This window comes from Tachyglossus aculeatus, chromosome 4 (genome assembly GCF_015852505.1).
Source record: "Tachyglossus aculeatus isolate mTacAcu1 chromosome 4, mTacAcu1.pri, whole genome shotgun sequence".
In the NCBI taxonomy this organism is placed as follows: Eukaryota; Metazoa; Chordata; class Mammalia; order Monotremata; family Tachyglossidae; genus Tachyglossus; species Tachyglossus aculeatus.
This window is the reverse complement of record NC_052069.1, coordinates 101893948-102038126: the sequence shown is the minus strand read 5'-3', so window position 1 is coordinate 102038126 and position 144179 is coordinate 101893948. Positions and strand designations below refer to the sequence as shown.

Here is a 144179-nt window from a genome sequence, read left to right as displayed (position 1 = left end):
CCCCGTCCAGCCCCCCTTTGCAAGCTCAAGGCTGAGAATGGGAAGAGAGCGAGCTGAGCCTCCTGGAAAATACAGGCCAGTCCAACCCAGCTGGGAAAATGGCTTGGCATAGGAAGGATTCGATAGCTTTCTTCCACCCTCCGCCTCCGTGGTCAACCCCTGCCCCCATCCATCAGCCGTTCGGGTGGCTCCGGGAGCCTTACTCCTTCCATGAAATTCCGAACAGCTGCCTCCCATATAAAGAGCCAGTCTGTGGGGCAGTGGGAAAATGCCAGAGTAACCCAAACCGGTTTGGGATCTAACGGCACCACACAGGGTGGGATGTGCCCTCCAGGGAGAAAGTGGGGCAGCCAGTCAGCATTTCCATGAGAAAGTCTTCATTTCTCTCCCCCCATGCCTCCCCTCACCCCCAACCCCACCTCTGAGGAGTCAGCTGGCCTGGGAAAAGCCGAGGAGGCTGTGAGCAGGACACTATCCTAGTCTTAAAGCTATAGAAATGTCAAAAGGTTTGGGGGTTTTTGATGATGCAGTGAATGCAGACTGAGAGAGTGGAACCCAAGTGTTTTGTGAACTGGGGTGGTGGCGGTGGGCGGGGATCGTGTCCACCAACTCAACTGTAGTGTACTCTTCCAGGCACTTAGTCCAGTGCTCTGCACACAGTAGGAGCTCAACGAATACCACTGATTGATTGATTCGGACTATCCTGTGGACCGATCAGATTTGGGATTAATCCTGAGCAACTCAAAATTATGCTGGGGCGAGTGATGGGTCATTCAAATTTGCACCCAAAGAACAATCTGGGAAGTTCCCAGCTGGGCTGGAGGTGGGGGGGGGGGGGGGGAGCACCGAGTCACCCCATCTAGTCCTGCAGACCCCCGCTACATCCCCCCAACCCAACCTCTCTCCGTCTGGTTCTGAAGGAGAAGCCAGAAAAGGCAGCCACATCTTGGTCCTGTCCCGAGCTCTTCGGCTCTTCCCCGGCTCCCTGCCCAACGAGGGGACAGCAAGACGGGCTGAGAAGGCAGATTCCCAGCTGCCACTCTGGCCTGAAATCTAAGAATTCCGGCTTCTGATTCTTCTTGGTTAAGAGCAATGTCAGATTTTTTGATACTCCACCCCAAGAATGGAGCCAGGGCACCCAGCAAAAAGCTGCAGGCAATGTGGCCTGAGCCCAGGAGGTCTGGGGTTCTCCAGGATTCAACCCCCTTCACCTTCCCCAGACTCACAGCCCCGAGGGGAGGCTGTCCCCTGCAAGAGAGGGGTGCATGGAGTAGATGTCACTCCTCTGTGTTCTTCTCACTGCATCTGTCTGGGTCCAAAGCTCTGGCCGGAGTCAGCTTAGGTGCGGGAGCAGGTGCCAACCGCAGGTTTCTGCTCGTCTTACCCTCTCAGGGATCTGGAGCAATGCCCGACCTCTTGGTGTATTTGGCCAAGCAAGGAGACTGAGCCCCAGGACAGGCTAGGTAATGGAGATGACAACTGCCACCCAGATATGAGTGCCTACTGCTCCTGAAGGGCATCTCTGAAGGATCAAAAATCTCCAGGTTGGTACATCTGAGGGGACTTACCTGGGGGAATTCAATCAATCAATCATATTTATCAAGCGCTTACTGTGTGCAGAGCCCTGTACTAAGCACTTGTACAATGTGACTTAATTGGTAGATATAATAAAAATAATAATGGTGGTATTTGTTCAGCCCTTACTATGTGCGAAGCACTGTTGTAAGCACTGGGGAGTTTACAGTGTCATCAGGTTGTCCCGCATGGGGCTCACAGTCTTAATCCCCATTTTACAGATGAGGTAACTGAGGCACAGTGCTTAGAACAGTGCTTTGCACTAGTAAGCGCTTAATAAGTGCTATCATTAAGTGGCTTGCCCAAGGTCACACAGCTAAGTGGCTGAGTCAGGGTTCGAACCTATGACCTCTGACACCCAAGCCAGCGCTCTTTCCACAGAGCCACGCTGCTTCCCCATGTTCCCTGCCCACCACGTATTCCTGCTTTGAGCCCTCCTCCTCTCTCTCTTCTAAGAAATTGGGGTAACTGATTTTTAAAAATAAATAAATAAGTAAATAAGATAACTCCACACTCCCAAATGCAGAGCACTGCGGTAAAAGCACCTTGAGATGTTTTCTATTTTTTCTATTCTATTTTACAGAAGGGGAAACAGGCTCAGAGAAGGTGAGTGACTTGGCCAAGCCACACAGCCAGACAGGGACAGAGGTAGGAAGCCGAAGTCAACTCTCCTGGCTGTTAGTCCAGGGATCTAATAATAATAATAATGGTATTTGTTAAGCGCTTACTATGTGCCAGGCACTCTACTAAGCACTGGGGTGGATACAGGCAAATCAGGTTGGACACAGTCCCTGTCCCACGTGGGGCTCATGGCCTCAATCCCCATTTTACAGATGAGGTCACTGAGGCCCAAAGAAGTGAAGTGACTTATCCAAAGTCACACAGCAGACAAGTGGCAGAGCCGGAATAATCACCACTAGTTTATCACTCTGCCCCTCGCCCAGTGGAAGTCCCGATTGGTGTGAAAGGGGTCTCCTGAGCTCTCCGAGGCTTAGGATGCTGACAAATTGCCCTCCAAGTCACAAGGACCAAACAAGAGGCAATGGGCTTAAATTTAGGGAGGCAGCCTGGCCTAGTGGAAAAAGAATGGGAGTCTCAAGTTCTAGTCCCAGCTCTGTCAGTAGCTTGCTGTGTGACTTTGGGCAAGTCACTCAAGTTCTCTGGGCTTCCTTTTAGACTGTGAGCCCACTGTTGGGTAGGGGCTGTCTCTATATGTTGCCAACTTGTACTTCCCAAGCGCTTAGTACAGTGCTCTGCACACACTAAGCACTCGATAAATACGATTGATTGATTGATTGAATATCTATAAAGCGGAGATAAGATACCTGGTCTCCCTGTTTCTTCGACTGTGAGCACCCTGTTGGCCAGGGACTGCTTATCTTGTTTCTACTCCAGCATTCCACCCTGTTCTTGTTTGATGCACAGTAAGGACTTAAATGCAATGATCAAATAAAGTATCTGCAAGGCAAGTGTTGGATTAAGATGTAAGAAAAAGCTTTCTGACTGTCTTGGGGACCCTAGAAAAGGGAGTGAATGTGGAGCCTTCCCAATCAATCAGTCGTATTTATTGAGTGCTTACTGTATGCAGGGCACTGTACTAAGCGCTTGGGATAGTACAGTATAACAGAGTTGGTTATGTTGGGGGCATTCCCTGGCCCCAACGAGCTTCCCTATTTGTATGCTCTTTTTCCCTCCTCCCTATCTCTTCTGCATCCTCTATGCACTTGGATCTCCACCCTTTAAGTACTTGATATTCACCCTGCCCTCCGCCCTACAGTTCTTAGCATACGATTTATTTACTTCTACTAATGTCCGTTTTCCCCTCTAGACTGTAAGCTCCCTGTGGGCAGGGAAGATGTCTACCAACTCTATAGTACTGTAATAATAATAATGATGGTATTTGTTGAGCGCTTACTATGTGCAAAGCACTGTTCTAAGCGCTGGGGAGGTTACAAGGTGATCAGGTTGTCACAATTTTAATCCCCATTTTACAGATGAGGTAACTGAGGCCCAGAGAAGTGAAGTGACTTGCCCAAAGTCACACAGCTGACAGTTTGCAGAGTCGGGATTTGAACCCATGACCTTTGACTCCAAAGCCCAGGCTCTTTCCCGTGAGCCACACTGCTTCTCTCCCCAAGTGCTTAATACAGTAGTCTGCACACAGGTAGTGCTCAATAAATACCTCTGATTGACTGGAGCCTCACACAGGTAGTGCTCAATAAATACCTCTGATTGACTGGAGCCTCACACAGGTAGTGCTCAAGAAATACCTCTGATTGACTAGAGCCGCAATTTCTGGAAAACCTTAAGGAAAAATCCACCATACGATTTGGATGAATAAGGTCATTCGCCTGCCTGGAGGCAGGGGTCTGGATCAGATGACAACTCGAGATGAGATTCCCTCCCATATCTGGAGACAGGGATTCCAGTCCCACCCTCTCTACCAGAACTCTTTTCCAAGCTGGGGGGAGGAGGACCCATTCATTGTTCTCTGGCCACCCCCCAGGGGACTCGGGAATCACGGGGCATGTGTTATGCTTTCTGTTGTTAGGCTGGGGGAAGCCCGCCTAGAACCATGTAATTATAACTTCTTTCCATTCTATTTTGTTTTATTTCTCCGGCAGCATCCCCTGCCTCTGGTCTCCGAACGGAAATCCAGCGGTCTCATGCCAGGAGACGCTTGCTCTGGCCTGCTGGACCCCTCCGCCCAGGGCCCAGAGGAACCTAGTGGAAGGAGGCGGCTTGGGGAAACACTCCTTCAAAAAGCTCATTCTCACATCCTCAAAGCCCCCTTGGCTGGAGAGAGTCTCAGCCCTGCCACCTGGGCTTCTGCCTCCATTGAGGTCTGGGAGAGGAAGGGGACAGGTGGTGTCCTTTCCAAGTGACTTTTGGAGTTTGGGAACTTCTATTAGAGACCTCTAGAGAAAGGACTCCGCTCCCAGAATCAACCACTTCTGTATTTTACCCAGAAAACTCTAAGGATACACTATCAGAATGACTGAGCCCCCTTTTTCCTCTCCTCCTCCCCATCCCACCCACCCTACCTCTTTCCCCTCCCCGCAGTACCTGTATATGTTTGTACAGATTTATTACTCTATTTATTTTACTTGTGCATATTTACTATTCTATTTATTTTGTTAATGATGCGCATCTAGCTTTAATCTCTATTGATTCTGATGACTTGACACCCGTCCACATCTTTTGTTTTGTTGTCTGTCTCCCCCTTCTAGACTGTGAGCCTGTTGTTGGGTAGGGACCGTCTCTATATGTTGCCAACTTGTCCTTCCCAAGCACTTAGTACAGTGCTCTGCACACAGAAATCGCTCAATAAATACGACAGTGAATGAATGAATGACTGCAGATGGAGGCGGCGTGTTCTGGGAGAGATGTGTCCGTGGAATCGCTATGGGTCGGAGACCCTTCAACGGCTTAAGACAAGAGAGAGGAAGGAGTGTTCGCTCCCCTCTGGCCCCTCTGTCAGGGTCTCTCAGTTCTCCTCTGGAGGGAGGGGGAAGATCCTATCTCTCTTGCTGCCCTCTCAGCTGATTTCCTCCTGTTTGGTCTTCAGTGCAGCTAAAATAGCCAGATCACCCCCTTCCTCGGGTAAAGACCCCTTCTGAGACTGGAAGACTCTGATAGTTCCACCTCCCCCATCCCAAACCCTCATTCCTTTGTCCTTCTTTTTTGGTCTTTTTCCTCACCCTTCTTGTAGCCCTGGCCCCAGGGGAGGAAGCCACGATTCCTGCTGTGGGGGTCCAGGGAAGGGGGGGTGCCGTGATTAGCGGTGGAGCTGGGTGTGGCGGGTCAGGGCAATTGTGTGAAGTCTGATGAAGTCAACCTCTCAAGAGCTGGGACAGAAAGGAGCTGCTTCCTGCCTCCCCCTGGCCCCAACCCCCCTGCCCGGTTAAGGGCTGGGCACACTCCGCTATCCCTGGCAGCATAAGAGAGAGGAGATAATGTATCTGCAAAGCCCTGCCTCTCCAGAAAGGCTGAGGGGAAGGCTAGGCAGGGCTCAGAGAAGGGAAGCCACAAGGCAGCTTTGAAACACCAGTCCTCCTCCTTGTTGTTTCCTGTTCCCTGCTCTGGGAGTAACCCTGGGCAAAACCAGCGCTGGCATTGTTCACTGAGATGCCGCCAGTCAAAAGCTGTGCTGGTTTTTCCACGAAGATATTCGCTGGGTGAGATCCCTGGGGACGGCATTTTGTTTCCGTGGTGGCCAGCGGGCAACCGCAGCCCAGCTCCCAGAAGGAGCGAGGATCCGTGGCCCCCGCGGCAATGAGAGTCCCATCTCCCACCTGCCTGCCCACTCTCCCAGCCCTTTCAGTGGCAATCGCTCGTTATGGGCACGGAATGTGTCCGTTTACTGTTATTTCATACTCTCCCAAACGCTTAGTACAGTGCTCTGCACACAGTTAGCATGTAATAAATACGATTGAATGAAAAAGTAGCTCAGGCAGGAGACTCTCCCTCCAGTCACCGCCACTGGTTTGAGATGAGCCACAGCAGGTGATGGCATGAAAATGGACATCAGCTGTCCGAGCCCTGAGGAGAGCAGTTGCTTGGGCCTTGGGTCCCGGGGGTGTTTTGGAGAGGTCTGTCTTTCTGCAAACCAGCTGCCTGAGGCCCTGTGGGCGGGCTACGGGGATTGTGGAAGCAGTGGGAGAAATTCCGACAACTTCAAATTCGTCAACAATCCCTAATCAGCATTCCGTGAGCATCACTAGTGCGCTCAGATCTCTTAAGCCGGCCAGACCGGGCCAGTGTCCCTAAAGGGAAGGCAGTAAGATGTATGCCATACTGTTCTGACTCGGGGGATGAGATAGAGGCATCATTTATTTGGGTTTATTTTTCAAGAGTGCTAGCTTGTTGTGAGCAGAGAACATGCCTATCAGCTCTATTACACTGTACTTTCCCAAGCACTCTGCACACAGTAAGCACTCATTAAATACAACTGATTGATAAAAAAACATATAATGCAGTAGCATGGCCTAGTGAGAAGCAGCATGGCCCAGTGGAAAAAGCATAGGGAATCAGAGGACCTGGGTTCTAATCCCAGCTCCCTCACTTATCTGCCGTGTGAATTTAGCCATGTCAATTCGCTTCTCTATGCTTCAGTCCCCTCATCTGCAAAATAGGAATTAAGCCAGGGAGGCCCATGTGGGACCTGGACTATGTCTAACCTGATTAACTTAGATCTACCCCAGCGCTTAGCAAGCACTTAGCATATACCATTTAAAAAAATAAAGCCACGAACACCATTAGGACAAATTTAAATGGGAACCCACCTGCCCAATTTGTTCTCTCGGATACGGCATTCATTTGCCCTGTGTGTGTCTTGCAGTAAGTGTGAGTGTGGTATTCTACAGCTGATCATTAAGCATTGAAAAATGGAATGGGTCTTGTCTAGCTGGGCCCTCTCCTGTGAATTCCCACCACAGAGGAAAGGCGTACTGTTGCTTACGTACTGTTGCTTACTCTGCCCGGATCTCCTCTATCTCACCATGATAATCTTTCCCATCTTTCTCATCTTTCCCTCTGGCCTGGAACTAACCTCCCTCCATATATGTCAGACCACCGCTCTCCCTACCCACCTTTAAAGGCTAATTAAGGTCACATCTCCTCCAAGAGGCCTTCCCCGATTAGCCCTCTTTTCTTTTCTCTGTCCCTTTTTTTTTCTTTTAAGCACTTGGATCTGTACTCTGTGAGCACTTGGTATTCACCACACTCTCAGCCCACAGCACTCATATGCATATTGGTAATTTATTTATCGTCTGTCTCCCCTCTAGATTGTAAGCTCCCTGTAGGCAGGAAACGTGTCTACCAACTCCATTGTTTTGTACTCTCCCAATCACTTAGTACACTGCTCTGCACTCAGTAAGTGCTCAACAAATACCATTGATTAACTTGCAATAATAATAATAATGATGGTATTTGTTAAGCGCTTATTATGTGCAAAGCACTGTACCCACCCCAGCGCTTTGAACACTGCTTGACACATAATAAGCCTTTAACAAATATGATAATTATTAGTTATTATTGATTGACAGGGGACGGGTCAAGAGGGGAAACAGCATTGTGTAATGGATAGAGCACGAGCCTGGAGGTCAAAAGGATCTGGGTTCTAATTCCAGCTCTACCATTTGTCTGCTGCGTGGCCTTGAGTAAGTCACTTAACTTCTCTGTGCCTCAGTTACCTCATCTGTAAAATGGAGACTGAGAGTGTGAACCCCTTGCGGGACAAGGACTGTGTCCAACCCTATTTGCTTGTGTCCACCCCAGCGCTTAATACAGTGCCTGGCACATAGTAAGTGCTTAACAAAAACCACTATCATTATTATTGTTATTATTGTTGGGAATCCCACAACTAATCAGGGAAGACTTTCTGGAGGAGGGAGAGGGGACTCTGCAAAGAACCTGTCCACTAACTCTGTTATAATGTACTCTCCGGAGCGCTTAGTACATTGCTCTGCACACAGTAAGCACTCAAATACTATTGATTGATTGATTTGAATAGAGAAGCAGCGTGGCTCAGTGGAAAGAGCACGGGCTTTGGAGTCAGAGGTCATGGGTTCAAATCCCACCTCTACCAATTGTCAGCTGTGTGACTTTGGGCAAGTTACTTCACTTCTCTATGCCTCAGTTACCTCATCTGTAAAATGGGGATTAAGATTGTGAGCCCCACGTGGGACAACCTGATCGCCTTGTATCCCCCCAGCACTTAGAACAGTGCTTTGCACATAGTAAGCGCTTAACAAATACCACCATTATTATTATTATTAACAGGCTTTAAAGGTTGGAAAGGAAGCGGCGTCGTGGAGGGGAAGAGAAGAAACGGGGTAGAATTACTAATACTAGAAGGTGGCTTGTTTAAAAAAGTATAATTTTCACTGGGGCTGTAAGCGGGCCTGGGTCTCTGGAGAAAGCACTGACAAGACTTTCTTCTCCACAAGGTCTTAGGCTCTAATTCACTCTCTCTCCCTGGGACTTCTCAGCTAAATACAGAGCTGTCAGTCCAGCCCTGGCAGAGAGCAAATCCCGTTGACAGATGACACCTCCAGCCCGGCTCCCGCTGGCTTCCCAGAGGCAAAAGCTGAGCTCTCCAAGGCCAAGAGAGCAGGGAGGGAGCCCAAGTCATTTCTCTTTTCCCCTACTCTGGGGACTCTAGTTTGTTTTATCTCAGGGCATGAATACGACAAACTTGGCGGCAGAAAAGAGCCCAGCTTCCTTCGCCTGGAATGAAAAAAGGAACGGACACAGTAGAGTAGGCGAGAAGGAGCTCCTGGCCCCGGAGTCAAGGGTGTAGGGTCCTATTGTGCACTGTGTGACCTTGGGCAAGTCACCTAACCTCTTTGGACCACCGCTTTTCCACCTGTAAGAATGGGTGAGATAGCTCCCAGCTCTCCCTCTCCAGGAGGAGGAGGAAAACACTTCAGAACTGGAGAAAGGCCTGGTTCCAACTCGAGGTTTTGTCTGCTTTTAAGATGCAGGTGCAGACCCGGTGGCCTCAAGAGGAGCAGAGACTCCGCTCTGCCCCAGGTCCTGAGGGAGCCGAACCAGCCTTCCGAGTCCCGGGCCTGAAAGAAAGCCCACGGCAGGGTCTGGCCAACTTGGAGAGGAGAGTCATCTGGAGAAAGGATGTGGGTGGCGAGGAGGGGAGGTCAAGACACCCACATCACTGCAGTGTGGCTTCAGCAGCTGAACAAATCAGTCCATCCCCCAGGCCCAGATCCTGACAGCAGCCAGGCTGCAAACAAGTCAAAATCCAAAGGAGAAAGTAAAATTCCAACCTCTTAAGACTTTAGACTGTCACTCCCCATTATCTAGGGGTCTGAGGAATGGGTGGGAACCGGCTGGGAGGGCTCTTGGGCTTTTCTGAACAGGAACTAGTACAAGAGAACTCCTGACCCAAAACCAGCTACCTCAATCAATTTACCAAGCCCTTATTGGATGCTCTCCATCATCACACCCCCTCCTACCTCACCTCCCTTCTCTCCTTCTCCAGCCCAGCCCGCACCCTCCGCTCCTCTGCCGCTAACCTTTTCACTGTGCCTCGTTCTCGCCTGTCCCGCCGTCGACCCCCGGCCCACGTCCTCCCCCTGGCCTGGAATGCCTTCCCTCCGCACATTTGCCAAGCTAGCTCTCTTCCTCCCTTCAAAGCCCTACTGAGAGCTCACCTCCTCCAGGAGGCCTTCCCAGACTGAGCCCCCATTCCTCTTCCCTTCCCCACCCTCCCTGCCCTACCTCCTTCCCCTCCCCACAGCACCTGTATATATATTTGTACAGATTTATTACTGTATTTTACTTGTACATATTTACTATTTGTTTTGTTAATGATGTGCATAGAGCTTTAATTCTATTTGTTCTGACGATTCTGACACCTGTCTCCATGTTTTCTTTTGTTGTCTGTCTCCACCTTCTAGACTGTGAGCCCGTTATTGGGTAGGGACCATCTCTATATGTTACCAACTTAGTACAGTGCTCTGCACATAGTAAGTGCTCAATAGATATGATTGAATGAATGAATGAATGAATGCCCGGCCCTGTGCTAAACACCTGGGCGAGTACAATACAACAGAGTTGCTGGACGTGTTCTCTGCCCTTGAGGAATTTATAGCCTAGATGGGGAGACAAACATTAAAATAAATTACAGATATGCACATAAGTGCTGTGGGGCTGAGGGTGGGATGTCACCCTCTCCCTACCCTCCATGACCTGGAACCTAATAATAACAATAATTGTGGTATTTTTTATGCACTTACAATGTTCTGAGCAACGTACGAAGCACTGGAGTAGATACAAGATGACTGGGTTACACACAATCCCTGTCCCCCACGGGGCTCACAGTCTAAGCTGGGAGGAAGAACAGGTATTGAATCCCCATTTTACAGATCAATCAATCAATCAATCGTATTTATTGAGCGCTTACTGTGTGCAGAGCACTGTACTAAGTCCTTGGGAAGTACAAGTTGGCAACATATAGAGACAGTCCCTGCCCAACAGTGGGCTCACAGTCTAGATGAGGAAACTGAGTCGCAGAGAGGTTATTAAATGACTCTGTCAGGGTTACACAATGGGCAAGTGGTGAAGCTGGGATTGGAACCCAGGTCTCCTGATTTAGAGGCCTGTACTCTATCCACTAGGCAACACTGCTTCTCAGTTTGCTTCACCAGAACCCACTCAGTAGCAGAAGGAACTCGAGATTCTAAGATAGCACACTCCTCAAGGGTAAGGATTGGGGCTACTTACTCCATTTTACTCTCCCAAGAGTTTAGTACCATGCTAAACACAGAGGAAGCACCCAGTAAATATCACCGATTGATTTTCCTTCACCAAAGGTCCTGTTCATTCAACTTGCACCTGCCAAGGATCTCTGGGTGCAAAAGCCAAGGGAATGATCCAATCCCAGATACCCAGGACCGGAGGATCATTTTGTCTTTACCCCGGCCTCCAGGCAGAGTTCCTCCCTCCTGATAGTCCAGTCCCACAGGGATCTCTGCTGCTCTAAACATCTCCAGAGAAGGCATCGCCACACAGATGCGCCTAGGTCTCACACCCCTGAGAGGAAGTTCTTCGTCTCTAAAATCTGAAACTGACGGGGAAAGCCTTTCATTGAAGATGGGAAAAACTGGGGTCTGGTTAATTGGAAAGGTGCCATACAGGAGGGAGGGTATGAGCCAGAGGTCAGAGATGAGAGAGACATGAAAGAAGCTCAGTGACTACGTTCATCTGAAAGAAAAGATGAGTTGGAACTCGTGTGTAGTGGGTCTCCGTGGATAAGGAGGGTGCAGAGAGCTGATGGAGTGTCTTAAAGCCAAGGGTCAGGAGTCTGTGCTTGCTGTGGAGAGGGAGAAGTAACCACTGGGGTTTGTTAAGGAGTGGAGAGGTGGGTGAAAAATTTTAGAGAAATGATCCAGGCTGCAGAATGAAGCGGGAGGTGGAAGGGGGGTCGGTGGCAGCAAGACCAGAGAGGAGGCTAATACAGTAGTTGGGATTTGACAAGCAAACTGGACCAGGATTGTAGCAATTTGGATAGAGGGAAAGGAACAGATTCAGGAAATCTGTGGAGGAAAACAGGGAGGATTTAGCCAAAGGCTAAATGTGAGCTGAAAGAGAACATGGATAGTGTCGAGGTGGCAGGCTTCTGGGACAGGGTGGGTAGTGGTGGTGCTGTTAGCTGTGATGAGAAAGGTAGAGGAGAGGGAAGATGATAAGCTCATTGTGGGCAGGGAACGTGTCTACCAACTCTGTTACAGTGTATTCTCCCACAGTGCCCTGCAACATTAAATCCTCAATAAATACCGGAGATTGATTGTGATACTTCATTTTCCTAAAATCAATCGATCGTATTTATTGAGCGCTTACTGTGTGCAGAGCACTGTACTAAGCGCTTGGGAAGTACAAGTTGGCAACATATAGAGACAGTCCCTACCCAACAGTGGGCTCACAGTCTAGAAGGGGGAATGCCATTCAGAACGCACCGCTCCTTCCTCCAAAGTCTTCAATGGTTATATATTTCTCAGCCTCAGACAGAAGCTTTAAACTATTAGAATCAAGACTTTCTTCCAGCTGTCTCTTTCTCTCCTCTCCACGCTCTTCTCCCGTTCTACTCTAGCTGGTCCTCTTCCCTCCTATTAAACCAACCTCCTACCTGTATCTTGTTCTTGACCCTCCAAATCACTTGTGCACACCTCTCCCTGTGCACACCCTTCCCTTCCAACTTAAATCAGCCAAACCTCCTCCGGCCCACCTTCAATGCCCTGCTAAAGAAGCAGCATGAAAAGCAGCATGGCCTAAGGGATAGAGCAGGGCCTAGGAATCGGAAGGTCATGGGTTCTAATCCCGGGTCCACCGTTTGTCTGCTGTGTGACCTTGGGCAAGTCATTTAACTTCTCTGGGCCTCAGTTCCCTCATCTGTAAAATGGGGATTGAGACTGTGAACGCTGTGTGGGATGGGGACTAAGTCCAACCTATCTTGTATCTACCCCCGTGTTTAGAACAGTGCCTGGTACATAGTAAGCACTTAACAAATACTATTATTTTTTTAAAAAAACACCTCCTCCATGAGGTATCCCCCAACCATCCCCACCTCCCTGTTCAAGTCATCCCATCGGCCACCCTTAGAACCAAATATGTTTATCTTATTTATACATTTTCTGCTAATTTTAGTTGTTACATCATAGCCATGTTTTTCCTCTTCCAATCTTATGCATCCTATGTTTCTGCCTGGCTCCCCCATTACACTGTCAGCTCGCTGAGGGCAGGAACCGTGAGCTCTGCTTTTACTGTATGTTCCCAGTGCTCAGTTCAGTGCTTTATACCCAGTAGGCACACGAATACCAATGATGATATTTTCATTACATATATACATATGCATGTTTACATATATAATATATATGTGCTTCAGCTATTCAGTAGTTTCTTGCAACAATAATAATGTTGACAGTTTAAAGCAACAACCTACCATAATTCTCTTGAAATGACGCAGTATCTTTCCTTTGAAGAGCTGGCTGGATACTTGTATTATCTCTTCACCCAGAAGCATCCATCTATCAGAGGCCTGTTAAAGCAAAGCCACAAATCTTGAGTCCCAAACATCCCTGCATTACATTACCTGGTTATACACAAATCCCTGCTTTCAAATCAGAAAGCCCTCAAAACCCCAGTGTGCAAACAACATAGTGGGCTAAAATGATTTCTGTTTTCCGTGGCACCACACCGGGAATTTAGATGCCTAAAAGTCAGAGAACAAAATGTAAGCTTTGTATTTCAAATCTGGAAGAAAAAATGTAAATAATTGTTTAATCCAGAATTTGATGGCTTTGTCAGACTCCATAGTTCCCTCCCCCGCACCAAAGGAGTCTTATTCTGTTTAATTGATAAACCAGTAAGATCAACAGGAAGGATTTAAGTAAAGGGTGGGAGGTGGGAGGGAGGGGAATGAAGCACGGTGAGTAAACTAGCTTGAGAAGAATGAAGAGTGTGAGCTGGGGTGTAATGGAAGAAGAGAGAGGATAAATAGGAGTAAGAGTGGTGGGGTGCCTGCAAGCCAAAGGTTCCCACTTGATGCTGAAAGGCATGGAAAACTATTGGAGGCCTTTCAGGAGTAGGGAGACGCTGCAAAATGACATTTTAGAAAAATGAAGTGTGGACTGGAAGCTGGGAGACTCTTTCCCCCTTTCCCCTCTTCTCTCACTCCTTAGGCTTAGCCCGTAACCTTTATCAAGTCCCGCGGTGGCCTAGTGGGAAGCAGCGTGGCTCAGTGGAAAAAGCCCGGGCTTAGGAGTCAGAGGTCATGGGTTCAAATCCCATCTGAACACCTTGCATCCCCCTCAGCGCTTAGAACAGTGCTTCGCACATAGTAAGTGCTTAAAGAATGCCGTCATTATCCTCATTAAAAGGGGGAGACAGACAACAAAGCAAAGCAAGTGTATAAAATAATAATAATAATAATGGCATTTATTAAGGGCTTACTATGGGCATGTTCTAAGCGCTGGGGATGTTACAAGGTGATCAGGTTGTCCCACAAGGGGCTCACAGTCTTAATCCCGATTTTTCAGATGAGGTCACTGAGGCCCAAGGAAGTTACATCATGGGTTCAAATCCCGGCTCCGCCAATTGTCAGCTGTGTGATTTTGGGCAAGTCACTTCACTTCTCTGGGCCCCAGTTACCTCACCTGTAAAATGAGGATTAAGTGTTTGAGCCACCCGTGGGACAACCTGATCACCTTGTAACCTCCCCAGCGCTTTGAACAGTGCTTTGAGCATAGTAAGCGCTTAATAAATGCTGTTATTATTATTATTATTATCATAGTGGATACTGTACAGTCCTGGGAGTCAGAAAGACCTGAGATCTAATCTTGCCTCCCCCACCTGTCCGTTGTGTGACCTTGGGTGAGTCACTTCACTTCCATCAATTACGTCATCTGTAAAATGGGGATTAAGACTGTAAGCGCCATTAGGTCCAACCGGATTACCTTCTACCTACCACCAGCGCTTGTCTGCCACGTTCATTCATTCAATCATATTTATTGAGTGCTTACTGTGTGCAGAGCACTGTACTAAGCGCTTGGGAAGTACAAATCAGCATATAGAGACAGCCCCTACCCAACAATGGGCTCAGAAGCGCTTAACAAAAGACCATTAAAAAAAAAAATTACCCCAATTCTCCTTTTTTCAAACGTCCAGGAAAGTCTAGAAACTGTCCATCTTGGGGTGGATGCAAGGTGGACTTGTATGTATGTTTGTGCATATTTATTACTCTATTTATTTATTTATTTTACTTGTACATATCTATTCTATTTATTTTATTTTGTTACTATGTTTGGTTTTGTTCTCTGTCTCCCTGTTCTAAACTGTGAGCCCACTGTTGGGTAGGGACTGTCTCTATATGTTGTCAACTTGTACTTCCCAAGCGCTTAGTACAGTGCTCTGCACACAGTAAGCGCTCAATAAATACGATTGATTGATTGATTGATTGAAACTGACTGGGGGGCGGCTGAGATTTAGTCTCTCCCGGGGCAGGAGAATGCTACAGGGAGCTTTCAGACAAACTACTGGAATATTCCGTCATTTTGCTTGTCAATCTCTCCCCCGGTCAGGAGCCGTGGAATGCGAATTTTGGCTGACACCACTCTCGGCTCAGTGGAAAGAGCCCGGGTTTGGGAGTCAGAGGTCATGGGTTCTAATCCCAGCTCCGCCACTTGTCAGCTGGGTGACCTTGGGCGAAGTCGCTTCTCTGGGCCTCAGTTCCCTCATTTGGAAAATGGGGATGAAGATTGTGAGCCCCCCGTGGGACAACCTGATCACCTTGTAACCTCCCCAGCCCTTAGAACAGTGCTTTGTACATAGTGAGCGCTTAATAAATGTCATCATTATTATTCATTCATTCAGTCATATTTATTGAGCACTTACTGTGTGCAGAGCACTGTACTAAGTGCTTGAAAATTTTATCTTAGTACTCCTGGGTGATTTATTTTAAACCCACCAGTGTAGTTTCAACTTTTTAAAAAGATTCTCAAGGCAGAGAGAGGATTAGAATCCAGTCCTCCAGCCTTCCAAGGCTGTTACCTTTCCTCTAGGCCACCACAGGCCTCACAATATTATTGTTACTGTATCTCCCCCAGTGCTTAGAACAGTGCTTGGCACATAGTAAGCGCTTAACAGCGTGGCTCAGTGGAAAGAGCCCGGGCTTTGGAGTCAGAGGTCATGGGTTCAAATCCCAGCTCCGCCACTTGTCAGCTGGGTGACTTTGGGCAAGTCACTTCACTTCTCTGCACCTCAGTGACCTCATCAGTAAAATGGGGATTAAGACTGTGAGCCCCACTTGGGACAACCTGATTACCTTGTATCCTCCCCAGCGCTTAGAACAGTGCTTTGCATATAGTAAGCGCTTAACAAATACCATCATTATTATTATTATTAACAAATACCATACCCTTCCGCGTGGCCGGCCTCTCATTCATTCATTCATTCAATCGTATTTATTGAGCACCTACTGTGTGCAGAGCACTGTACTAAGTGCTTGGGAAAGACAAGTCTGCAACATACAGAGATGGTCCCTACCCAACAACGGGCTCACAGTCTAGAAGGGGGAGACAGACAACAAAACACAACATGTGGATAGGTGTACATTCTCCGCCTCCTACGGGCGTTAATAATAATAATAATAATAATGTTCTTCCCAAAGTGGTGAGGACTATTCAGAACTATTATTTGTATTTTTAAGAAGCAGCGCGGCTCAGTGGAAAGATTTCCACTTGGGAGTCGGAGGCCATGGGTTCAAGTTCAGGCCCTGCCCCTTGTCAGTTGTGTGACTTTGGGCAAATCACTTAATAATAATGATGGCATTTATTATTCATTCATTCATTCAATTGTATTTATTGAGCGCTTACTCTATGCAGAGCACTGAACTAAGCACTTGGGAAGTACAAATTGACAACATACTGAGATGGTCCCTACCCAACAATGGGCTCACAGTCTAGAAGGGGGAGACAACAAAACAAGTAGACAGGTGACAAAACAAAACAAGAAGCAGTGTGGCTCATTCATTCATTCATTCAATCGTATTTATTGAGCGCTTACTAAGTGCTTACTTCATGCAAAGCACCATTCTAAGAGCTGGGGGAGGTTACAAGGTGATCAGGTTGTCCCATGTGGGGCTTACAGTCTTCATCCCCATTTTACAGATGAGGGCACTGAGGCACAGAGAAGTTAAGTGACTTGCCCAAAGTCACACAGCTGACAATTGGCGGAGCCGGGATTTGAACCCATGACGTAACTTCCCTGGGTCTCGGTGACCTTATCTGAAAAATCGGGATTAAGACTGTGAGCCCCTTGTGGGACAACATGATCACCTTGTAACATCCCAGTGTGGCTCAGTGGAAAGAGCCCGGGCTTTGGAATCAGAGGTCATGGGTTCAAATCCCAGCTCTGCCAATTGCCAGCTGTGTGACTTTGGGCAAGTCACTTCACTTCTCTGGGCCTCAGTTACCTCATCTGTAAAATGGGGATGAAGATTGTGAGCCCCCCGTGGGACAACCTGATCACCTTGTAACCTCCCCAGCGCTTAGAACAGTGCTTTGCACATAGTAAGCGCTTAATAAATGCTACTATTATTATTATTATTATTATCCCCAGCGCTTAGAACATGCACATAGTAAGCCCTTAATAAATGCCATTATTATTATTATTTTATACACTTGCTTTGTTTTGCTTTGTTGTCTGTCTCCCCCTTTTAATGATGATAATGATGGCATTTGTTAAGCACTTACTATGTGCGAAGCACTGTTCTAAGCGCTGAGGGGGATACAAGGTCATCAGATTGTCCCACGTGAGGCTCACAGTCTTCATCCCCATTTTACAGATGAGGGAACTGAGGCACAGAGAAGTGAAGTGACTTGCCCAAAGTCACACAACTGACACGTGGCAGAGATGGGATTAGAACCCATGACCTCTGGCTTCCAAGCCCAGGCTCTTCCCACTGAGCCACGCTGCTTCTCTCCTAGACTGTGAGCCCATGGTTGGGCAGGGATCGTCTTTCCCTGTTGCTGGATTGTCCTTCCCAAGTGCTTAGTCCAGTGCTCTGCACACAGTAAGTGCTCAATAAACACGATTGAATGAATGAATGAGTGGATTTGGTCCCTGGGGCGGGAACTGAGGGAGGAAGGAATGAAGAGGCGGAGGTGAGGGGGTGTCATTCATTCATTCAATCATTCATTCAATCATATTTCTTGAGCCCCTACTGTGTGCAGAGCACTGTAGTAAACGCTTGGAAAAGTACAATACAGCAGTAGAGAGAATCCCTGCCCACAATGAGCTCCCATTCAATCGTATTTATTGAGCACTTACTGTGTGCAGAGCACTGCACTAAGCACTTGGGAAAATACAATACAGCAATAAAGAGATGATCTCTGCCCACAACGTACTCCCATTCAATCGTATTTATTGAGTGCTTTCTGTGTGCAGAGCTCTGTACTAAGCGCTGGGGAAAGTACAATACCACAGTAAACGCTGATGTCCCCTGCCCACAATGAGCTTACAGTCTTAGAAGGGGGGAGACAGGCATCAATGCAGATAAATAAAATTACAGGTATGTACATAAGTGCTGTGGGGCTGGGAGGGGGGGAAGAGCAAAGGTATAAATAAAATTATAGTTATGTACATAAGTGCTGTGGGGCTGGGAAGGGGGGAAGAGCAAAGGTATAAATAAAATTGTAGTTATGTATATAAGTGCTGTGGGGCTGGGAGGGGGGGAAGAGCAAAGGTATAAATAAAATTGTAGTTTTGTACATAAGTGCTGTGGGGCTGGGAGGGGGGGAGAGCAAAGGTATAAATAAAATTGTAGTTATGTACATAAGTGCTGTGGGGCTGGGAGGGGGGAAGAGCAAATGTATAAGTAAAATTGCAGTTATGTACATAAGTGCTGTGGGGCTGGGAGGGGGGAAGAGCAAAGGTATAAATAAAATTGTAGCTACGTACATAAGTGCTGTGGGGCTGGAAGGGGGGAAGAGCAACGGTATAAATAAAATTGTAGTTATGTACATAAGTGCTGTGGGGCTGGGAGGGGGGAAGAGCAAAGGTATAAGTAAAATTGCAGTTATGTACATAAGTGCTGTGGGGCTGGGAGGGGGGAGAGCAAAGGTATAAATAAAATTGTAGTTATGTACATAAGTGCTGTGGGGCTGGGAGGGGGGGAAGAGCAAATGTATAAGTAAAATTGCAGTTATGTACATAAGTGCTGTGGGGCTGGGAGGGGGGAAGAGCAAAGGTATAAATAAAATTGTAGCTACGTACATAAGTGCTGTGGGGCTGAGGGGGGGGGACGAGCAAAGGTATGAATAAAATTGTAGTTATGTACAGAAGTGCTGTGGGGCTGGGAGGGGGAAGAGCAAAGCTATAAATAAAATTATAGTTATGTACATAAGTGCTGTGGGGCTGGGAGGGGGGAAGAGCAAAGGTATAAGTAAAATTGCAGTTATGTACATAAGTGCTGTGGGGCTGGGAGGTGAAGAAGAGCAAAGGGAGCAAGTCAGGGCGATGCAGAAGGGAGCGGGAGATGAGGATAAGTGGGGCTTAGGCTGGGAAGGCCTCTTGGAGAAGCCGTGCCTTCATTAAGGCTTTGAAGTGGGGAGGGAGTAATTGTCCGGCAGATTTGAGGGGCGAGGACGATCCAGGCCGAAGGCAGGATGTGGGCGAGGGGTCGGAGGCGAGGCAGGTGAGTTGAAGGCACAGTGAGAAGTTTAGGACTAGAAGAGCGAAGTTTGCAGGCTGGGTTGAAGGAGAGAAGAGAGGTGAAGTAGGAGGGGGGCGAGGTGATGGAGTGCTTTAAAGCCAACGTGAGGAGTTTTAGTTTGTTCCGGGTGCTCACCATCTTTTAAGGCCATCCTCTGCTGCCTTCGCAACCACCCAGGCAGCAGGGACAATGGCTCGTTCCCCGGGCAGGTGAACTGAGCGGCAGCGCAGCTAGATGGGAGAGGCAGAAGCCAAGATCTCTCTCCCTCTCTACAGTCTTGCATTTCCTCTTGCCTTCAAGACATGCCCACTGTTGGGGAGGGACTGTCTCTATATGTTGCCAACTTGTACTTCCCAAGCGCTTAGTACAGTGCTCTGCACACAGTAAGCGCTCAACAAATATGATTGATTGATTGACATCTCTACTTGAATGTCCTCCCGTCACTTCAAGCTTTCCCCACCCGAACCTTGTCTTCTCCCTGACTTTCCCATCACTGTAGACAACACCACCATCCTTCCTATCTCACAAGCCCGCAACCTTGGTGTTACCCTTGACTTCTCTCTCTCATTCAACCCGCATATTCAATCCATCAGTAAGTCCCGTCAGCCCCGCCTTCACAACATCGCTAAAATCTGCCCTTTCCTCACCATCCAAACTGCTACCACGTTAATACAGTCACTCATCCTATTATTCATTCATTCATTCATTCATTCAAGCGCATTTACTGAGCGCTTACTGTGTGCTGTGCACTGTACTAAGCGCTTGGGAAGGACAATTTGGCAACATATAGAGACGGTCCCTACCCAACAGCGGGCTCACAGTCTAGAAGGGGGAGACAGACAACAAAACAAAATAAAATAAATAGAATAAGTATGTACAAATAAAATAAATAAATAAGTAGAGTAATAAATACGTACAAACATATATACATATATACAGGTGCTGTGGGGAGGGGAAGGAGGTAAGGCGAGGGGGTGGCGAGGGGCAGGAGGGGAATTTGTTATTAAGCTCTTACTATGTGCAAAGCACTGTTCTAAGCACTGGAAAAAACACAAGAGCAGTTTCCCCTCAGCCACCCTCCCTCCCCGATGCCCTTGACGCCTCCCATCAATCAATCAATCGTATTTATTGAGCGCTTACTGTGTGCAGAGCACTGTACTAAGCACTTGGGAAGTCCAAGTTGGCAACATATAGAGACGGTCCATACCCAACAGTGGGCTCACAGTCTAGAAGGGGGAGACAGACAACAAAACCAAACATACTAACAGAATAAAATAAATAGAATAGATATGTACAAGTAAAGTAAATAAATAAATATAATAAATATGTGCAGACATATATAGAATAGATATGTAGGAGACAGAGAACCAAACCAAACATATTAACAAAATAAAATCAATCAATCAATCAATCGTATTTATTGAGCGCTGACTGTGTGCAGAGCACTGTACTAAGCTCTTGGGAAGTACAAGATGGCAACATATAGAGACAGTCCCTACCCAACAGTGGGCTCACAGTCTAAAAGGGGGAGACAGAGAACAAAACCAAACATACTAACAGAATAAAATAAATAGAATAGATATGTACAAGTAAAATAGAGTAATAAATATGTACAGACATATATAGAATAGATATGTACAAGTAAAATAAGGCTCACCATTCCTATTACTCCTATTACTCCTTGATCACTGCATCAGCCTCCTTGCTGACCTTCCTGTCTCTCCTGACTCCAGTCCGTAATTCACTCTGCGGCCTGGATCATTTTTCTACAAAAACGTTCAGGAAATGTCACCCTGCTCCTCAAATAAAAAAAAAAGTCCGGTGGTTGCCCATCCACCACTGCATCAAACAAAAACTCCTCACCGTTGGCTTTAAAGCACTTCTCACCCCATTACTCTCCTTCTACGACGCAGCCCACACACTTGGTCCACCACTGTATCGAACAAAAACTCCTCACCGTTGGCTTTAAAGCACTTCTCCACCTCATCTCATTACTCTCCTTCTACGACGCAGCCCACACACTTGGTCCACCACTGTATCAAACAAAAACTCCTCACCGTTGGCTTTGAAGCACTTCTCCACCTCACCTCATTACTCTTCTTCTACGACGCAGCCCACACACTTGGCTCCTCTATTGCTAACCCTCTCACTGTCCCTTGATCTTACCTGTCTCACCATTGACCCCTGGCCCACGTCCTGCCTCTGGCCTGGAATGCCCTCCCTCCTTAAATCTGTCCCCTCTTCAAAGCCTTACTGAAGGTACATCTCCCCCAAGAAGCCTTCCCAAACTAGGCCCCTCCCTTTCCTCTTCTCCCACTCCCTTCTCCTGACTTTCTCCCTTTGCTCTTCCCCCCTCCCAACCCCACAGCACTTATGGACCTGTTTGTAATTTATTTATTTGCGTTGATGTCTGTCCTCCCCACCCCCAGACTGTAAGCATATTGTGGGCAAGGAGTGTGTCTGTTTATTGTAGTATTGTACTTTCCCACGTGCTTAGTGCCATGCTGTGCACGCAGTAAGTGCTCAGTAAATACAATTGAATAAATGAATTGAGTGAACGGCCCCAGTCCAACACCCAGGTCTGCCACAGTGGCAACCTTGCGGCCCACGGTTTTTAACCCAACAACCGTACTTGATGAATAACACCAGCTTCGCTGTCTCCATGGGAACTTTGTGATGCAAATCAGCCTCACGCCTTCCCCTCCCCACGCTTTTCCCCGACAACATCAACCTCTCTCTGGACCTGTCTTGTGGGAGGGCAGGATGGAGAAGAGGAGCCAGAGGTCGCCTGTCCCCATGATGACAGCGGTCGTTTCTTTCTCCTCTTCTCCCCACCCTAACAAGCGGAAAAGTTTTAACTCCCTGTGGGATTCATTCGTTCATTCAATCGTCTTTATTGAGCACTGTACTAAGCACTTGGGAAGTATAAGTTGGCAAAATATAGAGATGGTCCCTACCCAACAACGGGCTCAAAGTCTAGAAGGGGGAGACGGACAACAAAACAAAACACGTGGACGGGTGTCAAGTCATCAGAATAAATAGAAGTAAAGCTAGATGCACATCATTAACAAAATAAATAGAATAGTAAATATGTACAAGTAAAATAAATAGAGTAATAAATCTGTACAAACATATATACAGGTGCTGTGGGGAGGGGAAGGAGGTAGGGCTGGGGGGATGGGGAGGAGGAGAGGAAAAAGGGGGCTCAGTCTGGGCAGGAGTTGCTCTCACCTTCTTTCCCCTGTAGGGCACTAGAGACAGAGAAACTCCAAGGCCATCACCAAATATATCCTAAAAGAGACCTTTTAGGATATATTGAGACCTCCAACAGCCAAACAGCTGGGTACATCTCTCCTCACCTTTGGCACATACTAAGCAAACTTGACAAATGTCATTAAAAAATGTAAAGACTATACATAATAATAATTGTGGTATTTGTTAAGCACTTCAATAAATACCTCTGATTACATACATGCCGAGAGTGTGTGTGTATATATGTACAGATACATGTGTATATGTATACACATATATGTATATGTGTGTGTATATATGTACAGATACGTGTATATGTATACACATATATGTATATATATGTGTGTGTGGACGTAAATGCTAGAGATGGCTGATGGGTTTACATGATTTGAGATGCTGGCATTTAATCAGCAAAGGTCAGCGTAGAGGGGGGCACTGGAGACTTCAGGCGAGAATTGAAAGTTTAAGAGAGTTGACTGGGTTGTGGGTATGACATTCGATGAGGGAGGAATAAAGTTGTCAAGCAAAAGAGAGAGCGGAGTTACAACTAGACAAAGGGTACTTGTAATGGCAGAAGCCCAGTGCCAGTTTGTTCAGCTGGGCAGGCACAGAAGCAGAATACTGCTGGGGAGTCCCAGGGCAGGGGGCTGAGAGTGCCAGAGCGATGACGGCAGAAGGGAGCAAGCGAGTCAGAATTAGCCAAGAGGCCTCTCACCTCGAGAGAGGAAGAGCGGACAATGTGTCCGGAAGGAGAGAGAGCCCAGAATGGGAGAAATGGGTCCTAAGTACAGAGGTTGCAGAGGTGGGGTTGGCAAGTTGGAAGGTTGGGGGTCAGATAGTGGTAAATCGGAGTTTTTTTTTTGATGGCATTTATTAAACGCTTACTATGTGCAAAGCACTGTTCTAAGCGTGAGGTTAGAGATGGTGCCATGTTTGGGATGATTAGAACTAATAGTAGTAATAATAATAATGATGCCATTTGTTAAGCGCTTACTATGTGCAAAGCACTGCTCTAAGCGTGAGGTTAGAGATGGTGCCATGTTTGGGGATGATTAGAACTAATAGTGATAATAATAATGATGCCATTTGTTAAGCGCTTACTATGTGCAAAGCACTGTTCTAAGCGTGAGGTTAGAGATCATCATCATCATCAATCGTATTTATTAAGCGCTTACTATGTGCAGAGCACTGTACTAAGCGCTTGGGAAGTACAAATTGGCAACATATAGAGACAGTCCCTACCCAACAGTGGGCTCACAGTCTAAAAGATGGTGCCATGTTTGGGGTTGATTAATAATAATAATAATAATAATAATAATAATAATAATAATAATAATGGCATTTGTTAAGCGCTTACTATGTGCAAAGCACTGTTCTAAGCGCTGGGGGGATACAAGGTAATCAAGGGTGTCCCACGTGGGGCTCACAGTCTTCATCCCCATTTTACAGATGAGGGAACTGAGGCTAGAGAAGTGACTTGCCCAAGGTCACACAGCAGACATGTGGCAGAGCCGGGATTCGAACCCATGACCTCTGACTCCCAAGCCTGTGCTCTTTCCTCCGAGCTGAACTAATAGTAATAATAATAATGATGCCATTTGTTAAGCGCTTACTATGTGCAAAGCACTGTTCTAAGCGCTGGGGGGGGGATACAAGGTGATCAGGTTGTCCCACGGGGGGCTCACAGTCTCCATCCCCATTTTCCAGATGAGGGCACTGAGGCTCAGAGGAGTGAAGTGACTTGCCCAAGGTCACACAGCAGACAGGTGGCAGAGCCGGGATTAGAACTCGTGACCTCCGACTCCCAAGCCCGTGCTCTTTCCACTGAAGCCGCGCTGCTCCGTGGCCGAGGTGGAGACGAGCAGGAGTCCTGCAGGACTGAGAGACGAAGGGAAGCGGGTGGCTGAGAGGTCAGAGGGTTCCTCAATTTGGAGGCTGAAGCCCCTTAGGAAAGTGACATTGAGGGGCAAGAAGCACTTTCTCCGCGAGGCTCGAGGAGGGGGAAAAGATGAGGCTCCAGCGGGAGACAAGGGGCGACGGACACAAGTCTCCATGATGGTGAGGAGAAGGGAGCAGGTCAGAGGTGAAAAGGAGCTTGTCTGCAACAGAGTGTGGGTTTCATAGACCACTGTGGAGTTGAGGGAGGGGAAAATGGTTGGGAGTTGTGGCTGGGGGGGATGGTTGGGAATACAAAGGGTTATGTGAAGTGCCGGATGGAGTCTTGGGAGATGGGAGGATGGATTGGGTGCAGAGGTTAGGGGAGGGGTGTGGCCATGTGGGGGAAGAAAGGAAAGGAGACAGGAAAGAAGGGAAGAAGAGGACAAGGGGCAAAGCAACCAGAACTTCCTTCCTTCTAGCAGTTTGGCTGCCAACTGCCGTAGCCTCCCCAGTGCTCTAAAATGTGCAGACTTTCCATCACCTCCGTTGTGGAGGCAGGGGCAGGAGTGGCTTTACTCGAGCTGAGGGTGATTAGCCCAGAATCAGGAAGATCGGGAACGTGATGAGAACCTGGTTCTTTCTTGTTCCTTCCTGGGTCTTTGGGGAATTTTTCCTGTTTCTCCTGTAGCTGTTGTGAAGCGGTTGGGAAGGACTTGAGGAAGCCGCCCCAGGGATGAGGATCTGGACAGAAGTGAGCCAGGCGGGAGTGGGGGAGATGGGGTGTCTGTTCTGGCCTTCCCAAGCGCTCAGTCCAGTGCTCTGCACACAGTAAGCGCTCAATAAATACGATTGAATGAATAAATGAATGGCTCTTGCACAGCCTGGGCTTGGAGATCCAAGCCAGCTTGACCACCGTTGGTTGCCAGCCATTCAGAGGACTTCCAGGGCTCGGCTTTGACAAGGGAGCCTTCCCCGACTAGGCCCTCATTTTCTCTTCTCCCACTCCCTTCTGCATCGCCCTTGCAGTTGGGTTGGCCACCCTTTATTCTTCCCTCCCTCAGCCCCACAGCACAGCGTACATATCCGTAATTCATTTACATTAACATCTGTCTCCCCTCTAGACTGCAAGACGGTTGTGGGCAGGGAACGTTATATCGGACTCCCCCGAGCACTTGGAACAGTGCTCCGTACACAGTAAACGCTCAATAAATCTGACTGTTCGATTGATGAGGCCCGAGGGGTTGATTTAAACAGAGACCTCAAGGGCCTTCTCATGTCCAAAGGTGAACTGAGGTCCTAGGACATTTCAACAACTGTCCCAGGGTCCTAGGGTCATTCTGGACGAGACACCACCGAGGCCCACCCTAGTCTGGGCTCCTGCCGCCCCAGGCTTGGACTGGAGTCACACAGACCTCTCTTGGGGATGGGTGGGGGGCAGCATCTGCAGGGGAATTAACAAGGCATAGTGGATAGAGCACGGGTTTGGGTGTCAGAAGGTTGTGGGTTCCAATCCTGGCTCTACCACTTGTCTGCTGTGGGACCTTAGGCAAGTCACTTCACTTCTCTGGGCCTCAGCTTCCTCATCTGTAAAATGGAGATTAAGACCGTTGGAACCAGCGCAGCCACGGTGCCCGTTTTTGGTTTGTTGTAAAACGGGATTTCTGACTTCCCAAACCTGTTCTGATCTCCCAGCTGGAGCAAGGAGAGGAGCCATGGATCCCAGACCTCCCGAAGCCTAAGGAGCAGTGGGCGGAGGACGGTAGTTGCTCCGGTGAGGATAAGGAGAGCTGGCAGGAGGGAATCCCAAATTGGCTGTGTTTCCACACCCTGCTTCCAACTCCCCAGTGAGCCATAACCAACACAGACACCCGGGTTTTCCCTCTTCTTCCCCTTTCCTTCTCTGCCGCCCCTGTTTGTTCTCTCAGGGTTCAGAATCCAGAGTGGGAAGAGGGAGGAGATTTTGAAGCACGAAACTCGTGAGGTTGCAGAACTCGCCTGGGCTGCCAGGTCTGAAGCGAATGTGGTCCCGGGCTCAGCTCAGGAAATAGAGAAGGCATGGGAAAGAGCAGCAGGGGAACCCCAGGGACACCCCCCGGGATTGAAGCAGAGGAAGCCTAGGCCCCAGAAGAGGGATTTGGGGAACTCCCTTGGCCACCGAGGAGCGTGCAAAAGAAAAGAAAAGAATTCCGGGATTGTCCCCAGCGGGGAAAAAGTAGAGGTTGGAGTCCAAGGCTCCACATCAAAACTCTGCTCGAATTGAGGAACCCTATACACGCCTGGAACATGAGATGAGTTTTTGCGGAAGCTTGGGCCTTATCGTGTACCAGAGAACTCATATTGGTGAGAAATCCTCCATGTGCCTCGAGGGTGCGAAGAGCTTCAGCCAGAAGTCTAAACTGGAAGTGCACCAGAGGATCCACTTGGGCAAAAAGCCCTATAAATGCAGCCAGTGTGGGAGGAGCTTTTCTCCAACCTCAGCCCTTCTCGCCCACAAGAGAACTCACACAGGCGAGAAACCCTACACCTGTGGGGGGTGTGTAAGGGGATTTAGTCGGTGTTCAGACCTCGCTGCTCACCAGAAAGTCCACGCTGGTGCGAAACCCTACCAATGCCTCGAGTGTGCAAAAAGTTTCCGTCGGAACTTGAACCTTATCGTGCACCGGAAGATCCACATGGGTGACAAACCACACAATTGCAGCGAGCGTGAGAGGTGCTTCTGCCGGCGCTCAACCCTAATGGGCCACTGGAGAATCCACAAGGGAGGGAAACCATACAAATATTGTAAGTGTGAGAGGAGATTTCGCCACCGCTCTGCCCTGATAGTTCACGAGAGCCCATGTGTATGTGGCAGGTGGGGAACAGGTTTGAGTCTGAGCGCAGACATTGCTCACTAGAAAGCCCGTGAGAGTGAGAAAGCCTACAAGGGCCTCAAGTGTGCAAAAAGCTGCGGTCAAAACTCGAACCTTAGAGTGCAGCAGGGGATCCACTCGGGTGAGATACCCTACAGCTGCAGTGAGTGCGAGAGGTGCTTTTGTCAACCCTCCACCCTGTCAGCGAGAGAACTCACATGGGCGAGAAACGTTATATGTGTCGGATGTGTGCCAAGGGATTCAGCCGCAGCTCAGACCTCGTGGCCCACCAGAAAGCCCACGTCGGTGAGCAACCTTACAAATGCCCCGAGTGCGCAAAAGCCTTCAGGTGGAACGCGAACCTCTCAGGGTACAACAGGATCCACAAGGGCGAGAAACCCTATAGATGCGGTGAGTGCGAGCAGAGCTCTTATCGACTCCCTCTGCCCTTCTTGTGCACAGGAGAACCCACACCGGGTGCGCGCCGGGGGATTTAATCGGAGTTCAGACCTCATTGCTCACCAGAAAGCCCACATGGGTGAGAAACCCTACAAGTGCCTCAACTGTGCAAAATGTTTCGGTCGGAACTCCAACCGCATGGTGCACCAGAGAAACCACGCGGCGAGTGCGAGTGGAGCTTTGGTCAGCACTCTGCCCTCACTGTCCACCGGAGAACCCACAAGGGCGAAAAACCTGATAAATGTAGCGAGTGTGAGAAAAATTTTCGTCAATGCTCAACTCTGTTGGGTCACCAAAGAACCCACCAGGGTAAGAAACCCTATGGGTGTATTTAGCGTGAAAAAAGGTTTTGCCACCACTCCACCCTGATGGTTTACAAGAGACCGCACACAGGTGAGCAACCCTATTCGAGTGGCGTTAGGGGGTGCATCCCCCTCATCCCCCTCTCCATCCCCCCCATCTTACCTCCTTCCCTTCCCCACAGCACCTGTATATATGTTTGTACATATTTATTACTCTATTTATTTATTTATTTCAATTGTACATATCTATTCTATTTATTTTATTTTGTTAGTATATTTGATTTTGGTCTCTGTCTCCCCCTTTTAGACGGTGAGCCCACTGTTGGGTAGGGACTGTCTCTAGATGTTGCCAACTTGTACTTCCCAAGCGCTTAGTACAGTGCTCTGCACACAGTAAGCGCTCAATGAATACGATTGATTGATTGATTGCAGACGTCACCGCTCTCCAGAAAAGCCCGGTTAGTAAGACCCTACAGTTTTCTCTCACTCTGCCAAAAGTTGGTCAGAACTTAAACTTATAGGGCACTAGGGAATCTATATGGATGAGAAGCAGCGTGGCTCAGCGGAAAGAGCCCGGGCTTTGGAGTCAGGGGTCATGGGTTCAAATCCCGGTTCCGCCACTTGTCAGCTGTGTGACTTTGGGCAAGTCACATAACTTCTCTGTGCCCCAGTGACCTCATCTGTAAAATGGGGATGAAGACTGTGAGTCCCCCCGTGGGACAACCTGATCGCCTTGTAACCTCCCCAGCGCTTAGAACAGTGCTTTGCATATAGTAAGTGCCTAATAAATGCCATTATTATTATTATTGGAACCCCTGCCTATACATGCAGCATATACGAAAGGAATTTTTGTCAACATTCAGCCCACAGCGTACACAGGAGAGGCTATCAGTCAGTCAATCGATCAGTGGTATTTGTTGAACTCTTACTGTCGCAGAACATCATCATCATCATCATCAATCGTATTTATTGAGCTCTTACTATGTGCAGAGCACTGTACTAAGTGCTTGGGAAGTACAAATTGGCAACGTATAGAGACAGTCCCTACCCAACAGTGGGCTCACAGTCTAAAAGGGGGAGACAGAGAACAAAACCAAACATACTAAGCACTGTACTAAGCGCTTGGGGAAGTATACAGGTTAATCAGGTGAGGCATGGTCCCTTTCCCACATGGGGCTTACAAGAAACCGCGCAAATGCTCCGAATTTGCAAGAAGCTTCAGTTAGTACTTGCTTTTCACAGGCGCAAGACCCAGGGCCCAAACAGGTGGGAACCAAAGTCATTCCTCGTGGACTAGAAATTCAGTCGAGTGAGAATCTTACCGTACACCAGAGAAGGGGAAATAAAAACCTGTCAGTGTAGTGAGTAGGCGGAACGATATAGCCGACTCCATAGGTTTGCAGCTGTGCGGGCGAAGTCATTGTTTTTGGCGTGACAGCGTAATGGGCTTTGGCTCGTCTCGGGTCTCCCTGGAGGCCCCGCTTGCAAGCTAAGAGTTTCCGAGCGGGGCCGCAAAGACCTCAAACTGGGCCTCTCTGAGCTTTTCAAAGCCTCCCTGCCACTCCCGATTCCCATCCCGCTTAAACTTTTCCTAAGAGCTTCCCCCGTCCACTGCTCTCGTTCTCAAAACGGAAAGGTGGGCTTAAATCATTGAATTAACAGACCTTGCCCATCTGTGAGGGTCCCTTCCGCCAGGATGGTGTGAGTGGTAAAGCAAAAGACACCACCAAGACGCTAACCAGTGATACCTTAGGTAGAACGTAATAATAATCAGCACTTAACAAGCACTTGAGAGCAGCGCTTAGAACAGGGCTTTGCACATAGTAAGTGCTTAATAAATGCCATCATTATTATTACTATTATTATTATTATTGTTATTGAGAAGCAGCGTGGCTCAGTGGAAAAGAGCCCGGGCTTTGGAGTGAGAGGCCGTGGGTTCAAATGCCGGCTCCGCCACTTGTCAGCTGTGTGACTTTGGGCAAGTCACTTCACTTCTCTGTGCCTCAGTTACCTCACCTGTAAAATGAGGATTAAGACTGTGAGCCCCCCGTGGGACAACCTGATCACCTTGTAACCTCCCCAGTGCTTAGAACAGTGCTTTGCACATAGTAAGTGCTTAATAAATGCCATCATTATCATTATTATTATTATTATTATTATTGAGAAGCAGCGTGGCTCAGTGGAAAAGAGCCCGGGCTTTGGAGTCAGAGGTCGTGGGTTCAAATCCCAGCTCCGCCACTTGTCAGCTGTGTGACTTTGGGCAAGTCATTTCACTTCTCTGTGCCTCAGTTACCTCACCTGTAAGATGGGGATTAAGACTGTGAGCCCTCCGTGGGACAACCTGATCACCTTGTAACCAGTGCTTAGAACAGTGCTTTGCACATAGTAAGCGCTTAATAAATGCCATTATTATTATTATTATTATTACTGGGAGATTGGACAGTCCTGGTCCACATGGGGCTCACAGTCTAAGTAGGAGGGAGAAGAGGGGTTTAATCCCCATTTTACAGATGAGGAATCTGAAGCACAGAGAAGTTAAGGGACTTGCCTAAGGTCACACAGAGCCAGGATTAGAACCCAGGTCCTCTGACTTGTACATTTCTATCCTACTTTGTACATTTCTATCCTACTTATTTTATTTTGTTGGTATGTTTGGTTCTGTTCTCTGTCTCCCCCTTTTAGACTGTGAGCCCACTATCGGGTAGGGACTGTCTCTATGTGATGCCAATTTGTACTTCCCAAGCGCTTAGTACAGTGCTCTGCACATAGTAAGCGCTCAATAAATACGATTGATTGATTGATTGATTGACTCCCAAGCCCTTGCTCTTTCCACTAGGCCAAGCTGCTTCTTATTTTGACCCAGCGTCTGGGAAACTAGCTTTGACTGAGATTTAATAATAATAATAATAATGGCATTTATTAAGCACTTACTATGTGCAAAGCACTGTTCTAAGCGCTGGGGAGGTTCAAGGTGATCAGGTTGTCCCTCGAGGTGCTCACAGTCTTAATCCCCATTTTACAGATGAGGTAACTGAGGTCCAGAGAAGTTAAGTGACTTGCCCAAAGTCACACAGCTGACAAGTGGCAGAACCGGAATTTGAACCCATGACCTCTGACTCCAAAGCCTGTGCTCTTTCCACTGTGCCACGCTGCTGATTTAAATGCAGGAGTTTAGATATTTGACAGAACTGATGCTGTTGGGAACAGTGTGATGTGAGCGGTTTTCAAGATGGAGAAGAGCCTTGCTGAAAGGCTGTTGATGCGGAAAACTAGTGAAAATCCAGTGTTGCTCTAATAGTAATAATAATACCTTATTTTTTTGGTAGCGCCCTTTTATTTTTCCAAACTTCTTTTGCATCCATTTTCTCATTTTGTCCTCAGTAGCGTGTATTGAACATTGCTTTTTGGAGAGTAATGTGTTAGGCATTGAGAAGAATCACAAGACAAGCGCAAGCAGTGTGTCTTAGAGAAAAGCAGCACGGCCCAGTGAAAGAGCATGGTCCTGGGAGTCAGAGGACTTTAATAATAATAATAATAATAATAATAATAATAATAATAATAATAATAATAGTATTTGTTAAGTGCTTAATAATAATAATAATAATAATAATAATAGTATTTGTTAAGCGCTTACTATGTGCCAAGCACTGTTCTAAGCGCTGGGGCGAATAAAAGGTAATCAGGTTGTCCCACGTAGGGCTCACAGTCTTCACCCCCATTTTCCAGATGAGGTCACTGAGACATAGAGAAGTGACGTGGCTTGCCCAAAGTCACCCAGCTGACAAGTGGTGAAGCCAGGATTCGAACCCATGACCTCGGACTCCCAAGCCCGGGCTCTTTCCACTGAGCCACGCTTCTTCTTTAGCTTTCTAATCCCGGCTCTGCCACATATGTGCTGTGTGACCTTGGGCAACTCCTTTCACTTCTCTGTGCTTCAGTGCCCTCATCTGCAAAATGGGGATTCAATGCCTCGTCTCCATCCTACCTAAACTGTGAGCCACATCTAGGATCGGATTGTCTTGTAGCTACCCCCGGGCTTAGTACAGTGCTTGGCGCATAGTATGGGAAGCAGCATGGCCTAGTGGCAAGAGCCCGGGCTTGGGAGTCCGAGGTCGTGGGTTCTAATCCTGGCTCCGCCACTTGTCTGCTGTGTGACCTTGGGCAAGGTGCTTCACTTCTCTGTGCCTCAGTTACCCCAACTGTAAAATGGGGATTAAGAGCGTGGGACTCATGTGGGACAGGGACTGTGCCCAATCTGGTTTACCTTGTATATTAGAACAGTGCTTGGCACATATTGAACAAATACGATAAAACAATAATAATAGTGCATTACCGGGCACATAATAATAATAATAATGGCATTTGTTAAGCGCTTACTATGTGCAGAGCACTGTTCTAAGTGCTGGGGAAGATACGAGGTGATCAGGTTGTCCCACGTGGGGCTCACAGTTTTAATCCCCATTTTCCAGATGAGGTAACTGAGGCACAGAGAAGTGAAGTGACTTTCCCAGAGTCACACAGCTGACAATTGGTTGAGTCGGGATTTGAACCCATGACCTCTGACTCCAAAGCCCGGGCTCTTTCCACTGAGCCATGCTGCTTCTCATATAGTAAGCACTAGTCCAGTGCTCTGCACACAGTAAGCGCCCAATCAATACGATTGAATGAATGAATGAATGACAGACTGCGAGCCCGCTGTTGGGTAGGGACCGTCTCTATATGTTGCCAACTTGTCCTTCCCAAGCGCTTAGTACAGTGCTCTGCACACAGTAAGTGCTCAATAAATACGATTGATTGATTGGGTAGGGACTGTCTCTATATGTTGTCAACTTATAATAATAATAATGATGGCATTTATTAAGCACTTACTATGTGCAAAGCACTGTTCTAAGCACTGGGGAAGTTACAAGGTGATCAGATTATCCCACAGAGGGCTCACAGTCTTCATCCCCATTTTACAGATGAGGTCACTGAGGCCCAGTGAAGTGACTTGCCCAAAGTCACCCAGCTGATAATTGGCAGAGCCAGGATTTGAACCCATGACCTCTGACTTCAAAGCACGGGCTCTTCCCACTGAGCCACGCTGCTTCTCTACTTGTACTTCCCAAGCTCTTAGTCCAGTGCTCTGCACACAGTAAGTGCTCAGTAAATACAATTGAATGAATGAATGAATGAACCACAGTTGCTATTATCAGTGATGATGATGATGATGGCATTTGTTAAGCGCTTACTATGTGCAAAGCACTGTTCTAAGCGCTGGGGGGTTACAAGGTGATCAGGTTGTCCCACGGGGGGGCTCACAGTCTTAATCCCCATTTTACAGATGAGGCAACTGAGGCTCAGAGAAGTTAAGTGACTTGCCCAAGGTCACACAACAGACATGTGGTGGAGCCGGGATTCAAACCCATGACCTCTGACTCCAAAGCCCGGGCTCTTTCCACTGAGCCACACTGCTGTATGACCCATGAGCCCCTCAGTCTAATGTGGGCGAGGGAAACCTTAAACCCCAAATCTTGAAATCCACACACGGGCCAACAGGTATATTTCCCGGGGCTCCGGAAGCCCCAGGGAATCCTGCCTGGAAAGAAGGGCCTGGAGCGTAAATGAATTACTCAGGAATAAGCTTGTGAAAGCAGGGGTTACTGGTGGAAGGGAGGAGCAGATCCCCAGGAAATGTCACATATTTTTTGTCTTTGTTTTATCTGAGGAGGAAGACTGTGTTTCCTCCCTATCCATTCACACACTGCTTTCTGTCCCACTCTGTCCTCCCTTTAAATGTTGACGGCATTTGTTAAGCGCTTACTATGTGCAAAGCACTGTTCTAAGCACTTGGGGCCGGGATACAAAGTGACCAAGTTGTCCCACATGGGGCTCACAGTCTTAATCCACATTTTACAGATGAGATAACAGAGGCTCAGAGAAGTGAAGTGACTTGCCCAAGGTCACACAGCAGACATGTGGTGGGGTCAGGATTCGAACCCACGACCTCTGACTCCAAAGCCTGGGCTCTTTCCACTGAGCCCCGCTGCTTCACTCAAATCTTAACCTGTCTTTGGAATTTTTTTTTTTTTTTTTTTTACTTTTCCTCTTTCTTCTCTCCCTGTCATCAGACCTTCCCAGACTGAGCCCCTTCCTTCCTCTCCCCCTCGTCCCCCTCTCCATCCCCCGCTTCTTACCTCCTTCCCTTCCCCACAGCACCTGTATATATGTCTATATGTTTGTACATATTTATTACTCTATTTATTTTACTTGTACATATCTATTCTATTTATTTTATTTTGTTAGTATGTTTGGTTTTGTTCTCTGTCTCCCCCTTTTAGACTGTGAGCCCACTGTTGGGTAGGGACTGTCTCTATATGTTGCCAATTTGTACTTCCCAAGCGCTTAGTCCAGTGCTCTGCACATAGTAAGTGCTCAATAAATACGATTGATGATGATGATGATCTTTTACTTAGCTGCTCTTCATCTTGTGTCCCTTTCTTCCTCTCCGCTCTTTCAGCTCTTTAACCCTCTCAGGACTTGACTTTTCCTGTTTTTCTTCCCCTATCCCCTTCGTCCTGTTACTCTCTGTCTTTTCTCCCTCTATTTCTCTCTTATCCCTCTCCTTTCTCTTCCTGACCGCACTTTTTCAAGTCCCTTTCCCCGTTAACTCTGGACCCATTCCCATTTCCCCCTCACCCTTTTATCTAATCCAGGACTCGGCATCCTGTAGGTCGGGAGCTTTATCTGGCTCTTCTTGGAACCAAACCTGGTTCCTGAGGTCAGTAGCACAGAAACATAATGAATCAATCAATCAATCGTATTTATTGAGCGCTTACTGTGTGCAGAGCACTGTACTAAGCGCTTGGGAAGTACAAGTCGGCAACACATAGGGACAGTCCCTACCCAACAGCGGGCACATAAAACTCTAGTGCTTCAGATTTAATTTAAAATATTTTGGTTATTTAATAAAATATTTTAAAATGCAAAGCCGTGAATATTTTAAATCCATCTAATTGCTGATTTTACTGAAGCTTAATTCCAGAGTCCATAGCTCACTGAGTTTTGGTTGGTTGAGCTGCATTAAAAAAAAACTAGTTGGTTTGGGGGTTTAAAAACCAAAAAAAAGAAAAACTTCACCCACTTGAGTCTGAAGCAGTTATATTGAAAAATGGTGAAACAAAAGAGAGATGAGGAATACTATTTTCAGCTAGAATGGGCTGGCATGTACGCCTCGAAGGAAAAGTGGGGACTACCACTTTGCCACATATGAGCCTGGTTTCAAGTAAAAAATTCAGTTCACGGTGACATCTCGTGATAAAGCGTGGTGCCTTTGCAGCAAAATCTCCAGAAACCGGAGCTCGGAATAAAGCCGGTGAGAAGCTACAAAGAAAAGAGAACGCCAGGCAAAGTAAACTACCGGCGTGGTTAAAGAAGGGAAGAATTCCCAAGTTTTACAAGCATGTGAGAGTGAAAGGTACAGCTGAAAATTTAATACAGTTAAGGAGCTACTTGACTAATTTCTTAAAGACAGATTCTGGCAGCTGGGTCCCGTGTTTGAGCTTGCAACTTGTACTAAGCGCTTAGTACAGTGCTCTGCACACAGTAAGCGCTCAATAAATACGATTGATTGATTGATTGTAACCCCAGGATTTCCTCCTTCTCCTCCCTACTATCTCCATTACTGCTTTTGCTTCTTTTGGGGAATATGACTCAATATTGAGATTGTGAGCCCCACTTGGGACAGGGACTGCGTCCAACCCTACTTGCTTGTATCCACCCCAGTGCTTAGTACAGTGCCTGGCACATAGTAAGTGCTTAATACCACAAGTATTATTATTATTATCATTTGTAGCATGTGCAGGGTCAGGACAATGAAGCGGTGTGGCATAGTGGATAGGGCATGGACGTGCGAGTCAGAAGGACATGGGTTCTAATCCCGGCTCTGCCACTTGCCCGCTGTGTGACCTTGGACGAGTCACTTCACTTCTCTGTACCTCATCTTTAAAAGAGATTGAGGATTGAGACCGTGAGCCCCACGTAGGATAGACCGTGTCCAACCCGATTTGCTTGTATCCATCCCAGCACTCAGTACAGTACCTGGCACATAATAAGCGCTTAATTACTAATCCTCCCCCCTCTCAGTCGTACTAGATGGCTTCACTTTTGTCCATGGACTCCTGGCTTCATTTGGCCTTCTTCATACCTGCAGTGTTTGGATTAGGGAGTCACTTAAAAACATTTACTCACTTCGGACTGTTCTTAGCTGTTCTTCACAGCTCTTCGCCTGTTCTTCCCGAAAGCATCACAGGGGCTCTGACACTATGTTATAATAGCGGCTTCGGCAGACAGGATGGTCTCATCTGCTATTATTTTTACACTGCTGTTGCCGACTTGTACTTCCCAAGCGCTTAGTACAGTGCTCCACACACAGTAAGCGCTCAATAAATACGATTGATTGATTGATGTTGGGGTGCGCTTGGGAGTGGGGAAGGGGAACGGCAGGAAGGGGCTGATTTCGGAGGTCAGCTCTCCATGGACTCCAGTCCCTGTTGCAGCTGGGGAAAGTCTTCTTCCTGCCCCTGCCCAGGGTGGGAACTAGTAATAATAAAAAAAAAATAATTGTGGCATTACCAAGCGCTCTATTAAATGTTAGGGTAGTTACAAGATAGACTGGACACAAATCCTGACTCACATGGGGCTCACAGGCCAAGTAGGAAGGAGAACATTTTATAATAATAATAATAATAATAATAAGCACTTACTATGTGCAAAGCACTGTTCTAAGCGCTGGGGAGGTGACAAGGCAATCAGATTGTCCCACGGGGGGCTCACAGTCTTCATCCCCATTTTCCAGATGAGGGAACTGAGGCCCAGAGAAGTGAAGCGACTTGCCCAAAGTCACGCAGCTGACAATTGGCGGAGCTGGGATTTGAACCCATGACCTCTGACTCCAAAGCCCAGGCTCTTTTCCACCGAGCCACGCTGCTTCTCTACATTTTACGTGTGAGGGAACTGAGGCACAGAGAAGTAGAGTACCTTGTGCATGGTCACACGGCATGGCAGCATGGCGATTTGAACCCAGGTCTTCTTACTGCCAGGTCCCAGGTTTGGGATTAAGGCTGTGAGCCCCCATGTAGGACAGGGACTGCGTCCAACCTGATTTTCTTGTATCTGTGCCAACGCTTAGTTCAGTGCCTGGCACGTGGCAAGCACTTAAATGCCATTAAAAAAAAAAAAAGCTATGGAAACCCTAACACACACATCCCCAGCTATGAACCATGACAGATGTGTTCAGGGCAGTGAAAAGCAGCAGCCGCAGGAAGAAGAAAGGCGTTTAAACTGATGCAGCTGCTGCTGTTTGTGGTGTGCCCAGCGTGCCCGCCACAGCTGCTTGATGTAGAGCCCATTTGGGGCTCGTGGAGAGGGTGGTGGGAAGTTTCGGCTGCACCAAGCTCAGGTTTTTCTCTCCATTTCCTCCCGCTTGGTGCTGTACCAGGCTTCTTGCTGACACTGCTTGTGCTCATAGCTGAATTTTTATAGGTGGGAGGGACCAGGGTGTGAATTCATGGCAATCCCACCCAATCTAAAATAGCTATTTCCATGTGTGTGTGAGTGAGAGAGAGATTGTGAAAGGACTGAATAGATGTCAAATCTGCTCTCAGTAGGCAGAAAACATGCCCATGCAGGTAGGTGTATGTATTTAAGCGCTTACTATGTGCCAGGCACTGTGCTAAGCTCTGGGATAGAGACAAGCTACTCCTCTAGACTCGTTATGGGCACGGAATGTGTCTGCTAGTTAATAATGATGGTATTTGTTAAGCGCTTACTGTGTGTGAAGCGCTGCTCTAAGCACTAGCGGAGATACAAGGTGATCGGGTTGTCCCACGTGGGGTTCACAGTCTTCGTCCCCATTTTACAGATGAGGGAATTGAGGCCCGGAGAAGGGAAGTGACTTGACCAAAGTCACACAGGTGACGAGTGTGGGATTATAACCCATGACCTTTCAATCAATCATATTTATTGAGTGCTTACTGTGTGCAGAGCACTGTACTAAGCACTTGGGAAGTACAAGTTGGCAACATATAGAGACAGCCCCTACCCAACAGTGGGCTCACAGTCTAAAAGGGGGAGACAGAGAACAAAACCAAACATACTAACAAAATAAAAATAAAATAAAATAAAACCTTTGATCCCAAGCCTGGGCTTTTTCCACTGAGGCAAGGTGCTTCTCATGCTGCTAGTTCTGTTGTATCGTACTCTCCCAAGCACTTGGTACGATGGTCTACACTTAGTAAGTACTCAATAAATACCATTGATTGTGAGCCTGTTTTGGGGTACGGACCATCTCTATATGTTGTCGACACGTACTTCCCAAGCGCTTAGTACAGTGCTCCGTACACAGTAAGTGCTCAATAAATACGATTGAATGAATGATACAAGATAATCAGGTCCACGTCCTAAATGGGGCTCACAAACTTAATCCCCATTTTACAGATGAGGTAACTGAGGCCCAGAGTACTGAAGTGGCTTGCCCAAGATGACACAGCACTCGAGTGGTGGAGCCGGAATTAGAACTCAGATCCTTCTAACTCCCGGGCCAGTGTTCTCTCCACTAGGAAGGTGCAGGAAATGGAGAGAATAGGGAAGGAGGGAATAAAAGAGGAGGAAAAGCACAAGGATGCTAAGGTTCCCACCCTGCGTAGGGTGAAGGGGGATGGCAGAGCTCCAGCTCACAGGATTCACTCCCCCATTGTGGGTCTCCTCCAGGCCCGGCCAGGGGCCCTGCAGAGCGATATGCTGTTTCCATGAGATGAATCTTCTCCCCATCCCATCTGTGGGAATCTTCAGCATTCCCCACAGGGTGAAGTTTCAGGATCCAAGCTTGACAGGAAGCTCATCATCATCATCATCATAATCAGGTCCAGGCAAACACATCTCTTCGTCCCACTCCCTATCCCTCAATCACGGTTCCAGACTTCCCTAGCTTGCTCATCTCCTCCCACACCAGAAACCTCCAGCCCCTCTTCCTCTTTAACCTCTGGTATCCAGTCTCCTCTCTCCTCTCCTTCCATCCCCAAAGTTGCCTCTGCTGTCATCAGCAAAGTTGCTCCCTTCTGTTCCCTAGCTCTGGCCCCTCAAAATGGGAGAGAAAATAGGCTGGGTCCCATGGCGACCTGACTTTGAGGCTCTGGATCCCAGCCCAGGGAGTTCCTGACCGTTACCTCTCAGAGCCCTGAGGCTCTGGACTTACCCAGGTTTATGTCAGCGGAGAGTGCCCGGCCCTGGATGGTATTATGATCTGAAAGTCACGCCATCACAAAGTGCACCCCAACACCGCTTCACGTTAGCATCAGTCGTTGCCATCTCAGTATGGAGTCTGAAAACACCCTGGGCCGCCTACATCCCACAAAAACAGGCCCAAGAGAGGCCGACACATTCCAAAACAAACCAACGTATTTGCACAGATACATTCAAACTGCCACCCCCCCCGCCGCCACACACACCTTTCTACAAATCCACAGCCCCCTCGCTGCATTCCCGTCCCACAGACAAACAACATTGTCTTCTGAGTCGAAGGGGAAGGGGTCATCACACGGAGGAGGTTGGAGAAAAGTTCCAGCAGACCTCTAACCTTAATCCTCCCAGGTGGGGAGTGAGAGGGAAAGGAGTGCCGAGCCCGAGAGGCCGGCCTTCTCTTGGGGTCCCTTCCCAGAGCATCTCCAGTGAAATGGGGAGAACCTCAAAACTCTGGGACAACCCCCCGTTTGCTCAGAATTTCTGGGTGGGAGATGGGGTCGGGAGGAGGGTGGGAGAAAGAGGCGTCTCGGCAGTGGGGTGAGCAGCTCACTGTTACATGGGGAGAAGGGGGTGAGTTGGGGGGCATCTTCACCACTGCCCACCCACCCCCATCACCAGTAATCTGACCTGTTTGGGTTTCCCAAGGGTAGAGGCAGCGACGGGAGGGGCTGCTGGGGCCCGGCTCGATGATAGTGCCATGACAGGTCCCAGATACCACAGCCTTGTGTGAAGAGCAAAAGATAATAACTGTCCCCATTTTGCCACTGGGCGAGTGGAGACCCAAAGAGGAAGAGCATTCCCGCCACGGTCATTCATTCATTCATTCAATCCTATTTATTGAGCGCTTACTGTGTGAAGAGCACCGTACTAAACGCTTGGGAAGTACAAGTCGGCTACATATAGAGACGGTCCCTACCCGACAGTGGGCTCACAGTCTGGAAGGGGGAGACAGACAACAAAACAAAACACGTGGACGGGTGTCAAGTCGACAGAACAGATAGAATTAAAGCTAGATGCACATCATTGACGGAATAAACAGAATGTTAAATATGTACAAGTAAAATAGAGTAATAAGTCTGTACAAACACATATACAGGTGCTGCGGGGAGGGGAAGGAGGTAGGGCGGGGGGGTGGGGAGGAGAAGAGGAAAAAGGGGGCTCAGTCTGGGAAGGCCTCTTGGAGGAGGTGAGGTCACCCAGCAGGGGACAGGACCAGAACCCCATTCACAGTTTCAACAGCTGCAGGAGTGTCCTGGCAGGACTCTTGGCAGAGCTGGAGCTGTGGTCACGCTCCCTTCACCACAAGGTTTAGAAGTCGCCTGCTGTCCCGGCCTTTGTCTGAGGACACTCCCCGGGCCCCTTCCCCAGCCTGTCCTGGGCCCCCGCCAATACCCAGACCCTCCCCGGAGAGAGAGGCCGGGTGGGGGTCACCTGCTGCAGGCCTACCTTGCTGGTTCCCCCGCTTCCATTATTATTATTATTATTGTTGTTATTATTATTATTATTATTATTATTATTATTATTCCCCCTTCTCTTGCCACTCCGGCTGCTGCCTGTCTGTCTGTTTGATTTTTGATTTTAGGAGGCCTTCCCAGACTGAGCCCTCTCCTTCCCCCCCGCCTTACCTCCTTCCCTTCCCCACAGCACCTGTATATATGTATATGTGTTGGTACGTATTTATTACTCTATTTTATATGTACATACTTATTCTATTTATTTTATTTTGCTAATATGTTTTGTTCTCTGTCTCCCCCTTCTAGACTGTGAGCCCACTGTTGGGTAGGGACCATCTCTCTGTGTTGTCAACTTGGACTTCCCAAGCGCTTAGTACAGTGCTCTGCACACAGTACGCGCTCAATAAATACGATTTATTGATTGATTGGGAGGGAATCGTTTGCCAGCCCAGGGACCATCCGACCCGAAGCCTCGGCTCTCCCCCTCCCACCCTCCAGGAAGTTGGAGAGAGGTTTGAGGTTGGGAGATCCACATTAACGGCCCAGAGATTTCCAAATCTCCATCTCCTCCTGCTTGGCTGGTCTTTCCCATCCTCAACAGAGGGCCCGAGGGGCAGAGGGGGGAAGCCATCCCCCTCACCCTCCACTGAATCCTTCAAGCCCAAGCTGGGGAGGAGGAGGGTGGGCCCCAGCAGCTCTTTCCATTCCCCAAAGTTGGCTCTCTCTCCCTGGGGCAGATCCAGGATCAAACCACTCCCTGCCGCGGCCTCCCCCGGCTACCGACACTGCTGGAAACAGACCCAGCTGTATGACAACAGCTGCGGCAACTGCGTTTGCAAGAGACTCACTGTTGGGAGGCGTGGAGGGAAGGGGAAGGAAAGGGCAGGGGCAGTGGTGGGGGGTTAAATTCATTCTTTAATTCAATCATATTTATTGAGCGCTTACTGTGGGCAGAGCACTGGACTAAGCGCTTGGGAAGTACAAGTTGGCAACGTATAGAGACGGCCCCTACCCAACAGCGGGCTCACAGTCTAGAAGGGGGAGACAGACGACAAAACAAAGCATATAAACCAAATAAAATAAATAGAATAAATATGTACAATTAAAATAAATAGAGCAATAAATATGTACAAACATATATACAGGTGCAAAAGCTTTTGCCCAGAATATTTTGCCCCGAAACTTCACAAGCTAAATCACACAGGCCTCTGAGGTTCAGAAAATCCTTCAGTCCTTACCAGGATCCTGAACATCCTGGTTGCTCTGCCTCGCTCGCATCTCCCACTGTTGGGTAGGGGCTGTCTCTATATGTTGCCAATTTGTACTTCCCAAGCGCTTAGTACAGTGCTCTGCACACAGTAAGTGCTCAATAAATATGATTGATTGATTGATTGCACACAGTAAGCGCTCAATAAATACGATTGATTGATTGATTGATTGCAGCTGGGAAGAGCAGAGCTGGAGGAGGTACCGGCAAATTTTACTGGTGTCCGTCTGGAAGGCGTGCTTTATGCCCATCAGAGGTGTTCTGCAACGTGATTCTCTTTTTAGAAAATGAAATCTTCTTGGTTTCTCTCCATGGGAAGCGAAGAACCAGAGTGCGGGTTCCACTGTGAACCTCGAACACGAGGACGCCCTTTGAACAGACCCCGAGCAGAATCCCCGTTTGAGATTTCTTCTCTGGGAGGACTCGATGAAGGTGGACCCCATAATCTGTCGGTCTTTGACAGACCTTTAATTACCCCAGGAAACCCGCCTGTATCACTCACGAGTCTCGGGCGTAATAAGTCATTCTGATTTACATGCATATGCTTCTCCTCCACTGTCCACAGATTTAATGGACGGCCAGCATGAGGAACCTGAAGAGAAAAAGAACAGGGACGGATAGACAAGGACAAGCGGACAAGCTGGACAGACACAGGTCCAGATCAATCAATCAATCAATCAATCAATCGTATTTATTGAGCGCTTACTTAAGCGCTTGGGAAGTACAAGTTGGCAACATATAGAGACAGTCCCTACCCAACAGTGGGCTCACAGTCTAAAAGGGGGAGACAGAGAACAAAACCAAACATACTAACAAAATAAAATAAATAGAATAGATATGTACAAGTAAAATAAATAAATAAATAGAGTAATAAATATGTACAAACATATATACATATATACAGATATATATATCAATCATATTTATTGAGCGCTTACTTTGTGCGGAGCACTGTACTAAGCACTTGGGAAGTACAAGTTGGCAACATATAGAGACGGTCCCTACCCAACAGTGGGCTCACAGTCTAAAAGGGGGAGACAGAGAACAAAACCAAACATACTAGCAAAATAAAATAAATAGAATAGATATGTACAAGTAAAATAAATAAATAAATAGACTAATAAATATGTACAAACATATATACATATATACAGATATATATATCAATCGTATTTATTAAGCGCTTACTTTGTGCAGAGCACTGTACTAAGCGCTTGGGAAGTACAAGTTGGTAACATATAGAGACGGCCCCTACCCAACAGTGGGCTCACAGTCTAAAAGGGGGAGACAGAGAACAAAACCAAACATACTAACAAAATAAAATAAATAGAATAGATATGTACAAGTAAAATAAATAAATAAATAGAGTAATAAATATGTACAAACATATATACAGATATATATATCAATTGTATTTATTGAGCGCTTACTGTGTGCAGAGCACTGTACTAAGAGCTTGGGAAGTACAAGTTGGCAACATATAGAGACAAGACAGTCCCTACCCAACAGTGGGCTCACAGTCTGAAAGGGGGAGACAGAGAACAAAACCAAACATACTAGCAAAATAAAATAAATAGATATGTACAAGTAAAATAAATAAATACATAGAGTAATAAATATGTATAAACATATATACATATATACAGATGGTAGCAGAGATTTGTCCAACTTTGCCCCTGCCACTCTCAGGAGACTTCCTGTTCTGCTGAAAACCGGATGCCTGAGGTCTGCCACTGGATAACGTTGGCTTTCCCCCAGAGGTATGTTGCTCATCCCCATCCCCCTCAACATGTGTGCACACTCACAAACACGCACATGCACGCACATGCGCCTTGCAGGATCCGTAATAATAATAATAATAATGGCATTTATTAAGCGCTTACTCTGTGCAAAGCACCGTTCTAAGCGCTGGGGGAGTTACAAGGTGATCAGGTTGTCCCACAGAGGGCTCACAGTCTCCATCCCCATTTTACAGATGAGGTAGCTGAGGCCCAGAGAAGTGAAGTGACTTGCCCAACGTCAGCCAGCTGACAATCGGCAGAGCCAGGATTTGAACCCGTGACCTCTGACTTCAAAGCCCGGGCTCTTTCCGCTGAGCCACGCTGCTTCTCCACTTGTACTTCCCAAGCGCTTTGTACAGTGCTCTGCACACAGGAAGCGCTCAATAAATACGATTGAATGAATGAATGAATGAGTGAATGAATGAATGAAGCTGCATGGCTTAGTGGGAAAAGTAAGGGCAATGGGAGTCAGAGGATGTGGGTTCTAATCCCGGCTCCGCCAGTTGTCTGCTGTGTGACCTCGGGCACTGAACTTCCCTGTGCCTCAGTTACCTCATCTGTAGAAAGAGGATTTAGACTGTGAGCCCCATGTGGGACAACCTGATTGCCTGGCATCTACCCCAGCGCTTAGGACGGCACTTGGCGCGTCGTAAGCGCCTAATAAATACCATCATCATTATTATTAATTAATCAATCAATCGTATTTATTGAGCGCTTACTATGTGCAGAGCACTGTACTAAGCGCTTGGGAAGTACAAATTGGCAACACATAGAGACAGTCCCTACCCAACAGTGGGCTCACAGTCTAAAAGGGGGAGACAGAGAACAGAACCAAACATACCAACAAAATAAAATAAATAGGATAGAAATGCACAAGTAAAATAAGTAAATAAATAGAGTAATAAATATGTACAACCATATATACATCTATACAGGTGCTGTGGGGAAGGGAAGGAGGTAAGATGGGGGGATGGAGAGGGGGACGAGGGGGGGAGGAAGGAAGGGGCTCAGTCTGGGAAGGCCTCCTGGAGGAAAGTTCCATATTATTTTATGGAACTTTTGGATGGACAAAGCCGGAACAGCTTGGTTCCCTCTGAGGTCAACTCACCCCCAGGGTGAGTCTCATGCAAGGTAGGAGGGAGGGAGAGGTAGGCTGCCAATGTCCAGGCGTCCCCCCCAACCCAAAGTTGCGAAGACCCCTGCTCGAGTGAGGCCTCTGGCTTGCCGACAGCCCTCCCCGTCCCCATCGTGGCCACCCCTGAGGGTCGGCGTGATGCCGGCCCCATGGCCTAAGCGCACAGAGGACACTGGCAGCATTCATGGCCCCAGCGTGATTCAGAAGAAGCAGGGGGAAAGAGGGAGACTGACTCCCTCCCCTCCATGCTCTCATCCCCTCCCCACCCGCCCTCCCAAGAGAATGGACCATTAAGGCCTCGGCCTTCACAGATCTGAGGCGCAATGGCACCATTGCCAGCGGGGCTTGATGTTTATTTTGCGCCCAGTCCAGTCGTCGTGATTGGGGGCCACCGCAGGGATGGCCCCAAGGCTCGCTTCCTCCCACAGATGGGTTACGAGACCAAAGCTTCCTCCGTCCCCCCATTCCCTTCCCAGCCCAATCAATCAATCAGTCAATCGTATTGATTGAGCGCTTACTGTGTGCAGAGCACCGGACTAAGCGCTTGGGAAGTACGAGTTGGCAACATCAATCAATCAATCAATCATATTTGTTGAGCGCTTACTGTGTGCAGAGCACCGGACTAAGCGCTTGGGAAGTACAAGTTGGCAACATCAATCAATCAATCGTATTTATTGAGCGCTTACTGTGTGCAGAGCACCGGACTAAGCGCTTGGGAACTACAAGTTGGCAACAGCAATCAATCAATGAATCAATCGTATTTATTGAGTGCTTACTGTGTGCAGAGCACCGGACTAAGCGCTTGGGAAGTACGAGTTGGCAACATCAATCAGTCAATCAATCGTATTTATTGAGCGCTTACTGTGTGCAGAGCACCGGACTAAGCACTTGGGAAGTACAAGTTGGCAACATCAATCAATCAATCAATCAATCAATCGTATTGATTGAGTGCTTACTGTGTGCAGAGCACCGGACTAAGCACTTGGGAAGTACAAGTTGGCAACAGCAATCAATCAATCAATCAATCGTATTTATTGAGCGCTTACTGTGTGCAGAGCACTGGACTAAGCACTTGGGAAGTACAAGTCGGCAACATCAATCAATCAATCAATCAATTGTATTTGTTGAGCGCTTACTGTGTGCAGAGCACCGGACTAAGCGCTTGGGAAGTACAAGTTGGCAACAGCAATCAATCAATCAATCAATCGTATTTATTGAGCGCTTACTGTGTGCAGAGCACCGGACAAAGCGCTTGGGAAGTACAAGTTGGCAACATCAATCAATCAATCGTATTTGTTGAGCGCTTACTGTGTGCAGAGCACCGGACTAAGCGCTTGGGAAATACAAGTTGGCAACATCAATCAATCAATCAGTTGTATTTATTGAGCGCTTACTGTGTGCAGAGCACTGTACTAAGCGCTTGGGAAGGACAAGGTGGCAACATATAGAAACAGCCCCTACCCAACAGTGGGCTCACAGTCTAGAAGGGAGAGACAGAGAACCAGAAATGCTTGGGAGGCCATTCTTTCCCCTCAGCCCTACCCCTCTTCCTCCTTCTCTTCTACCTTGGTCAAACCCAGTCCTTGAGGCAAATAAAAATAATAATTTTGGTATTTGTTAAGCGCTTACTCCGTGCCAAGCACTGTTCTAAGCATCATCATCATCAATCGTATTTATTGAGCGCTTACTGTGTGCAGAGCACTCTACTAAGCGCTTGGGAAGTACAAATTGGCAACATACAGAGACAGTCCCTACCCAACAGTGGGCTCACAGTCTAAAAGGGGGGAGATACAAGGTAATCAGGTTGTCCCTCGGGGGGGCTCACGGTCTTAACCCCCATTTTCCAGATGAGGTAACTGAGGTGCAGAGAAGTGAAGTGACTTCCCCAAGGTCACACAGCTGATAAGCGGCAGAGCCGAGATTAGAACCCACGACCACTCCATTAGGGAAGAGAAAGGGGCAACTCGGGAGGCCAAGCTCCCAAATGTCGTTGACTCTCAGCCTGCACGAGCCTGAATCAAAAATAGGCATTAAGTCCCCTCCCCTGTCTCAGTTTCCTCACCTCCCCCAGCCAGCGTCTGCTTCTGATTTGTAATCCGTGTAGGCTGGAAATCATTTATTTATTGAAATAAAATTTCCTCCAGGACCACCCGTCTGTGTTTGGGCAACAGAGAGTTGCAGGGGAAAAACAAACTGATCTGCGGCATCTTTGGGAAACCTCCAGGAAGCAAAGGCCCCAGGATCTGAGAAGAACAAGGAGGAGCGATGCCCAAGGGTAGAAGGCGAATAGATCTCCATCCCATGGAGGGAAAGCTCTGAGGTCCGGACTATGTACGTAGCACTTGGAAGAGTACAACAGAATTAGTCATTCATTCATTCAATCGTATTTATTGAGCGCTTACTGTGTGCAGAGCACTGTACCAAGCGCTTGGAAAGTACAAGTAGGGAAGCAGCGTGGCTCAGTGGCAAGAGCCCGGGCTTTGAAGTCAGAGGTCACGGGTTCAAATCCTGGTTCCGCCAATTGTCAGCTGGGTGACTTTGGGCAAATCACTTCACTGGGCCTCAGCTACCTCATCTGTAAAATGGGGCTGAAGACTGTGAGCCCTCAGTGGGACAATCTGATCACCTTGTAACTTCCCCAGCGCTTAGAACAGTGCTTAATAAACGCCATCATTATTATTATTATAAGTTGGCAACGTATAGAGACGGTCCCTACCCAATCAATTGTATTTATTGAGCGCTTACTGTGTGCAGAGCACTGGACTAAGCGCTTGGGAAGGACAAGTTGGCAACATCTAGAGACGGTCCCGACCCAACAGCGGGCTCACAGTCTCAGTCATTCATTCAATCGTATTGATTCATTCATTCAACCGTATTGATTGAGCGCTTACTGTGTGCAGAGCACTGGACTAAGCGCTTGGGAAGGACAAGTTGGCAACATCTAGAGACGGTCCCTACCCAATAGCGGGCTCACAGTCTCAGTCATTCATTCAATCGTATTGATTCATTCATTCAACCGTATTTATTGAGCGCTTACTGTGTGCAGAGCACTGGACTAAGCGCTTGGGAAGGACAAATTAGCAGACACGCTCCCTGCCCATAATGAGTTTACAGTCTACACGAAGAGACAGACATTAATGTGAATAAAGTAAGTATTAGTGTGGAGTCCCAGTGCTACTACACACACTTATTTTATTTTGTTAATATCTTTTGTTCTCTGCCTCCCCCTTCTAGGCTGTGAGCCCGCTGTTGGGTAGGGACCATCTCTACATGTTGCCGACTTGTCCTTCCCAAGCGTTTGGTACAGTGCTCTGCACACAGTAAGCGCTCAATAAATACGTTTGATTGGGTAGGGACCGTCTCTATATGTTGCCAACTTGTAATAATAATGATGGCATTTATTAAGCATTTACTATGTGCAAAGCACTTTTCTAAGCGCTGGGGAAGTTACAAGGTGATCAGATTGTCCCACAGAGGGCTCACAATCTTCATCCCCATTTTACAGATGAGGCAACTGAGGCCCAGAGAAGTGAAGTGGCTTGCCCACAGTCACACAGCTGACAGTTGGCAGAGTCAGAATTTGAACCCATGACCTCTGACTTCAAAGCCGGGGCTCTTTCCACTGAGCCACACTGATTCTCTACTTGTACTTCCCAAGCACTTAGTACTGTGCTCTGCACACAGTAAGCGCTCAATAAATATGATTGAATGAATGAATGAATGAATGAATGAACTCGTTCCCTTTCCCAGTAGTCCGGGGTTCCGGGTTTTTCCATTTTCAGATGGAAAAATCAAGGCTGAAGGGTTTTGTTTTTTTTATGGTACTTGTTAGGTGCTTAACTAGGTACAAGATATAGTGGACACAGTCCTTGTCTCACACGGGGCTTATAGTTTGTGTTCATTAGCCAAATTTTTTGACCCTGGTACTCAGTCCTGACAGAAGGTTTGTCCGCTCGGCCCTACTAGAGAGTGAGGCTCTTCCATGGAAGAAGCCGTGAACTTTTTATCATCTGTTGAGTATTCCCTCAGTATGTATATCAATCAATCAATCAATCAATCGTATTTATTGAGCGCTTACTGTGTGCAGAGCACTGTACTAAGCGCTCGGGAAGTCCAAGTTGGCAACATATAGAGACGGTCCCTACTCAACAGCGGGCTCACAGTCTAGAAGGGGGAGACAGACAACAAAACCAAACATATTAACAAAATAAAATAAATAGAATAGATATGTACAAGTAAAATAAATAGAGTAATAAATATGTACAAACATGTATACATATATACAGGTGCTTGTACTTCCCAAGTGCTTAGTACAGTGCTCTGCACACAGTAAGCGCTCAATAAATATGATTGATGATGATATTAATAAAATATTGCTCTTCTCCCTCTTTTCCCCAACTCCTCTTGAGCAAGGACTATTCTTGACTCATCGAGAGACAAAGGGGGTTGAGACCAAAAAGTCCCGGTGCGTTTCTCACTAACTCCCCCAATTTCTGGCCCTCTTTCATTCATTCATTCATTCAATCGTATTTATTGAGCGCTTACTGATTGAATGAGTGAATGAATGACTGTCTCTATCTCCTGCCGATTTGTACTTTCCAAGCGCTTAGTCCGGTGCTCTGCACACAGTGCGTGCTCAATAAATACAACTGAATGAACGAATAGCGGCGAATGTGGTGATGGTAGTAATAGTAGTATCCCTTGAGGTCCCACCAAGTGAAATGCACCGAACTAAGTCCTTGGGAAGTACAATCAATCAGTCAATCAATCAATCAATCATATTTATTGAGCACTTACTGTGTGCGGAGCACTGGACTAAGCGCTTGGGAAGTACAAGTTGGCAACATATAGAGACGGTCCCTACCCAACAGCGGGCTCACAGTCTAGAAGGGGGAGACAGAGAACAAAACCAAACATATTAAACAAATAAAATAAATAGAATAGATATGTACAAGTAAAATAAATAGAGTAATAAATATGTACAAACATATATACATATATACAGGTGCTGTCGGGAAGGGAAGGAGGTGAACAGGCAACACATTTTCTGCCCGCAGGGACCTTACACTCTAATGGGAGAGAGCTGATGATAATCAATCAATCGTATTTATTGAGCACTTACTGTGTGCAGAGCACTGTACTAAGCGCTTGGGAAGTCCAAGTTGGCAACATCTAGAGACGGTCCCTACCCAAAAGTGGGCTCACAGTCTAGAAGGGGGAGACAGAGAACAAAACCAAACATATTAACCAAATAAAATAAATAGAATAGATATATACAAGTAAAATAAATAAATAGAGTAATAAATATGTACAAACATATATACAGGTGCTGTCGGGAAGGGAAGGAGGCGAACAGGCAACACATTTTCCGCCCGCAGGGAACTTACACTCTAATGGGAGAGAGCTGATGATAATCAATCAATCGCATTTATTGAGCGCTTACTGTGTGCAGAGCACTGTACTAAGCGCTTGGGAAGTCCAAGTTGGCAACATCTAGAGACGGTCCCTACCCAACAGTGGGCTCACAGATAATGGTAGAGCGGTGGTGGTGCCCGGAAGCCCAGGTCTCCAGAGCCCCCGGACACCCAACTTCCAGCACTGACTCACCGGACTCTGATCGCCCCCCATCCCACCAGCTGCTTCCCATGGAGCCTGGGAGTTTGGGAAATAGGATGGAAAATGTTGGCAGGGAAGGAAATGGCTCCAAGCTGCGGGTTCATCTCCCCAGGGAAAGGAAGGCGGGCAGCTGCATCATTTCTGGTGAGGCCCGGCAGAGCTCTGGGGAATTAGCAGCCGGGAACAGCCCTGCCCTGCCCCATCCCGGGAGGTTGGTCAGGATGACCTAGTTCTGCCCATATTTTGTCCGGTTTCCACAGCCTCTGCCCTCACCTCACGCTCTCCCCGGGCCGCGGATTCTGGGAAATCCCTGGTGGCTCGAACTCTTTCACCTCCACAGTTTCTGCACGTGCCCATCCAAACAGCCTTCCACCCTGCCCCCCGTACACCCCTTTCGCGCCCCACGTAAGTCATCCGCTGATTAAAGAAAAAGTCTTTTAGACTGTGAGCCCGTTGTTGGGTAGGGACCGTCTCTATATAATAATAATGGCATTTATTAAGCGCTTACTATGTGCAAAGCACTGTTCTAAGCGCTGGGGAGGTTACAAGATTATCAGGTTGTCCCTCATGGGGCTCACAGGCTCAATCCCCATTTTACAGATGAGGTAACTGAGGCCCAGAGAAGTGAAGTGACTTGCCCAAAGTCACACAGCTGACAGTTGGCGGAGCCGGGATGTGAACCCATGGCCTCGGACTCCAAAGCCCGGGCTCTTTCCTACTGAGCCACGCTGCTTCTCACAAATGTTGCCAACTTGTCCTTCCCAAGCGCTTAGTCCAGTGCTCTGCACACAGTAAGCGCTCGATAAATACGATTGATTGATTGATTAAAAAAAAGTCCACAGTTTGGCATCAAGGGCTCCGCTGCCGCTCTGCTCTCCGTACCCCTCGCGGGCTTGTCGGCCCCAGTTGGAGGAACGCCGCACTGGACTTCCCCCTTTTGAAAGGGGCCGGATTTTCTATTTCCCAGTTGAATTGTAAAAAAGGAGCAGCTGTGTTTCCAGAACGACCCTGCCCACGCCCCCCTCGGAAGATATGGAAATAAATGAGTACTGGATTGGTTTGGGAAGGATGTCTTCCTTGACAGGGATGCAGGCTGGCCAAGGCCTTTCCCTCCACCTAGAGTCTCGCTGGCCGTCGCCCCCCAGGGCCGAGTTGGGTGGGACGAGGGCTGCTCAGGTCCCTTCAAGGCCCTGCTGAGAGCTCACCTCCTCCAGGAGGCCTTCCCAGACTGAGCCCCTTCCTTCCTCTCCCCCTCGTCCCCCTCATCTTACCTCCCTCCCTTCCCCACAGCACCTGTATATATGTATATTTGTTTGTACACATTTATTACTCTATTTATTTATTTATTTTACTTGTACATATCTATCCTATTTATTTTATTTTGTTAGTATGTTTGGTTTTGTTCTCTGTCTCCCCCTTTTAGACTGTGAGCCCGCTGTTGGGTAGGGACTGTCTCTATATGTTGCCAACTTGTCCTTCCCAAGCGCTTAGTACAGTGCTCTGCACATAGTAAGTGCTCAATAAATACGATTGATGATGTTGATGATGATGATGATGGGCTGCCCGCTCTGTGGAGCTAAAGTGCCCCCTAGCGCAGCTCCCCGGAACCTGAAGCCCACTGCCCTGAGACCCAGGGACCCCAGTGGGCCTGGAAGAAGGCACAGATCACTCCTCACCGGCCCTGGCCTACTGAAAGAGCCCCCTACCCCCCGGTCCTCCTCCCCTCTGGCCTCGAGCTAGCCGGAGATGCTAGCTTTTAAGTGCCCCCTCCCTGACTTTCCCATCACCGTTGACGGCACTACCACCCTTCCCGTCTCACAGGCCCGCAACCTTGGCGTCATCCTCCACTCCGCTCTCTCGTTCACCCCTCACATCCAAGCCGTCACCAAAACCTGCCGGTCTCAGCTCCGCATCATTGCCAAGATCCGCCCTTTCCTCTCCATCCAAACCACTACCCTGCTCGTTCAAGCTCTCATCCTAGCCCGTCTGGACTACTGTATCAGCCTCCTCTCCGATATCCCATCCTCCTGTCTCTCCCCACTTCAATCCATACTTCACGCCGCTGCCCGGATTGTCTTTGTCCAGAAGCGCTCTGGGCATGTTACTCCCCTCCTCAAAAATCTCCAGTGGCTGCCAATCAACCTACGCATCAGGCAGAAACTCCTCACCCTGGGCTTCAAGGCTGTCCATCCCCTCGCCCCCTCCTACCTCACCTCCCTTCTCTCCTTCTCCAGCCCAGCCCACACCCTCCGCTCCTCTGCCACCACTAACCTCCTCACTGGGCCTCGTTCTCGCCTGTCCCGCCGTCGACCCCCGGCCCACATCATCCCCCTGGCCTGGAATGCCCTCCCTCTGCCCCTCCGCCAAGCTAGCTCTCTTCCTCCCTTCAAGGCCCTACTGAGAGCTCACCTCCTCCAGGAGGCCTTCCCACACTGAGCCCCTCCTTTCTCTCCCCCCCACCTCCTCTCCATCCCCCCCACATTACCTCCTTCCCTTCCCCACAGCACCTGTATATATGTATATATGTTTGTACGGATTTATTACTCCATTTTACTTGTACATAACTATTCTATTTATTTTATTTTGTTAATATTTTTTGTTCTCTGTCTCCCCCTTCTAGACTGTGAGCCCACTTTTGGGTAGGGACCATCTCTATATTTTGCCAACCTGTACTTATTACTTAGTGCTCTGCACACAGTAAGCGCTCAATAAATACAACTGAATGAATGAATGAATGACCCCAGGCCCACGTCCTCCCTCCGCACATCCGCCAAGCTAGCTCTCTTCCTCCCTTCAAGGCCCCACTGAGAGCTCACCTCCTCCAGGAGGCCTTCCCACACTGAGCCCCCTCTTTCCTCTCCCCCTCCCCATCCCCCGCCCTACCTCCTTCCCCTCCCCACAGCACCTGTATATGTTTGTACAGATTTATTCCTCTAGTTATTTTACTTGTCCACACTTACTATTCTATTTATTTTGTTAATGATGTGCGTCTGGCTTTACTTCTATTTATTCTGACAATTTGACACCTGTCCACATGTCTTGTTTTGTCTTCTGTCTCCCCCTTCTAGCCTGTGAGCCCGTTGTTGGGTAGGGACCGTCTCTATATGTTGCCAACTTGTCCTTCCCAAGCGCTTAGTACAGTGCTCTGCACACAGTAAGCGCTCAATAAATACAACTGAATGAATGAATGAACCTGATTAGCCTCTAGGTACCCTAGCGCTTAGTTCAGTGTCTGGCACATAGTAAGTGCATAACAAATGCCATTATTAAGAAAAAGACTCCAGCTGGGTCTACACCCAGAAATTATACAGGTAATTCACTCACCCCAACCTCATGTAAAAAAAACCCAAAACCATTAGTTTGAATTACCTGCTTCTTCAGGCCAGACAGTTCTGTCCACTTGAGAAACAGCATGGCCTAGTGAAGGAGCACGGGCCTGGGGGCCGGAGGACCTGAGTTCTAATCCTGCCTCTGCCACCTCCCTGCTCTGTGACCTTGGGCAAAATACTTCACTTCTCTGTAAAATGGGGCTGAGACACTTTTCCTCCCTCCTGCTTCGACTGTGAGCCTCATGTGGGACAGGGACTGTGCCCGACCTGATTGTCTTGTATCGATCCCAGCGCTCAGTACAGTGTTTGGTGTACTTTCAATAAGGCTTTGAGAGTGGGGAGAGTGATCATCTGAGTGGGGCGATGCACTAATCAAGGAGGGATAGGATGAGTGATTGGATTTGTGTGGTAGCAGTTTGGACGGAGAGGAAAAGGTGGATTTTATCGATGTTGTGGAGGTTGAACTGAGAGGATTTGGTGACAGATTGAATATGTAGGTTGAATAAGAGATAAATCTAGGATAACGCCAAGGTTACGGGCTTGTGAAACGGTGGGATGGTGATGTTGTCTACAATGATGGGAAAGTCAGGGGAGGGCGGGGGTTGGTTGGGAAGATGAAGGAGTTCTGTTTTGGACACGTTAAGTTTGAGGTGTCAGCAGGACTTCCAAGTGGAGATGTCCTAACGGAGGATATATGAGACTGCAGAGAAAGCGATAGATTCGGGCTGAAGATGTAGATTTGGGAATCACCTGTATAAAGATGGTAGTTGAAGCCATGGGAGGGAATACATATATATATATACCTGTATATATGTGTATATATATATATATATATATATATATATATGTATATATGTATATTATTACTCTATTTTACTTGTACATATCTATTTATTTTATTTTGTTAGTATGTTTGGTTTTGTTCTCTGTCTCCCCCTTTTAGACTGTGAGCCCACTGTTGGGTAGGGACCGTCTCTAGATGTTGCCAACTTGTACTTCCCAAGCGCTTAGTACAGTGCTCTGCACACAGTAAGCGCTCAATAAATATGATTGATTGAATGAGTTCTCTGAGGGAGGGGGTGTAGATGGGGAATAGAAGGGGGACCCAGAACTGAAGCTTGAGGGATGGGAGACTGAGTTACAGGGTGGGAGACAGAGGAGGAGCCTGCAAAAGAAGCTGAGAAGGAGCAACCAGAGAGATAGGAGATAGGTTTTGTTGTCTGTCTCCCCCTTCTAGACTGTGGGCTCGTTGTTGGGTAGGGACCGTCTCTCTTATGTTGCCAACTTGTTCTTCCCAAGTGCTTAGTACAGTGCTCTGCATACAGTAAGCGCTCAATAAATACAAATGAATGTGCGGAATGACATCTTAATCCAAGCAGCACATCTAAGCATGGTGGCAACAGGGACTGTGACTGTCTGATTTGCTTCCATGTATCCTAGCACTTAGTACAGTGCCTGGCACAGGGAAGTGCTTAACAAATACCAGTTAGTATTAGTAATTATTATGGCCTGGAGAAAGGCAGCTGGGGGCAATGAAGATCCTGATATGAGGAGCACCTGGGCCTGGGTAGTGAGCCTTTAGATGGAGAGGCCAAGGAGCAGGCCAGGCAAATGATGTGGAGAATAAACCGATGGGATTTAACCACCTATTGACGGTGAGGAGTCAAGGGCAATACCTCCTTCCCTTCCCCACTGCACCTGTATATATGTTTGTCCATATTTGTTACTCTATTTTACTTGTACATATCTATTCTATTTATTTTATTTTGTTAGTATGTTTGGTTTCTTTCTCTGTCTCCCCCTTTTAGACTGTGAGCCCACTGTTGGGTAGGGACTGTCTCTATATGTTGCCAACTTGTACTTCCCAAGCGCTTAGTACAGTGCTCTGCACACAGTAAGTGCTCAACAAATACAATTGATGATGATGAATACAAAGGTCGCGGGCTTCAGACAGGGAGGGTTAACTATAGCAGGGGCGGTGGGGGGGAATATAGGAGAGAATGAGGCATTTTCACCATGGTGAGTTTAAGGAACTGGAAGGATATCCACAAAGGCATCTGGGTTTTTAGAAAATAAGGACCAATGGGGTCAGGGATGGGAAAAACAATTCTTGTAAGGCCACCTTGGAATCTAAAGTTTCTAAAGGTCAATATTAATAATGGGTTTACCGAGAGCTTACTGTAGCCATACCACTTGGGAGAGTAGAGGAGTTGGCAACATTCCCGGCCCTCGAGTTTAGTCCGGAGGACTAGGCCACAGATGGGGCTCAAAATGGGCACTGACCCCACCCCAGCTTGGGCTGCCACCTGCTACGACTCCGTTAGGATCCAAGGAACCGAGCATACGCCATTAAGCACTCAGCTCCCACAGGAGGCAGGAAGAGCAAGGGCTTTTCAGGCCCAGTACAACCCTGTCACTGAAACCTGGCTGCCTTTCTTGCAAAACTTTCTCCTCCCGTTCCCTGCCCCTTGACTCTCCCCACAGCCTCCTGGGATTCTTCGAGCCGGGACTTTTATAGACCGCAGATCCCACAACCCTGGAAGGTCACCAAGGCAATGTTCCCGTTTGCTTTTCCGAAGCAGCTGGCCTGCTGCCCGTAAGCTGGGTAGGGAGAGCCACTGATTTGCTGCCTTAGTCACGTCCCATTCGGTGCCTACCTATCCCTGGAGCATTTATTACCGTGTTGTGTTTTATACTCTGTTTTCCAACCTGGAATTTATGGGTCATTCTCCCTCACTGGCTTCTAAACTCCTTGAGAACAGGGATCAGACCTAAGAATTCAAAGGCCCTCACTCAAACCAGTGCTCTTTTAATGCTGTTGACCTAAGGGCTCGTTCTTGCAAGCGTCACGGCCTAGTGGATGGGGCATGGGCATCAGAAGAACCTCCTCTAGACTGTGTCGTGGGCAGGGATTGTCACTATTGTTGCGTTGTACTTTCCTAAGCGCCTTGCACAGTGCTCTGCACACAGGAAGCGTTTAACAGATACGATCGAATGAATGACCTGGGCTCTCATCCCAGCTCCACCGTTTGTCTGCTGTGTGACCTTGGGCAAGTCGCTTCACTGTGCCTCAGTTTATCTCATCTGTAAAGTGGGGATCAAGACTGTGACCCCCGTGCGGGATATGGACTGTGTCCAATCTGATTAAGCTGTATCTATACTTATTCTATTTATTTTATTTTGTTAATATGTTTGGTTTTGTTCTCTGTCTCCCCCTTCTAGACTGTGAGCCCGCTGTTGGGTAGGGACCGTCTCTGTATGTTGCCGACTTGGACTTCCCAAGCGCTTAGTACAGTGCTCTGCACGCAGTAAGCGCTCAATAAATACGATTGAATGAATGAACGAATGAATGAACTTAGTACAGTGCCTGGCAGCCCAAGTGCTTAAATACCCTTAAACAAACCAAAGTAAGTTTTTCAGCCACTTGTGCGTAAAAGCCATCTATAGATCCCGGGCAGATTACAACAATAATCTGTCTTTTATTTAACAGACACAAACTAGGCCTTGACAGCAAATTTGCGAACAGGGTATAGGCGTTCCTTCCTCTGCTGTTTTTTGGTCTTCAGACTTTCCTCGTGCTTATTCAGCCGGCGGCGCATGGCACGGGTCTTCTTCGGCCTCAAGTCCAGGGGCTTGTACTTCTTGCCCTGAGTGTGAGATTAGCAAGCGTGAGTCCAAGCCGCACCCCACCAAAACCTTGGGGAAAGAGCACTTTGACCTGGTTCTGGTCTAACCCCCTATCAGGTGACAAAAACTCTGGGGAAAGTCCAGCCAATTCCTCTTCAGGGCGTAAACTCAAATGCAGAAAGGCTCTCTCCAACCCAGGCCGATGCCCTTCTGGAATTACCCCACCTCCACCTCCGCCTGTCTCACTCCATCAAGACCATCTCCACCAAGGTGAGCGGGCAGAAAGGACCCTCGGAAACTCCCGAACTGTGCCTACCGGGAAGCTCGCTAAGTCAGAAAACAGAGCCACTGCTTTCCCGCAGGACGATTCTGTCGCAAGAACCGATTCACACTGTCTCTCAGACTCAGAGCAGCGCTGGGTGTGTCTTGCAAAAAGAAATCACAGATCTGTCAGGTAATGCCAACAGGAAAAATGAAATCGCCAAATGCCGACCCGCTACAACCTCCCCTCACAGAAAAATTTTAAACACAAAAGGGTGGGTGAGAAGTCCACGAGGTGAGCTTTCAACTGACGGCAAACATTTCTCTCTGTGCTCATCTTGAGTGCCCAGTGAATGCAGATTACGCTTCCCGCAGACTCACCTTGTAGAATTTCCTGAGGTTCTCCTTCTGGGTCTGGTTGATGACGGTCAGGACTCTGGCAATAGATTTGCGGACAACCCGACTGCAAAGGAAACACCCAAAGGCATTGTAAAAAACCAATCGGCAGCATTTAGGAGACCCGATCCCTTCGGACTAACCTCCGCGGCCCGCGTCCGTTTTGGAATTAAACACATTCGGTCCAGGCCTCCCGACTCATTCATTCATTCCATCGTATTGACTGAAAACTTACTGTGTGCGAAGTGCTTGGGAGAGGTACAGTTCAACATCAGACACATTCCCTGCCTACAACAAGCTCGCGGTCTAGAGGGGGAGAGCTCAAGAACCTCCAGTGAACAGAAACGGCATCCAACAGAAATTCCTTACTATGGGCTCTAAAGAAATCAAATAACTCACCCCATCCTACCTCACCTGACCTGCTTCTCTAGTGGCAGCTTGTTCACCGGGCCCCGATCTCACCTATCTTGCCACTATCCCTTGTCCCACTCCCTCCCTTCCTTATACACCAATCAATCAATCAATCAATCGTATTTATTGAGCGCTTACTGTGTGCAGAGCACTGTACCAAGCGCTTGGGAAGTACAAGTTGGCAAAATATAGAGACAGTCCCTACCCAACAGTGGACTCGCAGTCTAAAAGACCAGACCACCACTCTCCCCATCTTCCAAGCCTTATTACGATCACATCCCCAAGAGGCCCTCCCCGATTAAGTCCTCTTTTCTCTGATTCCCTCGCCCTTCCGCGTCATATACGCACTCGGTATTCACCCGACTCAACCCCACAGTACTATGCAGACATCTGTCATATTAATGTCCGTCTCCCCCCTCTAGATTGTAAATTCACTGTGGGCAGAGAATGTGACCGACAACTCCGCTGTACTGCACTCTCCCAAGTGCTTAGTACAGTGCTCTGCACACAGCAAGCGCTCAGTAAATCCCACTGACTAGCTGGCAAAGGAGACTGACATACAATAATTCAGATAGAAGCGAAAGGAAAAATGGATTATGCAGATAGGGGTTTAAATGGGTAGGGTACGTGAACAGGTACAGAACTGCATGGCTAACTGGCACTGCAGTGCTAAGGTGTTACAATCAATCAATTAATCAATCGTATTTATTGAGCGCTTACTGTGTGCAGAGCACTGTACTAAGCGCTTGGGAAGGACAAGTTGGCAACATAGAGAGACAGTCCCTACCCAACAGTGGGCTCACAGTCTAGAAGGGGGAGACGGAGAACAAAACCAAGCATATTTACAAAATAAAATAAATAGAATAGATATGTACAAGTAAAATAAATAGAGTAATAAATATGTACAAACATATATACATATATACAGGTGCTGTGGGGAACGGAAGGAGGTAAGACGGGGGATGGAGAGGGGGACGAGGGGGAGAGGATACAACTTATCGGGAAGACTCTGGAGAAGACTTCCCAGGAGCTTTGATGATGGCGAGAGTTATGGATTGGCAGGCTTGACTGGGGGTGGAGGAACTTAATAATAATAATAATGTTGGCATTTGTTAAGCACTTACTATGTGCCAAGCACTGTTTTAAGCACCGGGGTAGATACAAGGTAATCAGGTTGTCCCACGTGAGGCTCGCAGTCTTCACCCCCATTTTACAGATGAGATATCGGAGGCCCAGAGAAGTTAAGTGACTTGCCCAAGGTCACACAGCTGATAAGTGGCGGAGCCGGGATTAGAACCCACGATCTCTGACCCCCAAGCCCGGGCTCTTTCCACTAAGCCGCGCTGCTTCTCAACTTCAAGAATGCACCTAAGCATCTAGCTAAACAGAGCCAGGGGCCGAGGTTTCTCACTTCATTCATTCATTCAATCGCATTTACTGAGCGCTTACTGTGTGCAGAGCACTGTACTAAGCGCTTGGGAAGTACAGGTTGGCAACATATAGAGACGGTCCCTACCCACCAGTGGGCTCGCAGTCCCACTACAGGACTGTTCTAAGCGCTGGGGGAGGTTACAAGGTGATCAGATTGTCCCACAGAGGGCTCACAGTCTTCAGCCCCATTTTCCAGATGAGGTAACTGAGGCCCAGAGAAGTGAAGAGACTTGCCCGAAGTCACCCAGCTGACAATCGGCAGAGCCGGGATTTGAACCCATGACCTCTGACTTCAAAGCCCGGGCTCTTTCCACTGAGCCACGCTGCTTCTCTACTTGTCCTTCCCAAGCGCTTAGTCCAGTGCTCTGCACACAGTAAGCGCTCAATAAATACGATAGAATGAATGAATGAAGAGCTGGTCTATGGTATAGCGTATCCCTAAACATTCAATGGAGCCTACAGCCTATGCCACCAACTGGAGAATTTAATAATAATCATTTTGGTATTTGTTAAGCGCCGAGAAGCAGCGTGGCTCAGTGGAAAGAGCACGGGCTTTGGAGTCAGAGGTCACGGGTTCGAATCCTGCCTCCGCCGCATGTCTGCCGTGTGACCCTGGGCATGTCACTTCACTTCTCGGAGCCTCAGTTACCTCATCTGTAAAATGGGGGTGATGACTATGAGCCCCACGTGGGACAACCTGATCACCTTGCATCCCCCCAGTGCTTAGAACAGTGCTTGGCACATAGTAAGCGCTTAACAAATGCCATTATTATTATAGTAAGTGCTAACAAATGCCATTATTATTATTATTATTATTATGTGCCAAGCACCATTCTAAGCACTGAGGGAGATACAACGTAATCGGGTTGACCCACGTGGGGCTCACAGTCTTCATCCCCACTTTCCAGATGAGGGAACTGAGGCCCAGGGAAGTGAAGTGACTCGCCCAAAGTCACACAGCCGATTAAGTGGTGGAGGCAGGATTAGAACCCACGACCTCTGGCTCTTTCCACGGAGCCACGCTGCTTCTGAACGGGTTCTCCCACATCACACTCTGCCCTTCTCTGCCGCTCAGGTCATTCTGGCGAATTTTGGGTCTAGTCTAGCAGCTCTCTTTATGTGACCTTGCATAAGGCGTTTAACTTCTACACCCCGATTTTCTCATCTGTGAAATGGGGATTTTAAATACCTGTTTACCCTCCTAAACCGTGAGTCCCGTGTGGAGCTGGGACTGCATCTGATCTGCACAGCTACCCCAGCGTTTATTACAGTGTTGGGCATGCAGTAATCGTGAACGCTTGACAAGTAAGGTGGTTGTGGGCGGGGAACGTGTCTGCACAGTCCTCTCCCAGGCGCTCAGTACAGTGCTCTGCACAGTATTCATTCAATAATATTTATTGAGCGCTTACTGTGTGCAAAAACACTGTACTAAGCGCTTGGAAAGTACAATTCGGCAACAAAGAGAGACAATCCCTAGCCAACAACGGGCTCACTGTCTAGAAGGGAGGAGACAGACAACAAAATAAAACAGGTACAAGTAAACAGGCAGCGTTCAAGACACCCCACGGATGATGACCATTATCATCGAGAAGCAGCGTGGCTCAGTAGCAAGAGCCCGGGCTTGGGAGTCGGAGGTCATGGGTTCTAATCCCGACTCCGCCGCTTGTCAGCTGGGTGACTTTGGGCCGGTCACTTGACTTCTCTGGGCCTCAGTTCCCTCATCTGCAAAATGGGGACTAATAATAATAATGATGGCATTTGTTAAGTGCTTGCTATGTGCAAAGCACTGCGCTGGGGGAGATACAGGGTGAACAGGTTGTCCCACGTGGGGCTCAGTCTTCATCCGCATTTTACAGATGAGGTAACTGAGGCACAGAGAAATAATCAATCAATCGTATTTATTGAGCGCTTACTGTGTGCAGAGCACTGTACTAAGCGCTTGGGAAGTACAAGTTGGCAACATGTAGAGACAGTCTAGCATGGGCTCAATGAGAAGCAGCGTGGCTCAGTGGCAAGAGCCCGGGCTTTGGAGTCAGAGGTCACGGGTTCGAATCCCGGCTCCGCCAATTGTCAGCTGGGTGACTTTGGGCAAGTCACTTCACTTCTCTGGGCCTCAGTTCCCTCATCTGCAAAATAAGGATGAAGACTGTGAGCCCCACGTGGGACAATCTGATCACCTTGTATCCTCCCCAGCGCTTAGAACAGTGCTTTGCACATAGTAAGCGCTTGATAAATGCTGTCATTATTTATTTATGAGCCACACTGCTTCTCTAAGACTGTGAGCCCCACATGGGCCAACCTGATGACCTTGTATCCCCCCCCGCAGAGCTCAGAACAGTGCTTGGCACGTTATCAAACGCCACCATCATTATTATTGTTATTTTTATTACGAGCGGGTACCGTAATCATCTCTATATATGTTGCCAATTTGTACTTCCCAAGCGCTTAGTACAGTGCTCTGCACATAGTAAGCGCTCAATAAATACGATTGATGATGAGGGGGTCAGAGAAAGAGGCTCTCCACGCTAAAACCCGTGCCCCACCTCGGCCCCCAGAAAGCCCAGGCGGGAGAAGCAGTGTGGCTCAATAAATAAATAAAAGTAATTAACGATGGCATTTATTAAGCGTCCCCCGGCCCGACTCACATTTTGGACAGCTTGGAGGCGGCTCCGCCCGTCACCTTGGCCACCCGCAGCTGGGACAGCTCCACCTTCAAGTCCTCCAGCTGCTTCAGCAGTTCCTCCTTCTTCTTCCCTCGCAGGTCCCGGGCCTTGATTTTCGCCTGGGGGAGAGGGAGAGCATCATCATCATCATCATCAATCGTATTTATTGAGCGCTTACTATGTGCAGAGCACCGTACTAAGCGCTTGGGAAGTACTAATTGGCAACAGACAGAGACGGTCCCTACCCAACAGTGGGCTCACAGTCTAAAAGGGGGGAGACGGAGAACAAAACCAAACATACTAACAAAATAAAATAAATAGAATAGATATGTACAAGTAAAATAAATAGAGTAATAAATATGTACAAACATATATACAGGTGCTGTGGGGAAGGGAAGGAGGTAAGATGGGGGGGATGGAGAGGGGGACGAGGGGGAGAGGAAGGAAGGGGCTCAGTCTGGGAAGGCCTCCTGGAGGAGGTGAGCTCTCAGTAGGGTATTATTGTTATTATTATTATTACAAGTTGGCAACATATTTCGGGCAAGTCACTTCACTTCTCTGGGCCTCAGTTACCTCACCTGTATAATGGGGATTCATTCAATCACATTTACTGAGCACTTACTGTGTGCAGAGCACTGCACTAAGCGCTTGGGAAGGACAAGTAGGCAACGTATAGAGACAGTCCCTACCCAACAGCGGGCTCAGTCTAGTGGGGGAGACACACAACAAAGCACGTAGACAGGTGTCAAAGTCGTCATAACAAACAGAACTGTGAACCCCCCCGTGGGACAACCTGATCACCTTGTAACCTCCCCAGCGCTTAGAACAGTGCTTTGCACATAGTAAGCGTTTAATAAATGCCATCATCATTATTATATACGAGTGCTGTGGGGAAGGAAGGAGGTAAGGCAGAGTGGGAGGAGAGGACCCTCTGGGTAGGGACTGTCTCTCTATGTTGCCGACTTGTCCTTCCCGAGCGCTTAGTCCAGTGCTCTGCACACAGGAAGCGCTCAATAAATATGAACGAATGATAAAGGGGGCTCAGCGTGGGCAGGCCTCCTGAATGGAGGAGGAGCGTGGCTCAATGGAAAGAGCCCGCGCTTGGGAGTCGGAGGTCATGGGTTCAAATCCAGGCTCTGCCAATTGTCAGTTGTGTGACCGTGGGCAAGTCTCTTAACTTCTCTGGGCCTCAGTTCCCTCATCTGTAATATGGGGATGAAGACTGTGAGCCCCCCGTGGGACAACCAGATCACCTTGTAACCTCCCCGCGCTTAGAACAGTGCTTTGCACATTGTAAGCACTTAACAAATGCCATCGTTATTATTATTGTATCCTCCCCAGCGCTCAGAACAGTGCTTTGCACACAGCAAGCGCTTAACAAATGCCGTCATCATTATTATTATTGTATCCTCCCCAGCGCTTAGAACAGTGCTTTGCACATAGAAAGCGCTTAACAAATGCCATCATTATTACTGTATCCTCCCCAGCGCTTAGAACAGTGCTTTGCACATAGCAAGCGCTTAACAAATGCCATTATTATTGTATCCTCCCCAGCACTTAGAAGTGCTTTGCACATAGTAAGCGCTTAACAAATGCCATTATCATCGTATCCTCAGTGCTTAGAACAGTGCTTTGCACATAGTAAGCGCTTAACAAATGCCATCATTATTATTATTGTATCCTCCCCAGCACTTAGAACAGTGTTTTGCACATAGAAAGCGCTTAAATGCCATCATCATTATTATTGTATCCTCCCCAGCGCTTAGAACAGTGCTTTGCACATAGAAAGCACTTAACAAATGCCATCATCATTATTATTGTAACCTCCCCAGCGCTTAGAACAGTGCTTTGCACATAGCAAGCGCTTAACAAATGCCATCATTATTATTGTATCCTCCTCAGCACTTAGAACAGTGCTTTGCACATAGTAAGTGCTTAACAAATGCCATCATTATTATTGTATCCCCCCAGCGCTTAGAACAGTGCTTTGCACATAGCAAGCGCTTAACAAATGCCACTATTATTGTATCCTCCCCAGCGCTTAGAACAGTGCTTTGCACACAGTAAGCGCTTAACAAATGCCAACATTATTATTACTATAATGAATGAACGATTCAATGATTGAATGACTGAGGCCCTGCCGTCCCCCCCCTTTTTTTTTATAATGGCATTTATTAGGCGCTTACTATGTGCAAAGCACCGTTTCAAGTGCTGGGGAGATTACAAGGTGATCAGGTTGTCCCACGTGGGGCTCACAGTCTTAATGCCCATTTTACAGATGAGGGAGCTGAGGCACAGAGAAGTGACTTGCCCAAGTGCTCCCCCAGCCCCACCTCCACGAGTCCAGTGCCCTGCACACAGTAAGCGCTCATTAAATACGATTGAATGAATGAATGCCTGCTCCCCCATTCATTCATTCAATCGTATTTATTGAGCGCTTACTGTGGGCAGAGCACTGTACTAGGCGCTTGGGAAGGACAAGTTGGCAACATATAGAGACGGTCCCTACCCAACAGTGGGCTCACAGTCTAGAACAAAGCGTATTAACAAAATAAAATAAATAGAATACGTACAAGTAAAATAGAGTCATAAATACGTACAAACAATATATACAGGTGCTGTGGGGAGGGGAAGGAGGTAAGGTGGGGGGGATGGGGATTCATTCATTCAACCGTATTGATTGGGCGCTTACTGTGTGCAGAGCACTGGACTAAGCGCTTGGGAAGTACAAGTAGAGAAGCAGCGTGGCTCAGTGGAAAGAGCACGGGCTTTGAAGTCAGAGGTCATGGGTTCAAATCCTGGCTCTGCCAACTGTCAGCTGTGTGACTTTGGGCAAGTCACTTCACTGGGCCTCAGTTACCTCATCTGTAAAATGGGGCTGAAGACTGTGAGCCCTCTGTGGGACAATCTGATCACCTTGTAACTTCCCCAGCGTTTAGAACAGTGCTTTGCACATAGTAAGTGCTTAATAAATACCATTATTATTACTACTATAAGTTGGCAACATATAGAGACGGTCCCTACCCAATTAATCGTATTTATTGAGCGCTTCCTGTGTGCAGAGCACTGTACTAAGCGCTTGGGAAAGACAAGTTGGCAACATCTAGAGACGGTCCCTACCCAACAGCGGGCTCACAGTCTCAGTCAAACGTATTGATTCATTCATTCAACCGTATTTATTGAGCGCTTACTGTGTGCAAAGCACTGCACTAAGCGCTTGGGAAGGACAAGTTGGCAACATATAGAGACGGTCCCTACCCAACAGTGGGCTCACAGTCTCAGTCACTCATTCATATTGATTCATTCGTTCAACCGTATTGATTGGGCGCTTACTGTGTGCAGAGCACTGGACTAAGAGCTTGGGAAGGACAAGTTGGCAACACATACAGACGGTCATTCATTCATTCAGTCATATTTATTGAGCACCTACTGTGTGCAGAGCACTGGACTAAGCGCTTGGGAAGGACAAGTCGGCAACATCTAGAGCCGGTCCCTACCCAACAGCGGGCTCACAGTCTAGAAGGGGGAGGCAGAGAACACAAGATATTAACAAAATAAAATAAAATAAATACGTACAAATAATAGAGCAATAGATACATAGAAACATATGTACATATATACAGGTGCTGTGGGGAGGGGAAGGAGGTCAGGCGGGGGGGATGGAGAGGGAGGAAGGAGGGGGAGATACGATAAATACGTACAAAAAATAGAGTAATAAATACACAGAAACACATGTACATATATACAGGTGCTGTGGGGAGGGGAAGGAGGTAAGGAGGGGGGGATGGAGAGGGGGGACAGAGGGGGAGATACAATAAAGAGAAGCAGCGTGGCTCAGTGGAAAGAGTACGGGCTTTGGAGTCGGAGGTCATGGGTTCGAATCCCGACTCCGCCACATGTCTGTTGTGTGATCTTGGGCAAGCCACTTCACTTCTCTGGGCCTCAGTTCCCTCATCTGTAAAACGGGGATGAAGACTGTGAGCCCCACGTGGGACAACCTGATCACCCTGTAACTTCCCCAGCGCTTAGAACAGTGCTTTGCACGTAGTAGGCGCTTAACAAATGCCAATTATTATTATTATTCTTATAAATACATACAAAAAATAGAGTAATAAATAGACTGTGAGCCCACTGTTGGGTAGGGACTGTCTCTATAAGTTGCCAATTTGTACTTCCCAAGCGCTTAGTACAGTGCTCTGCACATAGTAAGCGCTCAATAAATACAATTGATGATGACGAAATACACAGAAACACATGTACACGTGATGTGGGGAGGGGAAGGAGGGGGGACGGAGAGGAAGGAGGAGATACAATACGCACAAAACAAAACATATTAACAAAATAAAATAAATAGAATAAATATGTACAAATAAAATAGAGTAATAAACACATAGAAACACATGTACATATATACAGGTGCTGTGGGGAGGGGAAGGAGGTAAGGAGGGGGGATGGAGAGGGAGGAAGGAGGGGGAGATACAACAAATACGCACAAAACAAAACATATTAACAAAATAAAATAAATAGAATAAATATGTACAAATAAAATAAATAGAGTAATAAATACATAGAAACACATGTACATAGATACAGGTGCTGTGGGGAGGGGAAGGAGGTAAGGAGGGGGGATGCAATAAATACGCACAAAACAAAACATATTAACAAAATAAAATAAATAAAATAAATATGTACAAATAAAATAGAGTAATAAATACATAGAAACACATGTACATAGATACAGGTGCTGTGGGGAGGGGAAGGAGGTGGGATTCAATAAATACGCACAAAACAAAACATATTAACAAAATAAAATAAATAGAATAAATATGTACAAATAAAATAGAGTAATAAATACACAGAAACACATGTACATAGATACAGGTGCTGTGGGGAGGGGAAGGAGGTGGGATTCAATAAATACGCACAAAACAAAACATATTAACAAAATAAAATAAATAGAATAAATATGTACAAATAAAATAGAGTAAAAAAACACAGAAACACATGTACATAGATACAGGTGCTGTGGGGAGGGGAAGGAGGTAAGGAGGGGGGATGCAATAAATACGCACAAAACAAAATATATTAACAAAATAAAATAAATAGAATAAATATGTACAAATAAAATAAATAGAATGATAAATACATAGAAACACATGTACATAGATACAGGTGCTGTGGGGAGGGGAAGGAGGTAAGGAGGGGGGATACAATAAATACGCACAAAACAAAACATATCAACAAAATAAAATAAATAGAATATGTACAAATAAAATAAATAGAGTAATAAATACACAGAAACACATGTACATAGATACGGGTGCTGTGGGGAGGGGAAGGAGGGGGGATGGAGGGGGGGGACGGAGGGGAAGAGCTCCCCCGGGGGGGCGAGGGCGGCGGATTCGGCTCCCCCGGGGGTGGGCACGGACGGGCTGCCCTCGGCCCTCAAACCCCGGCCCGGATGGCATCGGATGGCGCCGGATGGCGTCGGATGGCACCCGATGGCCCGCCCAGGCCTCCCTCACCATGGTCGCCTCAGCCGCCGGCTCGGAGGAGAAAGAGGAAGTGGGCGGTGCTGACCCCGCCCAACTACTACCGGGTCACGGGGCGGACCAATGGGAGCGCCGCGGCGGGGGGGCGGCGGCCAATCAGCGACGACCCCCCCGCCCTCCGCAATGGCACCGCCCAACTCCGCACTTCCGGGGCCGCGGCCCGGGACCGGAAGTGGCTTGCATTCAGCCAGTCAATCAATCAATCAATCAATCAATCAATCAATCGTATTTATTGAGCGCTTACTATGATCAGAGCACTGTACTAAGCGCTTGGGAAGTACAAATTGGCAACATATAGAGACAGTCCCTACCCACCGGTGGGCTCACAGTCTAAAAGGGGGAGACAGAGAACAAAACCAAACATACTGACAAAATAAAATAAATGGGATAGATATGTACAAATAAAATAAATAAATAAATAGAGTAATAAATATGTACAAACATATATACATATATATATGATATTGATTGAGCGCTTACTATGTGCAGAGCACTGTCAAGTCAGTCATATTGATTGAGCGCTTACTATGTGCAGAGCATCATCATCATCAATCATCAATCGTATTTATTGAGCGCTTACTATGTGCAGAGCACTGTACTAAGCGCTTGGGAAGTACAAGTTGGCAACATATAGAGACAGTCCCTACCCAACAGTGGGCTCACAGTCTAAAACACTGTACTAAATGCTACCTCCTTCCCTTCCCCACAGCACCTGTATATATGTATATATGTTTGTGCATATTTATTACTCTATTTATTTTACTTATACATATCTATTCTATTTATTTTATTCTGTTAGTATGTTTGGTTTTGTTCTCTGTCTCCCCCCTTTTAGACTGTGAGCCCACTGTTGGGTAGGGACTGTCTCTATATGTGGCCAATTTGTACTTCCCAAGCGCTTAGTACAGTGCTCTGCACATAGTAAGCGCTCAATAAATACGATTGATGATGATTGATGATGATGACAAGTTGGCAACGTATAGAGACAGTCCCTACCCAACAGCGGGCTCACAGTCTCAGTCATTCATTCATTCAATCATATTGATTCATTCATTCAACCGTATTGATTGAGCGCTTACTGTGTGCAGAGCACTGGACTAAGCGCTTGGGAAGGACAAGATGGCAACATATAGAGACGGTCCCCACCCAACAGCGGGCTCACAGTCTCAGTCATTCATTCATTCAATCGTATTGATTCATTCATTCAACCGTATTGATTGAGCGCTTACTGTGTGCAGAGCACTGGACTAAGCGTTTGGGAAATACAAGTTGGCAACATCTAGAGACGGTCCCTACCCAACAGTGGGTCCTTCAATCGGTAGTGATGGTGATTGAGGGCTTACCGTGTGTGCAGAGCACTGTACTGAGCGCTTGGGAAGCAGTGTGGCTCAGTGGAAAGAGCCCGGGCTTGGGAGTCAGGGGTCGTGGGTTCGAATCCCGGCTCCGCCACATGTCTGCTGTGTGACCTTGGGCAGGTCACGTTAAGCGCTCTGCACACAGTAAGCACTCAATCAATCAATCAATCGTATTTATTGAGCGCTTACTGTGTGCAGAGCACTGGACTAGGCGCTTGGGAAGTACAAGTTGGGAACATATAGGGACAGTCCCTACCCAACAGTGGGCTCACAGTCTAAAAGATAATAAATCAATCAATCAATCGTATTTATTAAGTGCTTACTGTGTGCAGAGCACTGTACTGAGCGCTTGGGAAGTACAAGTTGGCAACATGTAGAGACAGTTCCTACCCAACAGTGGGCTCACAGTCTAAAAGATAGTAAATACGATTGATTGATTCTCTGAGCCTCAGTTACCTCATCTGGAAAATGGGGATGAAGACTGTGAGCCCCACGTGGGACAACTTGATCACCTTGTATCCCCCCCCCCAGCGCTTCGAACAGTGCTTTGCATATAGTAAGCGCTTAACAAATGCCATCATTATTATTATGTTAGTTCATTCATTCAATCATATTGATTGAGCGCTTACCGTGTGCGGAGCACCGTACTAGGCGCTTGGGAAGGACAAGTTCATTCAGTCATTCATTTAATCGCTATTGACTGAGCGCTTACTTTGTGCAGAGCACTGTACTAAGCGCTTGGGAAGGGCAAGTTCATTCATTCCATCGTATTGATTGAGCGCTTACCGTGTGCGGAGCGCCGTACTAAGCGCTTGGGAAGGACAAGTTCATTCATTCATTCAATCGTATTGATTGAGCGCTTACCGTGTGCGGAGCGCCGTACTAAGCGCTTGGGAAGGACAAGTTCATTCATTCATTCAATCGTATTGATTGAGCGCTTACCGTGCGCAGAGCACCGTACTGAGTGCTTGGGAAGGACAAGTTCATTCAGTCATTCATTCATTCAATCGTATTGATTGAGCGCTTACTGTGTGCGGAGCACTGGACTAAGCGCTTAGGAAGGACAAGTTCATTCAGTCATTCATTCAATCGGTATTGATTGAGCGCTTACTTTGTGCAGAGCACTGTACTAAGCGCTTGGGAAGGACAAGTTCATTCATTCCTTCAATCGTATTGACTGAGCGCTTACCATGTGCGGAGCGCCGTACTAAGCGCTTAGGAAGGACAAGTTCATTCAGTCATTCATTCAATCGGTATTGATTGAGCGTTTACTTTGTGCAGAGCACTGTACTAAGCGCTTGGGAAGGACAAGTTCATTCATTCCTTCAATCGTATTGACTGAGCGCTTACCGTGTGCAGAGCGCCGTACTAAGCGCTTAGGAAGGACAAGTTCATTCAGTCATTCATTCAATCGGTATTGATTGAGCGCTTACTTTGTGCAGAGCACTGTACTAAGCGCTTGGGAAGGACAAGTTCATTCATTCATTCAATCGTATTGATTGAGCGCTTACTGTGTGCGGAGCACTGGACTAAGCGCTTAGGAAGGACAAGTTCATTCAGTCATTCATTCAATCGGTATTGATTGAGCGCTTACTTTGTGCAGAGCACTGTACTAAGCGCTTGGGAAGGACAAGTTCATTCATTCCCCTTCTTTCCTCTCCCCCCCCTTCTTTCCTCTCCACCCCCCCGTCTTACCTCCTTCCCTTCCCCACAGCACCTGTATAGATGTATATATGGTTGTACATATTTATTACTCTATTTATTTATTTATTTATTTATTTATTTATTTTACTTGTACATTTCTCTTCTCTCTCGAGGAGCAGAAGCGCGCGCGCTCGAGGAGTAGAGGCGCGCGCTCGAGGAGCAGGCTCGCGCGCGCGCTCGAGGCGCAGGCGCACGCGCGCTCGAGGAGCAGAGGCGCGCGCGCGATGAGCAGGCTCGCGCGTGTGCTCGAGGCGCCGGCGCAAGCGCGCTCGAGGAGCAGAGGCGCGCGCGCGAGGAGCAGGCTCGCGCGCGCGCTCGAGGCGCAGGCGCACGCGCGCTCGAGGAGTAGATGCGCGCGCTCGATGAGCAGGCTCGCGCGCGCGCTCGAGGCGCAGGCGCACGCGCGCTCGAGGAGCAGAGGCGCGCGCCCGAGGAGCAGGCTCGCGCGCGCGCTCGAGGCGCGGGCGCACGCGCGCTCGAGGAGTAGATGCGCGCGCTCGATGAGCAGGTTCGCGCGCGCGCTCGAGGCGCAGGCGCACGCGCGCTCGAGGAGTAGATGCGCGCGCTCGAGGAGCAGGCTCGCGCGCGCGCTCGAGGCGCAGGCGCACAAGCGCTCGAGGAGCAGAGGCGCGCGCTCGATGAGCAGGCTCGCGCGCGCGCTCGAGGAGCAGAGGCGCGCGCGCGATGAGCAGGCTCGCGCGCGCGCTCGAGGCGCAGGCGCACGCGCGCTCGAGGAGTAGAGGCGCGCGCTCGAGGCGCAGGCGCACAAGCGCTCGAGGAGCAGAGGCGCGCGCTCGAGGAGCAGAGGCGCGCGCTCGATGAGCAGGCTCGCGCGCGCGCTCGAGGCGCAGGCGCACGCGCGCTCGAGGAGTAGAGGCGCGCGCTCGAGGCGCAGGCGCACGCGCGCTCGAGGAGTAGAGGCGCGCGCTCGAGGAGTGTGGGCGCGCGGGGGGGCGGGGCTCGCGTCCCCTCACGCGGGGGCTCCGGGCCCCCCCGCCGCGCCCCGAGCGCCCCGCCCCTTCCGCTTCCGGTCCCGCCCCCCCCTCCCGCCGGAAGTGGGCGGCCCGCCGGCCGGCCGGCGGCTTTTACCTCAGGGCAGCGGCGCGGGCGGGCGGCCGGGCTTCCCCTCCCCTATCCCGCCCCATTCCCGTCCCTTTTCCCCCCGTCCCTGTCTTTCCCGCCGCCGCTCCCCGCCCGGCCCCCGGCCCCCGGCGGCGGTGGCGGCGGGCCCCGTCGCGGCCATGGCCCGGAACACGCTGTCCTCCCGCTTCCGCAAGGTGGACGTGGACGAGTTCGACGAGAACAAGTTCGTGGACGAGCCGGAGGCGGCGGCCAAGGCGGCGGCCAAGGCGGAGGAGCAGGAGCACGAGGAGGAGGAACCGGAGCCGGGCCCGGACCCGAGCGAGGTGGACGGGCTCCTGCGGCAATATCCTTCCGCCGCCGGCGCCCCGGGGATGGTGGGGGGGGGGGGGGCTTCAAAGTAGGGCCTCGACAGGCGCACCGCACACACCTTCATTCATTCATTCATTCATTCCATCGTATTGATTGAGGGCCTAAGCGCTGCACTAAGCGCTGGGGAAGGGCGAGTCGGCCACGGAGTCATTCATTCATTCCGTCGTAGTGATTGAGCGCTGACTGTGCGGAGCGCTGCGCTAAGCGCTGGGGAAGGACAAGTCAGCAACAGAGTCATTCATTCACTCATTCCATCGTATTGATTGATGGACTAAGCGCTGCGCTAAGCGCTGGGGAAGGACAGGTCGGCAACAGAGTCATTCATTCATTCCGTCATAGTGATTGAGCGCTGACTGTGTGCGGAGCGCTGGATTAAGCGCTTGGGAAGGACAAGTCGGCGACAGAGTCATTCATTCATTCCATCGTAGTGATTGAGCGCTGACTGACTGTGCGCGGAGCGCTGCAGTAAGCGCTGGGGAAGGACGAGTCAGCAACAGTCATTCATTCATTCCATCGTATTGATTGAGCGCTGACTCTGTGCAGAGCACTGGACTGAGCGCTTGGGGAGGACAAACTGGCAACAGATTCATTCACTCCATCGTATTGGTTGAGCACTGACTGTGTGCAGAACGCTGCACTAAGCGCTGGGGAAGGACAAGTCAGCAACAGAGTCATTCATTTATTCCATCGTAGTGATTGAGCGCTGACTGTGTGCGGAGCGCTGCACTAAGCGCTGGGGAAGGACAAGCGCCTGTATTTATTGAGCGCTTACTGTGTGCAGAGCACTGGACTAAGCGCCTGGGAGGGACAAGTCAGCAACATTCATTCATTCCATCGTATTGATTGAGTGCTGTGCGTGGAGCACTGCACTAAGTGCTTGGGGTGGACAAGTTGGCAACAGAGTCATTCATTCATTCATTCCATCATATTGATTGAGCGCTGACTGTGTGCAGAGCACTGGACTAAGCGCTTGGGAAGGACAAGTCAACAACAGTCATTCATTCATTCCATCGTATTGATTGAGCGCTGACTGTGTGCAGAGCTCTGGACTAAGCGCTTGGGAAGGACAAGTCAACAGATTCATTCATTCCATCGTATTGATTGAGCACTTACTGTGTGCAGAGCACTGGACTAAGCGCTTGGGAAGGACAAGTCAGCGACAGAGAGAGATGGTCCCTCCCCAAGAGCGGGCTCACGGTCTAGAAGGGGGAGACAGACAACAAAACAAAACATGGAGACAGGTGTCGGAGATGTGCGGGTAGATGACAATTAGGGCATTTAAGTGCTCGCTATAATAATAATGATGGCATTTATTAAGCGCTTAGTATGTGCAAAGCACTGTTCTAAGCGCCGGGGCGGTTACAAGGTAGTCAGATTGTCCCAAGGCGGGGGCTCATAGTCTTCATCCCCACTTTCCAGATGAGGGAACGGAGGCACCGAGAAGTTAAGTGACTGGCTCAAAGTCACACAGCTGACAGTCGGCAGAGCCGGGATTTGAACGCGTGACCTCTGACTCCGAGGCCCGCGCGCTTTCCACTGAGCCACGCTGCTTCCCCCGGCACTACATGCCGGTGGCCAGGCCCGGCTCAGATCTTGCGAGGTCGTTTCGGGCTCCCGGCCACCTCTACCCCTCATCCCCTACCCCTCTCCTTTGGCTTAATGCTTCCCTTCCCCGTGCCCCTCCTCCTTCATTCGGTCGCATCTATTGAGTGCTTACTCTGTGAGGAACACTGGACTAAGCTCCCCCGGGACTGTAGTCATTTCACCTGCCATCTTTGGCCGCTTCTCGGCCGAGCCGGGCATCACCTTTTCCTTGGCTTGGGATGCCACCTCCCCGGAGTAGTCCAGACAGAAAGGATGCATTACTTCCGTGCGGTCCCTGGACTCTGGCGGTGACTGGTTTGGTGAACTGGAAACGGAATATTTCATTAATCGGATTATTGCCGTGACTGGGCGGGGGGGGGGGGGGTGTCCCAGAATCTTCAGCCTTCCAGCCATTTTGGAGGTGAAAAGTTTAATGCCACCCCAGTGGGAAGGCGGCCCCTTTTCCTGATCCCGCTGCGTAAAGTAGGAAGCGGTTTGGCACCGGAATGGGTGCGTGTTTTTGTTGGGGCCGCTAGCCATCAGGGCTGGGTGGTGTCGATCCATACCTCCCCTTCCACCGGCTAAAACGGGCATGAAGATGTTTGGCAGCTCTGACCCCAAGAGGCGAGGGGCCAGTCCTCGGTTCTTTGCAGGAGAGATTGCAGGCGTGAGATGTTGTAGATGGTTTCGTGTTGAAAATGCTATTGCTTGGTTGCGAAGCGATTGTAGGCCCGACTCAAGAGAGAGCCGGTTACTGTAAAGAGCACCGAGAATGAGTTCCCTACCGTGTCGGGGTGTATTCTTCAAGAATTGTGATTTCAGGTTGTAGCCCCCACTTGGTATCCAGTGGCACACCTGTATGTTTGCAGTTTTCAGGTACAGTGTTGCTTTCCATCCGGTTTTACCGCTAGCCTTACAGCACGCACGGTCACAACACGTTCTTGTGGCAGAACGATTTTAAAAGTATGTGAATACTAGCCACAGATTAAGGGGGGGGGGGATTTAATCGTTCCTTGATAATAATAATAATAATAATGGCATTTGTTAAGCGCTTACTATGTGCAAAGCACTGTTCTAAGCGCTGGGGGGGATACAAGGTGATCAGGTTGTCCCACGTGGGGCTCACAGTCGTAATCCCCATTTTACAGATGAGGTCACTGAGGCTCAGAGAACTTAAGTGACTTGCCCAAGGTCACACAGCAGACGTGGTGGAGCCGGGATTTGAACCCAAAGCCCGGGGGCTCTTTCCACTGAGCCATGCTGCTTCTCATTGGTAGTAATGAGCTCATAATAGTTGTGGTACCATTACGTGCTTTCTGTGGGCCAAGCACTGGAGTAGCTACAAGATAATCGGGTCGGACACAGTCCCTGTCCCAAATTCATTCATTCATTCAGTCGTATTTCTTGAGCGCTTACTGCGTGCAGGGCACTGGACTAAGCGCTTGGAAAATACAATTCGGCAACAGATAGAGACGGTCCCTGCCCAACAGTGGGCTCACAGTCTAGAAGGGGGAGACAGACAGGAAAAAGGAACAAGTAGGTGTCAGTACCATCAGAGTAAATAGAATGATAGATACATACACATTATTAATTAAATAGAGTAATGAGTATGTACAAATGTACACAAGTGCTGTGAGGAGGGGGTGGGGGCGATGGGGAGGAGAGGATAAGGGGGGCTCAGTCTGGGAAGGCCTCCTGGAGGAGGTGAGCTCTCAGAAGGGCTTTGAAGGGAGGAAGAGAGCTAGCTTGGCGGATGTGCGGAGGGAGGGCATTCCAGGCCAGAGGTAGGATGTGGGCCGGGGGTCGACGGTGGGACAGGCGAGAACGAGGCCCAGTGAGGAGGTTAGCGACAGAGGAGCGGAGGGTGCGGGCTGGGCTGGAGAAGGAGAGGAGGGAGGTGAGGTAGGAGGGGGCCAGGGGATGGACAGCCTGGAAGCCCAGGGTGAGGAGTTTTTGCTTCATGCGAAGGTTCGATAGGCCACCGTTGGAGATTTTTGAGGAGGGGAGCGACATGCCCAGAGCGTTTGTGTCTAAAGAAGAGGGAGAACAGGGATTTAGTCCCCATTTTACAGATGAGGAAATGGAGTCACAGAGAAGTGAAGTGGCTTTCCCAAGGTCCCAGAGCAGACGAGTGGAGAAACTGGGATTAGAACCCGGGTCCTGTGCCTCTGCTCTTTCCGCTAGCGCTTGTCGCTCCCTCTTCTTTTTTTGGGCAGGCAGTGGGGATGGAAAAGTTGCATCAACCTGCCCGAGTTTAAAATAGCCAGACTTCTTTAGGGACCTAACCCAGATTGTGGTACTCTGAAGCAGCTTGTGCCGAGCACTGAACGAAGAGAGGGGTTTTAGCAAAAGCCCAGGAGAGGGGAGGAAGAGGAAAAGCTGTGACATTTCGTTTCAAGTTAACCAACAGCTTTGGAGAAGAAAATACCTTTTGGACTATTGCAGCCTTGAGGGTTGAGGAGAAGAGCAGTCTGAAAGTAAAGATTCTCTGTTAACCCCTCACCTCATGGACTCAAGAACTGAATGGCCGAGAAATTATTTCACTTCAAATGAAATCGCGTCGTAGACTTCTTTTAAAATATTCCGATGTGAATATGAACCGACGGGGATGAATATGTGATCTGATCTCTTCTTTTTAAGATTTAGCTGTGCTTTCCAGCCCAGTTGTGAGATCTTTGCACTGACAGCCTAGTGAGTGTCAAGAAGGAGACAGGCTTTGGATTATTATGTGCCTTAACCTTCTCTGTGTGGTGGATGCTGTGGGTGGGAACTTGTCCTTTTTTTCTTAAGTGTTTTATTCGCAAGATCGTGGCTCAGTGGAAAGAGCCCTGGCTTAGGAGTCAGGGGTCATGGGTTCTAATCCCGGCTCCGCCACTTGTCAGCCGTGTGACTTTGGGCAAATCACTTCACTTCTCTGGGCCTCAGTGACCTCATCTGTAAAATGGGGATTAAAGACCGTGCACCCCACATGGGACAACCTGATTACCTTGCATCTCCCTCAGCGCTTAGAACACGTAGTAAGCGCATAACAAATACCATCATTATTATTATTAATCTTCTTAAGTCCAGCCTATTGGAAATGTCCCAGTTGTAGGACCAGTGCAGATCCAGCTGCCGTCACAATTCACAAATCACTAGGACTGGGCCTTTCTAATTGTCATTTTCATTGACCTTGTCTCAGTCAATCAGTGGCATTTATTGAATGCTTACGGTGCGCGGAGCACTGTCCTAAGCGCTTGAGTACAATACAGCAGAGTTGCTAGGCACGTTCCCTGCCCACAAAGAGCTTACAGTCTAGGACCAGAGACAGACGTTAATATAACCCACAGATTACGGATCTGTACGTCAGTGCTGTGGGGCTGAGGGTGATGGGAATACCAAATGCCCAGAGGATTCATCATCATCATCATCAATCGTATTTATTGAGCGCTTACTATGTGCAGAGCACTGTACTAAGCGCTTGGGAAGTACAAATTGGCAACATATAGAGACAGTCCCTACCCAACAGTGGGCTCACAGTCTAAAAGGGGGAGACAGAGAACAAAAACAAACATACTAACAAAATAAAATAGAGTAGATGTGTAGAAGTAAAATAAATAAATACAGTAATAAATATGTACAAACATATATACATATTCAGACCCGAGCACACAGATGACATAGAAGGGAGAGGGAATTGGGAAAGACCTCTCGGTGAGAGGTGACCGTAATAAGGCTCGGAAGAAGATGGCTGGGAGAAAATACCTAAATCAGACTGATTTATAACCTGCACGTATAAGGAGAGGCTGCCACCGTCGAAAGGGGATATTTAAACATCGCCTTTTCTATTTCATTCCGACCTGGCCCTGAGAGGCCTCCAGACGACCGTCCCGTAGTTCTGACAGGTGAAGAAAGTGGTGGGTAGAAAGCGAGAAAGCCCCGCAGCGCTGGGGTGGATCCAAGCTAATCAGGTTGGACACGGTCCCTGTCCCGCATAGAACTCAATCCCCATTTTACAGATGAGGGAACTGAGGCACTGGGAAGTGAAGTGACTTGCCAAGGCAAGCGGAGGAGCTGAGACTAGAACCTCGGTCCTTCTGACGCCCAGGCTGTATTCACCAGGCCATGACGCGTTATGAGAATCCGTACGGAGGAGATTTTTCTTCCTCAGGTCTCCTCGGGAGGGAAAACTGTCAGAGCGGGGGGGCAGGCGGCTTCCTCCACGCCCTTACGGAGCACATTTGGATCCGCGGGCACGCCCGGCCCTTCAACCCACACTCTGGCCTGCTGCCCGAGAACCGAAGCGTCGGTCTGCGTGGCACGGAAAGGGCGAGGCCGGCCACCGTCGCCTGCCGCCTCGTATTCGCCCCTCCCAGGGTGGAAAATCCTGTTTGAGTCTTTGGTCCCGTAAGAACAAGGTTATTAAATGACAAGTGAGAACCATGCGGATCCTGACCGATCCTTGACTGGAGGTGATGCACAGGTGATATGCTCAGAGCTTTCCAGGCGGCCTTACGAAACTCTCCTGTTAATACGAAGAATCCAGCCGTGAAGGTAAACGGGACGTTTGTTCTTCCAGTGGGATGGAGGCCCCGGCGCGCGCGTTTTTTCTGGGAGACGACTGGCCCCGGGCCAGCCGGTTAGTACAGTTGGGGCTAGGTCCGAATTAAAGCTTTCGGTAACCTGCGGCGTTCACCCTCGGCTTTTTAATGCATCACGGCCCACTGATGAAATCCCTGCTAGACGTCCCTTTGCTTTCCCACAGAGGACCTCGGCTCTCCGTGATCATCATCAATCGTATTTATTGAGCGCTTACTATGTGCAGAGCGCTTGGGAAGTACAAATTGGCAACATATAGAGACAGTCCCTACCCAACAGTGGGCTCCCAGTCTAAAAGGGGGAGACAGAGAACAGAAACAAACATACTAACAAAATAAAATAAGTAGAATAGATATGTACAAGATATCTACAGATCCCCGTGATGCCGGGGTCTTGATGCCTAAGTACAACCCTTAATTTACCAGGGCCCGAAAGTAGGCCACCTTTCTATGGAATTATGATCGTGTTCGCTAAGCGCTTTTACTGTGTGCCGAGCACTGTTCTAAGCACTAGGGTAGATACAGGGTCATCGGGCTGTCCCCCGTGGGGCTCACGGTCTTAATCCTCATTTTATAGATGAGGGACCTGAGGCCCGGAGAAGCGAAGTGACTTGCCCAAAGTCACACAGAGCGGAGCGGGGATTAGAACCCACGACCTCCGACCCCCAAGCCCGGGCTCTTTCCACTGAACCGCGCTGCTTCCACTAAATGCCTTCCAATCAATCAATCAATCAGTCATATTTATTGAGCGCCTACTGTTTGCAGAGCACTGTACTAAGCGCTTCCAGCCCCCTGGGCTGGCGAAGAGCCCGTTGCCACCAGGGCTTGTATTCCTGTTTATCTCCTGGGCATCGGGAATGTCCCGCCTGACGCTCACCCTCCCCTTCTCGTCTCTCCGCAGGAACGCGCCCAAGGAGTCGTGCTCAGAGTCCTCACCAACTTTAAAAGCAGTGAGATCGAGCAGGCTGTACAGTCGTTAGACAGCGATGGGATTGACTTGTTAATGAAGTACATTTATAAAGGATTTGAAAAGCCTACAGAAAATAGCAGTGCCGTGCTACTTCAGTGGCACGAGAAGGTACGTGTGCGTCCTTCCTTCCCCGGCTTGCATTTAGGGCCAGCGGGGCCTGCTCGTCACCGAGCTAACCACCGTGTCTCGGGCACCGAGTCACTTGCATCCCGTGAGCTTGATTTCATTCACTCGGTCGATCGTATTGAGCGCTTACTGTGGGCGAAGCCCTGTACTAAGCGCTTGGGAGAGTATAGTATAACAATAAGCAGATACATTCCCTGCCCTCAACGAGCTTACAGCCTAGAGGGGTTTTTAAAATTATTATTATAAACAGTGATAATAATAATGATGGTAATGGTGATCGTAGTATCAAGCCCTTACTATGTATTAAGTTATTAAGTATTATTGATATTATTATTATTTAGTATTAATGTATTAGTATTAAGCCCTGGGGTAGGTACAAGATCATCATCAGTTGAGCGCTTACTGTGTGCAGATCACTGTACTAAGCGCTTGGGAGTACAAGATGATAGCAACGTCACTTTGTAACGTTCCCAGCGCTTAGAAAAGTGCTTTGCACATAGTAAGCGCTTAATAAATGCCATTATCATTATTATTACAAGAGGCAGAGTCCCTATCCCACATGAGGCACACAGCCTAGGAGGGCGGGAGAACAGGTAACCATCCCCATTTTACAGATGAGGAAACTGAGGCCCAGGGAAGTTAGGTGACCTTGGTCAGGTCACCCAGCAGGGCCAGTAGAAACTGGGTCCCCTGCTCTCTCCTCTACACCACCCAGCCTCCGGTCGCTTTGGGTTTTCAAGCGCGTTGCTACGCAAGGCTCTTGGGGTGTGCTTCGCGAGCTCGCCGGAGCGGCTTTTTAGCCGTCTCCCCACCTAGCCGTGGCCGGGCCCAAGAGGACGGGCCATTTTCGGACCAGCTGGCCCGTTCCCAGCGTAAACGGCGGCAGCGAGCCGGCTCTCTCCCCCGCCCCCGTGCCGAGGATAGAAAAGGATCCGGCCTCCCAAGTTCCTTCTTTGCTTTAGTTGCGGCTGCTGACCCGCTTCCAGTTCTCGCCGTGCTGGTTTCCACCGATTGGACACAGGCGGGAGCCAAGCCATCTTGCCTCTCCCCTCAGGGTCCGCTTGCTTCGCAAGCTGAGACAAAACGTTTGTCCGGTATATCCTGTCTCCCCCTTACCCTCAGGAGAGAAGCCGGGGCTTCTTGCCCTTCGCATCTTCCCCTTGACGGTCGGGTTAGCCACGGTGTTAGAAGCGCCGAATATCGCCTGGGCGCTGGGCCCGCGAGAAATGGAAATTAAAGCGCCCCTGCAAATAATCGCTTTAGCCCGCGTCACATTCAGCCTAGAAATAGGGATTTTGGCTTTTTTGCAAGCCAAACAGCCGCGGCTACCGGAGGGGCAGGGTAAAGTCCAGGGTGGAGTCACACAGGCTTTCCTGGTGCCTTGCTTGGTCGGTAGGCGTGGGTTGAGAGGCTTTCTCGCCATCTCTCCCTCCTCCCTAAGTCATTTCAGTGGAACGCCTCAGTGGTGAGAGCCTGTAAAAGATGGCAAGGTCCAACAGAGTGGTGATTAGGGCAGCAGCAATCTAACGTTCATCCGATCTGAGGAAACGCGAGTCTTCCACTCTGCTCATTCTTAATGCTCGTCTGAACGCAGTCTTTCATAATAGTCATTGTAAATCCGGTCCAATCGAATGCCCGTTCGATCGTCAACAAGCGACCCCCGGGTTAACGGAAACCCACCGCCCCGAGTTCATCCGGGGACATTTTGTGCTGTACTTTGACACGTGGCCTCGTGACTTCTCCGGAAGTTCTGCGCGGTATTTGGTTTTTCTCCTTCGCCTAAAATATCAGCGCCAGTAGCCGGGTGTTCCACAAAGGGTCTTTCCCAGCAGTAGCAGGGCTGGTTGATTAAAGAGCCTCTCTGCGTGACACAGGGAATCATCACTCCTCTAGAGCAACTCTTTTCGACTGTTTGCCAGAAGCTCCAACTCAGGCTCTTTCGCCTTTCGGCACGCGGGCGTGGTTGTTGATTGATGTGAGCTTGCCTTGTTTGTGGGCGATCCTTAACAGTCTTCTCTTTCCACTTCCACAGGCATTAGCAGTAGGTGGATTAGGTTCCATAATCAGAGTTCTCACAGCAAGAAAGACTGTTTAAAAATTATTAACTTTAAGCTCAAGATGACAAGAACGGGTTGGACACGAGACGACGATGGAACCAGCTGAATGACAGTGGGCCTATCTTTCTAGAAATTACAATCTATTAAACTGTTTGGGAACACTCGTTTGCTGAAACGCTTTTTATTTTAGAGGTGGAGGGAAAAAAAAAATCACACGTCTTGCTCTGTGTTTTTTGAGAATCTTCTGCAGGATCTGCCGTCCCCTCTTCCTTTGTCTAAGTATCCTACCGAATGGACCGAAAATGTAGATTGTACATCAGAGAGAAAGAGATAAGCAATGCCCAGGACCACCTACGAGTGGTTACGTCTTTGGCAGAGGCAGTATTTTGACAAATGTTGTGGAGGAAGGAGGGTTTGTTCAGGAATATTCTTTCTAGAGGTGGCGGAAGCTGAGGGGTGGGTGGGGGGGACTTGGTTTTAGCGCAAAGTGCCTACTGCATCAACCGAGCTCTGGCCGCGTTACTTTTTGGTGCGTCTTGCGAAAGGGCCATGGATGTTGCCATAACGAGACGGGTGAATTAGAACTCATCCCAGTGAGGATCAGGGGTGTGGATTTGTTTTTAAAATCTATGGAGCTAGTCCGTGGTTCACAGGCATTCTTATTTGAACATCACAGCAGCTGCCGGGTAAGCAACACACTGAGTCTTGATTCCTAAGCTGCAGTGGCGCCGGTTGCAGTCTGACGTTCTACCGAATATTTATTGTTCCTTTCTTACCACGCCTGGTTTTTTCCTTGTATGTACATTTGGAAATCTAAGTTAATAAAGTGCCAAACGTATTTAATACACGGTGCCTGATTTCAAGAGTGTTCAATGGTGCGCGGCTGCTGTTTCATTCTGGGAATGCTCACGTGAAAAACGAGGGAGGGTCTTCCCTCACGAGGGAAACAAACAGTCCACGTACTCGGAGTGCGGGGATGTTCGTATGGCCAAAAACCTGGCCGTGCCGCCTCCGACCGGACTCACCTCAAAGGATCGTCCCACAGGCTCCAGTTAAAAGACGGCGGCGGGGGGGGAGAGAGGGAAATGGATGACGTTCTCCGAGTCGGTGCAGATGTAGGTCATTTGTAGCAATGCAGCAGTATGGAATTCCACAATTCCCCTGGCGGGACCGTTGGGACCAACTGTGAATAGTCCAAAAAGCTTAAGGATTGAGGGGGTGGGCGGGGGGACCTGAAACAGAAAACCGCACTTCTGCGCTGCTGAGGCGGCTCCCAATTCCCTAACGTTAGGTAAAAGCTTGGAAATACTAACAGGAACTACTTCACCACCTCTCCTAATTTCCGCTAACACTAACAGGCACGGGTGACAGGCCACAGTAGGAAAGATGCCGCTGACCCTTATCTCGAAATAATCCACTCCATTCTCGTCTAGAATAAAGAGCTTTAATCAAAAACGGATTGCACCCCGGGTGAGCCCGACAGCAGATTTTTGTCTCGTAATTCACACTCCATATTTACAATTAAGAGATAAAAGCCGACGCCCCAAAGGACTGTTCCTGTAGCTCAAACCGGGGCAGATCTCATACAAATAAAAGTGCGTTAATTACAAAACATACTTAACATTCCTCTTGATCTTAAAGCTAAACATGCAGGGAAGCCCGATCGGCCCACAAATGGGATATCTTAGCAGCCTCTCCGGCTTGGACAAGACTGTCCCGCCGCTGGGATTTGTGCTGAAGGGGGTCTTCCCTGAGGGGTTGGGAAAATCCCTAGCCGAGTCAGCGTGTGCTTTTGCCGAGTCCTAACCTCTTAGCAGAAGAGAGCACTGCCAGTGGCCTCCAGTTTCCACCCTGTGGAGATCCCAGAAGGTCCGCAGGTCAGGCCTGGCCATTAGGAGAAGTCCTAGAAGAGAGTTGCTGGGCCTCCCTGAGCTGGCTCAGCAAGCACCAGAAAGAAAAAAGCTGGTGGGGAACCTGCTGGCCCTGCGTCCGCTCCAGCAAGGGGAGGCTTCTGGCCCAACTGGTAAACCGAGGTCCTCAGCCGAGACGTTTGGACAGGCCAGGGGGAGTCTGCAGAGGGCTGCTAAGGCCGGAATGGAGCAGGGAGAGGTCTTCAGCGAGCAGGCAGGGCGGAGTGAGTTCCTTGGGGGAAAGAAAAACAATCCCCAGGAGAGGCTGCAGGGATAGTTCAGCTGGAGTTCTGCGTTAGATTCGGAAGGAAACGCAATTGATGGGGAGCAGCAAAAGAAACGTCGCTACGTGGGGTCGTATACCCAGGCTACAAGCCACGGAGGCGGCTGAGTTCCAGCAGCCCAAGGGGGTGTTGGAGAAGAGCGAGAGATGTGGAAGAAGGGAGAAGAAAATGATGAACTAGAGCCTGGACGGGTTTGTTTTTTTTGCAGCTCAGCAAGGAGTACGGAAAGAAAGCATCATGAAGAGGGGAACATGGGCCGAGTCAGTGAACAGAGGAGGGAGAGACACAGTAGCAGATTTGAAAGGAAGATCTGTGGTCAAGTTCCAGTTTATCAGGAAGGTAGCCCCTCCCGGAGTGTACGGGGAGCCCTCGCCCCTGCCTTTCTCGCCTTCAAGTGGACGGACATAAACGTGAGAATCTGGAGGCCGGGGCCAAAGGAGCGTGACAAGTTAAAGATCAGAAGCAGGGTCTGATTTTAGGGAAACGGGGGCCGCGTGAGGAAAAGGGAAGAGACCTTCACGTCATCCCCTTAAATCGACTTAAGAGAAAGGCCGTGTGTATTGTCTTCAGGAAGGAGACTGGAGTCAGGTAGGTGGGTTTCCAAACAAGGAAATCCAATTTACGGAGGAGAGGGTGAAGGCACTACAAAAGGTGCAGAGAAGTGCCAAAAGGAGAAGAAAAGCGGACGTGGCCCAGATAACCAAGGAAGAAACTGATGGGAAGATCACAGGGGAGTATTTCACCAAAGTGAGGGGCAAAAAGAAAAAAATGAAGGGAAAGAAATGAAGGGCAGGGGTCTGGTGGGGGTTTGGGGAGGGGGCAGAATCAGCTGGAAGAGCAAAGTTCGGAGCCGCCGTCCTCCTCCCGTTTCTCATGGAAGAGTTCTGACAAAGAGGGGCAAGAGCTAGTCCAAGAATTCAATAGGAAAGGAATGGTGGGGGTAAGATGGAGAGGAAAGGAGTGGGAAAACAATTCCTGAACAGATGAACTTCAAATATTGGCTCTGCAAAGGGGAACCGAGTAAGCTAAGAGATGTGGCTGATGAAGAGGAATGGGACATTTTGCTCATACAATAAATGGGTTTATAAATCCAAGGAACTGTACGGTAAGCTAAAAGGGAATGGATATGGGGTTCGTTGTAGTGGACTATCTGGGATGATTAGTAATGATGGAGTGGGGGTTTTTTTCTGGCATCTTCATAAATAGAAAAATGAAGAAGGTGAAAATGGAGATGAGGACTTCCAGGTTTATTTACGTGTCAGATCGATAAAAAAAAGTTCCAAGCTTTTAAAAACATAGCTTCTTTTTTTTTTTTTTTTTACAAACTACAAGGACAGTCACCCTGATAGATGTTAATTAAGACCAAGCATTGATGCGAAAGAGCGAAAGAGATGCTAAACATGGGGAAATAGTACCTCAAAAAGCTGGGATGAAGGACACTTTCAAGATAGTGAAGAGAGAATGCGAAGGCCAGCTTATAAAAAGGGCACAATAGAACTGATAATCACATATACAGGAGAGGATGGTGTTCCCAACCCAAGAAGTGATAGAATTGATTCTCCAACCATTTAATGGTTAACTGTAACTAACATGGGGAACGCAGTAGTCATGCTTTGGAGAAGGGGCATGGATTCTCTCAGAGCCATAAAACATAGCTAAAGAAGTAATACAAGAGCTGATAAAAAGACAAGAAGTTTCACAGTGGGTGAAGGAAGCCCTGAGGAAGATAAACAGCAAATACATGTTTTTAAGAAAAAAGACATAAAGAGCAACAGATCGAGAAATAAACTTCAACAAATAACAGTGTGTGTGTGAACACAAATAAGCCTAAGAGCAGAAAGAGTGTAAGGGGTTGCCAAGAGATATTCTACAGTGTGCTCAGAGGAAGGATGGACATGTGATGTGGCATTTAAGATCAGGGACCGAGAGATGACAAGAAGGAAGTGCTGGGCATAATGACCAACTTTCATAAAGAACGCTTTGAGATGGTTGGAAATCCCTTGGCAAAAATCAATTTAGCAAAACAAGAGAAAGCTGGAGGGAGATGTTACAGAAGGAAGGGTGGCTAGCATGGTACGTGGCTTGAGGAGACAGTGCTGATTTTCTTGGTTACAGAACACATAAATATATATGTATATATATATATGTATATATATATGTGTGTGTGTATATATATACATATATATATACACACACACATATATATGTATATATATGCTGTGCAAACCAGTTCCAGTTTTTAATAAACTCTGGGAGAGCAAGATGGTAAAAAAGAAAATCGACGGGACATGGCATCATCATCCAGCTTTATAAGAAGAGATGAAAAAAGAAGACATTAAGAATGGGAGGCCACTCATTCTTAAATGCCGGTGCCAATGTGATCCGAGGGATACCGAAGACAATAAAAGCCAGAAAGGTTATCGGGCCACACGGTCAAACAAGGGAAAATTGAGGGGGGCCATGAAAGGAAAGAAGCTGGGGTGAATATTAGCTAGTTTTAACCAGGAAAAGATTTGAGAAAGAATGGGTATTAGCTTTCTAACTAAAGTACCGACAGGCCTAGGTGTGGCTGGGAGCAGCCCAAGCTGTGGGAGTTCAACGTACAAGGGATTCCCCCACAAGACGAATGCCGGTTTGGTGAGGAGATGGGCACTGTGAAGGGACTGAGGCAGAGCCTGATTTACCTTTGGAGTGGCAGTGCCGCAAGAAGTGCCAAAGGGAGTCAGTAACAGTTTATGAGGTTGACCGTCTAAATGTAGCAGAAGCGCAAGAGATGCAGTGCTGCTTTCGGGATGAATGGAAAATATGCAGGCTTCTAAGAGGCAAAGGCGGGATTATAAGAGGGTGGAAAGGATAGTCACCCAGAAAGAGGTCAAGGGGTTAAAAATGGAAGGGTCTGGGGAAAAGGTTTCAGGACTCTCGTTTTGGGGGACAAGATGGTACAAGAAAAATTGCGCAGTAAAACTCAGGCTCAAAGAAGAATAAAGCCAAGCAAATTTTGGAAATTATCTCTTTAAAAACTGCTCGATTAGCTTCATTCATCTTCATTCTGGAAGGGTCCGGGGAAAAGGTTTTAGGGCTCTCATTTTGGGGGACAAGATGGTACAAGAAAAACTGCGGAGTAAAACTCAAGAGGCTCAAAGAAGAATGAAGCCAAGCAAATTTTGGAAATTATCTCTTTAAAAACTGCTCGATTAGCTTCATTCTTCTTCATTTTTTTTTTCTATGTCAGTAATGCCCGGTCAGTGACGGAAACTTTTGGAGGACAATTTTCAAGGCTTTTCCATCCTATGGGGACATGGAATTGACAGTATGAAATTACTTATTTGGATGTGAAGGATGGAGGCTGGGCACCTTTAGTGCGATCATCTTTTATGCTAACTTTTGAAAAACGGGAACAGAACCAAAGTGGGGCTGGAATTTTAAAGCACACCTGCCAGAGAGAGAAAAACGAGGGGAAGGTTCTTCTCTGCTGAAAATGATAATGGAAGGCAGCCCAACTGACGGTGGTACAGAAGGCACTAAAAGGACAATACGACGGCAAATGAGGGGACTGAGCGGGAGCTAAAAGAAAGCCATTCAACAGAAATATCTTTATAAATCTGCGTTGGGATCCACAGCCATTCATGAATGTGAAGGTCAGGGACAATGCTGAGAAATCTTGATTAAGACAAGATTAGGAGGAAACAGAAAAGCAGGAATAGCTGATCTTTGGACCTGATGGGCCGCGATGCTGGGCTGGCCAAGGATGGCGTTTTTAACAAGGAAAGAAAGACCGATGCTTTCAAGATTGCGAATTATAAACCAGAATTAAAATCGTGCTCCGGGTATTAATGCTTTATTGGAAAGCAAGAATGCATTAATTGTTTAGGGGTAGATCTGAAGATCAGTATAATGCTGTGAAAGATCAATGGGAGAATGGCAGATAAATACTCAAAAATGAGGTAAAACAGTATGACTATATTTTCATGTCATTTTACTTTTATCAAATGTTTTTGTAAAAGCAAAATTTCATTATCTCAAAGTGTCTTTCCTTTAATAGAGAAGCATCTTTATAGTTTGTCTCAACGCACGTTGACTTTTTTCTTAATAAATAGTTATTTAGCATTCACCCAAAGAACATGTTTCAAAATATCAAGTACCTTAGTTTAGTTAGCTTTATAAATTGTATATTTTTATTTACAATACGTAGTGCATTTATAAATACGATACTGGGTTTTTGGGTTTTTTTTTTTTTTTTTTTTTTTACCTAAAAACAAGGCAGATAAACTGCAACTTCTGATTTTTCATTTAAATTTTCATCAAAAGGCAATGGGAAAATTTCTGCTGGGATTGGACAAAAAGTGTACGTTTACTTAGAAAAAGGGAGTTAACATTTCTGTGAAGGTTTTTATTTACAATGTAACCTAAGCAGAGAGTTAAGTAGCAAACCACGTTCCAGCTACAGGTGAAATATCAGGACTGCTTCTGAAGGAAGCAGATGTCTGATAGTGCTACAGAAACCGTAGGAGAAACAATCACATTTGAGAAGTTCTTTAATTTTCCTTTAAGAATACCGGTAAACTGATTTTTCAATTCAGAATAAATTGTTTATAGTAACACAGTGAAATTCAGGTTTAAAAAGTGTATTTAAAAATGGTTTACCCAGCAACCTGTTCGAGACCAGTACGTTCATTTAAAAGGCGATTAAGTGTATTAGGTACTAAATTAAGACCTTTTAAAATGTTGCATTTTTTTTCTTTAAGAAAAGTAAAATCTGATCCCTCCGGGGAGCTGTACATTCCCCCAAATTAATCAACACTATGCCCTAATACTGGGCACCTTAAGTCGTATCGTTTGAGATGCACACATTGTCAAGTCAAGTCGGTAACTGGGTGCTGGAGTGAGGAGGAAGTAGAAAATCCTACCTTCCGGGGTTTGAAAAATTTCCCAATTCATCTCGGATCGCTAACTTAAAAAGGGACTAAGTGCCGGCAGATCACCCCCCTCGTTACATCTTTCCAAAGAAAACAGAGTTGGGGTGTACGTTTTGCTTAGAGAGAGGCAACCAAAGGAGTTCGGCAGCTCCTAAAGTGATTGCGGGAGTGTGCGTCTGGGTCATCTACATTGTTTAACTTCACCTGAGACGCCAGCGGGGCCGAGATTTCTCCTTTCTGATAAACGGGGCTGTAGTTTTAATGGCCAGAACCAGCGTAGCCAAACTCTAAGGTGCCCAAAACCAAGATTCAGCAGCACAGGGGGAGAAGTCAGGCTCTCCGCTACTCCAAAATGAACAGTGGCCCTCAAGGGATGGTCCCCTCGTCCCGGGCTCCCAGCAGACCGGCCACCTCCCGCAGCTAAGGTGCCTGTCAGGCCACAGTGAAAGAAGCTCTAACCATCATTTTTCCTGTAAACAACATTTCAGAAGGCGTGTACAAAATACTGCAATTACAGTGATTAAAACCCACCCGAACCGGTGTGTGTTCAGTGTCATTTTCACAGAAAAAGCGGCCGCACATGGAGTTTCCATTTGTCAGGTTCCCTTTTAGGGCCACGGTACCCTGGGGTTCGAGATGGATGGCCGGATGCTGCCTTTGGGAGACGGCTTTGATCCGAACCACGACATCTGTCGTTTAAACACAACGGTAACCGACAGTTAGGACACGGTGCTTGGGGAGGAAGACGACCTACGCCTTACCCTCGTCTCCCTCCAAGCAGGAGAGACATGACTGGACTCGCGGTCACTGGCAGAGCAGCTGGACTAGTGGTCTAGCGGGGATCAGGAGCAAAGTGACAAAGCGTGATTGCAGTTTTGCTCCTTCTACCCTCAAACCGGTATGAGAGACGGAAACCTCAGGTTATAGCCTGGCCAGTGTCTCTTGGGGGCCTGAAGGAGGATTGTTACATCCAAGCAGCGCGGCCCGGTAGTCAGGAGGCCCTGGGTTCTAATCCCGGCTCCGCCACTTGTCTGCTGTGTGACCTTGGACAAGTCACTTAACTTCTCGGCGCCTCAGTTACCTCCTCTGTAAAACGGGGATTAAGACTGTGAGCCCCATGTGGGACAGGGACTGTGTCCGACCAGATTAACCTGTATCTTCCCAGCGCTCAGTACAGTGCCTGGCACATAAACGCTTAGCAGATACCATTAGGAAAAAATCCGGTAAGCAAGGGATCGGCACGATGGAGCCCACTCTGTGGCGTGCAACTGCCCCCAGTTTTCTGACCTAAACTCCCAGAGTAGCTCATCCATTGTCACTGACAAGCCTGAAAGTTTCCAATCGGGGCTGCAAACAGAAGTCGCCTAGCCTAGTGGATACAGCACGGGCTTGGGAGTCCGAAGGATGTGGGTTCTAATCCTGAAACCACCACTTGCCTGCTTTGTGACCCTGGGCAAGTCACTTCACCCCCCTGTGCCTCAGTGGCCTCATCTGTAAAATGGGGATTAAGACTGGGAGGCCCACGTGGACAGGGACTGTGTTCAACCTAACTTGTGTCTACCCCAGTGCTTAGTACAGTGCCTGGCACATAGTTAAGTGCATAACAAATACCCCCCACACAAAAAAGGTCCACGATGGTAGATTTTGGGCTTTCTCTGGGAAGCACGTCCCTTCCCAGTCTTCTCCCCTGCTTAAAAACCCCACCCGACCTTGCAGCCCCCAGACTCAAAATGAAAAGTCGGAACCGCCGTTCGGCGTACCGCTACCACCCAGCAGGCACTTTTAACTGGTCCCATGAAAACAGAGTACTAAGCAAATGATTACTGTATAATAGTAACTGTAGCATCTGTTAAAGTGCTTAACTGTGTGCCACGCACTGTTTTAAGCGCTGGGAAGTCGGGTTGGACACGGTCCCTGTCCCGCAAGGGGCTCACAATCTTGATACAGTATAACTTCCCATAGGGAATAAACCATTTATGGGTTCCCAAGATCTAAAAAATTTGACCCAAACAATATAAATATATTTCGGTGATGAAAAGCCACAGGATCGGTATGTGTGATGTAAACGCGGTATTTATTTACATAATTGCTCCACTCAAATGGGGCGGGGGGTAATTAAATCTAGCAATAAGGGGAGCAGGAGGATGAAAAAAAGGCAGCAGAAAGAAGAGAAATGTAACTGGGCACAATACTGCCTCTAGACTATAAGCTCCTTGTGAGCAAGGAATGTGGCTACTCTCCTAAGCGCTCAGCCCTGTGCTCTGCAAAAGTAACTGATCCATAAGTAACATTGATTGATTGACTCTCTTACTTCTACTACAGTAGCCCCCAGCTCCCTTCTCTTCCTATGTAGTTTGCTTATCTCCCAAAACCTACATTTGCTAGTGTTCTGATCCTTCTCCTCTTCCACCCCTGCCTGCTAGCATCGCTGCTCACAAAAATATTATTTAGCTTTCTCTTCCAAAATTGAGGGGAAATGGAAGTGGTGACAGCAATTATGCAAGTGAACACATTATAGACCCATACTGATAGATTTTCCATTTGATATTTTGGTGTACCTAAACATAATACTTAATTGGCATCCTACTTGTGCTAACAGACCTGGCAGTATGAAAACAGATGACATTATCTAATCCTAAACTGAAACAGGCTTTAATCACTAGAGAATCAAATCAAGGTAGGGCAGGTGCTTACGTCAAGGTAAAATCAGCATGAAATAGTGCTATTCTAATAATGGCAATACTATTTGTTCAGGGCATATTATGTCCTAAGCACTGTGTTACGTGCTGGGGTAGATAAAATCACACTGGACACAGTGCCTGTCCCACAAGAGGCCCCGAGTCTAAGGGAGAGGGAGAACAAGTATTTGATCTGCACTTTACAAATGGGGAAACTTGGGCACAGACAAGTTAAGTGATTTATTCAAGGTCACACAAAAGGCAAGTGGGAGAGCTAGGACTAGAACCCAGATCTCTTGATGGCTAGAGCTGGATCTTCCTGTTAGGCCATGTTCCCCAAGGTAGTATTATGATGGGGACGGCATATTGTGCATTTGTGTATTTGTCTTCCAGTGGAGTCACCAAATTAACACGGTACGGTTACGAACGGTTCTAACCAGTCTCCCTTTCTACGTTCCCAAACCAATCTCTGAACAAATTAGCCCAGCAACTACAACTTCCGTTTGTGTCCTACATTTCAGGGAAGGAGGTTTATCCTTTTTCAAGGCCTCATTTTCCCTAACTAGCGTAGAATGCCAAGGCGTTCTTACCTTATACTCCAATGTTTCCTTGAGCATGTTTTCCTCCTCTTGTGAAAAATTGAGTAGCACAGACACGGCTTTAATGAGGTGAAAAGCCTGAAATGAAACACACGTTGGTGACCATCCAAGGAAAGGGTAGGCCTCTGTAACAAAGGGAATGGAAGGCAAATGGGCACTGACGACATTTAAAGATGAGCTAGAGTCAGGGCAGCGCTCAAAATAACGGACCCAAGAAAGAAGCCCCTTTACCTCCGATTCTCGACAGGACATGAACTTTAAAACCACGTGTTTAAGGTATTCAAAGTTAATCTCCCTCGAGTCATTCAAATCCGAGTTATTGGTGACGGTTGCGGAAGCAGGCGGCATTTCAGGGTTGGGCTTCTCTCCTCGAACGTCAAAGATCTCATTATCAGGCTTTATTTTCTGGAAAGGAAAGGAAGCTGCTATTCAAAAGGCCTGCTGGGGCACAGCCGACAAGGTGCTTTTAGGGGTGACGCCTCGGTCGGGGCAGGGACCGTGTCTTCCTTCTCTTGTACTCTCCCAAACACTGGGTTCAATCCAACGGGTGCTCCGATTATATCGACCGAGTACTCTGAGTACCAAAGTATCCTTTCCCTTCACTTATTCGCTGCACTGCAAACAGATAGGCCAAGCTGATAAGAGAGCTATGGGATTCTGAGCACCCTAGGGGTCCCACCGGAATTTTTTGAGGCTCGTGAGGTTTCAGTCACAAGGCTATTCCTTGGCGTGCCTAGGCTAAGGGCTTGGGGAACTAACAAAAGAAGCAAATGATGCAATTTCTGCTCTTGGGGTTTACAGTCTAAGCTGGGGTGGGGGGGGAAGATAGGCTAACCAATGACTAATGAGAGAGAAAGTAATAGACAATAACAAGAGATAAATATGAGGGATACTGGTATCTTTAAATTATAAATTATAAATGATTTATATTTAATGCCTGCCTCTCCCTCTAGACTGTAAGCTAATTATGTACAGGAAACATGCCCCCTAATTTCTTTTGCATTGTAGTTTCCCAAGCACTCAGTACAGTACTCTGCATTCATTCATTCATTCAAGCGTATTTATTGCGCGCTTACTGTGTGCAGAGCACTGAACTAAGCGCTTGGGAAGTACAAGTTGGCAACAAATAGAGACAGTCCCTACCCAACAATGGGCTCACAGTCTAGAAGGGGGAGACGGACAACAAAGCAAAACACGTAGACAGGTGTCAAAATCGTCGGAACAAATAGAATTAAAGCTATATTCACATCATTAACAAAATAAATAGAATAGTAAACACGTACAAGTAAAATAGGGTAGTAAGCGCTCAATAAATACCACTAACTGACTAATCGATTAATGGAATGACTGGGAAAGTGGGTGGATTATTCAAGGACTGCCTCCTGGAGGAGGTGGTTTTAAAGGAGGACTTTGGGGTGCTTACTCAGAGCATTTACAGATTCAGATACTGGCGTGACTATCCGTTAAGCTTGTCTTAGATCAAGAATATTCCGGGAATTTGGGCCTCCAGATCTACGACGCCTCTCAACCCACCTTCCAAGCACAGACCGCCAACGCATTCAACCTGAACTATTTTCAAAGATGGTAACAATCACAGAACTCCACGAGCCCTAAGCATTTCGAGACCCCAATGTATCAGATCACGGTCAACGGGGAACGTGTTTTCAAGGTGACTTTCCAAATGAAAACCAGCCGGTTGGAAAACCAGGCAAGAGCAAGTAGGGCTGTGGCTGCTTCTGGGCAGTTTCTGGTCCACGCGTGGTTCTTGGGCATTGTACACTCTGACTGCCAACTCGTCCTTAGGTCCGTAAGCTCGTCTTCTAGACTGTAAGCTCCTTGTGGGCAGGGAACGTGCTCTGCCAACTCTGTTATATTGTACTCTCCCAAGCGCTTAGTACAGCTTTCTGCCCACAGTAAGAACTCAATAAATATGACCGGTTGATTGACCGTACCCCATCCAGACACCAATGCTCTGCACATAGTAAGCGCTCAATAAATACGATTAATTGAAGATCACTCACCAGTTCCTTCTGCAGAGTCTTCTTGAGCTCTGTCATCCTCTGCTGCAGGTGCTTTATAGTCTGTGGAACAAGGATCTGATCACCAGTTTGAACTATAGCAACGGTTTTTGGCCAGGCCGGTTTTAATACGTAAAAGTATCATCATCATCATCAATCGTATTTATTGAGCGCTTACTATGTGCGGAGCACTGTACTAAGCGCTTGGGAAGTACAAATTGGCAACATAAGTATAAGTATAGGTCCAGAACTTAGTAATGCCCCCAACAGTAAGGATAAGAAAGTGATGTTCTTTTTCCTCCGGGGACCGATTTAAGGAAAAACTAAATGGGAGTTCTTGGAAACTGAAATAAGCCGGTGGAATCAGGATATGAGAATAATGGGACTAGGATCTGATCTCAGAGAATTAAGTTAGTTACTGGAGTGGTCCCACCCATTAAAAATGCTTCGCATTTGAAAACGAAGCCGAAGAACACGGGATTTCGGTAGGACGGTCTCAGTAGGAGACAGACTGTAATTGTGAGCTTCCCTGGAGTTGTGGAGAGGCAGGGGGAAATAAGAGCAAGGACTCCTGTGGTGAGAAGAAGTGAAAGTAAGCAAAGAAATGGCCCAGTGATTTTGGTGATTCCTTTGTTGAAGAGATCTGATTAGAGTACAGAGAGAAGAAAAAAGGAAAGACAAACATCAGCAAGCAGCTTCCCCAGGAATCACTCCATCACCTTGTTTTTCTCTATAACCTGCTGTTCCAGGTCTTGGTTTTCTTTCTGTAGTTGTAATACATGCACAGCTTCGACATCGCCATTCGGGGTTCTTTCACCACCTTCAGATGGGTACAAACACTCACTTTGGGCTTTTCCTGTGTCTTCTACAGCAGCTCCCTAATGGAAGAGTACGGGGGAAAGAAAAGCAGGTTTAAGGACACTTAATTACTAATCATTCCAGATATGTACCCATTACCACCAGGGAACCAGCCAGGTGACTATACTTCAGGCAAAGACATACGTGTAGTAAAATGAATATTCCAGTCACTGTCCGTGACAGGGATGTCATTTTTTATGGGTAAGTCACACCCAAGTCTTCTGGCATCATCCCATGACGTCAAGTACTGAAGTCTCCTCACAGGCAGTGCAAGCCTCAGCTCATAGCAGTTTTTACTCCTATGGCAGTTGCCATGAGACAACTGAGTTGGACAGAGTCCACGTCCCACGTGGGGCTAAACAATCTTAATCCCCATTTTATAGATGAGGGAACTGAGGCACGGAGAGGGTAAATGACTCGCACAAAGTCACAAGGCAGACTAGTGGCGGAGCTGGGATTAATAATGGCATTTACTAAGCGCTTACTATGTGCAAAGCACTGTTCTAAGCACTGTGGAGGTTACAAGGTGATCAGGTTGTCCCACGGGGGGCTCACAGTCTTAATCCCCGTTTTACGTATGAGGTAACTGAGGCGCAGAAACGTGAAGTGACTTGCCCAAAGTCACTCAGCTGACAATTGGCGGAGCCGGGATTTGAACCCACGACCTCTGACTCCAAAGCCCGTGCTCTTTCCTCTGAGCCACGCTGCTTCCCCAATCCTAATCTACAGGATTAGAACCCATCCACTCCGCCACGCTGCTTCTCATTTCACCCACCTTGAGCTCACTGACTCTGGCCTCTTGCTGCTCTTGAATCTGCAACCTCAACGCCCTGATCTGCTGCCCTGCGGCTTCTTCTCTCTCCGCTGCTTTGCTCTTGCACTCCTCGAGGTCACTCTGCAACTGCTGCACTTGTAGGATGACGGACTCATGACCTAGGCCCCAACGTGCAGTCGTTATTCAGCTGGGAAAGAAGTCACTTAAATGGCAGCTTGAAGGCATTGGAAAGAGCATCAGTGGCCACTTACGGGAGAATTACCACCCTCCCCGATGCCTCTCCCTGAAAACAGCAATCACCGGGACGAGGAGATGGCACTCTACCAACTCATGTCAAGCGGCTCGGTAAAATCCTTACTGCAGAACTTTAACCCAAGCCAGAAAGACAGCTGAGGGAGAACATGGGAGGCTGGCCTGGAGGCACGGATTAGCTCAGGCCTGGGCAAATATATTGGCTCTGTCAGTTGCCTCGTGGCTGATTCTTGCAGGAAAAGTAGGGTCTGAACGCTCTAAGGGCTCTTGGTCCAACCTTGTTTGAGCTGGCTTATCTCCTCCTCTCGCAGAAGGATGGTTTCAGTTTTTTCTCCGAGAGATCTGTCCTTCTCGTTCACTGACGCCATCAGATCAGCAACCTTGAAGAAAGACAAATCAGGAAAAGTAGGATGAGCAGTTCCTGCTAAGAGCCTCGTATTTTGCCCTCTCAAATGTTCCCAGTCTATAGGATAAAGGCATGCCTTTGGAAGCAGAACTCGTGTTTTTTTTCCAACATGGGGTTTTGGGGAGAAATTCCTTCTCCCTTTAGGCACAGAAAAACCAACTTAGTTGGGCTCTTCTGCCTAGCCCTTGCTGGAAAGGCACCAAGTCATGATGCTGACTGGCTTAGTACAGTGCTCTGCACACAGTAAGCGTTCAATAAATACGACTGACTGAATGAATGAATCCTCATGCGTTCCGAAGGATACTGAGGGTAAGTACACCAGTTTTCAAAATTCAGTCAAGGCTCAAGGTCATCCAATTGAGCTTTGCATTCTTCAACTGGCAGTGAAAGGGAAAAAAAAGTTTTCAGTGTTTTTCTAAATTTAAAATGAATTATCTGATTTCGTTCATTCCATCGTATTTATTGAGCGCTTCAATAACATTTTCTCTACACCCACTACGTACACGGTATTAAGTGCTTGGAAGAGAGAACAGGAAAGTTAGAGGACATGACGCCAGCTTTCAAGGACCTTATAATCTAGCAGGGCGACAGACAACTATCCATCACAAATATGGCAAGTAATAGAGTATTTAAGATATGAACATAAATGCTATGGGGTTTTTAATGGTGAATACCATAATGAATATTAGGCGCTTATTATGGACTAAGTGCTGTGGTAGATACAACAGCTGTCACGTTGAACACAGTCCCTGTCTTGCGTGGGACTCACAGTCTTAATCCCTATTTTACAGACGAGGTAGCAGATATAGAGCAGGTAAGTGACTTGCCCAAGGTCACCCAGCAGACAAGTGGCAGAGCCAGGATTAAAACCCAGGTCCTTCTGACTCGCAGACCCACTCTATCCACTAGGCCATGCCGCTTCTTACAAGGTTGTTGGAAATTAAGTGCTTACGTGGCATGGAAGGGCCAAAGTAGCAGCTGGAGAATATAAAATGGAGAGATTAATTGGAGAAAATCTTCTGGGAGAGATGGAATCTCAGAAGGGCACAGTTGCCACGCCTTGGGGAAAGTTCCTGAAAATTTGCTTTAAATTTAGCCCCAAATTACGTAAAGCTGTGCCTCTTTCCCGTTTCAAAGTTTAGCATCCCCGTGACAATATTTGTCAGTCCTGCTAGAGGAGTTCAGAAATAAAGCCCAAGACTCCAAGGAGTGTATTCTCTTCTAGGTGAGAAGATGGAGAGTGTCTGTTCAAATACATATGCAGTGATTACCGACATCCAAGTGAATTCCACCGAAGGTGGGAATGAGATCTAGGAAATGACTACCTCGTGATGATAAATCATGCTACACGTTTCCTATACGGAAGAGTTTACTGCCCTTCACCAGCATTCTCGATTTCCTCCATCATAATCAACCGTATTTATCGAGCGCTTGCTGTGAGCAGCGCGGTGTACCAGGCGCTTGGGAGACTACGATATAACAGAGTTGGGAGACATGTTCCCTGCCCACAATGAGCGAATAGTCCAGGAGGTGGGAGGAGTCAGACATGAAAAGAAATTATGGCTATGTTCATAAGTACCGTGGGTCTGAGGGTGGGGCGAATGGCAAGTGCTTAGAGAGTACAAATCCAACTGCAAGAGTGATCCCGGAGGGCGAGAGAGTAGGGGAAATGAGGCTTAGATCAGGGAAGACACCTCTTGGAGATGTGATTTGAAGTCACAAAGAGTAATGCTCCGTCAGCTAGGAAGGGGAAAGGAGGATAGGGCCAGAGAAGGGAGAATCAGGCCCGAAGCAGGACGTAGGCGGCCAGATAGATGAGATCGAGGTTGGTGTCAGAGGAGCCAAGTGTGCAGCCTGGGTTGTAGCAGGAAATCACTGGGGTACAACAGGGGCAGGGGCAAAGTGACTGAGTGCTTTAAAGCTGATGGTAAGGAGTTTCTCTTTGATGTGAAGGTGGATGGGCAGCCACAGGAGGTTCTTGAGGAATGGGAAAACACAGACTGACTGTATTTTTAGAAAAACGATACAGTCAGCAGAGTGAAGTATGGAATGGAATGGGGAGGGAGAGGAGGCAGGGAGGTCAGCAAGGAGATTGATGCGGTAATCAAAGCGGGTTGGGCTACGTGCTCAGATTAACGTGGTAGCTGTTTGGATTGAGGGAAAAAGGCAGATTTTAGCGATGTTGTGAAGATGGAACTGACGTGACTTGTGACAGAATGCTTACGTGGGTTGAATGAGAGAGGAGAGTAAAGGATAATGCCAAGGTTATGGGCTTGCGAAACAGGGAGGATGGTAGTGCTGTCTATAGTGCTGGCAAAGTCAGGGGGAGGACAGGGAAACCATAAGGGAGGAAAAATTTGTTTTCAATGGTCCAAACTGAGGCCACGAAAGACTGCTCAAAGTTAATTCCTTAAATCCTATTTTCAACTGAACAGACTGTGTGTCTCCAACCACTTACGACGACAAGATGAAAATGAGCAGAACCCATCATCACATCCGATCTCCTAAAGACTTTGGCACCAAAGAAATCTCCCACCAACCTCATCAGGTAGGAACTGGACAAACCTGCCGCTGAAGATCTTCTTTGTGCTTTCGGGTTTCTTCTAAGGCTTTGGCAATTTCCACACTGACAGTCTCTCTCTTGTTCCACTCTTCCTGCAAAACGGTGAAAAAAATGCCGGAGATTTACCCAAGAATAACAAGTTCCACTGCAAAAGGTTCTCTCCAGGAAAATTAACTTCAAGTTAATTACCTTATACCTCTCTAAGGACCACACCTGGAGAATTTCCAGTTCTCTACCCGTCTCGGCTATGGGAGGGAGAGTCAAGCAGAGGCCTACCCATTCCATTCCTAGCTTGAGCAGTGGCTAGACAGTAGAAGATAATCTGCTACAGGTCAAAACTCACCTGTGCCAGGCAGCAGCGGCATGGGAGAGAATCGAAGGCGGTGACTTAAATTTACCGTGCGGAAGAAGGCAACGGTAAACCGCTTCCGTATTTTTACCAAGAAAACTCTCTGGATACACTACCAGGGCAACTGCACACAGAGGTCTGGGAGAGATGTGTCCACGGAGTCGCTACGGGTCGGAGACGACTTGGCAGCGTAAAAGACAATTACCTTATAAGTCCCACAGCTCTTTAGTAGCAAATTCTTCCCCAGACTTCTTGCTTACCTGCCGCATTTCTTATCGGCACCAGTTCAAGGTTTCCCACAGTAGGACAAGGCGAGGCACCAAGTAGGCTAAAGTGGTCCAACCCATCCCGAGATGGACAGGTTTCAGAGCTGCTCTCTGCAGTCAGCTTGTTTAATCATCGACAACTTTGTGGAGGAAGTTCAGTTTTCAGCTTGCTGTCCATTGCCTTCATGTAGTCAACCTTCCCTTATATGATTATCTCTACCCTTCCAGCCCCCAGTAATCATTATGGCATTTGTTAAGCGCTTCCTATGAGCCAAGCACCGTTCTAAGCAATGGGGTGGATACAAGGTAATCAGGTTGGACACAGTCCCTCACAGTCTTAATCCCCGTTTTATAGATGAGGTAACTGAGGCACAGAGAAGTGACTTGCCCAAGGTCACACAGCTGACAAGTGGCAGAGCCCCCCGAGGATCAGGGAGACTGAGTTATTTATCCTTTACTGCTTTGGGGAGCAGCATGGCCTAGCAGAAAGACCATGAGTCTGGGAGCCAGGTGACCTGGGCTTTAATCCTGGTTCGGCAACTTGCCGGGTGTGTGATCTTGGCGCTTAACTTCTCTGTGCTTCAGTTTCCTCCCCTGTAAAATGGGGATTAAATTCCTGTTCTCCCTCCTACTTGGACTAGGAGAACCTGTTTTGTAGTAGGGATTGTCTGACCTGTTCATCTTGCTTAGTATAGTGCTTGGTACACATTGACCGCTTAACAAATGCCACAATTATTATTATTCTCCAGCACTTGATAGACTGTTTTACACAAAGTAGGCACGTAGTAAATAAATGCCACTGCATGAATGTAGACTATTACATGAAGCTCATGTAAAAAAAATGCTTGTTAGGTGGAGTCGACGGCAAGATAGGCTCGGATGCCACCCAAATCTTTACCTTGGATCCATCTGGCAGAAGTATATGAAATGTTTCAAGGTGGAGGGCTTGGTGGAGGGCTGAAGGGGACTACAGCTCTGCCGAGATCCACTCTCTGACCAGGCTATTTATGGGACCTACTGAGCCAGCACAGTGACTCTCAAAGCCACAAACACTAAAGCTCCTTTGCTTCACATTCCCAAGATGGGGATTTTTTGCTAATGTAATCACAAAGTAGGTCCACAGGATGCGAACTATGTTCTCCTCAAATGAAAGTCTTGCCAGTTATGGGTTAGTCTTGTAGAGGTGAGTTCCCTCATAATGATGCAACATGCTATGACTACGATGCAGCACTGCCGGGCCCACAGGAGAATGGATTCTGTCTGTCTCAGAAGAGGTTGTGAAGACAGAAATTCCTCTAACAGAAAATAATTGAATTCTCTGAAAGTAATGTGTTATGATAATATAAGGGACTTTTTTTTTGGTAACTCTTCAGAGGGCTTTTGATATTCCATGATCTTCTAAACTTACAGATTTCATCTTTTCAGGTTACTCTATCTGAATATTAACTTGCACTCTTATAACTACATTGCCTTGTTTATGACAAAGGAAACCTTGCACCAATAAGGACATTCAGCCTTGCACTTGACTTTTCTGTCCCGATAAATTATATGAATAAGCAACAAACAGCACATCTTCCCCAAAAGCAGTTCATTTGGTTAAAAACCTGATCTACTCAGTAAATACCTTCAGTCTCTCCAACTCAAGCTTCTGATTTTGTAAAGAACTTTCGCATTCATTTCTGTTTTCTTTGAGGCCAGCATTCTCGTTCTCTAGCTCTGCCTGAAAATTCGAAATACTCCGTATCAAAAGAAATTACGTCTGAAGGGCACATTTTTACACTGATCTTCACGTTCTGAAGATGTAACTCCTTTTCTTGGATCCTCGGCATGTCCTGAGTGGGGCGTGGGGAGAACTGGGGAGATTAAGGAACCGGAATGCCCTGGGGGGAGTGGGAATGAAATAGGAGATTGAGGGAGAGCAAAAGTTGGTGATTATTTCGTTATTTTGGTGGAAAGACTATGGCACAGAGCCCCTCAGAGGGTAAAGAACCACTGCTGGAGAAGCATGAGGGAAGAGAAAACAGGGGCTAAAGTCCCAACAGCATTCTGATAATAAATGAAATGCCATGGGGCTATTGATGGGAAGAGTTGGGGGCTGTGGCTTTTAAAGCCTGAGAACTAGACAAAAGCTCACCTTATCTCAGGGGGAATAGCTTACAAAACGAAACTGTGTTTGCACTTTGTGCTTTTGGATTCTTATTCCTCTCTGAATTGGCTACAAAGTGGTGTCCTTGATGACTAACTGCCACACCCTTTTCCACTTACTATCATGCCTTGTGTCGCTGTCTGATTAGTTTTCAAGGTAGTTATTTGAGCCTTCAGTTGATTAACCTGTTCTTCACTTTGTTGTTTCAGGGTTGAGATCTCCTGCTGCCATTTGCTGCTCTCCATTTCCACATCAGATTGCTTTGGAGAAAAGAAAAAAAAGCCGTATTTAATAGCAACTGGAAAATTCCTCCTCTGCTCCTATCTGGTTGGTTATCCCCCAAAACATCATCCCATTCACCCTAGCAAATCTAGGACTTGCTTCAAAGAGGACAGGCTTAATTGCTTCGGAAAATGAGGCCATACACTCTCACATTTACTGACAGTCTGGCACTAGTCACCGAATGACCCAGTTGGGTCGCTAAATACTACTGATTGAGTTACCCAAATGGAATCAATCAACGGTATTTAAGGAGCGCTTACTACGTGCAGAGCACTTTACTAAACACTTGGGAGAGCACAACAGAAGCAGTGTGGCTTAGTGGAAAGAGCCCGGGCTTGGGAGTCAGAGGTCGTGGGTTCCAATCCCGGTCCGCCACTTGTCAGCTGTGTGACCTTGGGCAAGTCACTTCACTTCTCTGGGCCTCAGTTACCTCATCTGTAAAATGGGGATTAAGACTGTGAGTCCCATGTGGGACAACCTGATGACCTTGTATCTACCCCAGGGCTTAGAACAGTGCCTGGCACATAGTAAGCGCTTAAATGCCAACATTATTATTATTATTATTATTATTATTATTATTATCATCTTCATCATCATCAGAATCGGCAGATTCGTTCCCTGCCCATAACAACCTTACAGTCTAGCGGGAAGAGTCGATTTCCCCAACACACTGAGAACACTGTTGGGTAGGGACTGTCTCTATATGTTGCCAACTTGTACTTCCCAAGCGCTTAGTCCAGGGCTCTGCACACAGTAAGCGCTCAATAAATACGATTGATTGATTGATATTTACTTACGAGCTTTTTGATCTGTACTTCTTTCTCACTCACTATTTCACTGCTCCTCTTTAGCTTCTCTTCAGAAACCTGTAGTGCTTGCTCAAGTTTCATCACCTAAATTGGGGGGGGAAAAAGAAAGTCACCTTTTCCCTAATACACGTGGCTACCATGAAAGACAAGCACCAGGGGTTATATTCTAAAGAAATGCTTCACCTGACTCGCGCTGTGATCTCGGAATCCTTTTATAAATTCTTCTTGCTCGTTCAGTTGTGCCTGTCCCTCAGTGACTTGGCCATTCAGTTTGGAGATCTGGAACCAAATCCACAGCAAACATCAGCTTAAGGAAGGGAGGTGGAAGGAGAACACAGAATATGCCTTTCATTCATTCCTCCTGGAGGGGAGCAGGGCAGGGAAAGGCTGCTCTTCCCAGCTTCATTTAAGAGGTGGGGTTACATTTCGGTTTCAGAATCGTCCAGGGAACGCTTCCCGTAAAACTGCGACGTAGGGCCAGGATGAAAGGTCCATTTTGAAGAATCCGTTTCCTGAACCCAGTCCCGAAGAGCCACAATCATGCCCACTCAGCTCTCCCTGTCCAATCTCAGATGACCCACAGAAGAGAGGAAGGAGATACCTGGGTCTCCAGGACACTGACAGTTTCAGCATGACTGGTTCTAGCTGCCAAAAGCTGCTGCCTAGTGTCATCCAACTTCTGCTCCACCGCAGTTTTCTGAAAATCAGGGAAAGAAACAGCACAAACACCACATCATCAATTCGACTGGTTAAAGTGCGTTTTCCATTTCCTGCCAAGCCGGGGACACCCGTCGCTCCGTGAAAAGGTCCTCCTCTTCCACCTCTGCTCATCTTCTGACAAGCGAGTCGGTAAAGAGCAAGTGGAGAAAAAGTACGGGTGTACGCTTGGCCTACTACTTCAGCCAAGCACTTAGTCCAGTGCTCTGCACACAGTAAGCGCTCAATAAATACGACTGATTGACTGATTGACTTCTTCATCAGGGCTGGAGCTGGAATTCCTGGGCTAGTGCTGGTGGGCAGTGTGGAGACAATGGAATATTTTCCTTGTCACCTGGACAGGCCAAAGCTGGGAATTACTTTTTGCCTCCAACCAAGTGGTCAATCCACAGGATTCAGAATTCAGACGTCACCTAACGCATTTCTAAGCCCTGCTGTCTTTTAGTCTTTTAGACTGTGAGCCCACTGTTGGGTAGGGACTGTCTCTATGTGTTGCCAATTTGTACTTCCCAAGCGCTTGGTACAGTGCTCTGCACATAGTAAGCGCTCAATAAATACGATTGATTGATTGATTGATTGATTGCTGTTGGGAAGAGCACTGTTCTGGAAATCAGGAAACCTGGGTTCTAGTCTCAGTTATCCTGTAGCTAGCTAATGGGGGCAAAGACCACACGGGCATTTTCACCCGCCTACTCATTCTCTAAAATCCATGCCTCAGTGAGAACACGAATGGCAGGGATGAGAGGATGCAAGGGGCACTGTGAAAATCATCAGCCCCGGAATCGATTCTTCAGGGCCGGTTGTCAGCCCTGACGTTGCTGATGGGAGACCCTACCACCACTCCCCTCTGATCTCAGCGGACGCCAAAGGAGAAAGTTGTCAATTACCTCTTTAAGTAATTCCTGCACATGTTCGTCCCCCGTTAAGTTTCCTTCTAGTCTCTTCTCCAAAGACAGGACCTTCTCCTGTAAATGCTCAATGAGTTTCCCTCTCTCTTCAGCTTCAACAGCCATCTGTTGGAAAAGGGGTGGTACTCACTTCATGAGGCCACAAAACGAGTATTTTTGAAAGTACATGTAATTGGCGTACTTGGCAATGAGGAACCTTCTGGTTTTGAACCCAGAAGAGCAGAAAACTAACGCCTTGTTCTTCAGAGGAAGGGGTGGTTTGGCAAGGCCAGATCTGGAGAGCTTCGAGAAACAGCAGACCCTCTCAACCACACTTTCACTGAGCAAACTCCACAAGGCTCTCTCCTAAAGCTTCTAAATACAGTCCAGACTAGAAGCTTTATTAAGGCATTAGTCAGTCAATCGTATTTATTGAGCGCTTACCGTGTGCAGAGCACTGTACTAAGCGCTTGGGAAGTACAAGTTGGCAACATATATTAGGAGACAAAAAGCGGCACTGCAATTATCCAGAATGGTGTCTGTCCAAGAAATTGGAAGATGCTCCAATAGAAGGCGATTATTTGCTGTGAGTTATTATTATTATTTTTAATCGTGGTATTTGTTAGGCGTATATTGTGTGCCAAACGGTCCACTAGGCACTGATCTAAGATAATCAGATCAGACACAGCCCCTGCCCCACGTGGGGCTCACAGTCTAAGTTGGAGGGAGGACAGGCATTTAACACCCATTTCACAAATGAGGTAACTGAAGCACAGAGAAGTTAAGTGACCTGCTCAAGACCCCTCAGCAGGGAAGAGGCCGAGTCAGGACGGGAATTAAACCCAACCACCCTGGTCGTAGTGCTCCTGTTGCTCCAATCCAGGTTCTGTGACTGTCTATGATAGCAACCCCATTCCCTGAGGCTTACAGCCGTTTCTCAGCAAAGAGCACCGTGACGGTACAGGTGGTTGGCAGGTTCCTTCATTTACCACCGCCTCCTCTGCTTCTCAAAGTATCCTACCTTCTGTTTGTGCTGCTCGTTCTCGAGCTTCAGTGATTCATGCTCAGCCTGCAGGATGCCCAATCTCTTCTCAGAAACAGATGCAGCACCCTGGGCCTATAGTTCCAGGGAAGAGTATGACTTTAGGATTTTAGAAATAGGTATAAGAAGTGAAGTAAAGAACTATCAGATGGTGCACAAGAACCTCTTAAACCTCCCGATAATAGAGGCCTTTGAAGCAGTAAACCTAAAATATTGCTCAAGGTCCAGTTAGAGGCAAGTGTTGCTGAAAAGGGAACCGATTTGCACTGGCCTCTTGCCGATCCCTAAAATCAGGCAAAGGGCTCAAGAATGATTAGAGTTCGTATCAGCTGAAAATCGGTACATTACAGAAAAGTGTGTAAGACCCCTGTGTTACACAGAATGGTAATTGTTAGGTGCTTACTACGTGCCAGGAACTGCACTAAGCGCTAGGGTCGATACAAGTTAATCAGGTTGGTCACTCCCTATCCCACAGTAGGGCTCCCAGTCTTAATCCTCATTTTACAGATGAGGTAAACGAGGCCCAGAGAAGTGAAGTGACTTGCCCAAGGCCACGCAGCAGACAAGCGGCGGGGTCAGGATTAGAACCCAACCCCGTGCTCTATCCAGTACGCAGCGCTGCTTCTCTGGCTGGCAGTCATCACCCCTTGAAGTTCAGTGCAATGTCAGCCAAATCTGGGACCCATTATGCTCATTTACGGACATAGCTGGAAGAGGGAGGATACCTCACCTGCCTCTTTTAGCAATCAGGGACTTCTACTTTCCCTGCAAATAGTGCTATCTCTGTGCCTTTCCCGCTCCACCAGAGAGGGACAAGGCCAACTGCGCCATTTAGCAAAGTTAAGCTAGTACCTTCACTTCGGCTATTTCAACCCTGGTGTCGACTTTTTTCTTTCCCATCCAAGAGACCCGGCTGCCCACTGCACACTCCAGGGAATCCAGGCAGAATCCCACCACTCACCTTTTGCAGATCCCCAGAAAGTTGCTGAATGGATGCCTGTAATTCCATTCCCCTCTGCTCCAAGGCAGCGATCTTGCTTTCTGCATCTGTTTCTGCCGCCATCAAGTCGGCCCTTCATCGAAAGACAGCGCAAAACATATTCAGTAGCCGACCACCGTCATCACACAGGGACAGCTCAGACGAGAACACTGCCGTGACATAATTTAGAGGACGCTCACAACAATTCTCAGTTCTCACAGAGAAGCTAAGAGATTTGCCTATTGAGCAACGCCAGAAGCAGGGCTGGAATCCAAGTTTTTGACTCCTAGGCCCAAGTGTTTTTGGGGTCAGACCACGCTGTCTCAAAGAACTGAGGACAGACATGGACTCTCCCACATCATGAGTCTCAAATACATGTTCATTAATCATCTAAAGGTTGGGAGTCCACTCTGTTCCTCCACAAAATGGTAAGCCCATGAAGAGGAAGGTCCATAACCGATCAACTTTGAGAAATCTTGCCGCTGTTTATAACCAAAGCTTTGCTCAACAACAAATGAGCAAAAAAAAAAAGTGGGCAGAGGAATTTTCCTATGGTCACTAGAGAAGCAACATGGCACAGCGGATGGAGCATGGGCGTGAGAGTCAGTAGGACCTGGGTTCTAGTCCTGACTCCGCCACTTGTCTGCTGTGTGAGCTTGGGCAAGTCCCTTACTTCTCTGTGTCTCAGTTACCTCATCTGTAAAATGGGGATTGAGAATGTGAGCCCCACGTGGGACGGGGACTGTGCCCAACTCGATTTGCCGGTATCCACCCCAGCGCTTAGAACAGTGCCTGGCACACAGTAAGCACTTAACAAATACCACAGTTATTATTACTCTGCTCTACCATTATAACAGACCCCCCGATCACAGCTTACAGCTCAGTTCCAGCTCAGTCCTGAGCAGCGGCCCTCATCCCTCTTGAGCCAGTGCGTGTTGGCAAGATGCATTTGGGGAAGGAGGTGGGCCGGCTGGACTCGGGGTGTGATAACACCACTTCCCTTGGGACCCACAGACCAAGCAAGAACCTCTGCTCTTCCAGCGCCGAGTACCGCTTCTGTAATGCCTCCAGCTCCCGGCTCAGATCGCTTGACAGGTGACTAGAAGCCAGCAGCTCCTCCCTGATGTGGCTGAGTTCACTGGTTCTCATCTTCAGTTCTTCTTCCGCTCTGGCCAGACTTTCCTCCTTTTTCAAAAGCTGGATATCAAGATGTTAAATACGCACAACAAACACGGAACAACAATGTCAAAAAGGCCGCTCAACCGCCCAGATTCAGTTTTTAGGAGAGCTCAACCGACAGGCCCAATTTCTGAACTTAAGGCAGAGTTGACGTGCCTTGAAGGTACCAAGCGCTATGAATGGGAAATGGATTTCTCATTCAATTTTGCATTTTAAGCCACCCCGCAAGAGGACAAGAGACTTTACTCCTGGAGAATATGCCACCAAAGACCGTCACTTATACTAAGCTCACCATGTGTTTAATTTTAGCCAATTCTTGCTGCTGAAAACCTTCTAGTTCATCAATTTCATCTCTCTTTTGGAAAAGATTCAAGCTCTGGTCCTTCATTTTCTCTAGCTGAGCTGTGAGAAGCCTTTTTTCCTATTTAAAAAACAGAAACAAAATACCAACCCAGGAAATTAAGTCTTTTCCTTTTTTTAAAGCGTGTGGAGGCAAACCATCAAAATCCTTCTTTCAAGAAGGGTCTTTGGGGAATATTTTACCATACAAATGAATAAAAACATCATCATGACAGTGCATGAACTGTAGCCTAAATGGAACAGTTTGTAATAGCTTTATAGTAAAAAAGGAAAAAAAAGGGAATATAATAATAATAACTACGGTATTTGTTAAGCGCTTCCTATGTGCCAGGCACTGTACTGAACACGGGGGTGGATACATGCAAATTGGGTTAGATGCAGTCCCTGTCCCACATGGGGCTCACAGTCTTGACCCCCCCCAATTTACAGATGAGGTAACTGAGCTACAGAGAAGTGAAGTGACTTGCCCAAGGTCACACAGCAGACAAGTGGCAGAGCTGGGATTCGAACCCATGACCTTCTGACTCCCAAGCCCTTGCTCTTCCCCTACATCACCAAACATAAAGAAAAGAAAGGCAATATTCATTTAAAACAGGTGTCCACGGCAATTCCAAGTCCATTTAATCTCTTGACTCACAAGGACCCTGAACTAGCTTAAATGACAGGAGTAACTGAAGTTATGATCAAGGGTCCTTCAAATTTACAATATTTTCAGGTAGAACTGATTCCTGTTACCAAGCTAATATGAATTATGCATGCCTGGCATCAACCACTGTCAAGCATTAACGGACAACTTCCTGATCCAGACCCTGCTGAGAATTACAATTCCTTGATGATTTCTTGCTCTGATTTTTAGATTTTCTTTTGGAGACAGTCTATACAGAATCTGAAGTCCTGCATATGCCCTTTTAATATCCTCGATTGACTTTTACATGTCAAATCTGTCAAACAGGCCTTTTGCTTCATTTAAATGAAAATCCTTGCAATGAATTGAGTTTTTAGCTAATGGGCTAACTAAAGAAACTGCTTAACATTGGTCCTCTTCACTACATGATCAGAAACAAAAAAATCCTGACTGAAATCCCTTCAAATTACTTATGGCTTGAAGAATTCTAAATTCACACGCTCTAAACCCAGAAAATTTATCAATCTAACTTACATTAAAAACACTGCATTTGGAGTGCTTTAGTGTGAACTTTTCTTGGGAAAACTTAAAATGTAAAAATCAACTGCATGAATAATTCTGTTATAAATAGTACCACCTGGAAGGTAAAATACCATCATAGCAGACTTTTCTTTCACAGAACTTATGGAAATTTTTTTTAATAGCATTTATTAAGTGCTTACTATGTGCAAGGCACTGTTCTAATCGCTGGGGAGGTTACAAGGTGATCAGGTTGTCCCACATGGGGCTCACAGTATTAATCCCCATTTTACAAGGAGGTAACTGAGGCACAGAGAAGTTAAGTGACTTGCCCAAAGTTACACAGCTGGCAATTGGCGGAGCCAGGATTTGAACCCATGACCTCTGACTCCATGTCTTGCTAACTTTAGCATTACATGAGAAATCCAGGTTTTAATATTCAAACTCACTCCTGGTTCAGTAGATGTCACACGGCACCCATGATTTCACTCTCAATTTAGAGAGGACTCATTTCCAGGCATATGCAATAGGAAAAGGGACATGTGCTTGATAAATGCCATTATTATTATTATTATTATTATTAGACCAGTGCTTTGCGCATAGTAAGCGCTTAATAAATGTCATTATTATTATTATTATTATTCTTTTCCCCCGACTGAGCCCCCTCCTTCCTCTCCCCCTCGTACCCCTCTCCATCCCCCATCTTACCTCCTTCCCTTCCCCACAGCCCCTGTATATATGTTTGTACATATTTATTACTCTATTTATTTATCTATTTATTTATCTTACTTATACATATCTATTCTATTTATTTTATTCTGTTAGTATGTTTGGTTTTGTTCTCTGTCTCCCCCTTTTAGACTGTGAGCCCACTGTTGGGTAGGGACTATCTCTATGTGTTGCCAACTTGTACTTCCCAAGCGCTTAGTACAGTGCTCTGCACACAGTAAGCGCTCAATAAATATGATTGATTGATTGACTGATTATTACTTTTTTTAATTTTGTATTTGTTAAGCGCTTAACTTGCGCCAGGCACTGTACTAAGGGCTGGGTTTAGACAAGCAAATCGGGTTGGACACAGTCCCCGTCCCATGTGGGGCTCACAGCCTCAATCCTCATTCTACAGAGGAGGTACCTGATGCCCAGAGAAGTGAGGCGACTTGCCCAGGGTCACACAGCAGACAAGCGGCCAAGCCGGGATTAGAATGCATGACCTTCTGACACAGGCCCGTGCTCTATCCACTGTACCATTCTGCTTCTAGCCAGGAGGGCCGAAAGGGTTAACATTGCTGAGCACCCTGAGTACTACATACTTTCCCATTCCAAATTCAACAAACTCTAATCTTCCCTTCATCCCAGCGCTTAGAACAGTGCTTTGCACATAGTAAGCACTTAATAAATGCTATCATCATTATTATTATCTCTGGGAGACAAGATGGAACTACTTCTGGCAAAGCACTAGTGGGCAGCTGGAGTTGACGGAGCGGCTAGAGTTGTTCGCTGCGTGGCCTTTCGGCTCGATAACTGATTCCTGAGAATACTCTCCACCTTGGTGTTCTCAAGTTTTCTAATTTTTAGTCACCAAAGAGAAAGGGGTGCAGGGAGCTATTTTCAGGTACACCTTCCACTTCAGGGGCAGCGTGTCCTAGTTTAAAGAGCATGGGCCCGGGGAATCAGAAGAACCTGGGTTCTAAATCCCAGCTCCGCCACTTGTCTGTGTGACCCTGGGCAAGGCATTTAACTTCACTGTGCCTCAGTTGGCTCATCTGTAAATTGGGGATTAAGACTGCGAGCCCCATGTGGGACAGGGACTGTGTCCAACCTATTTTGTATCTAACCCAGTGCTGAGTATAGTGCCTGGCACACAGTAAGTGCTCAACAAATGCCATAAAAGAAAAACGAAACAACAACAACAAAAGGAGCTCAGGCCTGGGAGCCAGAGGACTTGGGTTCTAATCCTGGCTCTGGCACACATCTTCTTGGGCAAGTCACTGAACCTCTCTGTGCCTCAGTTACCTCATCTGTAAAATGGGAATTTAACTGAGTCTCACATGGGACACGGACTGTGTCTAACCTGATTGGTTTGTATCTAGCCCAGTGCCTAGTATGAGTGCCTGGCAGAGAGTAAGCACTTAAATACCATAAAAAAAACAAAGAAAAAAAAATTACACTAATAATCCCGCACCTAATACATTGTCATGAGCATGGGACAGTTATATAAGCACAGAAGTGTAGTGTGCTCCTATATGAGCAGAAGCAGCACTTTGTACAGTGCCTGGTACATAGTAAGTGCTTAAATACCATTTAAAAAAGAGCAACTGTTGTTAAAGAGTTGGACTTCAATGATTGTTAGTTGGAGAACGAATCTCACTGACAACACAAAACAGTAAAATGTGACCCCCCACCACCAGATAAATTAAAAAGACAGAACTCACCTTTTCAAGCTGAGTCAACTTTTCAGTCCATTCCTAAAAATAAAAAATACCCATAATTCACCCCAAACTCTAAAATGTATAAGAATAAATGGAAACAACAAAGACTAGATAAGAAAAATGTGTTACCAAACTTTCCTATGGGAGTATGAAAATGAAACCAAACTAATGGAATACAAATGGTGAAAATCCTAGCCTGGACAGACATGCAACATCCAGAGCACTTCTTCTGCTCAAACATTAAGAACATTGTCCAAGAGTAGTACAATCTTAAATGGGCCATGGCACCTCTCTGTGCTTGCTCTGATCACAGATCATTTCCCAAATTTAACCTTCTGTCGGAAAAGAAATGACACCTATGAATGATCATACCTTACAATTTTTACTAGCCCGGTTCACAATCTCTCATGTTAAGGGAGTACAGGAATTGCTTGCCCTCCCTCTCCCTTCCCAAACATGTATATGTGCCCCAAGAGGGAAGGGAAAAAGAGAGAGCATTTTGCCTGAAGTGACTTCTATCCAAAACTCCTGCACCTTCCTTACACAGAAAATCTTGTTACAGATATAACAACTTTCATGCAGGTAAGACCTTAGAGACCTAATACCTAAAGAGAAATGGGATTAGGTTCCACCGACAACTGCATTCCCAGATACCTCATTCTTTTAAATTGTGGCATTTTCTTTTTCCCACCCACAAGCCTGAAACACGATTTTGGGATTCCCACCTGTCCCCCATTATTGCTATTAAAAATCCCTTCTTTATTTTCCCCACTGCCCAAACTGAAGGTTTTCAGAGCATGCACTAGAAAACAGCACAGTGCCTCAATTTGGGCCGTAAAGCCACGTTAAAGTTTAGCCGCATGAATCCGTCACAATATTGAACAAGGATCTTCTTATACAGTCCTGTACGATCCTGACATACGCATTTTACCTGGTCCTTTTTTTCTAAAGTCATAGCCATTCCTTCTGCCATTTTGGCTCTGTTTGCCTGGTACGTCTCATTTTGCTCTTGAAGTTTCCTCAAAGAAGCTGTTAACAAAGAGTCTCCAGGTGAGGGGGTGGGAGGGAACACTTAAGGGACATTACGATTAATATGCTATGTACTTAACATCCGTTACCTACAGAAATGTTACAATATAATGTTAAAAGACACATAAATAAGGGTTACACGGCTAGAAAACTGTTCCTTATCAGACAGCTCTGGGCTCTATGTGCTAGTTTTCTTTTTTTTTTTTACGAAAAATACCCTCTATACTCCAAGATACTGCATTAAACTAACTCCATATCTTTTGATTTTGCTTTTCAAATATTCTCTTGAAGGGAACAGATCGGCCAATACGCAAAATTTTTTTATGACTTTTCCAAAAGGGGCTCTGAAGTTGGAGACTTCAGTTCTCCTGAATTGGAATCCAGTGCTCCAAATCACTAACCCATTCTGCTGACTGCTTAGTACAGTGCTCTGCACACAGTAAGCGCTAAATACATACGATTGACTGAATGAATGAATGACTGAAGGAAGCTACTAGGCAATTTTACCAGTTTCCATGAAGTGCCAAATGCAAATAAGTCATTCACTCCTAAGAAACGTGTACATTTCAAACTACCGTAGTTATGAAAAGACAGTGAACCAAAAAAATCTAGAACCAATGCCGGATTACTGAATAGGTAACTCTGAAAACTAGGTATTTGAGTTTCTGGGAGAAAAGCATAACATACTGCTTTTATATTTTAAAACAGTACTAATACATTAAAACAGTTAAGCCAGGCAAGATTAAGAAGATGATAAAAAAAAATACATACAATCCTGATGCTTTTCTAATGCAATTTCAAGCTTCTCTTTCATCTTCTGCAAGTTTCGGACCTGTTCAGCATACTCTTGGGTGAGGGAGATGCACAGACCAGGAATGGAGAGACATTAGGAAAGGAAATGAAAAAAAAAAAATGAGTGGTAAATGATAATGATTTTCTTAACTTGAAAATCATTCCTGTTAAGGGAAGGCTCTTGCCTAGTTTTCCTTAACAATGAATACCATAGACAGACAGTTCTACTCCAAACTAACCGTGGGCGTAAATGGCAGGTACAAACAGAAGGTCCTATTCACACTGGCTCACAGAGACCATGTGCTGGATTTAGGGTAGTAAATGTATGGGACTGTGTAAAGTTTTAACCCATGAACTTATCCAAGTCCCTACTGGACTTAGTAATATTTTTAGTTGGCACAATTTCTGATGGTAGCAAATTTCATATACTGCCTTCCGCTGTGTTGAGTTCAGACATTTGTTATAACGCATAGTTTTGTTACTTGATTGGGAAAGAACCCAACAGAAGACTACAGGAACATAGTTATCATAATGCAGTTTTGAATTGGCTGTAATGCAATAAAGCTCTGTCAAGGAATGCTATTTAAGCAGATAACAGACCCTGTTAAAAACCCCCTCAATAATACTGCAAGGAGAACCGAACGCAGATACTCAGTTGGCCAGAACACACGATTTGGACAGAACGGGACGGCAGAATAGGCAAAGTCCTTCCTACAATACCTATCTTTGGATGCACTGGAGATGTGATTTTAGCCTTCGAATAAGGGCAGATTAGTTGTGCCTGGATATGCAGAGAGAGGGAGTTTCAGGTTACAGACCAGAACAAGGCACAGTGAGGGAGAAATGTGCGGCTGAGTTATGGGAGAGGCGTGAGGATAAATTGGGTCTGGAAGCACTCACTGTCTTAAAATGGATGGTTTGGAGGAAAACAGTTGAAAATAATAATAATAATAATAACGATGGCATTTATTAAGCACTTACTATGTGCAAAGCACTGTTCTATGCGCTGGGGAAGTTACAAGGTGATCAGATTGTCCCACGGGGGGCTCACAATCTTAATCCCCATTTTACAGATGAGGTAACTGAGGCACAAAGAAGTGAACTGACTTGCCCAAAGTCACACAGCTGACAAGTGGCGGAGCCGGGATTTGAACCTACGGCCTCTGACTCCAAAGCCCGGGCTCTTTCCACTGAGCCATGCTGCTTCAAGTGACCCCATTACATAACACCTGTATATATTTATTTTATTTGTACATATTTATTCTATTTATTTTATTTTGTTAGTATGTTTTGTTTTGTTCTCTGTCTCCCCCTTACAGACTGAGCCTGCTGTTGGGTAGGGACCGTCTCTATACGTTGCCAACTTGTACTTCCCAAGCACTTAGTATAGTGCTCTGCACACAGTAAGCGCTCAATAAATACGATTGAATAAAGAAATGGTTGTGCATTTGAGCACGGGATCAGGACATGGGGGCAGATTATAACCTGGGCTGTCAGCTTTTCATTTTCAAGGTGGAGAGAAAAGAGGCAGAAGGGAGGAAGTGGGGGTCGAGGCAGAAAAGAGGCGGGTCAAACAAAAAGAGCGGGACTAAGAGAAGAAAATGGGAGGGTAGAAAGGGGTCGGAAACACAGAGGAGGGGGAGACAGAGGGAAAAGGAACTCACTGATGCTTCCCTTTCTCTACCTCTACTTCTCAAGTCCTCGCCGGAGTTGGGCATGCATAGCTCCACAGTTCACCTCACCGTCCCTTCTCCGCCTCCCCCCAATTGCCCCCCACAAGGGTGGCCAGAGGGGATCACCGGGGAATGCCTTCCTTCATCCAGTCATACTTATTAAGCGCTTACTGTGTGCGAAGCTCTGTAGAAAGCGCTTGTGAGAGTATGATACAACAATAAACAGATACATTCCCTGCCCACAGTGAGCTATAGTCCAATAGTTGGATCTGGCCAACTATTAAAGAACCACTCAATCTTAGGTTTGTGTTGCCAGAAGTGGAAAAGATCTCCGTTTGGTTAGCCCATTTTGGTTCTCTTTAACTTCAGCACTGATTATAAATCAATGGCTGCCCCAAACAGGGGTTGGCGTAAACCATTTGAGAAGGGAATGTTAGGCTGTCACAGCTGAGGTAGGACACCCTGATGTCACTGTGAGTGGTTTACTCCCGAGCCTTATAGATCACTGATAACTTTTAGACTGTGAGCCCACTGTTGGGTAGGGACTGTCTCTATATGTTGCCAATTTGTACTTCCCAAGCGCTTAGTACAGTGCTCTGCACATAGTAAGCGCTCAATAAATACGATTGATGATGATGATAAGGGTCAGAGAAACAAGTATAATAATTCACTTCAAGTTTTAATCTCCTACAGTGCTCTGCACACAGTAAGCGCTCAATAAATACAATTGAATGAATGAATGAATGAATGAAATAAACTCTAAAGGCCTTTGCTTTCCATAACCCTCTTGAATTTCATCTGCTGTGGCAGGAGCCACGTACTGTTTCAGCTGTTAAGTCATTTTCCTCTAAGGTCTTATTTCCCACTGAACCGACTGTACACACCTCCATTTTGAGTAACGGGGATTTTCAGGAATGCAATAACTGCATCCTCATCCTGGCATTAAGGGGTTTGAACATCAATTTCTTGTTTCCCTTGCCTGAGTTCTTCATGATTTTGTATTCTTTTGGAAACCTTTCTCAGCCTTTGCTTTGCATTCAAAAGAGTCCTAGTCTTTTCAAATTAATGTCTTACAGAAACTAACCCTCTCCCATGATCATCTAGGTTGCTCTTACATTCCTTCACCAGCTCTACCAAGTTCTTCCTAAGAATCAAAACTTAGCAAAGGTAAAATTTGGTCTTATTTTATTGTTTATAAACCTTCTGATAATGCAAAGCACTCAGTTAGCCTTGTTGGATGCTGGTACCCTTTGCATTCCCTATCCCTTTCCCCATGCCGTTCACCTTTCCCTCTCACCTTCTAAAACAATCGTCCCCTTCCTTCTTATCTCCTTAATCGTCATCCCCAACTGCAATCGCTTTGATCAATCAATGATACTTACTGAGCACCTACGTTTGAAGTCCAGCACTGGGCATGTTGGAAATCATAAGAGGAAACACACGTTCCCTGCCCACAAAGACTTAGAAGCAGTGTTCCCTAGTGGAAAGGGCCCAGGCCCGGGAATCAGAGGACCTGGGTCCTACCACTTACCTGCTGTGGGACCTTGGAAAAATCACTTCACTGTGACTCAGTTTCCTCATCTTTAAAACGCAGATTCAATACCTGTTCTCTCTCCCCCTTGGACTGTGAGCCCATCTGGGACAATGACTGTGTTTGACCTGATTATCCTGTACCTACCCCAGCATCCCCAACCCCCACCCCACAGTACTTATGTAAATATTCGTAATTTATTTATTTATGTCTGTCTCCTTTCTAGACTGTAAGCTCACTGTGGGCAGGGAATGTGCTATATTGCACTCTCCAAAGTGCTTAGTGCAGTGTTCTGCACAGGCTAAGCTCTCAATAAATACAACTGATGGACTACTGCCTGGAGTCCTCTGTTCCCCCCACCCCTGGTCTCCCTTCCCCGCCTCTCCCCGCCATCGTAAAAATCCACCAGACCACCGTTCTCCTCATCTTCCAAGCCTTCCTAAAATCCCAGTTTTTTCTCCAAGAGGTAGTCTTTCCCCAGTTAGTTTTCCTCGCCACAGAAATATCCTCCCACCTACCTCCTCGGTATTTATGCACTGTAAGTCACCCAGAAGACTTTTGTATATTTCAACTTACATATGTTATTCAAACCCTTATTGGTTCACTTATCCATCTTTCCATTTTCTTTTTACTTCAGATACGTTTGTCTTGCTTCCAACATTAGCCTTGGTTCTTCCTCACATTTTCACTACTTGTAAATAATTTATACATCTCCTTCATTAAGATTTTGGAGGTAAGGGATAGTGTCTTTTACTACTCTAGTACTCTCCCATATGATTAGTTCACCGATCCAGGCACATTAGGTACTCAGTACATTCTACTGACTGCATTTCAAACTCCATCAGGAAAAGGTTTTAGTTTTTGATGCAAAATACTGTATTTTATCCTGACCTGACCTCAGTAAAATCAATCTGGAAGGCCAGCATTTGCGGCTGCGAAACTGTTATTCCCTCCGTATTTTCCCGGGATTGGTTAAAAAGCCCTAGAAAATGAGGTGAAGTCTACATGCGTCCAACAGGAAAAGTGGATTCAACAATTGACAGCCAGCCTAGGGCTTGCAGCTACCGGCAACCAAGATGTTAGCAGGGGCTGAGGTCGGGCACTGTCCAGCCACAGAGAGGCTAAACTTAAAACAAAAACAAAAAAAATCCATGAATGCTAAGGGACTACAGAACAACCATAAACGAGGAAGACAGGGGAAAATGGCTCATCCATTCCTTCTCATGATGACTACAAGGGGACATACCAGGGCAGCATGTAAAATCCCTTAACATAGGTTAGGTTCAGATATTTTTGAAATAATTTCTTACATGAGATTCAGAAATCTTACTCATCTTTTCGACTGTGAGCCCACTGTTGGGCAGGGACTGTCTCTATATGTTGCCAGCTTGTACTTCCCAAGCGCTTAGTCCAGTGCTCTGCACATAGTAAGCACTCAATAAAAACGATTGATTGATTGATTGATCTGAAAAAGGCTTTGGGAGTGGCCCTGAAGAAGCAATGGGTTCTCAGCATACCTCTCGAGACGCTTATTTACAGGCACAATACAACCAGTTCTTTTATAACGCAAGACTCTTGCGAAATCTTGTGTTAAGGCAAACTTGTGCAGAAGTACTTACCTGCCCAAATGCCATGTGCATGAGTATTCATTCATTCAATTGTATTTATTGAGCGCTTACTGTGTGCCCACTGTTGGGTAGGGACTGTCTCTATGTGTTGCCAATTTGTACTTCCCAAGCGCTTAGTACAGTGCTCTGCACATAGTAAGCGCTCAATAAATACGATTGATGATGATGATGATGATGATGCAGAGCACTGTACTAAGTGCTTGGGAAGCACAAGTGGCTTATACAGAGTATAAGCAGTTTCTTCTACAATGCATCACGCCAAGCCCAAGCATAATTGGAAGAGCATTCCCTAATTCCCAAATCATAATCATTAGGAGAAGCAGCGTGGCTCAGTGGAAAGAGCCCGGGCTTTGGAGTCAGAGGTCATGGGTTCCAATCCCGGCTCCGCCACTTGTCAGCTGGGTGACTATGGGCAAGTCACTTCACTTCTCTGGGCCTCAGTTCCCTCATCTGTAAAATGGGGATTGAGTCTGTGAGCCCCCCCGGGGGACAACCTGCTCACCTTGTATTCTCCCCAGAGCTTACTAAATGCCATCATTATTATTATTATTATTATAATCTAGCCAAACGGTGTATTGAATATATGCACTTTGAGGGAACTGAGGGGATTCACAAGCAAGAATTCAAATCAGCGGAGGACTGGAATTAACAAAGAGGAAACTATCAGAAAGTTCAGATCCTTATTGCCTGGCCTAAACTTCTCCCACAGACACAACACATCGAACAAGATGGTTAAATGATCACTCGCTGTATGGAAAGGCCAATTCCCAAAGGAAAATGGCAAGGCAGCTTGGCTAGCGGACATATCCTGGGCAACGGGTGAAGGGGATCATCCGAGCTCGGACGGTGAGTCCCAGATTTGGGGTGGAGAACGGGATGGGTCAGGGACTGTGTCCAACTTGATGATCTTATATCTGGCCCAGCGCTTAGTACAGTGCTTGGTGCACAGTAAGCCCTTAACAAGCACCATAATTATGATTGGAGAAGCAGGGCAGCTGGAGCCAGTGAACCAGAGTTACAGCAAAACTTTCCTATATCCCCCTTGTAGATCCTACTTTATCATCATCATCATCAATCGTATTTATTGAGCGCTTACTATGTGCAGAGCACTGTACTAAGCGCTTGGGAAGTACAAATTGGCAACATATAGAGACAGTCCCTACCCAACAGTGGGCTCACAGCCTAAAAGGGGGAGACAGAGAACAAAACCAAACATACTAACAAAATAAAATAAATAGAATAGATATGTACAAAAGATATGTACTTTAGGCGATCAATCGACACCATTTATGCAGCACTTACTGTGCACTGTACTACAGTGCTTGGGAGAGCACAACAAAGTAAACGCAATCCCCGTCCTCATGGAGCTTAGACTCTAGGGGCACATAGGAAATGTTAAGAAAAAACCTTTTGGGAAATTTAGTCTCTGAAGGAGACGGACCATTTCTGGTTCCTAGTTTTTAGGGGCTTTCGGGTTATTTTTTACTATTTCTGGTTCCTGTTTTAGAAGCAGGACATTCTCTTACCCACCGTCATCCTCGACGGTATTTATTACTGTGTGCAGAGCACTGAACTAAGCACTCGAGAGAGTACACTACAGTAGAGATGGTAGACAGGCTCCCTGCCCACAACGAGCTTACAGTCTAGAGAGGGAGACAGACATTCATGTGAATAATTAATTGCATAGCATTTATAGTCACACAAGTGCAATGGGTTGGAGGGTGGGGCAAACAGCAAGTGCCCCAAGGTCCCAGATCCAATAATAATGATGGTATTTGTTAAGCGCTTACTGTGTGCAAAGCACTGTTCTAAGCACTGGACTCTGTGAAATGTAACCTACTTAAGGAGGGCTCCCAGTTTCAATCAATCAATCCTATTTATTGAGCATTTACTGTGTGTGCAGAGCACTGTACTAAGCGCTTGGGAAGTACAAGTTGGCAACATATAGAGACGGTCCCTACCCAACAGTGGGCTCACAGTCTAAAAGTTAATTCAATCAATCGTATTTATTGAGCGCTTACTGTGTGCAGAGCACTGTACTAAGCGCTTGGGAAGTACAAGTCGGCAACATATAGAGACAGTCCCTACCCAACGATGGGCTCACAGTAGAAGGGGGAGACAGAGACAACAAAACGAAACATGCAAAAAATCTTTTCAAGAAGCCAGTCTCCCCCCACTCTGAATGTACGGGCTAGCAGAAGAAGCGGTGTGGCTTAGCGGACAGAGCACGGGCTTGGGAATCGGAGGACTGGGTTCCAATCCCAGCCCCGCCACCTGCCCGCTGTGTGACCCTGGGCAGGTCACTTAAGTGCTCTCTGCCTCAGTTCCCTCATCTGTAAAATGGGGCTAGGGACCGTGAGCTCTGGATGGGATCGGGACTGTGTCCACCCCAATTATCCAGTAGCTACCCCAGCCCTTAGTACAGTGCCTGGCACGTAGGAAGCGCTAAGCAAACATCGCCATTATTTTTCTTCTTGTCATGATGCACTGAATCGTATTTATTGAGCGCAATGTTCATCTTCCCATCAGTTCCTTATCTCTGCCGCCCCAAAATAATTTGAAGATTTGTTTCCAAGACTGTGCAGCCTGCCAATTAAAGGTGTGCATGTATTTATGATACATACTGCTACTTCCTAAACACAATCACTTATCCTATCCTGCCTGGATTACTGCATCAGCCTCCTTGCTTCCCTCTCAGCCTTCTGTCTCTCCCCCCTTCAGTCCATACTTCACTCTGCTGATTGGATCGTTTTTCTAAAAAGATATTCAGGCCAAGTTTCCCCACTCCTCAAGACACTCCAGTGGCTGCCCATCCACTTCAACATCAAACAAAAACTCCTCATCATTGGCTTCGGAGCACTCAATCACTTAGCCTCCTCCTACCTCACCTCATTCATTCATTTATTGAGCGCTTACTATCAATCAATCGTATTTATTGAGCGCTTACGGTGTGCAGAGCACTGTACTAGGCGCTTGGGAAGTACAAGTTGGCAACATATAGTGACGGTCCCTACCCAACAGTGGGCTCACAGTCTAGAAGGGGGAGACAGAGAACAAAACCAAACATATTAACAGAATAAAATAAATAGAATAGATATGTTCAAGTAAAATAAACAGAGTAGTCAATCAATCAATTGTATTTATTGAGCGCTTACTGTGTGCAGAGCACTGTATACAAAGTGCTTGGGAAGTACAAGTTGGCAACATATAGAGACAGTCCCTACCCAACAGTGGGCTCACAGTCTAGAAGGGGGAGACAGAGAACAAAACCAAACACACTAGCAAAATAAAATAAATAGAACAGATATGTACAAGTAAAATAAACAGAGTAATCAATCAATTAATCAATTGTATTTATTGAGCGCTTACTTTGTGCACAGCACTGTACTAAGCGCTTGGGAAGTACACATTGGCAACATATAGAGACAGTCCCTACCCAACAGTAGGCTCACAGTCTAAAAGGGGGAGACAGAGAACAAAACCATACTAACAAAATAAAATAAATAGAATAGATATGTACAAGTAAAATAGAGTAATAAATATGTACAAACGTATATACATATATACAGGTGCTGTGTGGAAGGGAAGGAGGTAAGAAAGAGTAATAAATATGTACACACAAATATACAGGTGCTGTGGGGAAGGGAAGGAGGTAAGATGGTGGGGATGGAGAGGGGGACGAGGGGGAGAGGAAGGAGGGGGCTCAGTCTGGGAAGGCCTCCTGGAGGAGGTATGTGCAGAACACTGTACCAAGCGCTTGGGAGAGTACAATACAACAAAAACCAAACATACTTCCCTGCCCACAACGAGCTTACAGTCCAGAAAGGGGGAGACGGACATGAACTTGTACTTCCCAAGCGCTTAGTACAGTGCTCTGCACACAGTAAGCACTCAGTAAATGCGATTGATTGATTGATTGATTGAATACAAATAAATGAAATGCCGGATATGTACATAAGTGGAGTGGGGCCGCGAGGGGGGAAGAGCAAAGGGAATAAGTCAGGGCGATGCAGAAGGGAGAGGGGGATGAGGCAAGGTAACTACTTTCCTAGTACAGCCCAGCCCGCACACTTTGCTCCCCTAATGCTAACCTGCTGGGTAGGGACCGTCTCTATACGTTGCCAACTTGTACTTCCCAAGCGCTTAGTACAGTGCTCTGCACACAGTAAGCGCTCAATAAATACGATTGATTGATTGATTGTACTTCAATCTCGCCTGGCTCCTCACTGACCCCTCGCCCATATCCTGCCTCTAGCCTGGAACGCCCTCCCTCCTCAAACCCGACAATTACTCTCCTCTGCTTCAAAGCTTTATTGAAGGCACATCTCCCTTCAAAGCCCTACTGAGAGCTCACCTCCTCCGGGAGGCCTTCCCAGACTGAGCCCCCTCTTTCCTCTCCCCCTCCTCCCACCTCCTTCCCCTCCCCACAGCACCTGTATACATGTATATATGTTTGTACAGCCTCGCCTTACCTCCTTCCCCTCCCCACAGCACCGGTATATATGTATATATGTCTGTACATATTTATTACTCTATTTATTTTACTTGTACATATTTATTCTATTTATTTTATTTTGTTACTATGTTTTGTTTTGTTGTCTGTCTCCCCCTTCTAGACTGTGAGCCCGCTGTTGGGTAGGGACCGTCTCTATATGTTGCCAACTTGTACTTCCCAAGCACTTAGTACAGTGCTCTGCACACAGTAAGCGCTCAACAAATACGACTGAATGAATCTCCTCTGAGTGCTCAATAAATACGACTGAATGAATGAATGAATCTCCTCCAAGAGGCCTTCCTCACTAAGCCTTCTTTTCCTCTTCTCCCACTCCCTTCTGCATCGTCCTGACCTGCTCCCTTTATTTGTCCCCTATCCCAGCCCCACAGCACTTATGTATAGATCTGTAATTTATTTACTTATTTATATTAAGTCTGTCTCCCCCTCTAGACTGTAAGCTCGGTGAGGGCAAGGAATGTGTCTGTTTATTATGATATTGTACTCTCCCAAGCACTTGGTACAGTACTCTGCACAAAGCGCCAATAAATACGACAACGATCGATAGCTGTAGTAGCGCCTACAGTAATTCAACAATAGACGGTAACTGCATGCCGATGTTAGCGTTTTTTGGATAATATTCCCAGTCTTAATAAATGTCAATAGGGACTCCAATATTTATCAATCTATAATATTTACTGAGCGCTTACTATGTGCAGGGAACTGTACCAAGTGCTTGAGAGAGTACAGAGAAGCAGCATGGCTCAATGGAAAGATCCAGGGCTTGGGAGCCAGAGGTCATGGGTTCTGATCCTGCTCTGCCACTTGACAGCTGTGTGACTTTGGGCAAGTCACTTCACTTCTCTGTGCCTCAGTTCCCTCACCTGGAAAATGGGGATTAAGACTGTGAGCCCCAGGTGGGACAACCTTATCACCTTGTATCCCTCCCACCAGCGCTTAGAACAGTGCTTTCACATAGTAAGCGCTTAACAGATGTCATTATTATTATTACAACAAAGTTGGTAGAAATGATTTGTTTGCTTCCTAATATAAAGTCAATGTCATCTTTATTTCAACAAATTTGTACATGAACACAGACTCTACTCTATTAATTCCCTCTGGTTCTTTCTTTACATTCGATAGGAAGAAAAAGTGCTTAAATAATAATAATAATAATCATAAGTATGGTATTTGTTAAGTACTTACTATGTACCAGGCACTGTACTAAGCACTGGGGTGAATATAGGCAAATCATGTTGGACACAGTCCCCGTCCCAAGTGGAGCTCACAGTCTCAATCTCCATTTTACAGATGAGGGAATGAGGTACAGAGAAGTGAAGTGACTTGCCCAAGGTCACTCAGCAGACAAGTGGCAGAGCCAGGATTAGAACCCTTGACCTTCTGAATCCCAGGCTCATGCTATACCCACTGTGCCATGCTGCTACCTCTGAATAGTAAGTAGTAATGTATGTAAATAGATGATGTATATAGAGAAGCAGCGTGGCTCAGTGGAAAGAGTCCGGGCTTTGGAGTCAGAGGTCATGGGTTCAAATCCCGGCTCCGCCACTTGTCAGCTGTGCGACTTTGGGCAAGTCACTTAACTTCTCTGTGCCTCATCTGTAAAAAATGGGGATTAAGACTGTGAGCCCCCCCGTGGGACAACCTAATCACCTTGTAAACTCCCCAGCGCTTAGAACAGTGCTTTGCACATAGTAAGCGCTTAATAAATGCCAAAAAAAAAATGCAACAGCACTTTGGTATTTTACTCCAATCCTCTGCAGTTACGTGCATGCATCTATTCAATTATTTATTTGGTTATTTCATCCTGACATCCTGTTGGCCTGTCCCTCCCATTCGACTCTAAACTCCTCCAAGCCACAGAATGTGAAATTGCTGCGGTTTGTTGTCTCCTGAGCACTTAATCTACCGCTCAATAAATACCACTAATTGATAGATGGCTCTAATGGAGTGCTCCCACCGAATCACAAATTCGGATTCTCTCTGCCTCCTTCTTCAGTCCGCATTTTTACCCTTTAAGATTCCCTATTTATGTTTCTTGCTCTTCCATGTCAAAACCAGGAGCTGTATTACGATTCAAGTGCTCAACTGACCAACTTTCACTCAATGAATAAGCAGTAGTAGGTTGTTGAAGAGGGGACACATAGCATATGCTTTAACTTTCCTGAAAAGCAAGCATGTTCAGTTTCCCCACAACGTGTATTTTACCTACATAATTGGGTTAGTTGGCTTTTGGGGAACTGGGAAATGTTTATCTGATGAGTGCTGTCTGAAGGAAACACGGCAAAGCGTTGGAAGAAAGCAGCCACACTTAGGCGGAGTTGGTCAAGGCACTTCTTCTATAACATTGATCTTCCTTAACATGAGAGTTTCATCAAAAACAAAGCCTCTTCGTCCCAAGTGAACCGAATGCACAGCACCGAGAATGCGCACTTGGGACGTGTCCAAGTACAAGAAAGCATTCCTTTTTGGGACAAAGAGTTTGCGCTTTGAAAAGAGTTTTGTACCTAACATTTGCTTGGAGGAAAACAGATGAAGACACTAGCTCTTAAACATTTAAAGGAATCCTGATAATGACTGCCCGGGAAGAAAAATACCCAATGATGTCTGAGAAAATTGTAATGCGATGGAACGCTTCTGTTTAAATTTAATTAGAAGACATACCAGAAAGCTTGGCCTCTAGTTTCCGGATCTGTTCATTTCTTCTAAAGAGTTGAGATGAAAGATCTTCTCTGGAGCTGCTTCCATCAGAAGCCTATCGAATGACCAACAGGCAGTTGTAAATGACTGGTTTTAAATTTCCTCACGCACAACAGCTGTACCTTGAGATTTAAGAGGCTACAGGATAACAACCTGCTTCAAAGCAAGGTCTAGGGAATAAAAGCGCCGACGTCGGAGTCCAGGGACCTATGTTTATGGTCGTGCCTCCTCGGAAAAATCATTTTGCTTTCCCGTGAACGCTTTATAAAATATTTACATATTCATATGATTGCTTGCGGACAGCCGGTAGTAAAGGCGCCCTATTTTCCGTGCCCTGCTCAAGGACTGAGGAAGCTCAGGGAGACTTGGACGAAACCCTGACCACAGCAAGTTCAACAAGGAGGAAGCCAACCGTGGCACAATCTAAAAATACGGAGCTTCAGATACTTATATACACTGCCATTTTTCCTTACTTACGGAACAAAGACTAGAATGTTTATCATGTTTTAATTCATCCGCAGCCTGACAGACATTAGATCTGGTCTCTTTTCACAGCTGTGACCCAAGGTAATTTACACGGCTGAATTAGAACAGAGTTGGAGGAGATTTTTTTCCCCATCCATTTAACATGGTTATTTCTCCTACATACTTTATAGACATGATTATATTTGAGGTAGCATTGAGACTTAACAAAAGGTAGGTAAATATTTAAAATTTAAGGTACGGTTTTGAGTCTGTCATTTTCAATCCTGCCGAAATGTTACATTTTTGTAAAGCGTATAAAGGAAATCAAAGGACATTTAGTAATATTGGTATAGATAATCATCATCAATCGTATTTATTGAGCGCTTACTGTGTGCAGAGCACTGTACTAAGCGCTTGGGAAGTACAAGTTGGCAACACATAGAGACAGTCCCTACCCAACAGTGGGCTCACAGTCTAAAAACAGATGGTTTTTGTTGCTGAAGACTCCACTTATTTCTCTCACACAAACTGAATGTGTGCTTTTTCCCCAGATGAAGACTACACTACAACGTGGAAAAACATTATTCCAACACATTGCATTATAAAGTAATCAGTACTGGGTTCTACTTTTTAGCAAATGAGGAAGTAACTTCCCAATTGCTCTGACCATTATGTGAGACAGAATTCAATCTGTCAATACATCAGGCGTCATAACATTTTTCTTGGCAGCACATATCCTGCAAAAGTGCATTCGCACAGTATGACTGAGGGATTGAGGGGTCTCGAACTCGGGAAAAGCGGGGAAGCAGAATGGCAGATTTGCGAAATACTGCATCATTTTACAATCACACCTCCTCCAAGAGGTCTTCCCGAACTAAACCCTCACTTCCCTGTCTAAGCCAATGCACTTGGGTCTTTCCTCTTTACTACTTTGAGTCACACCTCCCCTGACGCACAGCGTTTATGTTCGTATCCATCTATAATTTGTTTTGATGTCTGTCTCCCTGTAGTCTGTAAGCTCCCTGCGGGCAAGGATCGTCTATACCTCCTCTTCCCCTGTACCATACTCTCCAAAATGCTTAGTACCATGTTCTGCACACCAGACGTGCTCGATAAACACCATCGATTGACTGACTGATGGCCTAATGGATACAGCACTGGCCGGAGAGTCGGAGGACCTGGGTTCTAATCCCTACTCTCCCACTTTTCTGCTGTGTGACCTTGGGCAAGTCACGTAATTTCTCTGTGCCTCAGTTCCCGCATCTGTAAAATGGTGATTCAGTAACTGTTCTCCCCCTTACCTAGACTGTGGGCTTCATGCAGGAAAGGGATTGTGTCTCACCTGATTATCTTTTATTTACCCCAGCACTTAGAAAAGTGCTTGGCACACAAATACCACAATTATTATTACTGTTTGTCTAGTTTCAGGAAGTTGGGCAAAAGGTTTTTGTTGTCTATTTCATTCACTCATTCAATCGTATCTACTGAGCGTTTACTGTGTGCAGAGCACTGTACTAAGCGCTTGGGAAGTACAAGTTGGCAACACATAGAGACGGTCCCTACCCAACAGTGGGCTCACAGTCTAGTCTATTTCAGGGTGATGATGCTAAGTAACACTGTTACCTTTCATTCTGTTTTCTTTTGAGTCCACAGCTACTCTTCTTCAGCAGCAATGTATGGAAGCATAATCAGTTAAAGTCTCCTTACTATTTACTCATTGCTTAATAAGTAAATGTTTGGCTCCCCTGCCCACTGTTGGGTAGGGACTGTCACTATATGTTGCCAATTTGTCCTTCCCAAGCGCTTAGTACAGTGCTCTGCACACAGTAAGCGCTCAATAAATACGAATGATGATACACTTCTGAGAGAAAAGTTGATAATACTAAGGAATGTTACAGCCTCAACGCTAATGACAATTACTTTTATTTCCTCTTCCCAACTATGCTAATCCCTGGTAGAAAGACAGAGGCAAAATCTAGAATTACTGTATTATTGAACAAAGGAATTGATGACACCCAGGTTAGATTTATACTCAGAAATCATCACCAATCTCTGAAGTTAAAACCACCAACCTCTCTAAATGCAAACTGGATTACTGGTGGGTGGGGGGGCGGTTTGTAGGAGGGGAATATTTAGGAATTCTCTCTGGCAAAATCTAGAATTACTGTATTCTTGAACAAAGGAATTGATGACACCGAGGTTAGATTTATACTCAGAAATCATCACCAATCTCTGAAGTTAAAACCACCAACATCTGTAAATGCAAACTGGATTACTGTGGGGGGGGGGTTGTAGGTGGGGAGGGGAATATTTAGGAATTCTCTCTGGGAAAATCTAGAATTACTGTATTCTTGAACAAAGGAATTGATGACACCCAGGTTAGATTTACACTCAGAAATCATCACCAATCTCTGAAGTTAAAACCACCAACCTCTGTAAATGCAAACTGGATTACTGTGGGGGGGGGTTGTAGGTGGGGAGGGGAATATTTAGGAATTCTCTCTGGCAAAATCTAGAATTACTGTATTCTTGAACACAGGAATTGATGACACCCAGGTTAGATTTATACTCAGAAATCATCACCAATCTCTGAAGTTAAAACCACCAACCTCTGTAAATGCAAACTGGATTACTGGTGGGGGGGGGGGGGGGGCGGTTTGTAGGAGGGGAATATTTAGGAATTCTCTCTGGCAAAATCTAGAATTACTGTATTCTTGAACAAAGGAATTGATGACACCGAGGTTAGATTTATACTCAGAAATCATCACCAATCTCTGAAGTTAAAACCACCAACATCTGTAAATGCAAACTGGATTACTGGGGGGGGGGGGGGGGGTGTTTGTAGGTGGGGAGGGGAATATTTAGGAATTCTCTCTGGACAGAAAATTAACTCTGGACATTAGGACACTAAACAAGAGGGCTGGAAGTGTAGATCGGGTTTAATACTAAAGGATTTCCTGGAAGAGAGGCTCCTGTTTGATTCTGCAATGAAGGAACTTCAGGTCCTCCGCCCTTCTTCCTTGCCGTGCCTTTCACTGGTTGTGTCTCTGGACTGTTTGTCAGTCACGTGTATTGTACACCAGGATGTCCTGGTAGCCTGGAAGCCAATGTCTACACAGATCCTTGAACCTGTTGTTCTACACTTACAGCACACTCACTATCAACTACCTTGTAATCTGACCCCAGGTTCAGATGACATCAGTGGTAAGAGTCATCTGGCAAATGACGGGGCTCCAAACACACAATAAAACAACTCTGTAATCCACAAGCATACAATCTCCTCTTGATTTTTTAATGCTTTTGACGCCAAAGACGCTTTAATAATTGAGATCTACGAGTCACACTGCAGCGTCCCAAGAGACTGGTTTAGCAGCAACCTGGTCTCTAAGAGAAAATCCTGGGTAGATAAATAATATGAAAACATCTGCAGTTTCACTAATCATCATCATCATCAATCGTATTTATTGAGCGCTTACTATGTGCAGAGCACTGTACTAAGCGCTTGGGAAGTACAAATTGGCAACATATAGAGACACTCCCTACCCGACAGTGGGCTCACAGTCTAAAAGGGGGAGACAGAGAACAAAACCAAACATACTAACAAAATAAAATAAATATATTCCCCACCAGGTAGAGGGCCTACCACTGTGGGAATTTAAAATAATTGCAGGAGAAGAATAGAAGCTAGGGCAGTGATATCTGATCATCAATCATCATCAATCGTATTTATTGAGCGCCTACTATGTGCAGAGCACTGTACCAAGCGCTTGGGAAGTACAAATTGGCAACATATAGAGACAGTCCCTACCCAACAGTGGGCTCACAGTCTAAAAGGGGGAGACAGAGAACAAAACCAAACATACTAACAAAATAAAATAAATAGAATAGATATGTACAAACAAAATAAATAAATAGAGATGGCGAGAAAGAAATGAAAGTCCAAGTGCGTAGACTCGGGACTACAAGGGAAAAATCGCTGTGGGCAAGGAATGTGACTGTTTATTGTTGTAGTGTACTCTCCCAAGAGATTAGTACAGTGCTCTGCACACAGTATACGTTCAGTAAATCAATCAATCAATCGTATTTATTGAATACGACTGAATGAATGAAAAGGAAAATGATTCCGGAAGTACAGGGCAAGCCATATTTAAAAAGGTCAAAACGGAAATAACGCCAACAGAAATGAAAAAAGAAAAGCAAATATCACCCAAAGAAGTGAGTCATAGAGGGCTTTATTTCCTACTATCCCAAGCAATCATAGTGTTAATGCCAAGCAAACTTTTGTTTGAGGAATCTCAAACAAGTCACAGGGCATCTTGAAATATCCGCTCAACTCTAAACACTTTCACGCACCGATTGATAATTATGGTCATCTGCCGAGAGCTAAGCACTGCACTAAGCGCCGGGGTAGAGACAAGATAATCTTAGGAGATAGTCTTGTCTTAGGAGAAGCAGCGTGGCTCAGTGGAAAGAGCCTGGGCTTCGGAGTCAGAGGTCATGGGTTCAAATCCCGGCTCTGCCAATTGTCAGTTGTGTGACTTTGGGCGAGTCACTTCATCATCATCATCATCAATCGTATTTACTGAGCGCTTACTATGTGCAGAGCACTGTACTAAGCGCTTGGGAAGTACAAATTGGCAACATAGAGAGACAGTCCCTACCCAACAGTGGGCTCACCGTCTAAAAGGGGGAGACAGAGAACAAAACCAAACATACTAACAAAATAAAATAAATAGAATAGATTTGTACAAACAAAATAGAGTAATAAATATGTACTTCACTTCTCCGGGCCTCAGTTCCCTCATCTGTAAAATGGGGATGAAGCCTGTGAGCGCCCCGTGGGACAACCTGATTGCCATGTACCCCCCCAGTGCTTAGAACAGTGCTTTGCACATAGTAAGCACTTAATAAATGCCATTATTATTATTATTATTATTATAATCAGCTCCCACCTGGGGCTCGCACTCACACAAAACCAGAGAATAAAACCGGAGAAGGCACGACACTTACAAAGTCATCCCCCGAGTCCGCTCCCATGGAGGTTATCGATTCCTTGCTGCCCGTCCTAGGGATTCGGGCGGCCCCTCCGGGCCGCGGGGCGACGGCGGCCTCTTCGGCGATTTTCTTTTTCAATTTCGCAAACATTTTAGCCCAGTGGCGTGGCGGTCTTCGGAGTGGATCCAGGCAGGCACGGCTCCCCGCGGCCAGCCGCAAGCAATCCGAAAGGCCAACGATTCAGAAGCCCGGACGGTCAAGGTTGAGCTGCATTCCCGTCCACGCCTAAGGGACTTCCAAACCCCTCCGGGTTGGGCTCAGGCCATCACAGTGCCTGTGAATCAGAAAGAAATCACAAATTCGGCCACACGCACAGCACGGTATTTTCCCCCTCCGGGCAAAATGGTTTAAAGATAATATTCATCTTGGTACAGTGCTCTGCACACAGTAAGCGCTCAATAAATACAATTGATCTAGGTGCAAAAGTGGCAGACTGACAGGTACTACATAGGGCACTTTCAATTTAAATGCACATCTTTCCTCCCACTCAGATGGGGAATTAATGACACGGAGTCCTCACCATTACCCGTCTTGTGTGTGGAGTTTTTAGTGTCAATCTTTGTTTGGGGATGACACCGTGTGTGCACGCAGGGACACACATTTATATGTGTCTTCTAGACTGTGAGCCCACTGTTGGCTCTATATGTCTACATATACACACACACACACATATATATAGATAGATCTATCTATATATATCTATAGATCGATCTATCTATCTATCTATAGATAGATATATATCTATAGATAGATCCATCTATCTATATCTATATAGATATATCTATAGATCTATCTATATATACCTATAGATCTATCTATCTATCTATCTAATGTCTATATATATAGACCATCTCTATATGTTGCCAACTATATCTATATAGATAGATCTATAGATCTATCTATATATACCTATAGATCTATCTATCTATCTATCTAATGTCTATACATATATAGACCATCTCTATATGTTGCCAACTTGTCCTTCCCAAGCGCTTAGTCCAGTGCTCTGCACCCAGTAAGTGCTCAATCCATACAATTGATTGATTGATTGATATGGTATTTGAGCAAATTATGTAGCCGCTCTACAACAAACCTATGTCTCTTCCCTTCATGTTTCATGTAGTCATCTATTCCATCTGCCTATAGAGAGTATTTATTAAGAACCTACTAAAGTAGGCAGAGCGCGATAAATTAGCAGTCATATAAAAAAGAGTATTGATCGGGCCGTTAACTGCTACTTTCTTCTAGACTGTGAGCCCACTGTTGGGAAGGGACCGTCTCTATATGTTGCCAACTTGTCCTTCCCAAGTGCTTAGTACAGTGCTCTGCACCCAGTAAGCGCTCAATAAATACAATTGATTGATTGATTGATATGGTATTTGGGCAAATTATGTAGCCGCTCTACAACAAACCTATGTCTCTTCCCTTCATGTTTCATACAGTGCTCTGCACACAGTAAGCGCTCAATAAATACGATTGAATGAATGAATGTAGTCATCTATTCCATCTGTCTATAGAGAGTATTTATTAAGAACCTACAAAAGTAGGCGGAGCGTGATAAATTAGCGGTCATATAAAAAAGAGTATTGATCGGGCCATTAACTGCTACTTTCTTCTAGACTGTGAGCCCACTGTTGGGTAGGGACCGTCTCTATATGTCGCCAACTTGTCCTTCCCAAGCGCTTAGTCCAGTGCTCTGCACCCAGTAAGTGCTCAATCAATACGATCGATTGATTGATTGATTTCCGACTACGGCACTTGAGTGTGTGAAGGCAAAATTCAAGCTCCCCTCCTAACTTGAGGATTTTGGGGTCTTCCTTACTGCCACCAGAAAAATCAATCTATTCCCTTTCTCTGCGCGTGGGGTTTTTGGCCTCGACTGACTGTTTACGAGTTAGGAATTACACTCCAGGAAACCTGGAATCTGAGGGGTTTGGGAGGGAAGTGTTTCACGGGCAGGGGCCTCATGCTTTAACGGTTAATCAATCAATCAATCGTATTTATTGAGCGCTTAACTGTGTGCACAGCACTGTACTAAGCGCTTGGGAAGGACAAGCTGGCAACATATAGAGACAGTCCCGACCCAACAGTGGGCTCACAGTCTAGAAGGGGGTGACGGAGAACAAAACCAAACATACTAACAAAATAAAATAAATAGAATAGATAGGCACAAGTAAAATAAATAAATAGAGCAATAAATATGTACAAACATATATACAGGTTAAGCACTCTGAATCCTGCCGTCGGAGTTCAAATATCAGTGAGACTTAATCGTAAGCTCGTCGTGGGTGGGGAACGTGTCTACCAACTCTGTTATATTGTAATAATAATAATAATGATGGCATTTATTAAGCGCTTACTATGTGCAAAGCACCATTCTAAGCGCTGGGAAGCGCTTAGTATTCATTCAACCGTATTTTTTGAGCGCTGTGGGCGGAGCACTGTACTAAGTGCTTGGAAAGCACAAGACAGCAGTAAAAAGAGACAATCCCTGCCCCCAAGGAGTGCTCTGCACTCAGGAAGCGCTCAATACAATACCGCTGATCAAGTAATAATAATAATAAATAGTGATGGCATTTATTAAGCGCTTACTATGTGCAAAGCACTGCTCTAAGCGCTGGGGAGGTTACAAGGTGATCAGGTTGGCCCACGGGGGGGCTCACAGTCTTAATCCCCATTTTCCAGGTGAGAGAACTGAGGCATGGAGAAGTTCATTCATTCATTCAATCAATCGTATTGATTGAGCGCTTACTGTGTGCAGAGCACTGTACTAAGCACTTGGGAAGTACAAGTTGGCAACATATAGAGACGGTCCCTACCCAATCCCCATTTTACAGATGAGGGAACTGAGGCCCAGAGAAGTGAAGTGACTTGCCCAAAATCACACAGCTGGCAATAGGCGGGGCTGGAATTTGAACCCGTGACCTCTGACTCCAAAGCCCGGCCTCTTTCCACTGAGCCATGCTGCTTCACTGTACTCTCCCGAGCATCCAGCACAGTGATCTTAGTACAGTGCTCTGCACATAGTTAGCGCTCAATAAATACGATTGATGATGATCTGCACTCAAGAAGCACTCACTGATTAAGTACTCTCCTGGGCACTTACTACAGTGCTCGGCACTCAAGAAGTGCTCAACAAAAAATACTACTGATCAAGTACTCTCCCGAGAGCTTAGTAGAGTGATCTGCACTCGGGAAGCGCTCAATACAGTACCATTGGCTAAGTACTCTTCTAAGCGCTTAGTACAGTGCTCTGCACTCAAGAAGTGCTCAACAAAAAATACTACTGATCAAGTACTCTCCCGAGAGCTTAGCAGAGTGATCTGCCATCAGGAAGCGCTCACTACAATACCATTGGTCAAGTACTCTCCCGAGTGCTTAGTACAGTGTTCTGCCCCCAGGAAGCACTCACTGATTAAGTACTCTCCTGAGCACTTACTACAGTGCTCTGCACTCAAGAAGTGCTCAACAAAAAATACTACTGATCAAGTACTCTCCCAAGCGCTTACTGGAGTGCTCTGCAACCAGGAAGCGCTCACTACAATACCATTGGTCAAGTACTCTTCCGAGTGCTTAGTACAGTGTTCCGCCCCTAGGAAGCACTCACTGATTAAGTACTCTCCTGAGCACTTACTACAGTGCTCTGCACTCAAGAAGTGCTCAACAAAAAATACTACCGATCAAGTACTCTCCCGAGAGCTTAGTAGAGTGATCTGCAATTGGGAAGCGCTCAATACAGTACCATTGGCTAAGTACTCTTCTAAGTGCTTAGTACAGTGCTCTGCACTCAACAAGTGCTCAATAAAAAATACTACTGATCAAGTACTCTCCCAAGCGCTTATTGGAGTGCTCTGCAACCAGGAAGCGCTCAATACAATACCATTGGTCAAGTACTCTCCCGAGTGCTTAGTACAGTGTTCCGCCCCCAGGAAGCACTCACTGATTAAGTACTCTCCTGAGCACTTACTACAGTGCTCTGCACTCAAGAAGTGCTCAACAAAAAATACTACTGATCAAGTACTCTCCCGAGAGCTTATTGGAGTGCTCTGCAACCAGGAAGCGCTCAATACAATACCATTGGTCAAGTACTCTCCCGAGTGCTTAGTACAGTGTTCCGCCCCCAGGAAGCACTCACTGATTAAGTACTCTCCTGAGCACTTACTACAGTGCTCTGCACTCAAGAAGTGCTCAACAAAAAATACTACTGATCAAGTACTCTCCCGAGAGCTTATTGGAGTGCTCTGCAACCAGGAAGCGCTCAATACAATACCATTGGTCAAGTACTCTCCCGAGTGCTTAGTACAGTGTTCTGCCCCCAGGAAGCACTCACTGACTAAGTACTCTCCTGAGCACTTACTACAGTCCTTGGCACTCAAGAAGTGCTCAACAGAAAATACTACTGATCACGTACTCTCCAAAGAGCTTAGTAGAGTGATCTGCCATCAGGAAGCGCTCACTACAATACCATTGGTCAAGTACTCTCCCGAGTGCTTAGTACAGTGTTCTGCCCCCAGGAAGCACTCACTGATTAAGTACTCTCCTGAGCACTTACTACAGTGCTCGGCACTCAAGAAGTGCTCAACAAAAAATACTACCGATCAAGTACTCTCCCAAGAGCTTAGCAGAGTGATCTGCCATCGGGAAGCGCTCACTACAATACCATTGGTCAAGTACTCTCCCGAGTGCTTAGTACAGTGTTCTGCCCCCAGGAAGCACTCACTGATTAAGTACTCTCCTGAGCACTTACTACAGTGCTCGGCACTCAAGAAGTGCTCAACAAAAAATACTACCGATCAAGTACTCCCCCGAGAGCTTAGTAGAGTGATCTGCCATCAGGAAGCGCTCACTACAATACCATTGGTCAAGTACTCTCCCGAGTGCTTAGTACAGTGTTCTGCCCCCAGGAAGCACTCACTGATTAAGTACTCTCCTGAGCACTTACTACAATGCTCTGCACTCAAGAAGTGCTCAACAAAAAATACTACCGATCAAGTACTCTCCCGAGAGCTTAGTAGAGTGATCTGCAATCGGGAAGCGCTCAATACAGTACCATTGGCTAAGTACTCTTCTAAGTGCTTAGTACAGTGCTCTGCACTCAAGAAGTGCTCAACAAAAAAATACTACCGATCAAGTACTCTCCCGAGAGCGTAGTAGAGTGATCTGCAATCGGGAAGCGCTCAATACAATACCATTGGTCAAGTACTCTCCCGAGTGCTTAGTACAGTGTTCTGCCCCCAGGAAGCACTCACTGATTAAGTACTCTCCTGAGCACGTACTACAGTGCTCTGCACTCAAGAAGTGCTCAACAAAAAATACTACTGATCAAGTACTCTCCCGATAGCATAGTAGAGTGATCTGCAACCAGGAAGCGCTCAATACAATACCATTGGTCAAGTACTCTCCCGAGTGCTTAGTACAGTGTTCTGCCCCCAGGAAGCACTCACTGATTAAGTACTCTCCTGAGCACTTACTACAGTGCTCTGCACTCAAGAAGTGCTCAACAAAAAATACTACCGATCAAGTACTCTCCCGAGAGCTTAGTAGAGTGATCTGCCATCAGGAAGCGCTCAATACAATACCGTTGGTCAAGTACTCTCCCGAGTGCTTAGTACAGTGTTCCGCCCCCAGGAAGCACTCACTGATTAAGTACTCTCCTGAGCACTTACTACAGTGCTCTGCACTCAAGAAGTGCTCAACAAAAAATACTACTGATCAAGTACTCTCCCGAGAGCTTACTGGAGTGCTCTGCAACCAGGAAGCGCTCAATACAATACCATTGGTCAAGTACTCTCCCGAGTGCTTAGTACAGTGTTCTGCCCCCAGGAAGCACTCACTGACTAAGTACTCTCCTGAGCACTTACTACAGTCCTTGGCACTCAAGAAGTGCTCAACAGAAAATACTACTGATCACGTACTCTCCAAAGAGCTTAGTAGAGTGATCTGCCATCAGGAAGCGCTCACTACAATACCATTGGTCAAGTACTCTCCCGAGTGCTTAGTACAGTGTTCTGCCCCCAGGAAGCACTCACTGATTAAGTACTCTCCTGAGCACTTACTACAGTGCTCGGCACTCAAGAAGCGCTCAACAAAAAATACTACCGATCAAGTACTCTCCCGAGAGCTTAGTAGAGTGATCTGCAATCAGGAAGCGCTCAATACAATACCATTGGTCAAGTACTCTCCCGAGTGCTTAGTACAGTGTTCTGCCCCCAGGAAGCACTCACTGATTAAGTACTCTCCTGAGCACGTACTACAGTGCTCTGCACTCAAGAAGTGCTCAACAAAAAATACTACTGATCAAGTACTCTCCCGAGAGCTTAGTAGAGTGATCTGCAATCAGGATGCGCTCAATACAGTACCATTGGTCAAGTACTCTCCCAAGTGCTTAGTACAGTGTTCTGCCCCCAGGAAGCACTCACTGATTAAGTACTCTCCTGAGCACTTACTACAGTGCTCAGCACTCAAGAAGTGCTCAACAAAAAATACTACCGATCAAGTACTCTCCCGAGTGCTTAGTAGAGTGATCTGCAATCGGGAAGCGCTCAATACAGTACCATTGGCTAAGTACTCTTCTAAGTGCTTAGTACAGTGCTCGGCACTCAAGAAGTGCTCAACAAAATACTACTGATCAAGTACTCTCCCAAGCGCTTATTGGAGTGCTCTGCAACCAGGAAGCGCTCACTACAATACCATTGGTCAAGTACTCTCCCGAGTGCTTAGTACAGTGTTCTGCCCCCAGGAAGCACTCACTGATTAAGTACTCTCCTGGGCACTTACTACAGTGCTCTGCACTCAAGAAGTGCTCAACAGAAAATACTACTGATCAAGTACTCTCCAAAGAGCTTAGTAGAGTGATCTGCAATCGGGAAGCGCTCAATACAGTACCATTGGCTAAGTACTCTTCTGAGCGCTTAGTACAATGCTCTGCACTCAAGAATGTTCAACAAAATACTACTGATCAAGTACTCTCCCAAGCGCTTATTGGAGTGCTCTGCAACCAGGAAACGCTCACTACAATACCATTGGTCAAGTACTCTCCCGAGTGCTTAGTACAGTGTTCTGCCCCCAGGAAGCACTCACTGATTAAGTACTCTCCTGAGCACTTACTACAGTGCTCTGCACTCAAGAAGTGCTCAATAAAAAATACTACTGATCAAGTACTCTCCCAAGCGCTTATTGGAATGCTCTGCAACCAGGAAGCGCTCAATACAATACCACTGGTCAAGTACTCTCCCGAGTGCTTAGTACAGTGTTCTGCCCCCAGGAAGCACTCACTGATTAAGTACTCTCCTGAGCACTTACTACAGTGCTCTGCACTCAAGAAGTGCTCAATAAAAAATACTACTGATCAAGTACTCTCCCAAGCGCTTATTGGAATGCTCTGCAACCAGGAAGCGCTCACTACAATACCATTGGTCAAGTACTCTCCCGAGTGCTTAGTACAGTGCTCTGCCCCCAGGAAGCGCTCACTGATTAAGTACTCTCCTGAGCACTTACTACAGTGCTCGGCACTCAAGAAGTGCTCAATAAAAAATACTACTGATCAAGTACTCTCCCAAGCGCTTATTGGAGTGCTCTGCAACCAGGAAGCGCTCACTACAATACCACTGGTCAAGTACTCTCCCAAGTGCTTAGTACAGTGTTCTGCCCCCAGGAAGCACTCACTGATTAAGTACTCTCCTGAGCACTTACTACCGTGCTCTGCACTCAAGAAGTGCTCAATAAAAAATACTACTGAGTGTTCTGCCCCCAGGACGCACTCACTGATTAAGTACTCTCCTGAGCACTTACTACAGTGCTCGGCACTCAAGAAGTGCTCAACAAAAAATACTACCGATCAAGTACTCCCCCGAGAGCTTAGTAGAGTGATCTGCAATCGGGAAGCGCTCAATACAGTACCACTGGTTAAGTACTCTTCTGAGTGCTTAGCACAGTGCTCTGCACTCAAGAAGTGTTCAACAAAATACTACTGATCAAGTACTCTCCCAAGCGCTTACTGGAGTGCTCTGCAACCAGGAAGCATTCAATACAATACCATTGGTCAAGTACTCTCCCGAGTGCTTAGTACAGTGCTCTACACTCAGGAAGTGCTCAATACAAAATCATTGATCAAGTACTCTCCCGAGCGCTTAGTACAGTGCTCTACACTCAGGAAGTGCTCAATACAAAATCATTGATCAAGTACTCTCCCGAGCGCTTAGTACAGTGCTCTACACTCAGGAAGTGCTCAATACAAAATCATTGATCAAGTACTCTCCCGAGCGCTTAGTACAGTGCTCTACACTCAGGAAGCGCTTGATAAGATACCACTGCTCAAGCACTCTCCTGAGCGCTTAGTACAGTGCTCTGCACTCGGGAAGCACTCAACAAGATACCACTTATCAAGCACTCTCCTGAGCGCTTAGTACAGTGCTCTGCACTCGGGAAGCACTCAACAAGATACCACTTATCAAGCACTCTCCCGAGCGCTTAGTACAGTGCTCTGCACTCGGGAAGCGCTCAATAAGACAACACTGATCAAGTACTCTCCCGAGCGCTTAGTACAGTGCTCTGCACTCGGGAAGCGCTCGATAAGATCCCACTGATCAAGCACTCTCCCGAGCGCTTAGTACAGTGCTCTGCACTCAGGAAGCGCTCGATAGGATCCCACTGATCAAGCACTCTCCCGAGTGCTTAGTACAGTGCTCTGCACTCGGGAAGCGCTCGATAAGATCCCACTGATCAAGCCCTCTCCCGAGCGCTTAGTACAGTGCTCTGCACTCGGGAAGCGCTTGATAAGACCCCACTGATCAAGCACTCTCCCGAGCGCTTAGTACAGTGCTCTGCACTCGGGAAGCACTCAAGAAGATACCACTTATCAAGCACTCTCCCGAGCGCTTAGTACAGTGCTCTGCACTCGGGAAGCGCTCAATAAGATCCCACTGATCAAGTACTCTCCCGAGCGCTTACTACAGTGCTCTGCACTCGGAAAGTGCTCGATAAGATCACTGATCAAGCACTCTCCCGAGCGCTTAGTACAGTGCTCTGCACTTGGGAAGCGCTCGATAAGACACCACTGAACAAGTACTCTCCCGAGCGCTCAGTACAGTGCTCTGCACTCGGGAAGCGCTCGATAAGATACCACTGATCAAGCCCTCTCCCGAGCGCTTAGTACAGTGCTCTGCACTCGGGAAGCGCTTGATAAGACCCCACTGATCAAGCACTCTCCCGAGCGCTTAGTACAGTGCTCTGCACTCGGGAAGCACTCAAGAAGATACCACTTATCAAGCACTCTCCCGAGCGCTTAGTACAGTGCTCTGCACTCGGGAAGCGCTCGATAAGATCCCACTGATCAAGTACTCTCCCGAGCGCTTACTACAGTGCTCTGCACTCGGAAAGTGCTCGATAAGATCACTGATCAAGCACTCTCCCGAGTGCTTAGTACAGTGCTCTGCACTCGGGAAGCGCTCAATAAGATACCACTGGTCAAGCACTCTCCCGAGCACTTAGTACAGCACTCTGCACTCGGGAAGTGCTCAATAAGATACCACTGGTCAAGCACTCTCCCGAGCACTTAGTACAGCACTCTGCACTCGGGAAGTGCTCAATAAGATCCCACTGATCAAGCACTCTCCCGAGCGCTTACTACAGTGCTCTGCACTTGGGAAGCAGTCGATAAAATACCACTGATCAAGTACTCTCCCGAGCGCTTGGTACAGTGCTCTGCACTCGGGAAGCGCTCGATAAAACACCACTGCTCAAGAACTCTCCTGAGCGCTTAGTACAGTGCTCTGCCCCCAGGAAGCGCTCAGTACAACACCACTGACCACTGAGGCAAATGGAAAGGCCCGGGGAAGCCCACGCTGTAAAGCTCGGCCGGCACGATGGCAAAGGCTGGGGGGAGCGCTGACCACTGCCCCACCGTCCAGGGGGCCAGTCCTCTGCGTCCCCGCCTACGACATAGTGGCGAGAGCCCGGGCCTGCTATTTATTGAGCGCTTACTGTGTGCAGAGCACTGTACTAAGCGCTGCTTGGGTACAAGGTGGCAACATCTAGAGACGGTCCATTATTCTCGGTTCCCTCCTCTGTCAGATCGAGCGGCACGTGGGGCCACCCGATTAGCCCGGGCCTGCCACGGCGCTTAGGACGGTGCTTGGCACTGTAGTAGACGCTTAACCGGAGCGGGCTTGGGGTTCCGGAGCGGTGGGTGCGAGGTCCGCGGGGGCCATCGGGGAAACACCCAACCAACCGAGGCCTCAGCAGCCCGGGGAAGGATGGACGGAGGGCATATAACAATCAATCAATCAATCAATCGTATTTATTGAGCGCTTACTGCGTGCAGAGCGCTGTACTGAGCGCTTGGGAAGGACAAGTTGGCACCATCTAGAGCCGGTCCCTACCCAACAGTGGGCTCACAGTCTAGAAGGGGGAGAGGTAACAATGATGGTTTGAGGCGCGTACTATGTGCCGCACACTGTTCAAAGCGCTGGAGGGGGATACAAGGTGATCAGGCGGTCCCACGTGGGGCTCACAGTCTTCATCCCCATTTTACAGACGAGGCCACTGAGGCCCAGAGAAGGTGACGTGCCCCAGGTCCCGCAGCTGCCAAGTGGCGGAGCCGGGATTAGAACCCAAGACCTCTGGCTCCCAAGCCTGGGCTCTTTCGACCGAGCCATGACGCTTCTCTCTAACTTGCACATATAACTTGCATATATTTACTACTCTATTTTATCGATGATGTCTCTATAGGTTGCCCACTTGTCCTTCCCAAGCGCTTAGTACAGTGCCCTGCACACGATAAGCGCTCAATAAATACGATTGAATGAATGAATATAGCTGTAATTCTGTTTGTTCTGACGGTTTTGAACACGTTTTGTTGTCTGTCTCCCCCTTCTAGAGTGTAAGCCCACTGTTGGGTAGGGACCGTCTCTCTATGTTGCCAACTTGTCCTTCCCAAGCGCTTAGTACAGTGCCCTGCACCCGGTAAGCGCTCAATAAATACGACTGAATGAATGAAAGAATATAGCTGTAATCCTGTTTTTTCTGACGGTTTTGAACATGTTTTGTTGCCTGTCTCCTCCTCCTAGACCGTGAGCCCGTCGTTGGGGAGGGACCGTCTCTATCTGTTGCTGATTTGTCCTTCCCAAGCGCTTAGTACAGTGCCCTGCACCCGGTAAGCGCTCAATAAATACGATTGAGTGAATGAAAGAATACAGCTGTAATCCTGTTTGTTCTGACGGTTTTGAACATGTTTTGTTGTCTGTCTCCTCCTTCTAGACTGTGAGCCCGCTGTTGGGTAGGGACCGTCTCTATATGTAGCCGACTTGTCCTTCCCAAGCGCTTAGTACAGTGCCCTGCACCCAGTAAGCGCTCAATAAATACGACTGAATGAATGAAAGAATATAGCTGTAAATCTGTTTGTTCTGATGGTTTTGAACACGTTTTGTTGTCTGTCTCCCCCTTCTAGACTGTGAGCCCACTGTTGGGTAGGGACTGTCTCTCTATGTTGCCGACTTGTCCTTCCCAAGCGCTTAGTACAGTGCCCTGCACACAGTAAGCGCTCAATAAATATGACTGAATGAATGAAATATGATTGATTGAATGAATGAATGAGCCCCTCACACATCCCCTCACATCCTGGGGCTCCCAGCCCCTCGGGGAGGGAGAAGCAGCGTGGCTCAGTGGCAATAATAATAATAATAATAATAATAGCATTTATTAAGCGCTTACTATGTGCAAAGCACTGTTCTAAGCGCTGGGGAGGTTACAAGGTGATCAGGTTGGCCCATGTGGCCCCGTGGAAAGAGCCCGGACTTGGGAGCCAGAGGTCATGGGTTCCAATCCCGGCTCCACCGCTTGTCAGCTGTGGGACTTTGGGCCAGTCACTTCGCTCCTCTCGGCCTCAGTTCCCTCATCTGTAAAATGGGGATGAAGACCGTGAGCCCCCCGTGGGGCAACCTTGATCACCTTGTATCCCCCCAGTGCTTAGAACAGTGCTTGGTACAAAGTAAGCGCTTAACAAATGCCAACATTAATATTATTATTAATCCCCATTTTACAGGTGAGGCCACTGAGGCCCAGAGAAGCGAAGTGACTTGCCCAAAGTCACCCAGCTGACAAGGGGCGGAGCTGGGATTCGAACCCACGACCTCCGACTCCCAAGCCCGGGCTCTTTCCCCTGAGTCACGCTGCGGTCGTGGGTTCTCATCCCGCCGCCGCCACTTGTCTGCTGAGTGACCCTGGGCAAGTCACTTCCCCGTGCCTCGGTTGCCTCCTCTGTCAAATGGGGATGAAGCCTGTGAGCCCCACGTGGGACAACCTGAGAAGCAGCGTGGCTCGGTGGAAAGAGCCCGGGCTTTGGAGTCAGAGGTCATGGGTTCAAATCCCAGCTCTGCCGCTTGTCAGCTGGGTGACTTTGGGCAAGTCACTTCACTTCCCTGTGCCTCAGTGACCTCATCTGGAAAATGGGGGTGAAGCCTGTGAGCCCCACGCGGGACAACCTGAGAAGCAGCGTGGCTCAGTGGAAAGAGCCCGGGCTTTGGAGTCAGAGGTCATGGGTTCGAATCCCAGCTCCACCAACTGTCAGCTGGGTGACTTTGGGCAAGTCACTTCACTTCCCTGTGCCTCAGTTCCCTCATCTGGAAAATGGGGATGAAGACTGTGAGCCCCCCGGGGAACAACCTGATCACCTTATAACCTCCCCAGGTTTATTAAGCGCTTAATAAATAATAATAATAATAATGGCATTTGTTAAGCGCTTACTATGTGCCTAGAGCACTGCTCTAAGCGCTGGGGGGATACAAGGTGATCAGGTTGTTCCACATGGGGCTCACAGTCATAATCCCCATTTTACAGATGAGGTAACTGAGGCTCATAGAAGTGAAGTGACTTG

At 47.1% G+C, this 144179-nt stretch overlaps 3 protein-coding genes across 3 annotated transcripts; 1 reads left to right on the top strand and 2 right to left on the bottom strand.

Annotated features, from left to right (window-relative positions):
• Window positions 1-57367: 57367 nt before the first annotated feature.
• RPL35 (ribosomal protein L35) lies at window positions 57368-68290 on the bottom strand. The gene is made up of 4 exons (XM_038745263.1): window positions 68223-68290; window positions 62680-62816; window positions 58178-58259; window positions 57368-57555 (listed from the first exon to the last, which is right to left on the bottom strand). The coding sequence occupies exons 1-4, from the start codon at window positions 68223-68225 to the stop codon at window positions 57406-57408; spliced, it is 372 nt and encodes a 123-aa protein (XP_038601191.1). The 5' UTR covers window positions 68226-68290; the 3' UTR covers window positions 57368-57405.
• Window positions 68291-72479: 4189 nt separating this feature from the next.
• On the top strand, window positions 72480-82924 carry ARPC5L (actin related protein 2/3 complex subunit 5 like). Its single transcript, XM_038745794.1, has 4 exons — window positions 72480-72734; window positions 78805-78877; window positions 79823-79999; window positions 82050-82924. The coding sequence occupies exons 1-4, from the start codon at window positions 72550-72552 to the stop codon at window positions 82110-82112; spliced, it is 498 nt and encodes a 165-aa protein (XP_038601722.1). The 5' UTR covers window positions 72480-72549; the 3' UTR covers window positions 82113-82924.
• Window positions 82925-86472: 3548 nt separating this feature from the next.
• GOLGA1 (golgin A1) lies at window positions 86473-131526 on the bottom strand. Its single transcript, XM_038745074.1, has 23 exons — window positions 131264-131526; window positions 125753-125843; window positions 113726-113800; window positions 112857-112954; window positions 111929-111961; window positions 108282-108410; window positions 107838-108007; window positions 106793-106904; window positions 105811-105906; window positions 104790-104915; window positions 103787-103882; window positions 103369-103464; window positions 103174-103269; window positions 102214-102354; window positions 101573-101668; window positions 99336-99425; window positions 96642-96744; window positions 96113-96270; window positions 95199-95357; window positions 94483-94542; window positions 92693-92866; window positions 92453-92539; window positions 86473-89873 (listed from the first exon to the last, which is right to left on the bottom strand). The coding sequence occupies exons 1-23, from the start codon at window positions 131396-131398 to the stop codon at window positions 89793-89795; spliced, it is 2502 nt and encodes an 833-aa protein (XP_038601002.1). The 5' UTR covers window positions 131399-131526; the 3' UTR covers window positions 86473-89792.
• Between the last annotated feature and the right edge of the window lie 12653 nt (window positions 131527-144179).

What these genes read in the sequence shown, in the direction of transcription:
- ARPC5L (XM_038745794.1), top strand. Translation starts at nt 72,550, where the DNA reads ATGGCCCGGAACACGCTGTCCTCCCGCTTCCGCAAGGTGGACGTGGAC. An exon ending in GTGGACGGGCTCCTGCGGCA is followed by an intron (nt 72,735 to 78,804) that starts ATATCCTTCCGC and finishes GAGGTGATGCAC; the next exon opens with AGGTGATATGCTCAGAGCTT. An exon ending in TACTTCAGTGGCACGAGAAG is followed by an intron (nt 80,000 to 82,049) that starts GTACGTGTGCGT and finishes CCACTTCCACAG; the next exon opens with GCATTAGCAGTAGGTGGATT.
- RPL35 (XM_038745263.1), bottom strand. An exon ending in GCCTCCAAGCTGTCCAAAAT is followed by an intron (nt 58,260 to 62,679) that starts GTGAGTCGGGCC and finishes TTTCCTTTGCAG; the next exon opens with TCGGGTTGTCCGCAAATCTA. An exon ending in ACCTCAGGAAATTCTACAAG is followed by an intron (nt 57,556 to 58,177) that starts GTGAGTCTGCGG and finishes TCTCACACTCAG; the next exon opens with GGCAAGAAGTACAAGCCCCT.
- GOLGA1 (XM_038745074.1), bottom strand. Translation starts at nt 131,398, where the DNA reads ATGTTTGCGAAATTGAAAAAGAAAATCGCCGAAGAGGCCGCCGTCGCC. An exon ending in TGCAGGAATTACTTAAAGAG is followed by an intron (nt 103,883 to 104,789) that starts GTAATTGACAAC and finishes CCTGATTTTCAG; the next exon opens with AAAACTGCGGTGGAGCAGAA. An exon ending in TCAGTGTCCTGGAGACCCAG is followed by an intron (nt 103,465 to 103,786) that starts GTATCTCCTTCC and finishes ATTTGGTTCCAG; the next exon opens with ATCTCCAAACTGAATGGCCA.